Here is a 121,896-nt window from a genome sequence, read left to right as displayed (position 1 = left end):
CTGCATTTCCAACACTGGAATCCAGGCCACCATCCTATCTCCTTACCACATACAGGAGTATATCCGCTAGGTGTGGGAGCCACTTTGCTCCCACAGCTGCCAGAGGGAACTTTTTTTTTTTTAATTTTTTTTTTCAATGTTTATTTATTTTTGGGACAGAGAGAGACAGAGCATGAACGGGGGAGGGGCAGAGAGAGAGGGAGACACAGAATCGGAAACAGGCTCCAGGCTCTGAGCCATCAGCCCAGAGCCTGACGCGGGGCTCGAACTCACGGACCGCGAGATCGTGACCTGGCTGAAGTCGGACGCTTAACCGACTGCGCCACCCAGGCGCCCCCAGAGGGAACTTTTAAAAGACCCAATCTGACCACGTCCCCCCACCCCCCTGCTTAAAGTGTACAATGGGTTTAGGATAAAATCCCTGTTTCTTAGCATGGCCATTGCCTGCCTCACCAAACTTCACACTTTCCCCTAAAGTTTTCCAAGTTGGCCAAGCCCCTGGCCTCCTCCAAGCCTTTCCCTGCCCCAGACACTGCCATTGTAGCCTCTTTGCTTGGCCTTACGCACCCTCCTCACCTCAGCTGGATGTCATTGCCTTAGGAAAGTCTTCCCTAAGTAAATTAACTGAATTAGGCCCTTTGTTGTATATTCTTGTTATGCTGGCACTAATGGTAGCTAGCTGTGGGCCTTGGAAAGTTAGTCCATCCTCCTGTGCCTCCGTTTTCTCATCTGTAAAGTGTTACGCCTCTTTGGATTGTGCTAAGAATCAAATGCGTTAACACATGTAAAGTGCCAAGAACAGTGCCTGGCGATTGGTGGATGCTATGGGAATATTCTGTTATTTGTGCCCTCTGTTTTTCCTTCTTTGTTTTAAATGTTTTATTTATTTTTGAGAGAAAGAGCACGAGCAAGGGAGGGGCAGAGAGAGAGAGGGAGACGCAGAATCCGAAGCAGGCTCCAGGCTCCGAGCAGTCAGCACACAGCCCAAGGCAGAGCTCAAACTCACGAACCACGAGATCATGACCTGAGCCGAAGTCGGACGCTTAACCGACTGAGCTACCGAGGCACCCCTATTTTTCCTTTCTAGTGATAATCACAATGACAATTTAACAGTATTCGTTTAAGCATTTATCAATTTACTGTTTAAGGTGTCACGGAGTGTGTGTAACGCTGCTTTTCAATAAAAAAATAGACTTTAGGGGCGCCTGGGTGGCGCAGTCGGTTAAGCGTCCGACTTCAGCCAGGTCACGATCTCGCGGTCCGTGAGTTCGAGCCCCGCATCGGGCTCTGGGCTGATGGCTCAGAGCCTGGAGCCTGTTTCCGATTCTGTGTCTCCCTCTCTCTCTGCCCCTCCCCCGTTCATGTTCTGTCTCTCTCTGTCCCAAAAATAAAAAAAAAAAAAAAACAAAAACGTTGAAAAAAAAAATAGACTTTAATTTGTAGAATAGCGTTAGATTTACAGAAAAATCGAACAGATGGTACAGGGAGTTCCCATCTACTCCCACTCCTTCCTGCATCCACTTCCCCCTCCCGTGAACATATTAGTATGATGTGTTAATATTAGTGAAAATCTAGTTTATTCGTATCTCCTTAATGTTCACCTAGGATCCTTTTTCTGTTGTAGGATCCCATCTAGGATACCACATTATGTTTCTTTGTCTCCTTAGCTCCTCTTAGCTATGACGGTTTCTTAGACGCTCCTTAGTCTTGATGACATTGCTTTGTTTCTAAGTGTAAGGTACATTTTGGGGTTGAATGACGCATCTTCTTCCCCGCCTGCCCTGCCCCCAGCCCTGCTCCAGTGGAAAACAGTGGAGATAGGAAATAACAAGGGGAGAGATCTGTTTTAGAGAGGGCAGTCAGGGGAGCTCACAGATGAGCTAGGAAAGAGAGGGAGGGGAATGGAACAGTATTCCAGGCATAGAAAGCAACCTGTGCAAAGGTCCTGAGGCAGGAAAGAACTAGCAGGGCACAAGACCTGATAAAAGATCAGGGAAGAGTTGGAGATGAAGTTGGAGAGGTGGGCACGGGCCGAATCAGGCTGGGCCTTAGACCAAGGTAAGGAGTTTGGATATAATTAAAAGTGAAATGGAAAGACACCAAAGGGTATTCCCCAGGGAAGTGACATGATCAGATCTGGAAGAACACCACTGCAGCTGTTGGAGCGGTTGGAAGGGACAAGAGTGACAGTGGAGAGGCTGGTTAGGAGACTGCCGCAGTGATCCTGCTTGAGCAGGATTTGTGGCCTGCAGCCCAAACACATTTTTAATTTTCTAGCATAAAGATGGTTCTCAGATTCATGAAGATACATAAAATAAGGTATGGAGAAGGCTATAACAAATTGCCACAAACTTGATGGCTCACATTTAGTCTCTAAGAGTTCTGGAGCTCTAAATCCAGAATCATGCTCACTGGAACAAAAGGTGCCAGCAGGGCCAAGATCCCTCTGGAGGCTCTGGGGGAGAATGTGTTCCCTTGCCTTTCCCCGGTTTTAGAGCAGCATTCGTTGGTTTGTGGCCCCTTCCTCTGTCTCCAATGCCAGCAGCATAGTGTCCTGCTCCAGTTGTCACATTGCCTTCTTCTATAGTCAAATCTCCCTCTGCTTCCCTTTTAGAAGGACACTGTGACTTTATTTATGGCCAATCTAGGTAGTCTGTCTCAGAATCCTTAACTTATTCATACCTGCAAAGTCCTTTTTGCCATACAAGGCAACTCAGGTTCAGGGATTAGGACACAAAATCTTTGAGGACATTATTCAGCCTACCCTAGAGGGCGAAAGAGAGAAGAGGGTCCAGTGTCCAGCCCCGAGGCATGCTAACACTTAAGTTATAAGGGAGAGAAGGAACTAGCAAGAGCCTGAGAAGGAAGAACAACTGAAGAAGGAAGGCTGGTGGGGGTTCATGTTGAAGAGCCAAGGGACCAGAGGGTGTTAAGAAGGAAGGAGCTGTCGACTGACTGTTGCGGAGAGGTGGAGGGCAATAAAGATGGGGAAGAAGCCACTGGAAATGGCATCATGGTTGTTGCTTTGACAACAGCATATTGGGATGTGGGAGCAAGGCACACTGGATTGGAAGCCCCTGGAATAAGTTGAGGAAAGCGGGAGGTGAGGTGGTTACAGGTAGCAAGTTCTGCTACGGAGGGAACAGAGAAACTAGGTTATGAAATTGAGGACAACAGCCCTCTGTTTTCTACTTTCAGTGGTGGGTACCGTTGACGACTTCCTCTCAGAGAGAAAACAAAATATGAGGGAATGAAGTCCTTGAGCAAGTAAGAATGGTGAGGTCCAGAGCCAAGTGAGAGAGGGGCCCTGCCAGGAGCAAGGACACGTCCTGCATTGTAACAGGAGATGTATCTAAATGTAACTGATTTTCTCAAAGGATCCCAGCAGAGAAAGAAGTATGGTACATTTCAGGTAACAATGTTTGGGGGGGGGGGGGGGAGTCCTATTATTCCTGGAGATATATTGTTATTTTTGTTTCATTTCCTTTAGCATGTACTAAGATAATTGCTAAATCTAAGATAATTGCTAAAACTAAGATAATTGCTAAATCTAAGAGATAGTTCTCTTTTAACCAATCTCCTATGCCAAGTCCAGGGATTGGTAGTACTTAGTGAAAAAAAAATGCAAATAGCCGTTTTATAATCTGGGAAACTTTATTAAAAAGAGAAATGGTATGTATGATCAAACTACTCTGTGGTTTCATTTTCATTTAAAAAAATAGACTAAGAGAAAAGGAAAAAATAACTAATTTGTTGTCTAGATGAGTTATAAATAAGGCATGTATCATAATTATTATTATGAAAGTATACAGCCTATACACAGATGAAAACTGTAGAGCACGTACTACAAAATCACATTATCAGTGGTTAGCAGGCTGGAATTCAAAATCCTTTGGGTACGCTGTTCGATATGACATTCGAGCAAACAACTACTAGCATTCGCCTCCTGTTTGATATAAGACTATAGCTTCTATCAAATTACCCGTTTCCCCTCACCAAGATGAAGATGAGAAAGTATGAAATATCCCGCCACCAGAGTATTTTTTTTAGGTCCTGCTCATTCACCTGGACATCCAAATGATCTGCTAAAGCAGATATACTGATATCACTCATCTGGCATTGACATTGGCATCGCAGGGCACCTCGAGCTAAGGGCAATGTCTCAGTCTAGTCATAAGCAAAGTTGCTTTTATCAATCTTAACCTAATGTTTAGGCATGCGTACAGAGAGTATGGATTGCTTTGTAATGGGTTGACTTTAGCTGCTGATATTTTAATTGTACATTTGAGCCTTTCTGAAAACTGTAATGCACATCTTCAAAGCTGATTTACTGATTACAAACTTCCCACTGGTATTCCCTTTTTCTAGCCTTTTCTTTTCTTTTTTTTCCTTTTGTTTTCTCCTCCCACAAAGGGCTATGTCTTTAAGAGGCATGGAATCAAGAATGTTTTAAGATCTCTTCTCGCAACCAGTCAGCTGCACTGATGAATTCTTTCTGGTGTTTTTCACATGATGAGGCTGTTTTTATTTCCTAGAAGATGCAGACATGGGAAGATCCTGCTAGGTGAATGAAAAATCAGACTCAGAGCTCAAGTCAAGACTTGCCTTCTGCAAAGTTTCCCTCCCTCGTACAATCTCTCACTCACCTTTTAGGGAGTCTCTGTCTCATCACAGGAGAACCTAGCCTGTGATTTTACAGCTTCCAGCCCTCCACATTCTCAACTATAAGTACAAATTCTCCAGATGATTTTTGGAAAAAAAAAAAAAAGTTGCAATGGAAACATTGTAAAAACATGTAAGTGAGGTGTAAACATTAAAGTATCTCTATAGGTTTGCATAAAAACAGCAGCAATTATTTTTTTAAATGCTGATACCTTTGCCTTCTGTGGCAAACTGCACAGGCTGTTTATATTCAAGTGGAAAAGGCCAGGAGAGCCGGCAAAAAGCCTCCCCAAAACTTCATCTGATCAAATTCTATCAGCAGATACTGAGTTAGACATTTTCGTGAACTCCTCAGAAAGTTATTTTCCCTGGAACGACTAAGAGAAGCATCTTACATAACAGTGTTGAAAAATCAGTGCTACTCCCGTTAGATGTCTGAGGACTTATGACTCTTTTCCCAAGGTCGTCCTTCTGGAAACTTGGGATGGTTAGCACTGTCTAATCTAAGAATTATGAGAAATGGAAAATAAAGATCCCTTTCAGAGGGTTTCCCCACTTCAGCAAATTCATTCAGAGAACAGGCCGAGTGTGTTTTCTCGGTCACACATATTCTCCTTTCTGTTTTTCATACCTGAGGATTATTCACAGCCCATTAAAAAATAAATAAGTAAAAGCAAATTGCTTTGTGTTCCGGACGATCAGAGCCTGATCCAGGAATAATGTAAACCTTTCTCGATGAACGATATCTTGTCCAGTTTCCCTGCTGAGGAAGGCCAGCTGGGTCACAGAGCATCCGTGGGGAGTGCGCAGGACTGGACTTCCTGGTACACACCCCGCTTCCTTGCAGAGTGCAGACTGAGGGAGAGAACCACTGTGGAGGCCAGGAGGAGGAGGCCGATGACGAAGAGGATGACCAAGGCTGCTTTGGCCCCCCTAGGACCCAGATTCTTGCCAAAGAAATAGAGCTGCTCCTTGCCAGGTTCTTCTGTGAACAAGAAGAGGTGAGGTGTCAGTCCTCTGCCTTTCCCCAGGGAATGAACACTGACCACTCACATGCAGGATTCGGGGAGGGTATCATTACCGTTGGGGGGCACTGTGGACGCTGCTCCAGACGGAGACTTGGTGGAGTAAGGGATCCTGTTGTCTGCACAAAGAAGACAAGGTGATTGTTTTATAAACAACGGAAGCAGATTCTTTTCATGACGTGAGTTATTTCAAGAGTTATTTCATTGTACCAATGAGGATTTTATCCCATTTGTATCCGCAAGTCTTTCTGAAATTCTCCCTTTTCTACTTCACACCAGTGCACATGCTGTTCTTACCCCATCTACCTTTCAAGCTTCTGCCCACCCATTAAGACCCAGCTGAAGCATTATAGTCTCTAGAATGTTTGCTCATGCCCCCCCAAACTATAAACCATTACCTCCTACTGCTGCCACTGAACCTGTCCTCCGTACTCTATTTTGGCATGTATCGCATTCTATTATAGTTACTATTTATTTATTTATTCATTTATTTATTTATGAGAGACAGACAGACAGACAGACCGAGTGCAAACGGGGGAGGGGCAGAGAGAGAGAAGACACAGAATCCGAAGCAGGCTTCAGGCTCTGAGCTGTCGGTGCAGAGCCCGAGGTGGGGCTGGAACTCACCATCTGTGAGATCATGACCTGAGCTGAAGTCAGATGCTCAACCGACTGAACCACCCAGGCACTCCTTATAGTTACTATTTATATGTCTGTTTCTCTTACTTGACTCTGAGCTCTTGGGGGGTCTAGTGCCCCCTATTTTCAGGGCGTACAGGAAGCCCGGTGCTATCACCCATCATCACTGACAGAAAACAGTACCTATGTTCCGAAGGACCGTGTAAGTTGTTTCCATGCCAGCGTGGATGTGGTCAGACACATGACAGTGTAACAGCCATGTCCCTGGGTGATCTGCAAACAGCTCAATGGTTTGGAATGTCCCAGGAAAGAGATCATACACATCTTCTCGGTAAGATTTATCTATCTGTGGAAAGAAGGTAATAAAGATAAGAGCAGAGGGCAATAAAATTGAGAATTGAAAAATAATAGAGGTAAATCAAAGAAAGCAAAAGCTGGTTCTTGGAACAGGTCAGTAAGAGTGATAAACCTTGTGGTAACCATTCTCCACAATGGCCCCCAATGATCCCTGCCTCCTGATATTCATAACCTCTGTAGTCCCCTTCTACCGTGTGTGAGAGTCGGTCTGTGAGACCAGCTGTGTGCGCCAGAAGTGATGGCATTCTACTTCCAAAAGATTTAGACCCTCTGTCTTGCTCCCTTCTCTTGGATCACTCAGCCTGGGGGAAGTCAGCTCCTGTGCCATAGCCACGTGGTGAGGAACTGAAACCGCCAGTCAACAGCCCTGTGAGTGAATTTGGAAGTGGGTTCTCCAGTCCCAGTCAAACCTGATGACTGCAACTCCAGCCGACATCTTGACTGCAGCCTCATGAGAAATTGCTGAATCAGAACCAACTAGTTAAACTCCTCCCAGATTTCCGACCCGAAAAATTGTGAGTTAGTGTTTGCTGTTTTAGGCCACTAAGTTTTGGAGTAATTTGTTACACAGGAATAAAAAACGAATACAAACTCATAGACAAACAGACCAAGAAAAAAAAGCCCACAGATTACAAACACTGGGAATGAAAGAGGGGGACATCACTAAGGCCTTACGGACATTAAAAAGGATAATAAAGGAATATTATGAATAACTGTCTGTGATTCTACAACTTAGGTGGTATGAACAAATTCCTTAAGATGAAAACTGCCTCACGTCACTATTCAGATTATCTGTTAAAGAAACTGAAATTACATTAAGACTTTCCAACAAGTTAAAATTCTAGGTCCATATGGCTTCATTGGCAAATTCTGCCAAACATTTAAAGCAGAAATAATACCAATTCTAAACAAACTCTTCCAGAAAATAGAAGAGGAGAGATCACTTCTAACTAATTTTATGAGGCCAGCATTACCCTGATACCCAAATAATACAAATACTTTACTAGAAGAGAAAGCTACAGCCAATATTCTTCATGAAAATAAATGTAAAATCCTTTAAAAAAAAACACTAGCAACTTGAATCCAACAATATATAAAAAGGATAATGCATTATGACAATCCTGAGATTGAAAACTGTTTCAAAACTTGAAAATCAATCTATGTAAATCACCAATGCACTAAAGAAAATAATTCACAGACTAAAGAAGAAAAATGTGACCATCTCAATAGATGCAGAAAAAGCATTTGATAGAATTTGCCATCTGTTCATGATAAAAACCATCAGCAAACTAAGATTAGAAGGAAACTTCGTCCACTTGTTAATAGGATCTATTGGAAAAAAAAAAAAAACCCTACAGATAACTTTATATTTAATGATGAATGACTGAATCCTTTCCCCCCATCACTAATCATATGCAACATTATCCTAGAGGTCCTAGCCAGTACAATAAGGGAAGAAAAGAAATAAAAAGTATACAAATGGAAACTAAAGAAATAAAACCATCTCTATTCACAGAAAAGAAGATTGTTTATGCAGGAAACCATCACCCCCAAATCTACAAAAAAGCTACTAGAACTATTTAGCAAAGTTGTAGGATACAAAGTCGATTATACAAAAATCAATTATATTTCTGTATATTGGCAATGAGCAATTAAAAATTGAAATAAAGACACTACCACTTATACTATCACCAAAACCTATGATATTACTCAGGCAATAATCCAACAAAATATGTGCAAGATCTGTATGCTGAAACTACAAAACACTGAAGAAAGAAATCAAAGAAGATCTAAACAAATGGAGAGGTATGCCACGTTCACGAATTGGAAGACTCAATATTGTTAAGATATCAATTCTCAAGCCAATGTACAGATTCAATGCAATTCCAATCAAAATTGCAGTGGGATTTTTTAATAGGAATCAATAGGCCGTTTCTAAAATTTATATGGGAAGGCAAAGATCTAGAATAGCTAAAATAATCACCACCTGATTTCAAGACTGGCTATCATACTAACGTAATGAAGACAGGGTGGTATTCAAGAAAGGACAGAGACGTAGATCAATGTAACAGAATGGACAGTCCCCGAACACACCCACATATATACAATCGATACGAGTTTGACACAGTGGCCTTTTCAATGAATGGTGATGGAATGACTGGATATCCATATACAAAAATTAAACCTTGACCGTATATGAACGTTAAAATGGATCAGAGGTCTAAATATAAAGCCTAAAACTATAAAACTGCTAGAAGAAAATCCTCGTAACCTTGAGTTAAGCAAAGACTTCTCAGATATGACACCAAAAGCATGATGCATAAAAGAAAAAAAATAAATTGTACTTCATCAGAATTAAGAATTTATGTTCTTTGGGGCACCTGGGTGGCTCAGTCGGTTAAGCGTCCAACTTGGGCTCAGGTCATGATCTGTTGGTTTGTGAGTTCGAGCCCCGCATCGGGCTCTGTGCTGACAACTGGGAGCCTACTTCTAATTCTGTCTCCCTCTCTCTCTCTGCCCCTCCTCTGCTTACACTCTCTTTCTCTCTCTCTCAAAAATAAATAAACATTAAAAAATAATAATTTATGTTCCTTGAAAGATAACATTAAGGAAATGAAAAGATAAGCCACCAACTGGGAGCGAATATTTGCAATTGCATAGCGGGTAAAGTATGTGTATGTATAAATCCCTCAAACTCAACAATAAGGAAACAAACAATGAAATTTAAAAAATGGGCATAAAATGTGGACACTTCACCAAAGAAGGTTTACGGATGGCAGATGGTAAATAAGCCCATGAAAAGATGCTCAATATCATTAGCCATTAGGAAAATGTAAATAAAACACAATGAGATACCACTATTTACTTAATAGGATGGTGAAGAAAAAATGAATAAAAATGGAAGACACCAAGTGCAGACATGGATATGGCACGAGTGATGCTCCCATACTTTTCTGGTGGGAATGCAAAGTGGCACTGCCTCTGTGGAAGTATTTTGGCAGTTTCTCATCAAGTTAAGTGTACACGTATCACGTGGTCTAGCAATCCAACTCCAAGGTATTTTCTCAAGGGAAATGAGAAGGTTCACAGGAAGATACGTACACAAATATTTATAATGACTTTACGTGTAATGACCCCAACGCAGAAAAGACCCAAATGTCCCTAAATAGGGAAACGAATTAGCAAACCGCAGTGTATTCATCCACTGGACTCCTACTCGACAATCAACTAGAACACAGTGTTGATGCACACGAGAGGGATGCAGTTCAAATGCCTACGCCAAGTGCGACAGGCCAGATTCAAAGTGCTATGGGTGGTATTTATGTGACATTTCCGTGAAGGCAAAACGAGAGAGATGGAAATAAATCAGTCAGAAGTAGCTGGCTCCAGAAAATGCAACACGAACATTTTAGGGGGTGATGGAGACGTCCTATATTTTAAGATGACACTACTGTATGTGCTTTCCAAAACAGGGACTTTTACTCAATGTAAATTACACTGAATTTTACAAGTTTACAGGCATAATACAAAATAATTGCAATTTTATTGAATTCTATAATTTTTACATTTTTTTACAATTTTTACAATTTTATTGTAAATTTTTACAATTTTTTTGAATTTTTACAATTTTTACAATTTTATTGAATTCTATAAATTTTCATACATTTTTTAACATGTGAGTTGAAAAGGCCAAATTCTGAAAAGCAGGATAGCCAGTTAAGATGTAAAACTGTAATCACTGTAGACTAATACTGGGTATCTTAAACTATGTTAAATAAATATACAGAGGGGAAAAATAGATGTTTTACTAAATATACTATTTATTCCTTCCTGTATAACTAGAAAAGGACCAATGCAGTTACTTCCACAGATTAGATGTGATGATTCTTTTCTATTCTATTTCCTTATAGATTTCACTAAGCACTTGGGATAACTTACTTACTTACTTATTTATTTGTGTGTTTGTTTATTTTTGAGAGAGAGTGGGGGGGCACAGGTGAGCAAGGGGCAGAGAGACAGAGAGACTCCCACGAGGGGCAGAGAGAGAGAAATTGCGGGGAGGGGGGCTAGAGAGAGAAAGGGAAGTGAAGCTCAAGCTTACCCAAAGCAGGACTCCTGCTTACCTTGAGCTCACCCAATGTGGGGCTCGAGCTCACCCAATGACGGGCTCACATTATTCTGTTCCAATCTCTAATATGAACCTCACAAGCCTTAGTGCCAAATAACTCTCTTTGTTCACAGTGAAAAATTGAATCTTTTAGTTCAAAAAGTCTTCCCCAAAGCATATTCCTTATACTCACTTTGAAAAGAAAGCTCTCAGCATGATAATGGATGGTATGTATGTCCACTTCATTTCCTAGTCCCAACAGATACCAGTTTGTCATTGTATCTTCATTCATGATAAGACCATGGAGATTCCCAAAAATCTTTCCATTGATAGCTAGGAAGGTGAAAAACAAAATAGCCTTCAATTAGCGGTCAGTACTTAATCTGGTTTTAGAAATGGTTCAAGATCTTTAGGTTACCGATATTTTCATCTACCTGATAAACATGTCCCCACCATTCTAGACCCAAAACTCAGATTACTAAGAAATCCTTATAGAAGAGAGACAGAAAAGGGAAGTAGTAGTTAATTTTTAAAAGCTACGTCTTGGGTAGCAACGTGTGCTGTTTGGTTGCTTGTTTGTTTGGCATATTCTCTTTATGGAGAGGGTTAGAGGCTCATTTGTGAGGCAGCCATTACTTATACCAGTCTATAGATGAGTGAACTAAAAGCACAGAGAATCAAGTTTATATAAATCAAAATTGAATGAATTAAGAGCCATTTCTTTAATACTTCACTTTCTGAGAACGAGTTTAGGGCAAGTTCCTAAGAATACCTGAATTTCCAAAAGAAGGAAAGCTTCACATGGGCTGAGCCCGTGACCTAACAATGACCAAAGCAAACTCAAGCTGGATTGACATGATGGAAACTCTCACTCTTTCTACTAACTTTTTATTCTGTGCACCATGGCACAACCAAATGAGTTACATTTATTAAAAATAGAGAGCATACTAAGAAATTTTGGGGAAAGGGAAGCAAAACTATAGGAGAAAGAGTAGCCGAATCAGAAATCAGCCTACTATATTCTAATCAATGTTATCAATGAACTGATTTTGTGATCTCAGGCCAGCCCTCTTTTTGTATACGTTTGGTCAGAGGTAGATCTTGGACAGAGAGTGTGGATGTGTCAACATATTACTCTCTTAAAAAACAAAAAAACAAACAAAAAAAACAACGAAACTACTGGGGCACCTGGGTGGCTCAGTTGGTTAAGCATCTGACTTCAGCTCAGGTCATGCAGTTCGTGAGTTCTGTGCTGACAGCTCAGAGCCTGGAACCTGCTTCAGATTGTCTCCCTCTCTCTCTGCCCCTCCTCCACTTGCGTTCTGTCTCCTTCCCTCTCCCTCTCCCTCTCCCTCCCTCTCTCTAAATAAATAAATAAATAAATAAACAAACAAACATTAAAAAAAACACCTTAAATTACATAGAATTAAATAAATAACATAGACACTTTAAAACAGAAACTTGATCATGGTGCTTCATGTCTCAGCAACAGTTAAACCACACCCTTAAATTTGATTAGCTAGATGTCATTGTGTATTCTTATAGAAATACACCAATAAGTGATGATTCATTTTTTAAGAATTACTTTATAGGCTTATAGTTTAGGGAGTCCAGCCTTCAGAGACAGAGCTCCCTAAACAACTGGTCCAGAGTCTCACTGGACCTTGCTGGCAATCAACCAATGGCTTAGTTCATTCCCTCTGAAGGAAAGTTTTGGAGGACTTTCCTCAGTCTAGGTGCCCCTGGGAATGGGAAAGGTTCAGAGAAGGAGGCTGGGGACTTCCTACAGTTATAGGAATTTCTATGAGTTTATCTCAGCAAGGGTTTCTTTTTAAACCTCTGGTGTACCATGCATTTTGTTGCTCTCTTCAAAATCGTCAGTGTGCTTAAAATCTCGTGGATCTTTATTGAGATACTTCTTAATATTGTCATCCAGATACCAGGATTCATTCTCATTAAATATCAAAAACAGGAGAGCAAATTCATAATCAACATCGCTTCTTCTTCCCTTTTCATTCAATACCCCTTCTCTGCAAATAATCAGAGGACCCATCAAACCGCTATACGTATCCTGAAAGAAAAATAGACTGAATTAGAAGAGCCTTTACATAGTTTAATAATACAGATTGCATGCTTGTACGAGTCATTGTGAAAAGACTATTGGCCACAAAATAAGTATTAAGAAGCCTTGAGTGTTCCTAAAGATGAACTACAGAGTGACCTCTTTGAGGGCTGAGGCTGTGTCCTTCCATCATCACTGAGTCTCCAGAGCATAGTCCAGTGTCTAGAACATAGAAGGTACTCAAATATTTGTTGAATAAATTAATTCTTATTTTTATTTTCTTGTTTGCTTTTCAAGTGAGACTACATGCAGATGCTTATATTCCATTTTCTATGGGTAAAAGTGAACAGGATAATTAGAAAATTATATGGGACCATGGATGACCTCCACGTCAAATTGTTCAGCCCCTAAGCTTTCTTTTGAACGAAAACTCCCATATGTCCAACTTCCTATTTAGATATTCCATCTGGATGTACTTCCTGCAACAATTCAATCTGCTGAGCATTTTTATAGTGGATTTTATTATTTCCCTCAGACCATTTCCTTCTCTGGAACTCTCTATTTCTGTTGACAGCACTATGCTATTTCCTGTCATTTAAGTCAGAAAACTTCATTTCAGTGTTTAATTCTTACTTCTTTCTCACGTTGTCCCATCTCGCTTGCTGTCAAATCTTATGTTTCTTTTCCCTTCACAATGCTTCTCCTTTCTGTGACTTTCTTTCCATTCCATCTGCCATCCATCTAGTGTAGGATCTTAATGCGTCACCCTGGATTAGAAATCAGTTCCTCTGTGGTCTCTGGCTCACCTCACCTGCTGCCTATCTTTTTGAGCACCATCAGCTTACTCTCATCACCCCCATATCTACCAGTCATCAGTGATTTTCCCATGATATTCCTACTGCATAAAATACAAATCCTTGACAGGGCTGTAAGCCCCTCATGTGCTCCACGAATGGATTTTTCTATCTTATAATCCCCAAACTGCTTTCCTTTCCTACCTTATATGATAGCCAATAGGATGCTCAACATTTTCCAAACATACCTTTTATTTTCCTATTTTCAACTTTGCTCATAATGTTCTCTCTTCTTAGACTCCCTTTCCAATGTCTCCTATATAGCTCTGTACTCCTACTGAACTCACCAGATTCCGAGTTGTATTATAATTATGGGTGTGCACATGTATTATTTTCCCCAAAGATGATAAATTCCTTCAAGATAAGAATATTTGCATCCCTCACAGAACTTGGTAGGTCCATTTGCATATTACGAGTGCTCAATAAATATTTATCAGGATGCACAAAGGAATAAACAAATGTGGGTTTCCCATAATTCCAATATATAACTTTATTTTTTCAAATGTCTTGTGTTTCTCTCCTGAACTCTTGCACTGTCCAGTACAACTCAAGGATGCTAATGCAGCCATCTAATATTTTAGAGGAAGGTTAGATAATCCTGCACCTTTTTTAAATAATGGGCAATGCTTCATTATATGTCAGATACGCCTTTAGTTAGGATTTTGACTTGCGACCTAAAGTTCGAGACTAGTTGTTTTATATATACATAGTTGACTTGAATTCAATATTGAATCTTTAGTTTATTTATTATTCAAATAGTTTATAGTTTTGGTTATTATGTTTGGAGTGTGCTTTCCTTCCTGAGTCCAGATAATAACATGGTAATGCCTTAAAAATGGTAGATTTCACACATCAAAATCCGTGATATAAACTCCATTAATACATATTTTTATTTTATAGTTATCTATTTACATATTCTCTTTTGCTTCCAGCTACCTTGTAAGTTCTAAATTTGGCAACTGAAACATTGGGATTTCGTGTGTGTGTGTGTGTGTGTGTGTGTGTAACCTATATTTTAGATAAGGGTTGGCAAACCTTTTTTGGTAAAGCACCAGATGGTAAATACTTTTTACTTTGTTGGCCATACTGTTTCGGTCACAGCCACTGTTAACAGAGACAATAGGCTCCAAATGGAATCACTTGTGCTAAGCCCATACAATTTCAGCCTCTCCCAGGAGTGGAATCTTAATCTGGAATGACATGGTCATCACTAGTGAGGTAATCTGCCTCATAGACTTCTGCCATCCCCCCTAAATGAAGGTGACCTTGACACAAACAATCCACTCTTTACTAGAAACCTCTTTATCCCACCCCCGTCTGCCTATGAAAGTTATTTTGTGCAGCTCTTTGGCGCTCTCTTCTATCTGCCAGATGGGATGCTGCTTGATTCGTGAGACACTGAATAAAGCTAATAGGAACTCTAAAATGTAGTCAATTGAGTTTTGTTTTTTAAGAGCATTGGTAGCCATGATGGAATCCAAAGTACATTCCTGATGGCATCAGGGACAATGAGAAACACAGGCATGGTACCTGCAAACCCTTTGAATTCTGTCTTTACTGCCATTTCTGAGGACTGTAGGAAAGTTTTTCGTGGTTCTGAGTTCCACTCTCTTTGTGTCAAGTTCCCAATCTAATTAGCTTTCTACAGTTCCCCATATGATTGGAATCTCCAGCCCTTGGTTCAGTCCCCAAATTCCACATTTGTAATTGCTGGTGGTTATTGGCTGGAATCAGACTGGATCCAACTTAAAAACCGCACAGTGTCCAAAATACAATTTTGTTTTACTTGCTTTGCGTAGGTAAAGTCTGTTGCTAATGGAAAATTGGAAGCCAAAAGCTACAAAATTGGTGGGCATGGGTTGAGCACGTAAAAGCTGTTACAACATCTGTTACCTAACTCTAAGACTCCTGTGGTAGGATAAGTTGGTCATGCAATGGATTAGATTGACACTAGGTCACTCACCAACTTAAGAAAACGTCTGTGCACAGAGGTACTCTGTAAAACACCACATAATCCCCAACCCAGTGGCACATCCCCCATAGGTATTAGTTTGGCTCCAAGAGACCCAAAAGCTTAGCTTAAAAAAAATGGGGTCCTCAAATTCCAAAGAGTTGAGCATGCCACCTTCTGGTACACCTGCTTATTTTATGTCTTAGAACTATTTCCCAGAAACTATAAATATTAACAAAATGGCAAAATCTAACTAAAGACAACCTAGAATTATAATGGCCATTATGGGGAACATTCCAATGAGACAAAATAATTTATTTAAGAAGTGCACTTAAAAACAAGGGTTTCCAAATCAAGCAAACAGAAAGGGATACTTATTTTATTTGGTGTGTAAAAGCTTCCAAAAGGCTTTAAGATTCCAAAACAGCTTCATTAAAATTTCCCTTGCAAGGGGCACCTGGGTGGCTCAATTTCTTAAGTGTCTGACTTCAGCTCAGATCATGATCTCATGGTTTGTGAGCTCAAGTCCTGCACTGGGCTCTGTGCTGACAGCTCGGAGCCTGGAACCTGCTTTGGATTCTCTCTCTCTCTCTCTCTCTCTCTCTCTCAAAAATAAAGAAAACATTAAAAAAATTTTCCTTGCAAAAGGCCAACGAAAAAACAAAGATGCAAAAGGTATCTAAAACAATACCTAGGCCTTCCTCATTATACCCTCCGAGGGGTCCATCACCAAAACACTGGCCCAGAAATTGAGGTCTATTAGTAAACAAGTTTTATGCCATGTTAACAAATTTACTCTGCGGAAGAATATATTGCTACAAATTATGAAATGTACTTTATTTTATTATTTTTTTAATATGAAATTTATTGTCAAATTGGTCTCTGGGTGTCGTATGAAATGTATTTTAAATTTGCCGAACCACAAAATACCAACGTAAAAGCTAACAATTATTTACTTTTTTATTTTCACTAGAAATTAAGGTGTTTAATGTTTAAAAATTCAATATACGTAAGCTGCTAGAAACAATAAAGGCAACAACTCCGTTCACAAGGAAACTAGGCTGTGTGCTTTTGGTAAAAGAAGATATGAGAAATGGAGATGCATTTTCGTTGAGGGAAAGGAAACCAATTTTGTCCTAAAGCAAGGCTGGTTATTTCAAAATAAGGAAGAGAGAAAACAAAGGACAAAATTTGGATTTGAAAAAGGAAGTTGTAGAAGGTTTGTAAAAGGGAATCTTGGGAAGGAAATTTTATGTGAGTCAAGCTGGCTAAGACTAATAAACTTGGTAAAAAAACATTTTAATATCAAAAGTATACTGATACATGGATAATGCTGGCCTTGTAGAATGAATTTGGAAGTTTTCCTTCCTCTTCTATTTTTGGAATAGTTTAAGAAAAATACATATTAAATCTTTAAATGTATCATTTAACTCACCTGCGAAGCCATCTGGTCCTGGACTTTTGTCACTTGGGAGTTTTTAGATTACCAATTAAATTTCATTACTAGTAATTGGTCTGTTAAATTTTTCCATTTTTTCCTGATTCAGTTTTGAAAGATTTTATCTTTCTAGGAATTTATCCATTTTTTCTAGGTTGTCCAATTTGTTGGCATATAATTTTTTATGGTATTCTCCCTATAATCCTTTGTATTTCTGTGGTGTTAGGTGTTATTTCCCCTTTTTCATTTCGGATTTTATTTGAGTCCTCTCTCTTTTTTTTCTTCTTAATGTGTCTGGCTAAAGTTTTATCAATCTTGTTGATCTTTTCAAAGAACTAGCTCCAGGTTTCATTGATCTTTTCTATTGTTTTGTGTGTGTGTGTGTGTGTGTGTGTGTGTGTGTGTTTATCTCACTTACTTCTGCTTTGATCTTTATTATTTTCTTTATTCTACTAGTGTTGGGCTTTGTTTGTTCTTCTTTTTCTAGCTCGTTTAGGTGTAAGGCTAGATTATTTCAGATATTTTTTATTTCTTGAGGTATTGCTATAAACTTCCTGTTAAAAACTGGTATGGCTACATTTCAAAGATTTGTTTAACCTTATAGGGCTTCCCAGGTATGTAACTGTTTTCTTTTCTCTTGCTGCTTTTAAAATTCTCTCTCTTGGGGCGCCTGGGTGGCGCAGTCGGTTAAGCGTCCGACTTCAGCCAGGTCACGATCTCGCGGTCCGTGAGTTCGAGCCCCGCGTCAGGCTCTGGGCTGATGGCTCGGAGCCTGGAGCCTGTTTCCGATTCTGTGTCTCCCTCTCTCTCTGCCCCTCCCCTGTTCATGCTCTGTCTCTCTCTGTCCCAAAAATAAGTAAACATTGAAAAAAAAAATTTAAAAAAATAAAATAAAATTCTCTCTCTATCATTACTTTTTGCCATTTTAATTATTATAGGTCTTGGTGTGGACCTCCTTGGGTTAATCTTATCAGAGGCCCTCTGTGCTTCCTGGTTCAGGATGTCTGTTTCCTTTCCCAGATTAGGGAAGTTTTCAGCTATTATTTCTTCCAATAAGTCTTCTCCTCCCCTTTTTCTTCTTTGGGATCCCTAAAATGTGAATGGTATTATGCTTGATGTTGTCGCCGAGGTCCCTTAACCTATCCTCATTTTTTATTTTTCTATTTTATTTATTTTATTTTTCCGCTTGATTGCTTTCCATTACCCTGTCTTCCAGATCACTAATCCATTCTTCTGCATCTTGTAATCTGCTGTTGATTCTCTGTAGTGTATTTCTTTTTATTCAAGTCATTGAATTTTTCATGTCTGACTGGTTCATTTTTGTATTTTCTATCTCTTTGTTGAAGTGTTCATTGAGTTCATCCACTCTTAAGCCCAGTATCTTTATGACCATTGGTTTGAATTCTTTATTAAGCATGTTGTTTATCTCCATTTCATTTAGCTCTTTTGCTATGGTTGTGTCTCATTCTTTCATTTGGGACCTATTCCTCTGTCCCTTCATGTTGTCTAACTCTCTGTGTTTCTATGTAATGGAGAGGTCAACCACATCTCCTGCTCTTGAAAATGGTGGCCTTTGTAAAAGATGTACTGTACTGCCCTGTAACACGTTGTCCTCCCATCACCAGAACCATGTGATACAGGGATGTCTCGTATGTGAGTTGTGTGCTTCCTACTGTTGTGGCAGAGACATGTTTGCTTTCAGTGCAGTGAGCTGCAATGACCTGCTGTGGACGTACAGGGCAGGGTTTGGTCCCTAGGCTATTGAGGGGCCCGTCTGAGACTGCCATGGGCTTGCAGGTGGGCAAGGTCAATATGTCACCCTGATACCAAAACCACACAAAGACACTACCAAACCACACCAAAACAAAACAAAGTCCCAAAGCCACAGGCCAATATCTATGATGAACATAGATACCAAAATCCTCAACAACATATTAGCAAACAGAATTCAACAGTACACTTAAAATCATTCCCCACAATCAAACGGGATTTATTCCAGGGATACAAGGGTAATTCGATATTTGAAATCAATGTGATACATCATATTACAAGAGAAGGGATAAAAACCATATGATCATCTCAACAGATGGAGAAAAGCATTTGATAAGATACAACGTTCATTTTTGATAAAAACTCTCAACAAAGCGATTTTACGTATCTCAACATAATAAAGGTGATATATGAAAAACCCACAGCTAACATTATCCCTAATAGTGAAAAATGGAGAGTTTTCACTTAAGATCAGGAACAAAACAAAAATATCCACTGTAACCACTTCTATTCAACATAGTACCAGATCCTAGCCATAGAAATAAGGTGAGTAATCTATATATAGGAAACCTTAAAGACTCCACCAAAGAACTATTAGAACTGATAAATGAATTCAGCAAAATTGCAGCATATGAAATTAACATACAGAAATCTGTTGCATTTCTACACTAATAATGAAGTAGCAGAAAGAGAAATTGAGAAAACAATTCCATTTGCAATTGCACCAAAAAGAGTAAAATACTTAATAAACCTAACTAAGGAAGTTAAGATCTGTACTCTGAAAACTATAAAACATTGACAAAAGAAACTGAATATGACACAAACAAGGGGAAAGATATTCCGTGTTCGTGGGTTGGAGGAACAAATATTGTTAAAATGTCCATATTACCCAAAGCAATCTACAGATTCAGTGCAATCACTATCAAAATACCAACAGCATTTTTTACAGAACTAGAATAAATAACACTAAAATTTGTATGTAACCATGAAAGACTGCAAACTGTCAAAGCAATGTTGAAAAAGAACAAAACAGTAGGTATCAACAATACCAGATTTCATGATATGCTACAAACCTGTAGTAATAAAAATAATATGGTAATGGCACACAAATAGACACAGAGATCAATAGAACAGAATAGAGATACTTGACATAAATCCGTGATTATATGGTCAGTTAATCTATATCAAAGGAGGCAAGAATATACAATGGGGAAAAGACAGTCTCTTCAATAACTGGTGCTGGGAAAACTGGACCGCCACATGCAAAGAATGAAACTGGGCCACTTTCTTACACCATACCCAAAAATTAACCGAAATGGATTCAAGACCTAAATGTGAGACTTGAAACCATAAAACCCCTAGAAGAAAACAGGGTAGGAATCTCTCTCTCTCTCTCTCTCTCTCTCTCTCTCTCTCTCTCTCCCTCTCAGTAGGAAACTCTTTGACATCAGTCTTAGCAAGTTTTTTCTAGATATGTCTCCTCAGGCAAGGGGAACAAAGGCAAAAAAATAAACAACTGAGATCACACCAAAATAAAAAGCTTTTACACAATGAATGAAACCAGTCACAAAATGGAAAGGCAACCCACTAAATGGGAGAAGACACTTGCAAATGATTTTTGAATAAGGGGTTATATTACAAATATATAAAGAACTTATACACCCCAACACCAAAAAAACAAGTAACCAAATTTAAAAATGGGCAGAGGATTTGAGTACACATTTTTCCAAAAATATATCCAGATGGCCTACAGACACATAAAAAAAATGCTCAAAATCACTAGTCATCAGGGAAATGCAAATCAAAACCACAATGAGGGGCACCTGGGTGGCTCAGTCAGTTGAGACTTCTGCTCAGGTCATGATCTCATGGTTCATGGGTTCAAGCCCCAGGTCGGGCTCTGTGCTAACAGCTTGGAGCCTCCTGCCTGCTTTGGATTCTGTACCTCCCTCTCTCTGCCCCTCCCCCACTTGCACACTGTCTCTCTCTCTCTCTCTCTCAAAAATAAAATAAACATTAAAAAAAACACACGATGAGATAACACCTTACAATAGTCAGAATGGCTAGAATCAAAAAGATAAAAAAGATAGCAATGTTGGTGAGGATGTGGAGAAAAAGGAACCCTCTTGCACTGATGGTGGGAATGTAAATTTCCATAGCCTCTGTGGAAAACAGTAAGGAAGTCCCTCAAAAACTTAAATATAGACAAACCATATGATCTAGTAATTCCACATCTAGGTAATACCCAAGGAAAATACAAACGAATTCAAAAAGATATCTGCATCCTTATATTTATTGCAGTGTATTCACAATAGTTAAGATATGGAAGCAAATGAAGAGGAATACAACGGAATATGACTCAGCCTATAAAAAGGATTTGTGAGACTGTGCCATTTGTGACAACGTGGATGGCCCTAGAGGGTATTACGCTGAGTGCAATCAACAAAAGAAATGAAAATTCCATATGATTTCATTTATATGTAAAATCTAAAAAGCAAAAAAAAAAATGAATAAAGAAACAAAGAACAAACAAAACCAAGTTAACTCCAAACCAAGTTAAACTAGTGGTTTCCAGGGGCGCCTGGGTGGCGCAGTCGGTTAAGCGTCCGACTTCAACCAGGTCACGATCTCGCGGTCCGTGAGTTTGAGCCCCGTGTCAGGCTCTGGGCTGATGGCTCAGAGCCTGGAGCCTGCTTCCGATTCTGTGTCTCCCTCTCTCTCTGCCCCTCCCCCGTTCATGCTCTGTCTCTCTCTGTCCCAAAAATAAATAAACTTTGAAAAAAAAATTAAAAAAAAAAAAAAAAACTAGTGGTTTCCAGAGAGGCAGTGGATGGGTGGATGGGTGACATAGGTAAAGGGAATTATGAAGCACAAACTCCCAGTTCTAACATAAATAAGTCTAGGCGATGAAAAGTACAGCATAGGAAATATTGTCAATAATATTGTAGTAATATTATATGGTGACAGATAGTGACTGACATTTATTGTGGTGAGCATTGAGTAATATACAGAAGTGTTGAATCAGTATGTTGTACCCCTGAAACTAATAGTATGTTCATTATCCTTTTAAAAAACAGTACACTGGTATAAAGTGAGAATTTAGTTTCCTCTCTGTTAAAGTGATAAAATTTTCTTGGATTATTGATATACTCTTGATAAGAGATAATAAAAGGTGTGTGTATAGTTTTCTTTTTTTACCCAGATTACATAATCTGCCTAGAAAACAGAGATTCTATCTTATCAAAATAATTTTCTGTATTTCATGTTGTCTTTATCAAGTCTTCAATTCCTTGAAAGAGCTGAGTCTTCTCTACTAGAAGAGCTAAGATATTTTTAGAACTATTTAACCTTCTGTATTTGTGTATTTAACCCTCACTATTTAACCTTGTGAAATCTTTGTCACTATGGTTAAGTGGATAACTATTTATTGTTTCACAGAGACCTATGATCCTCTTTGACCAAGTGTTTTTAAATCTTTTGATATTTTTCAGAAACCTCCCAAAAATCAAATCCTAAATTAAGCCGTTTTGACCTTGAACCAACTTTGGGGATATTTTAAGAGGGTCCTGGGATATCTCAAAAGATTTGTTCTCTCCCCTTATTGAAAGAGAGATGTTAAAGTAATTAAGTGTATTTGATAGGTTAAATTACATGAGAAACATTGTGAAATAAGAAGTAATATTAAGCCTTTTTTATATTATATTCATATGGATATATATTATAAATGTTCTAGAAATTGATTAAATTCCTAGAAATTTGATATACCCTAGTATAATTTTATCAGTCATAATTCCATGTATTATTTTAAAATGTATATTACAGAAATAACCAAACTTCCTTATAAATTCCATTATAATGAACTCTCATCAGATCTTTAACCATGGAAAATTTTGAAGACTTTTATCATTCACAGAGAGTTATTATTTACTCTGATATTTTTGTAGGAGTGAGACTCATAGAAAAGGCCTTATCAAGTGCTCCTGACCATTGACACTTCTGTAAAACTAGATCTCAAATACACATCTCAAAGCTGAAAAAGGCTCCAACACCTGATATCTGTTCCTGTAGAAATGCTAGAGATTTCCAAATCAAATTGACTAGGAAAAGAAATAGCCTACATTGTGATAAACTGCTTCCACCCAAGATGCCACACCGAAGCTGCATGCTTTAACTAAACATGAAACCCTTCCTTCTTCTCTTTCCTTCCTATACTCTGGCATTGGCCTGGAAAGATAACACCATCATCTATATCTCTCAGGCCCTTGCTAAATGGCGGGGGGAGGGGAGACAGAAACCTTTCAGACTGCTAGATTTGTCCTCAAAATCCATGATGCTAAAGACCCTGTGATCCTCCCTCCAACCAATTTTTCTTCTATTCTCAATTGACACCCCCCCCACCACCACCAGTTAGGAGTGCACTTACAAAGTCCAACTTTTATGGCCAGAATATCCAGTATCCCATTTTTACCTTTCTCCAGTTGTAACTGTACTTTGCTCAGTTAAACACAAATACCTATGCAAATCATAGTACATTTTCACCCCTACATTCTTATGATTATGTAAATCAGATCTGCCCCAATCACAAAAAGATCTCACTAAAAGTATGCATCTTTGCAAAGCCAAAGTTGTACTTGATCATATGATAGCCTTTTATTATCTTTTAGCTGAACAAGGAGGTGCCTTTGCTGTGGCCAACACCACTTGAACCTGGATAACATTTCTGGGAAGTTGAAACTCAGATACACGAAACCACTGAACAAGCCACTTGGCTTTAGAAAGTGACTCCTTCAACCTGGTCTTTCTTTGACTTATTTGATTTTGATTGGTTTGGGCCTTGGAGACCATGGTTCCAAAGTGCACACCAGATATGGGGGATTATTCTGCTTATAATAATCACAGTAGTCTCCCTGGTGCACTGTATTCCTTCAAAAGCTTGAAATGCATTTTCATGGCTGCTAAACAAGCAAATGATCTCACTAAGACTAGAACACAGAAAAAGAATGAAGAAAATGACCAATTTAAGAAATGTGAACCTAAAGTTGTGTCCTATAAATACCACAGAGATTCAACAAAAAGCATTATGACCTGTGAATACCACACAGAAGATGAACAAAAATTGTGGGAGCTTCAGAGCAGTAGCTGGGAGAGGTGCTAATGCCTTAAATTTTTATCACATCTCTCAATTAAGATGAGAGTCTGATCAAAACAGGGGAATTGTTAAAGAGAGAGGGAGAGAGAGAGAGACAACAGGTCCAAAATAGAGTCACTTGTGCTAAGCCCACATCACCAAACTAAGGCTTAATTCCTAGGTTAACTAAAGTTTCAATCTCTCCCAGGAGCAGAATCTTAAACTAGTCAATCTGGAATTACCTGATTAGCAGTAGTGAGACCACTGCTATTCCTCAAAGGAAGGTGACCTTGCCCCAGACAATCTCCTTTTTGCTGGCAACTTCCTTGTTTTGGCTCCTTCCGCCTATAAAAGTCTCTCATTTTTGTACACTTCTTCAAACATCCTTTCTATCTGCTAGATGGGACGCTGCCCATGAATTGTTGAATAAAGCTAATTAGATCTTTCAAATTTATTCAGTTGAATTTTGTTTTCTTAATACTATTCAATTCAACCATAGACAATGTTCACAAATGTGCATGGCCATAGTTTGAGATCCCTGCTGTTGGCCATTACACATATACACACCAGAGTTGTGATAACTTGAATAATCGATTTAAAGTCATATTACTTTAAGCATTTTGGTTGCCCCCTTCATCTTACCTTCACAAAGTTTGCTGTTGAATAGTAAACCCACGGAATACAATTTGGGTCATTTGGTCCTGGACCAGACCTTTTAGGGACATTCCACCTGTAAGTTTTTATTTCTCCTGAAACAAATGAGAAGTAATAGAAAGAATTTACTAGTGTTACTTCTGGTCCAGATGTTTTACCTAAAGAAATAACAAACAGATCTTTATGTACTTTGGTTAATATTTATTACTGGGGAGAATTACTCATTCATTAGAAATGCTCCAATTAAACTCACATCTTGAGTTTCTCTATTCTCAAAATGGCAGATTTTTCATTTCAGACTATAGCTTTCTTTCTAATTTGCCCTATATATTATCAACTGATGTTTATTCAAGGCATAAAGACTTATTTTATTTTTCACTGTTTTTTCTCCTCAAATTCCATATCTCCCTCACAAGAGCTATGCTTGAACACACTTGAGTTACTGTAGGACTCAGCCTTGATTTCTGATTGAATCACCAGGGAGCTTTGTAAACTCTTAACTGCTGAGATCTCATTACAAACCAGTGAAATTAGAGTATCCGGGGCCTAGGACAAGGGCATCAGTATTTTTTTTTAAAGATTCTCAGGTGATTCTAATGTGCAGATAAGCAGGACCTATTTAGAACCAGAGAGAATCAGAGAGACTTAGTTACAAGTCTCAACCCTATCACTTCCTATTTATCTAACCTTTGACAAGCTACTTGACTTCATTGACCTTTAGTCTCCTTATTTGTAAAGTGGGTTAGTCATCCATTTTTCAGATTGTTGTGAAGTTTAAATAAAATTAAATGCCTAGGTTAGTGTCTCACATTGAAGGCAGTTAATAAATGTTTATTTGTATGTATACTAATAACAAACGTATGCCAGGGACTACATCTATGCATCCCCTGTGGCTGACCCAGAGCCTTGCAGAGAAGTAATAAATAAACTCACATAAATTAGCAAGATAATCACATTGTAAACGTCTCAAATAAAAACGACATTTAAATCATTATCTCCTTTTGAACTGTCTAGGTCCCATCCCCACCCCATCAGTACATACAACCTATAGCTGAATGTGAGCCACAAGGTTAAACAAAAATTATGCTTACATGAAACTGCTCCATATTTGCAAATACACCAGTAGGTTAGCAATATAATTTTAGGTCTGGTTTCCATTACCTTTCATAATAGCCCCCCTGCATTGTTAATTGTAAGATAAACAGCTGATATTTAGCTTCCTAAATGCAAATAGCTAAGGGGTGGTGTTATTAAAGTTGGAATGATTCATTGTTCGCCCCAGTGGGGGGTGCAGCTCTAAACAAAAGAGGATGTTCTGTGCATGTTTGTTGAGTGGCATCTTGAAGAAGAAGGAGGAGGAGAAATCTGAGAGGGGGCTGCTTACTTTTCTTAGGCACTAGTTTGCTTTCCTTATCTCAGGCATGCCTAGAATAACCATTCTTCTCCAATTTGCATGGATTTCGTGCACCAAATTAGTTTCTTGCTCCTACCCCTAATCTCTGGACTCTCCCAAGACTTTCAGGCTTGTCAGAGACCCTTATAGAATCAGAGAGGGATCCCTTATAGGGATTCTCCCCTCAGAGTTTCAGTGAGAAAAATGCTTCTCTGCCATGTTCTAATCATTCTCTCTAACCCCATAACCCCATCAAGGATGCTTAGAAGTCTAGTCAGCACAGAAGAGCTATGTCCCTTACTAGTCCTCACCATTAGGGCACAGCAGCCTGTGAGGGCTCACCCAGCAGGCCCAACAGCCCTATCAGACTGCCTACCCATGCCTGATTGGCACTTTTCTTCCTCCCTCCTGAGTTGCTTTTAACCATCAAAAATGAGTAATTTTAACTGCTTTTTTGACCCATTTAAAACCATCTCCCTCAGGGGTGCTTGGGTGGCTCAGGTGGCATTTGACTTTAGCTCAGGTCATGATCTCACAGTTCTTGGGTTCGAGCGCCACATCGGGCTCTGTGCTGAAAGCTCAGAGACTGCTTGGGATAATCGCTGTCTCCTCTCTCTCTGCCCTTCCCCCACTCGCACTTTCTCTCTCTCAAAATAAATAAACTTAACATAAATAAATAAATTAATTAATTAATTAAAACAATTGCCCTCTTCATAAAAGCAAGACATCCATTACAGAAAATGAAGAAAGTACAAACGTGAAGAAATAGAAAAGAGTATCAACCTAACTATTACTTAAAATACTACCCAAAATGTACAGCCATTATTAACATTTTGGCTTATTTCCTTTTTAACCTTTTTTCCATACTTGTATTTTGCTTAATATGATACCACAGGTTTTTCTCATGTCATTAAAACCTTCACATCCATTTAATGGCTGTGTAATAGTTCACTGTAAGGGGATTCCAAAATTTAAGTATCTCCCTATAGACAAACATTTAGAACATTCATGAGAGACTTCTTAAAGCAGTAAAACACAGGCTCCTGAATTGGGGAGTAGGGTGGGGTGCGGAGAGGCAGGAGAGTTTGGGATTGTGTCCAGTGAAGATTTCCTCCCCCCAACCCCATCCATGTAAGAGTATCTTGCTAACGTCTTCTGGTGATGCATCAGAGTGTTTTCTTTTCTTCCTTCTATGCATCTTTAATTTTTTCCAAGGCTTATATGACTTTTATTGTAATTACTATAGTATTTAGTATTATTCATATATATACATAAGTAAAGTGGCATATAATTCCCCTGTAATTACACCTATGATTGCTCTCAATTTCATAGCTGAAGGTCACAGAGGCTCTTAACATTTACTACAACCATATTCCAACTGTGCAAATGTATGGTTCTTTTAATTATGAGATCTTCTCTCCCTTCAATGCATATTTTAAAACTCAACTGGAGTTCTACCTATTTTATAAGGCTTTCTCTATTTTCTCTGAATCAATCAATCGATCTTCATGGATTTTCCTTCTCTGAAATTTTTATAAACACTCCCAGATACATTCTTGAAACTCTCCACCAGTTAGAATTTCATTATGTATAGTCTGCATTACTACTGAAATAATTCATCTTGCTTGTCTTGTTTTTCTTCCAAACTCATTTTAAGCATCGCAAAAGAAATATATGGTTAAGCGCATAGGTTCTGAAATCCAACAGATTGAGGTCCTGCCATTACTAATATATGACCTGGTCAAGCTCACCCCTCTGTGTTTTAGTCATCTGTTAAGTGGACGTGACAATAGCGTATTTCCTCAGTTACAGAATGAGCATTTTTCACATTTTCACATAACTGAAATCAAGATGCATCTTCAAATCAGTGGCACGTTAAAGTTTAATTGGCAGTGTGTTTTTTCTTTTTTTTAGTAACAGATCAAATAATGATGGATATTACAACCAATGGTATCAGAGTCCGTGACCTATGTTAGTGTCTACCTTGCTAGAAAATGAGATTATTAGTTTTTTTAAAAAACATATAAGGCACAGCACCTGGCCAAAGATGAACATTCAATACGTGTTAGCTATTATTATGTCTTACTACACTTTTAGGTCCCAAATGGAGCCCTAGAAACACCATAACCACTTGGTCATTAGATGAATGATGATTTCATACTGGGAGTGACTGGGTGATGGCTGGAACATATTGACACTAACATGAACTTTCCACGACCCTTCAAAGATCAGAAGAGAGTTGAGTCCAGTGTCCTTATCAGCATGGAGCAGATGTGTGGTGTAACTTACCTGGCTTTGTGATGGGCACTTGGAGTTGCTTCCCACTATCCATGTCTTCAATACCATGGGCTGAGATGGAGTAGGGCCGCTTAGCTTTGTTCTTAAATATGACCAGGATGGAGTCACCCACCTCGGCATGAACCATTGGGCCTAAAGGCAAAACACAGGCCTGTGTGCATTATCGTTGTTCTTTTCAACATTGATATAATATAAATGTAGATCGTATTTGGCAAAATAAAACAAAGGTTGCCTTCTTCATTAGTGCACTTCCTTTGGAAGGCAATATACGTAACATTAAATACTCATGTAGTATTTGGCAATTGGACCAACCTGGGTTCAAATCCTGCTTCCTTCACTTATTAGAGAGGTCTTGGGAAAGTTAAGTAACCTGCCTGACTCTCAATTTCCTCACCTACGAAATGGGTTTAATAACACCTATCGTAAGGATTAAATAAGATAATGTATGTAAAGCGCTTATCTCAGTGCACTGAAACACAGTAAGTACTCAATAAATAAATGCTGCCAATTTTACTACTGCTGAGACATAATCTCCAGGAAAAGCCATATCCACATGATATGGTGGCTTTTCAGTTGTATGTAACCTTTGGTAAGTCTGAAATCGCTCATTTTCTGGTAAATGGATATATTAATAACCACCACCATCATGAGGATCCAAAAAATATTGTGTATAAAAGGGATTTGAAAGACAAGAGCAAAATTAAAACATCCACGTGCTGATTTATGATCAATACAGTGATTTCATTAATGCACATCCAGTGCTGTGTCCCAGTGTTTGGATACCTTGAGGAGATGTGTGCTCCTCAGCACTCATGCACACACATTTCTGTGAGAAGCAACCCTCCTGTGTGCCACTGGGAATCGGCCCACACCCTGCTGGACCAGCATGACCGTGGGATAGCCCTCGCCCATGCCGGGTGCTCCTCACCTCTCCGTGCCTCAACAGTGGCACAAATGCAGCTTGCTCAGTGCAGGCGCCCCCCTGACAGAGCACCAGACACACCGGGGTCATGTGACACTACTTCGAGAAGGATGGAACAGACTCCCATTTGGGAGTCACCTTAGACCTGGTCCTATGGTCCTGAGGGATTTATTTGCATTCTTGGGTGCCCATGGCAGTCTACATCATAGAAAGACACACTCATGGTAGGGAGTCTGAATATACCCATCCAGTCTTTACTGATGGTCACAATTGCTTTTCTGAGAAAGGCCACTGAAGTGTTAAATCAGCCTAAAATTTGTTGGACTGGGGTGCCTGGACGACTCAGTCAGTTAAGCCTCCAACTTCCACTCAGCTCATAATCTCGTGGTCTGTGGGTTCAAGCCGCACGTTGGGCTCTGCTGACAGCTCGGAGCCTGGAGCCTGTTTCAGATTCTGTGTCTCCCTCTCTCTCTGCCCCTCCCCCATTCATGCACTCTCCCTCGCTCTCTCTCTCTCAAAAATAAATAAACATTAAAAAAAATTTAAATCAAATTTGTTGGGCTATTATGATCTTTGGAGGCAAATACTGAGTATGAATCAGGAAGTGTATGAAAAAACGCTCTTTTATTTTTATGATAGAGCTAGAAAAGAATGCATGTTTTTAAACAGCATACTTGGGCATAGTTACAGGTAGGTGCACGTGCACGCATGTACTAAAATCCTTATTTGTGACTCATTGCCACTTCAATTGCACCTGCTTTGCTGTACTGGTAAGGGTGAATGTCTTCTGATTCGGGGCCTGATAGGTCCCAGGGAGTGGTAAGGAGCAAAGGTGTGCCTGTTGCCTGACCTGTGCCCTTTGGAACTTCAGGAGCACAGGCCTGTCCCTGAAAAATGCAGAAAATGAGTGGATGGGCCTTGTGCTCTCTTGAGGGGAAGTACCACTGGGCTTGCCTCTGACGGAGTCCCTCCTTTGTGTCATTTTACTGAGTAGACCCAAACCGGGGCTTTTTGAGGGGCAAACCACCCCACCCTTGGCAGGACCAGCACCTTTTTTTCTGGAGTTCATATGACAAACACAGCTCAAAAGAAGGAATGTTCCCACTGGGTTGACTCTTTCAGTGTGATAAGCTTGCATGTCAATGCAGGGAGGGTGCAGGGAAGGTGGATGGGGCATCTAATAATTTATCAAGCTAGCTGTCCTGGTGCCTTTTTTAATATTAAGAAGCACTGTGTAAACTCATATTATTTATACAAGTCACCTTGTGCATTTAAATATGGGAACAGAGGGGCGCTTGGGTGGCTCAGTTGGTTAAGCATCCAACTTCAGCTCAGGTGGTGATCTCGAGGTGCCCTGTGTCGGGCCCTGTGCTGACAGCTCGGAGCCTGGAGCCTGCTTCGGATTCTGTGTCTCCCTCTCTCTCTGCCCCTCCCCCACTTGTGCTCTGTCTCTCTCTCTCTCTCTCTCTCTCGAAAATAAACATTAAAAAAATTTTTAAATAAAAAAATAAAAATGAGAACAGAAAAAAAAAAGGGAACGGATTTCAGAAAGTCATCTAGATTAGCCTTCTGCCTAAAGATCTCATATTCATGATGGGGTCAGGTTTGGTGACTCCCAGGTGAAAGTGAGGAAGGAAAGCAGGAAGGAGGAGCTTATCTGATCCCCAGGTCAGGCAGCCCAGGGTATCAGACAGGCACAGTAGGTTCTGAGATGGCCACATTCAGGGCCTCCTGAGCTCAAACCAGGCCTTCTACCCTTAGCACTCCTCTTATGCAAGGAGTTTCTCATTGGCTTGAATTATTTTCTTAATGTTTATTTATTTATTTTGAGAAAGAGAGAGGGAGAGAGAGAATCCCAAGTAGGCTCCGTGCTGTCAGCACAGAGCCTGACGCAGGGTTTGATCCCACAAACCATGAGATCATGACCTGAGCTGAGATCAAGAGTCAGACATTCAAATGACTGAGCCACCCAAGCGCCCTTTGCTGGAGTTGTTTTTATGGTGTGTTCGTATGGCCCTGTGCATAGATGATCCAGGCCCTTGAAGAAGCTATGCAAATACTCTGCTTGCTCATCTGAGGCATCACATTATTCCAATTAAAATGTCCTGGCTCAGCAGAGGGATGGGAAAGGAATTTCAGGGCAACAGATGCTGGTTAGACTGTTGACTATATGGACTCGTGTTTGCGTGTTATCTGGTTGACTCTCCTTTGAATGAGCTGAGTACAGAGCATGCTCCCTGACAATGGGAGGGCAGGAAGATGTCACACTTGGGTGAATGCACTCAGGCCACTCTGTCCCTGCTGTCCCTTCTCAGGTCTAAGTGTGACAGTGTATGTGTACATGTTCACGTGCCTTGGGGCTGGCAGCGCATGGCTGCGATCTGTGTCATACCCAGCAGTTCCAAATGCTTCTCTCGTGGCGGCCGGGCCTTGATCTCCACAAATTCCCCATCGGTGTATTCTCTGTAAACCACTTTCTTGTACTGAGAGCCAATCCAGTTTTCAGTGTGGTTCATAAATATATCTCCATGTCTATAAATCAGAAGCAGCAGAAATTAAAGTTGTCAGAAGGTAGAAAAACCTTTGGTGCTCCTGAGTGATTCAGGGGTACTCGGGAGCACAGTTTCCCATACCTGGCTGCCATCAGAATCTCCCAGTGGAGCTCAACTTTTGCACCAGGCTCTCTGGGAGTGGAGCCAGGAATCTGCATTTGAAAGCACCACAGGGGGTTCTGACTGGGGCAGGCCAGCACTGGCCCAGGTCTTACTTCTTGGGAACCATTGTTCCAAAGGGTGCTGAATGGGGGCCAGACTTAGTTGGAGACTCCTAAGGGCCCCTTGAGGTGGTACTCCTCTTCCTGGGACTAGCCAAGCTCACACACATGCATGTGTATGCACACATGCACATGCTCACACTCTACTACCCTGAATTCCTTCAGATTCCATTTATATCATTCCATACCTTGTTCTACTTTTCCACCTTAAAGATCTCAAGAAAGACTCTGGGTTGTATATTATGCACATACTCATATACAAATATAGGCATAGTTGATTCTTGGTATTCACAGGAGTCATGTTCTAGAAAGCCACTTTGAATACTGAAATAATGACACTAAACCATTGTCCCTAGGGGAAACATAGGGTACGTTTTGCAGGTGTTCAGAACGAAATGCCCCAAGACGTGCCATTTTGGCATGTGGATTATGTTGAGTTGAAAGCAATCAAGACCCAAAAGATGCAGGAAAAAGCTCTGACTTTCCCTCTAACTGCCCAGAAGAATTTAGGTAGAGGACCCACTCCCGGAAGGGGCTATTACAGAAGGTAACTATCTTATAATATGAACTAGGGGTGGGAGACAGAGAGGAATTTAGCAAAGTCTGTTAAAATTCTTCTCTCTGTCCCATTGTTTCTGAGTGGCCCAGTCAACATTTGTTTACCTAACATGTACTCTTTTTCATCTTCCTATGAATTGCTTTCCTTCTCTTTGAAGTCCCGGACCCCTACTTCCTTCTCCTTCCTTCAGAGTGACATATATATCTCCTTTGGCCTCACTGTCTTTGGAATCTCTCATGTCTATGTGGATTCTCCCTATGTAAGTAAATTTGATTCTCTCCTGTTCATCTGTCTCATGTCAATTTAATTTTTAGGCCAGCCAGAAGAATTTGAACGGTAGAGGAAAATCCACCTCCCCGGCAAAAAAGCTTCTTCAGACCTCTGGTCCCAATACTTTCATCAACAGATTGATAAATACCCTTGTTCTATGTGTGCTTCTGTTTCAAGACATCTTATTTAATATATACTGCTGATTCATTAACTTTGAACTCATGGCCACTAGCACTATAAGTCACACCTGAAGGCAGCTTATCCAACACATGTATTTCCTCTGTAAGACACATCGCAGCCTTCTTGCACTTACCCTGGGGGCCATTTTAAACAGCTAAGTCACCAAAGAAAAGCACACACACACACACACACACACACACACACACAGGCACTAAATAGACCACAAAGAGGATGCTTGTTTACAGTGTGAAAGCTGAAACAAGACAGTGAAGACAGAGGGATGTTTTGTTTGTTTGACCTCAGCTGGAAATGTGCACATTGGGAGACACAAACTCTTTGCTGCTTTATGCATACCTATGAAGGACCACAACAGCACCACAAAAATTGGTTTGGGTGTTACAAATAAATTTCAGTGACTAGGCAAATTTACAAATATGGAATCTGCAAACAATGAGGATCAACCATATATTTAATCCATCACCAAGATACATCATCACAAAAAGACAGAAAAAAAAATCTATCAGTTTTAGCTACAAAATAGAGAATGTCTCCCATCCTTCCATTTCCCTCTATTAAACTACCTGCACTCCAACCTAAGCCCGCTAGGTCACTTACCCGTATTAACTGGACTTGTTCTTAATCACGCTCCCTGCCACCCACGCTTTCCCCTTCCCTCCATCCTCTACTCTACACGCAGAGTGACCCTAACCTATAAATTCCACCAAGTGAGTCCTTGCGGAAAACCTGATGATGGCTTCCCACTGCCAAATTCCTCGAATTAGCTCTCACACCCCTTTGCTGTCCGCCTCTGCCAACCTCTCAGGCCTCGTTTCTCGTCACTGGCACCCACGCACTCTACGCTCCGGTCATCCTAAACATTCTCTCTTGAGCTCCACATGCCCTCCCCACCTCTGGGCCTTCCACGGGTTATTCCCTGTGCCAAGAACACTCTTGCCACCTCTTTGACTGGCCTATTCCTCAAGTCCCAGGACAAAGATTACTCCCTCCTTGACCACCTCTCTCCCTCTCTCCCCCAGGTGGGGCCATGTGCGCCTGCCGTGAGCTCCCCCTGTGCCCTGCACCTCTCCTCGCACAGTGATTGCCTCACTCAGGATGCTTGTTCTAATGTCTGCCCCACGAACCATGAAGTCTGTATGGGGAAGGACCTGGCCTGCCCTTATCAGCACTGTTTCACTCGTACTTTGTACAATGCCTAGCAGACAGCAGGTACTTAACAAAGGCACCTTTATCTTTGACCTAGACCATATGCTTTCCGAGGCAAGAGAATTTTTCTCCTACTTTTATTTTCCAGAAGTCCTAATAACACACGTGGTAGTGACAGAAATGCCTCTGGAGCCATAGCTTTACTGTTTCTCGGCTTTCCTCTTCTGCGGAGTGGGATGATAATAAGGCATTCGTCTCCCAGATTGCTGTGAGGATTATATGGGTTAGGATCTGTAAAGCGCTATGCCAGACACATACTGAGCACCAGGGAAGCGCATGCTCTATCACCATCTTGCTGGGAAGTCATGTGACATGCTGGGCCAAAGCTGAGCAAATGGGTCAAGTATACCCTAAGGGTCTTTATCAGATAGGGTTTGTAAAAACCCTAGCAAATGCCTGGCACATGGCGGGTGCTCAAGAAATGGCAGTCACTATCTCAAGTCCCAGGGTGGTTAAATTAAATGCGTATCAGTCCACAAGCTCACGAGTACTGGGAATACAAGGTTTTTTCTCTATAACAACTTAATCTCTGTTTTCGAATTCTCTCCCACTGCACAAACCCTGGCATTGTGCTGATGGTCCCATTGGTTGCTTTTCTGGGATCCCGAGGGCTTCTCAGTGCGTTCTTAGGAAGCTGTGGGAAAGACATCTGAGGCAGAGGGTCTGGGCTAACCCGGACAATAAATGTCTCAGGGATAACCCATACTGAGAGGTGGTTTGAAAGCTGGGTGTCTCCATGCCATGGCTTTGGCTCAACGAGCAGAGGCATAGCCACTGGGGGGCAGAAAGGACATTTGTCCCTGGGCTTCGATCCGCCGGGGTGCCACAGGCGTGCCACGACAGGAACCGGTCATTTCAATGTCTACTGAATTTTTATCTACAAATCTGTTGTACTTTGAATACGTGAACAAGCTCTCAATCGGCTTTGTTTTTAGTGATTTATGGGCAATATCCGGAGTGGCAGGGCAGGGTACCGACACACCCGACACACTTTATCTCTCTACGTCACCTGGAGACAATCCCGGAAGACTGAGACTAGAGCTTCCTGCCAGCCCAGAGAGATGGGGTCTGAAGACACAAATTACACTGAGTCTCAAGAAAGTCATGGAAGACGAAGAGTATAAGGGCTAAGAATATACACGCAAGGGGCGCCTGGGTGGCGCAGTCGGTTAAGCGTCCGACTTCAGCCAGGTCACGATCTCGCGGTCCGTGAGTTCGAGCCCCGCGTCAGGCTCTGGGCCGATGGCTCAGAGCCTGGAGCCTGTTTCCGATTCTGTGCTTCCCTCTCTCTCTGCCCCTCCCCCGTTCATGCTCTGTCTCTCTCTGTCCCCCAAAAAATAAATAAACGTTGAAAAAAAAAAATTAAAAAAAAAAAAAGAATATACACGCAATATACATACAACAGAGTTATCATACAACTATTTCTTCAGTTATAGCAGCCTTTTAGTAAAAATAATCACTTTAGAAAAGGCTGAATTACGATTCATTTCATTTTCCAATGCACCAGTATTAGTCTTTAGCTTGTATTGGCGGCACTGGTTTTGCAGGAGAGGAATGTCTGGTTTAATAAGTGGGTTGGTGAGTCGTGAAATACATTTTAAACCGTCCTGTCCCTGAGGCAAATCTTTTTTAAGTGGAGGAGGCATTTTGTTTCTTCATTTATCCATGAGGTGATGCTGTTACACTCTCTTTTCCGGGTGTCTAAACCCTCAAAACAGGCCAACAAGTAAGACGAGAAAAAAGACATGTTAAGATTAGGAACATTTGGGCATAGAGGAGTCCGTGTGTCACACGACTAAAGAGAATTAGTATGGGGGAGGGGGTCTGATAATAAACAACAAAGAGGAACAAAGGCATGGAAATTAACATGCTTGGTGGTGAGAACACAGATTGGTCTTTGTTCAATTCCAGTGTCAATGACTAGGGGTGAGTCTTACCTCTGTGCCCTGAGTCTCCTGGTCTGTATATGGGGACAGGGAATAAATAACCTAAGCAGCAAGTTGTTTAGTGGAGGGTACGAACTTTGGGGTGGAGTCTGCAGGTCAGTGCCCAGCAGATGCCTCTATACCTTCCATGACTCTACCCCAGTACATCCCAGTGGGAAGTGAAGGATACTTAGGGTGGGTGGGGGGCCAGGGCTCACAGCCTTGCCGACTCTTTGGTGTTCAGCTTCGGCAGACAGTGCTCTCACGGGAAGGTCGGTCTTGGGGACCTTCTGGGTACAGGGCCTAGTAGAGAGACCAGCTCCTCCCTCCCCCAGTCCCAGGATCTCTGCCAAGGCAATGCCTCGGACCCACTCCCCATCCAGATGGATGCTCTTTCCCCACGCTCCTCAATCTAGAGCAGCCCATCTGCTCACCCCACTGCGCACCCGCCTCTGCCTCCCTCCCTCCCTCCCATTTCGTCTTCACAGTCCCACGTCACTGGGATCTGCCTCTTTCCCTAAGGCCTTCTTTCACGCTAGGCGCTCTCTCAAAGGCACATGCATTCTTGGGACAGCCATGCTTGCAACCGGCACCGCACCGTGGGTGGGGATGCACGGAGCCTGCGGGGGTGGGGATGGGGGTGCAAATGACTTCCTTCAGACTCCCCTCCCGGGATGAGGCCCTGGCAGCTTCCCTCCTCTTTTGTGCCCCTAGTAAAAGCCGCTGTCTGCCAAAATAGTGCAGACCGAAGCAGGGCGTGTTCAGGTTTTCACATTTGCTAAACGTCTACAGAGTGTGTGCAATCCCACCCAAGAGACGTGACGGCTTCGCCCGTGGTACCTTTCCCCTCCTGCGTCCGCGTGCTGCTTTTCGAACTCCCAGTTTTTGTTAGGGGCATAATCCCATTCTACCTCTTCAGCGGCGATGTAAAAGGTTCTTATCATCCCGTACGGCTGCTCAGAAGGGTCCTTGTTGCCACAGCTGTTGACCTCATATATCTGATTCATGCCTCTCACGAAGTGGTGCAAGGTGGAGCAAAACACCCTGAAAATACCTGAAACAGAAATCGCTTGGCGTTGTGTGCGGCGCTCCATGCTTTCGATTTCGGTTCGCTCACAAGCTACAGCATTTTATTCCCAAATAAATAAATGGTAAGGTGGATTCTTAAAATATCAATTTTATATGGTATTTTAAAGCCAGACTCCAAGGGGGAATAAAGTACGTTGAATATATTTACTTACCAGGGGAAAGATACCATCTGAAATTCATTGGTAATGGAAAATTAAAACTTGCAAAGTTGCTACCGAGAAATGATTTCTCTGGGTCTTCCCTATTGTATACACCTGTTAGAAGATAGTTGCCCCTGGAAAATCACTGATGGGTACGATTATCTTAGCCTGGTCCAGTTTAAAATGAACTAATAACCTGTATCATTAATATTCTAAACAAAGTTCAAATAGGGGCACATTTCTGAAATCATGTATTATGCCCTAAAATATTTCATAAACTATATACAGTGCAATATACAGGTAAGGTACTATTATTAAAGCCAGGTGTATTATTACTTCGTTAGGCCTTTGAGCAAAGGAGGTTCTCATTACCAATGGCAGGTCTACATTATGCCAGACGAAAAGAAAAAAAAAATCAGCCAGATTGCCCTACATGATGCCAACAAGCATGTCTGAGAATTGTGTAACTTTATAAACTGAATTTTCTAGATTGGCATCAGGTAGATACATCTTAATTGAACTCACCATAAAATCATATGAAACAAAAATATTGGAAGATATTAACTGTCAGTGGGATTGCTGCATCAATAAACCTTCCCTTCCTTTGGTAGACACTGTTCTTAGAGGCGAGTGATCAGGGATTAGTTTCATTAATCACCCCTTGAGGATGAGCAAAACCCATTGGTTCAGTGGGTACTCAAGCCCCCCAGCACTGACGAGGACCTCATGAGGAAGGGTCTTTGGGAAACCACACAGAAGACGCTCTGAAGGTAGACATGGGAAGAGCTCCCTCTGCACGTGTTGTTTGGCAGGCAGCCTGCTATTCATGTGTTCATTATGTTCTTCACTAGCCGAGGAATTATCTTCTCTAAGAACAAAGAGGAATTGAAGGCCGTGGTTGTGGCGATGGTTTCACAGATGTATATATACTTACCTCCCGCCCCATTAATCTGTTTTTTTTTATGCATAAATATATGTTTCTTTTATTTTTTATCATTTTACTTATTTTTCATCCCTTCTCGTAACCATCAGTTTGCTCTCTGTAGTTAAGAATCTGTTTCTTGGTTTGTCCCTCTCTCTCTCTCTCTCTCTTTTCCTTTTCTTTACTTCCTTTGCTCATTTGTTTTCTTTTTTTATTATTATTATTTTTTACATTTATTCATTTTTGAGAGATAGCGAGAGACAGAGCACAAGCGGGGGAGGGGCAGAGAGAGAGGGAGACACAGAATCCAAAGCAGGTTCCAGGCTCTGAGTTGTCAGCACAGAGCCTGACATGGGGCTCGAACTCACAATCCGTGAGATCATGACCTGAGCCGAAGTCAGACGTTTAACCGAACGACCCAGGAACCCCTTTATTTGTTCTGTTTTTTAAGTTCCACATATGAGTGAAATCACATGGTATTTGTCTTTCTCTGACTTATTTCTCTTAGCCTTATATTGTCTAGTTCCATCCTTGTTGTTACAGATGATAAGATTTCATTCTTTTTATGGCTGACTAATATTCCATTGTACATATATACCACATCTTCTTTATATATTCATCTTTTCATAAACACCTGGGCTGCTTCCATAGTTTGGCTGTTGTAAATAATGCTGCAATAAACATCAGGGTGCATGTATCCCGTTGAATTGTGTGTTTTGTGGGGGGGGGGGGGTGGTAAACACCCAGTAGTGCAATTCCTGGATCATAGAGTAGTTCTAGCTTTAATTTTTTGAGGAACCTCCAGACTGTCTTCCACAGTGTCTACACCAGTTTGCATCCCCCCATCAGTGCACAAGAGTTCCTTTTTCTCCATACATTCACCAACACTTATTGTTTGTTATGTTTTTGATTTTAGCCATTCTGACAGGTGTGAAGTGACATCTCATGGTGGTTTTAATTTGCAAACTGTAAAGACTCCCCCCCAAAAACTACTAGAACTGATAAATGAATTCAGTAAAGTCACAGGATACAAAATCAATGTGAAGAAATCTGTTGCATTTCTACACACTGATATTGAAGCAGCAGAAAAGGAAATGAAGAGAACAATCCCATTTACGATTGCACCCAAAACAGTAACTATCTAGAACTAAACTTAACTAACAAGGTGAAAGACATGTACTTGAAAACTATAAAACAGTGATGAAAGAAATTCAAGATGACGCAAAGAGATGAAAAGACATTCCATGCTCATGGGTTGGAAGAACAAATATTGTTAAAATGTCTGTACTACCCAAAGCAATCTACACATTTAATGTAATCTCCATCAAAATACCAACAGCATTTTTCACAAAACAAGAACGAACGGTCCTAAAATTTGTATGAAACCGCAAAAGACCTCAAAAGGCCAAAGCAATCATGAAAAAGAAAAAACTGGAGGGATCTCAATTCCAGATTTCAAGTTGTATTGCAAACCAGTAGTAATTAAAACAGTATGGTACTGGCATAAAAGTAGACACATAGATCATGGAATTGAATGAAAACCCCAGAAATGAACCCACAATTATATTAATTGTATCAATTATATCAATTATCCTCAACAATTAATCATGTCAATTAATCCTCAACAAAGGAGGAATTAATATACAATGGGAAAAAGTCTCTTCAACAAATGGTGTTGGGAAAACTGGTACAGCTACATGCAAAAGAATGAAACTGGGCCACCGTCTTCCACCATACACAAAAATAAATTCAAAATGGATTAAAGGCTTAAATGTGAGACCTGAACCCATAAAAATTCTTGGAGAGAGAGCGCAGGCAGTAATCTTTCTGACGTCGGCCATAGCAACATTTTTCTAGATTTGTCTCCTGAGGGAAGGGAAATAAAAGCAAAAATAAACTATTGGGACTACATTACAATAAAAAGTTTCTGCACAGTGAAAGACGCAATCAACAAAACTAAAAGGCAACCTATTGAATGAGAGAAATATTTGCAAATGACATATCCAATAAAGGGTTAGTATCCAGAAAATATAATGAACTGATACAACTCAATAATCAAAAAGCAAATGATCCAATGAAAAAATGTCCATGAGGGGCGCCTGGGTGGCGCAGTCGGTTAAGCGTCCGACTTCAGCCAGGTCACGATCTCACGGGCCGGGAGTTCGAGCCCCGCGTCGGGCTCTGGGCTGATGGCTCGGAGCCTGGAGCCTGTTTCTGATTCTGTGTCTCCCTCTCTCTCTGCCCCTCCCCTGTTCATGCTCTGTCTCTCTCCGTCCCAAAAATAAATAAATGTTGAAAAAAAAAAATTTTAAAAATGTCCATGAATAGACATTTCTCCAAAGAAGACATATAGATGGCCAACAGACACATGACAAGACGCCTAACGAACTCATTGATTTGTATGTATTAAATATCAACAACTTTTTATCTATCAGTCATATCTCAATAATGTGGTTTTTAGAAAAAAGAACAAAGACAAAAAAATGTGAGTCGAAGCCTAGCGTCTACTCATATTTTGGCCAAATGACCAAGCTGTTAAGCAGTCACAGATTTATACTCACCACAAAACATAAACTGGAAAACATTGTCATAAGCAGTTTGGAAGCTCGTAGGGCACATGTGTAATACCCAAAGCATTAGAATAATTAACCAAGTCTCTAAAATTATTGCAGCCAACTGCAGCTTTGAATGCCAGTTTCTATTTCTGTGTATTAAATCTGGCTGTTTCCCTCCTCTCCCATCTTCAGTGTCGAAGAGCATATTTAAAAAACAAAAACAAAAATCATTGTGCTCAAGGCATTCCTTGGTTTGGGTGATTCATAACTGATCAATTATACTAATGTAGAAAGGTAGAATACTCAAAGTCTATAATGCACGGGTTATGGAACTCCTAATTTCAGGCAGTTCTTGGGCAAAAGTTTTGAAGCACAAGCCCTAAGTGTTTAACCAATGACACTGAGAGGCATCTAAACTGTACTTCTAGTGCGAAGCAAAGTAGACACTAATTCATAAAGAAGACAGAGCCAACAAGTACTCATCTTGGGTAGTATATTGGTTTCGTTTTAAGACTAATGAAAAAGTTGGGTTGGAGAAACATTTTGAATGCCCATGGCACTGGCTATCTTATTTTTCAAACGAGCCATGTGTTGCTCTGAATCTTGTATAAAAATGCCCCAATTATCCAATTAGCTTGGAAATGTCTAAGAGAAGGGATGAGTGCTGGCCCTTCAATGGGCCCTCGGTGGACTTCTGACCCAGTGCAGCTTACCCTCCAGGGAAACTAATGGTGCCCAACAGAATGAAAATGGAGACGTCTCCAAGTAACTTATCAGTCTCTAAAGAAGCTCATGTCTATCACCTGGAAGCATCCACTGGGCTGTCTATACCTGGTCGATGCTTCAGAGCAGCAACTAAAATGTCTGTGCTTCAGGAGAACAAGAAATACCCTCTTTCTTGGGGCTGAATCATTCCTAGGAATGAATCAAGGGCATTCTCCCAAGATTTGTGTGGCAAGGTCATTTAGGGGACTTCTTCTTTGTGTTATTTTAGATGCTTTACGTCGTTTTAGATGCTTCTCCTCTGTCCTTTGTACTGTGTGTTTGGAATAAAATAGTTAGGATTATCTGATTGTAACCAAGACTGTATGTCTTGCTACATCCTCTGAAGTGCCCAAATTCAACCAGTTTATTCCAGGGGAGGACGCTAAGGGTATATGCCTGAAGACAGTAATTTGGTCACCTGCGGTGGCCCTGCCGAGTTTACCTGCATGGTCTGGCTGCATGAACACCGTTGTGGAGGTATGGGGAAACAGGGCCAGGGTGTCACGATGAGTTCCTCGTAGGTGGATGGTGTTCCCTTGAAAATAAACTCCGTGCATATCAGTGTCGGTGCCCATTCCAATCATATGCCAGGAAACTCTATCCTTTTTGCACATGCTTAGGCCTGGCTGGTTGCCATACATATAGCCATTAATAGCTAAATGAAAGGAAAAAGATAGTCAGAGCCCAGTACGATTTTATAGATACAGAAAACACACCATTTTAGTACAAGATTATCAGTGTGTGGGGGCAGTCTGTTCAATTGCTCAAGTTCAAACTATTTACAGAAGATCCTTACTACCAGAGAGTAAACACACTAGAGAAAAGTCACACAGTGACTCAATCCAAAATGGAGACTAAGAGGAACAATGAATAATGAAAATATACTAAAATTGTGAAAATATTATGTGTAACAATGTATACACAAGGGCACAAACCCTAAGAATCGATAAGGAACAAATCAGGTTGTTTTCTGGCATAAGTTTTTCTGACAAAATTGTTTGACAGTGTAATACAATATCCTTCATTTCACATTTTAGTTTTGCAGATTATAAAGAGCATCGTCCTTGTGAAAATATTTATGGACTTCGCCATTTTCCCCCAAACTCGTGATTTGAAAATCACTTTCTTCTGAGGTTCTTATTCTGTTATCTCCCTTAAGTGTCTCTTCTTCGGTCATTAATTCACTTAATTTCATCAGATTTTCATTTGCCAATGGATTTACATTTGATTCCAGAAGTTATCAGACATCTCATTACTGATTTCATGGAACTGGCGTCATTTGAAAGATTTGCAATTGATTGACATTGTATTTGCACGTCTGGTCAGTGAAGAGGGATTGTTTTTTGTTTTTTTTTTTTTTGTTTTTTTTTTTCAACGTTTATTTATTTTTGGGACAGAGAGAGACAGAGCATGAACGGGGGAGGGGCAGAGAGAGAGGGAGACACAGAATCGGAAACAGGCTCCAGGCTCTGAGCCATCAGCCCAGAGCCCGACGCGGGGCTCGAACTCACGGACCGCGAGATTGTGACCTGGCTGAAGTCGGACGCTTAACCGACTGCGCCACCCAGGCGCCCCGAAGAGGGATTGTTTTGAGGCGGGGTGGGGAGGGAGAAGGATGCTAAGTCTATAAGAGACTAGCCTTTGATTAAATAATTTTGCCTTTTGGTAAGTTTTATTTCCCTGCCTCAGTAAAATAACTGAAGGAAATTTGAATAATGGTTACTTAGATATGAAGACCTTCTGAATCTCCAGAAATGAAAAGTGTTTTTCTCTTTTATATCAACCTCGATCCATTGATAGTGGCTCCCTGGAGCAGTGTCTTGAAAAGAATTTAGAAACCACATCTGTGTGGGATGAACCCCACTCTGTGTGGGATGAATGCATTAACTGAATAGCACTGTTTGAGGGGTGACCACACATGTCTTATGCGTGATGCCCCGTAGAGAGATAAAGATTCTATCCTCTCCCACTTCTTACTAATGCCCATAGTAGGAAAGAACAACTATCACACACCTAAGTGACCTTCTGTTATAATCCCATTGCCAGATAAAATTGCTTTTTATTTCTGTGTCTGCAGAACCAATGGTGCTTGGTAATTTTACTCAAATATCTGAGATTATTAGCAGAAAATCTAAGAAGGATGCTTTGAGAACATTGCATTTTCTGAAAAAAAATCTTTGATAATACCTTTGCAAATAAATTATGTAAATCCTGCCCATTGAATGTTAAAGTGATATTGTAAATTGGGGTACTAATGATTTAGTCCTTGACTGGCCCGTAGAGAATCTTCTCTTGCCTTGGAACTCTAGTTTAAATTCTCTCTTTCTGGAACATTCATTCATGCATTCAACAAACACCTTTGTTTGTTTGCTTGTTTAACAGTACTCTAAAAATTTATTGAAAGAGTGATGTCATTGCTGGTTATAGTGTCAGATAAAGGTAGTCAAAGCCCATGGTAAGGTCTGGTAAAGAAGTTATACTGTTCTGCCTTCTCGTGTAGACTTGTCCTCTAACCCAGATGATATTTGTTGACTAACCCAAGAACTACTGTAGGTATGCCTCTTTTTCATCAGAAAAGACCCCCAAGGATAGCTCACAAGCTGTCGAGGATGCCCTCTAGGAAAGGAGGTCCACATCTTTTCATATAGACCACATAATAGGTGTAATGCAAGGCACTGGGTAACACGAGAGGCACTGTTTCTTTGGTATTGTTGCCGTCATTGTCTCTCATACTCCATGCAAGCAAGACTGGAGATAGAATTTAATTCATAATTAATGTAAAATTTAAATTAAAATACATTGTTTTCCTTGCATTTTGTTTTAAAGATGACGTACTCTCCATGTCGAAAATATGAAAGTGTATATTACATTGCCAAATCAGGATGAAGCTGGATGTGATGTGGTCTGTTGGGTTGTTTTATCTTTTCTCTTTATCCTTTATCCTAAGGGCCTCTCTTAGGATAAGTTTCTTTTGCGACTTAGCTTCTCCACTAAGGAATTGCTATGTTTCCTCATTCTACTTTCTTCTTCTTTTTTATTTTTTTATTTTTTGGCTGCTAGGAGGGTGGGAAACAAATTTCATGATTCAGTTATAACAAACATTTTGTAGAAAATGGTACTGAAAATGCGTTACTCTATGCTTTCCATTGGTCCAAGAGGAGACTGTTGGCATGGAGTATCCAGGACCATAGGAGTCCGTGAGCTGGTTGCTGTGGGTCACTTGGAACCTTGGACTTTCTTGACCTCCTTGTGGGGAAAGGAGATTAGGGTCTATTTTGTTATTCTCCTATAATGTTTTGAAAACAATAAATAGATGTTGTCCTTGGTCCTAAAACAAGCAATTTAGCACGTGTTATCTTACAATGCTTGCTTTCAGCTCCTTTTTGACTGCACGCTCTCATAGTTATTTGGGATTGGGCTCTCGCTCACTATTCTGCCATCTAGGGTAGTGTGTCTAAGACTAACGAGACTCCTGTGTTAAGTCACGCCAATTATGAGGTGGTTTGCCACTGTTACAACTGATATAAGAAAGAGAAGGAGAATTAAGTAATTCCTTTTAAATAAGATCTGGGATGGGAATTCGCTAGTATTTTACACATTATCACGTTAGACAGTTCTTCATGCAACTTGATGAGACACTTTGTTGTTTAATGATTATCTCCAATTATCACTTGGATTATTAGCCTCAATGATGTTATTACGAACCCAAGGGAGGGCATTTTGTCAGTCATTTTCTACATTTATAAAGTACTGCAGTCTTTGCTGGTTCATATTTTGTGTTGCTTCATCTAAAGCTGATGAAGTATTTCAGAAGTATTAATTAAGTTGCACAACGTCCCCGGGAGGTAGGAGGTTTCACCAGACCTTGTGAGATGAAGTCATGAAACAATTTACTCTTGACCAAGAACAATGTCCAAGAAACCAAAATCAAGATAGTTAAACATTCCAAATATTTTCACTTCAAATCCTTACAGAAGAGAAAGACACTTTTCATACCATGCATTCGGTTGGACTTCACAAAATCTTTGTCTTCTTTGTCAACACTGAAGGGACGCCATGTAAACCTCTGAATGTTTTCATCAAGATACCTGCTCAGATTCTCATCAAAGACTGTAAATAGTAGATAAAATTCCTTGTCGATTCCTCTCTAAAGAGAAGAAGAACATAACTGTATAAAAAGTACAGCTTGGAGGAATTCTAATCTCTACTTCACTTTCAACGTGAACACAAATAAATTAGGACCAACGTGAGTTGGGTCATTTTGTAAATCAGGATTCTGAGCATGATTCTGATCAATTCATTTTACACCCTAACGTTTCAGCTTTCTGTTTATATCCTTATCCCTCCCCATGAGATCTGCTCAGAGGAAATAGGTCCTTGCTCAGAAGCTTCCCTACACTGTGGGACTCCTATTTTCAGTCTGGTCATCACTATCTTATTCTCCTTCCCAGGGCCTCCATGCCCTGGGCTGTCTCTCTCTCTGACTTCATCTCCTTGTACTCACCCCTCATTTACTCCAGCCACCCCGGCCTTTTGCTCTTCTGTGAACACACCAACTTCACTCCTGCCTCAGGGACTTTTCATGTGCTGTTCCCATTGCCTAGAAGGTTCTCCCGGGTCTTTCCTGGCTCACTCCCTTACTCCATTCAGTTCTCTGCACGAATGTCACCTCAAGTACCCTTTCCTGACCACCCTGTCTAAAACAGTCACCTAGCATCCACCCCGCCTGCAAACTCACCTCACTTACCCCCAACTCACTCTTCTTTATAGTACTTAACTCCACCTGCAATTATATTTCATTTGTGAACTTACATTTTTTTAGTGTTGTCCCATTGCATTGTAGCTTTGTGAGAGTAGGGAAGTTTTGGGTTCCTCTCTGTGTCCCCGGCTTTAAAAAAAAATGCCTAGAGAGAGGCCTGGATGGCTCAGCTGGTTAAGCATTCCACTCTTGGTCTTGGCTTGGGGCATGATCTCGTGGTTCATGAGTTCAAGCCCTGTGTTGGGCTCTGTGCTGACAGCATGCAGCCTGCTTGGGATTCTCTGTTTCCCTTTCTCTCTGCCCGCCCCCCCCCCCCAACCGCATCATCTGTCTCTCAAAATAAATCAACTTATAAAATAAAATAAAATAAAATAAAATAAAATAAAATAAAATAAAATAAAAATAATGTCTGGAAAAGCAGGCACTCTACATGTTTTTGAGTGAAATAATGAATTCACATAACCCATCAGACTTTGCTAAATTACGTTAATGTAAGTTGAAATGGAGGGCACCATGGATTACTTCCCACTGTGTATATTCCTAATCTATCTGTCCGAGCATGTCACGCAACACACAACATCCTACATTGCCGAAATATGCTTTTCTTTAAAGCTGAACCAGAGAGGTGACTGTATTTTATGTCCCTCAACCATCTTCCTATGTCTAATGTACTCCCCTCCAACTCACCCTTTAACCCGCTGCCTGCTCTGGAGGAATCCCCAGAACTGCCACAGATCACATCTCTCTCCTTCTGAAACTGGACAATACAGTCTAAACTCACAGTGATCTCGTTGTTGCTTACCTGCTCTTAGCCCTTCCCTCTTGGCACTTTGACCAAAGTGAGGCCAAGCCCCTTGCAGCGATCTGAACTTGCTGTGTTCCGTAGGCCTTCGTGCATGCATCCCTTCAACTTGAAGGTATGCCACCCCAAAGCATCACCTCTGTGATGTTTTCCTAATGCATCATCAGAGATGTGGGTGCCCTTTGCTTTATTCTCACACCATATCTTATATGCACCTACTGCTTTTATCACATGGTGTTTCAGCAGGCAGTAGTTTAAGATCATGGGATATGAAAAGAAATGATGTAGGCTTGCAATGTTTAAAGGAAAATATGAAGAATTAGAGAGAAATAAGAGGTCAAAGATATTTTAAAAGATTATGGGCTATGGGTGCTAATGTTATTCTGCACATCCATTGTGAAAACTGGGGCAAGTGATTTATTCTCTCTAAGCTCTAATTCCTTCATTTGAAAAATGAGAATAAGAGTAGTCTCCACTTCCTGGGGTTTTGTGTGTGTGTGTGTGTGTGTGTGTGTGTGTGTGTGTGAAGGTTAAAATAGATAATATAGGTAAAGCACTCAAGACAACATCTGGCAGATACTAAGTGTTCAATGTTAATCGTGACTATTAGCTGCAATTGCAACTGTCCATAAGACAAGAAGGAATGACTGAAAGGCATTGAGTTGAAGAACCTCATCACCTGAGAGTCAGTTGGAAGGTAACTAGGTCTATGAGGGTGGGAAATTAACCCAGGAAAAGGTTAGAAAGTAGGTGATACCACATGGTGATAACCCACGTGAAGGTTCATTTTATGTGTCAACCTGACTGGGCCATAGTTGCCCAAATATTAGGTCAAGCATTATTCTGGGTGTTTCTATGAAGGTGTATTTGGATGAGATTAACATTTAAATGGTAGATGAGCAAACATTTAAATGGTAGACGAGCAAAGCACATCGCCCTCTCCAGTGTGGGTGCGCCACATCCAATCAGTTGAAAGACTCAATAGAACAAAAAGTAAAAGAGAATTCTTCCTGTCTTTGAAGTGGAACATTGACTTTTTTCTGCCTTCAGACTCAAACTCAAACAGAGGCTCTTCCAAAGGCTTTGAGCCCTCTGGACTTTTGTGTCTCCTGGGTCTCTTGCTTGCCGACTCTCCCTGCAGGTCCTGGAAATTGTCAACCCCCATAATCATGTGAGCAAACTCCTTATAATAAGTCTGCTTCTGTCTGCATACACATCCTTATGGTTCTGTTTCGTTGGAGAACTTGGATTAATCCAACCTGCACTCATGCATGGAATGTACCTGAGTGATGGCTAGCGTCTGCAGCACAAAGCTATTCTGTGAAAAGCACTTAACATCACTATGTTTTAGGTTCCCACAGCAGTAGGGAAGCTGGGATGTCTGAACCATGGTCCTTCACACAACTCTGAGTGTTTAAAACGTGGATGTGGGGAGTTTGGCAAATAAGCCTGTCCTGGAATTTTTAGTGTCTATTTGCAGGCCACACATGGAGTGTTTGAGTGTGTGTGTAATGTGGCCCTTTTGTTAACTAAACTTCTTAATAATGACTTTGAAGATAAGAATGCTTACCCTGTATTTCATTCATCAACCATAATATTGGTCGAGTGTCAACAATGCACCAGGCATTGTTCTGGGAAAGGAAGATAAGACAGACCAGTGTCCTGCTCCATGGTACTCACACTCTTGTGAGGAGAAACGTTCTATAACACATCAAAAGTAAACAAAGAAAATGTCCTCTGGTGGTAAGTGATATTAAAATCGGGTCATGTAATAGCATATGACTTTAGCTTGGTGATCAGGGAAGACTTTTCTAAGGAGGTGACAGGAAGAGCCAGCCACGCAAAGGTCAGAAGAAGGCATGTCAGGCAGAGGGAGCCTAGTAAGGAGGCCCTAAGCCAAGGATAAGCTTGGCCTGTTCAAGGAACAGGAAGGCTTATGTGGATGGAGTATAAGTAGGCATGAGGGTGTGTGTGAGATACATCAAAGGAGTTGGAGGCCGGGGGACATAGGTCTAGGCTAAGAAATGTAGATTTTTATGCCAAGTGTGATAGGAAGTCACTGGAGGGTGTTTAACATGGATATTACGTGACCTTGTTTGCATTTTAGAAAAGTCCCACTTGTGGGGCGCCTGGGTGGCTCAGTCGGTTGGGCGACCGACTTTGGCTCCGGTCATGATCGCACGGTCCGTGAGTCTGTGAGTTCGAGCCCCGTGTCAGGCTCTGTGCTGACAGTTCGGAGCCTGGGGCCTGCTTTGAGTTCTGTGTCTCCCTCTCTCTCTGCACCTCCCCAACTCACACTCTCTCTCTCTCTCTCTCTCTCAAAAATAAACATTAAAAAAAATTTTTTTAAAGAAAAAAAAGTCACACTTGCTTCCCTGTGATGAAACCGATCACAGGAGAAAGAGGGGCTTGAAGAGATGATGCATGATGTAGACCAGAGCCTGGTCGAGGAAAAACATGTTTTCCTTTTATTATAAAGGATAAAGACAGAAAAATTTTAAAGGGTACTCAGCTTTGATAATAGTACAGTATCAAGGTTAATTTCCTGACTTGGATAATTACATTGTGTTTATGTCCGAAAGTGACCTTGCTTTTAGGAAACACATTGAAGAGACGTCATGTCTATAACCTACCTCAAATAGTTTAGGGGAACAAAACCCAGAAAAATAAAGAGAAGCCTAAGAAAGCAAATGAGATAAAATGTTTACATTTGGGCAATCTGAGCGAAGGATATATGGGAATTCTTTGTGGGTTTTTTTTCTTTGCAACTTTTACATAAATCTGAAACTGAATTACTCAAAATAAAAAAATATAAGGGCGGTATAAACGGCTGGATAGACAAACAGGGAGTTTAAGTGGCTGTTGCAGAAGGTCATCCATGTTAGAAAGGGCCCTATAGCACCTGGTTAGATTCTGTGACAACCATTCACCTCTGGGAGAATTTACTGGAAAGAGTTGAAAACACCTTTTATGTTCTCTACCTACCTACCTAGGAGAGACGTAAGCTTTTACCTATAGAGGGCCTGGTTCAGTATGCATTTCCTAAGTATTTTTTGCGTTGAAAATAACTTTCTGTCTGGCCAAATGGACTCCTCGCTCGGCCAAATCCCAAGTAAGGTGTATTTCGGGTTACGGTTAATTTTTTCATGAACTTGGTGGAAATGGATTGGCCGCGAATAGTGTTTGGCTCAGGCAACAACCCCCCACGTACCATAAGGTGCTTCTAGCAAGCGTTCAAGCCACCATTAAATAGATGCAGTTGGGGGAAAATCAGGGCCTCCTTACACAAGTTTTTTGGCACTCAATTTCCTGGGCTCAGTATTGAGCTAGAGGAAGCAGGGTGGTGTCTTGGAAAACAAAAACAAAAACAAAAACAAAGTTGGAAGCTCAAAGTCCCGCGTTCTACTGCCGAGTTTCACTACTTACTAGGGGTGTCTCTTGGGATGTCACTCACTGTCTCTGAACCTCAGTTTCTTCAGCTTTAAAAGAGGGATCCTGGGGCGCCTGGGTGGCGCAGTCGGTTAAGCGTCCGACTTCAGCCAGGTCACGATCTCGCGGTCCGTGAGTTCGAGCCCCGCGTCGGGCTCTGGGCTGATGGCTCAGAGCCTGGAGCCTGTTTCCGATTCTGTGTCTCCCTCTCTCTCTGCCCCTCCCCTGTTCATGCTCTGTCTCTCTCTGTCCCAGAAATAAATAAACGTTGAAAAAAAAATTAAAAAAAAAAAAAAAAAAAGAGGGATCCTTAGGGCAATGGGTGGCTTAGTCGGTTAAACTGCCAACTCTTGATTTCGGCTCGGGTCATGATCTCACGGTTGTGAGAGCAAGCCCCGTTTTGGGCTCCGTGCTGAACGCGGAGCCTGCTTGAGATTCGCTCTCTCCCTCTCTCTCTGCCCCTCCCCCACTTGTGCACGCATGCATGCTCTCTCTCTGTCTCTCCAAATAAATAAATAAACATCTTAGTTAAAAAATAGGGATAGTCATTCTGCTTTGCCCTATATGATTCTTGTTGTACAGTGCAACTGTATTCAGTCTTATTGCACGTGCGTTACTGAGGGCCAATTCCGAGGGCCAGGGACACAGCCTCTAATAGACATTTCTAGGGTTGGAACTTTGTGCAGGGAAGTACAAGTCTGAGGCGGACCGAGACACTTTGTGTCCTCTACCTAGAAATCCCGTTGAGTCCAGAAGTGGGTGCTTACAATGCCAAACATCATATAATATACCATTTAAATAAATAGTCTTGCTATTTCTGATTGGTGAAGTAAACCACAATGGTTACATGATTAGATTTGCCTCTTCTCATCAGTGTGTTTAATATCATGTGGACATAGCTTGAAGTGCTGTGCCGTGCCACACTAGTCAGTGCAACCAGGGGAGCCTCAAAGGTGGGACTTGTAAGAATTTATCTACATGCTTTCTTGTGCCTTCGACCCTAACGATTAACTTTCGGCTTACAGCGGTGAGTTACAGTGGTTCTCAGCCTTGGTTGCACATTGGAGAGCCCCTGCAGATTCTGATTTAATTGGTCTGGAGTGCCTGAATAAAAGATGTTTAAAAGGTTCCCCACGTGGCCAAGTCTGAGAAGCGTCGTCCAAGAAGAAAGGGCCTCAATTCACATTCCATGTGGACCTCCGAAGATTCTAGAATCAAAACAATGCACAGGGAAAGGGACCCACTGAATCCCATCCGCAACGAGCAGAAATCCTGGATTTCTGGGTGGGCATCTGTAAGTTTTAGATCTTAACTTTACATTAAGATTACATTAAATTTAAATTCAGATCTTAAATTTACAAAAAAATAAAATAAATTACTCATTATGTAGAAATCAATATTAAGAGGGTGGAGGAAGCATTGCTTTTCGTACCTGACCTTTTATTACTATTTAATCCCTAGCCATATTCCTGGTGTCTCCCACATACAACCCTGAGAAGAACTTGGTGATCTTTGATGGCCTACCTGTGTCCCATCAGCATTGAGAACGCCCTTTTTACAGACTAGCAAGGGCCCCACAAGGCCAGAGCTGGTGTCCTGGATTGGCTTAACCGCTGAGAAGTAAAGGTAGGTCAGACAGGGGGGATCACTGGCTGTCGGGCTTACACTTTCAGGCACCGTCCATTTGTATGTGAAGGTTTCACCCGGCTTAACATGTGCCCCTGGTTTCAGAAATCCTGAGGAGGTAAATGAAAGTTACTCAAAGCCAGAGCCAACGACATTAAACTTGTTGGACTGGGTCTTCCAGCCCTGGGTCTCTCTCTGATGATGTATTTTGTAGAAGGACAGTTGTTCCCACGTGTGTATGCTACCAGGGAGACCACTGCCACAGTCTGATGTTTTATGAGAGAGAAGTTTGGATCAAAGGGTGATCTTCTTCAGAGATTACATTTAGTACCTTCATAGATGTTATTTCTTACTCAAATACTAGGTTTAGCAAATATTAAAAGAGTGACAGTTGCCTATTTCACAATTAAATGTAAATCTATAAAATATCATTGAGCGCCTTTGTATGTGGAATATATTAAAGTTGGCACTACGAGGATATCCCAGAAAGTTAAGCAAGAGACCTCACTTTAAAGAGTTGGAAATCTTGAGGTGCCTGGGTGGCTCAGTAGGTTAAGCGTCTGACTCTTGATTTCGGCTCAGGTCATTATCTCACAGCTTTGTGAGCTGGAGCTGCACCTAGGGCTCTGTGTTGACAGCAGGGAGCCTGCTTGGGATTCTGTCTCCCTCTCTCTCTCTGCCCCCCCCCCGCCTCTCTCTCTCAAAAATAAATAAACACTAAAAAAAGGAAATGCAAAAAAAAAATCTTTAAAAAAATAGAATTTGAAATCTAGAAGGTTGAACTAGAAAATAACCCCACATAATCATAAGATAGAGGAGGTAGGTGAATACTCAAGGTGACAAGGCTGATGAGTGACAGATCTGGGATTCAAACTCAGCACTGTCTGGTTCCCAAGACTTTGCACTCACCCTGCATATTATATTGCTAAATGAACACGTTGAGTCTCTCCAGCTAGACTGAGGTCAGAAACTCTCTGCATATTGTTCAGAGTTTTGCAAAAAGGTGCCCAATAAGTTTGCTAAGTTAAACAATAGAAAATATAGACATTTGGGCTATCACCGGTGTTCTTTCTGGGCGCGCGCGCGCGCGCACGCACACACACACACACACACACACACACACACACACAGTGTTTGTGACCATTTGACCAAGGAAGTGCAGGTACAAGAGATGATGCTCCAGGTGGGGAGAGTGATGATGGGTCTGAGGAGGGGGAATTCTCCCTCCGTTCCTTCCTTCTCTGTTCCCTCCCCATCACCTCACACCTGCTCTGGACTGGGCCTAGCCCCATCATTGGGCACAAAGAAGTATCCCAGAACTCATGATGTCTGTTGCCAGAATGGGGAAGGCTTCCAAAGATATCAGGAGTTTCCCAAGAGCAATATCATGAGTGGAAGATAGTTCCTGCAGCCACTGGGCAGAAACTGCCTTTCTTATATGTAGAATCTCTATTACTTCCTCTGTAATGAGGAGAGGCCATATATGATGGTAGGCATAAAAGACTGGTTTTAATAAATATTTGTCAACAGACACAGAACAAAGACCATGTGTAAGATTTTGAAGACAACCAAACATTGGAAATCATATTTTCTCCTCAGCCTTCACCCACAGAATCCCCCACAACCCGTGGCTAAAAATCTCTCCATCTCAGGGTAGTGGGAGTGACTGTGAACGTAGCCCACGTTGAGATTTATTACATTGCTGAAGGAGAAGGAAAGGCATCAACATCTCCTAAGTGCCTACTGCGGGGCAGACCCTGCCCTGAATTCTCTCCAGCTCGTCCTGAAGCCCTGTGAGGTGAGTGTCACTACCTGCCTCAGTAGGGGAGAAGAACAAAGTTCAGAAAGTTTAAATGATGGCACAAGCTCACAGGGCCGGTAAGGAAAGGGACCAGGACTTGAACCAAATCTACCCACTTCTAAGTCCTCTGTTTACTCATCTTCTTTCCTCCCAGAGGCCAGGCTGAGACTCACCATCTACGTTCGGGGCTGCATCAGAGGCCTTGTCATAGATGACGCCATGAGGCAAAATACTGTAGACTTTGTCGGCTTTGTTGGCAAAGGTCACTAACAGGGTATCACCCACCTCAGCCCTGATGACGGGGCCTGAAAAATATCAAGAGGAGGAGGGAGAAGAGGATGAAAAGAGGCAGAGAGAAGTGAATATAGGCAGGAGAGGAAGAGTCATTCCACGTAGACATATATGCCCCACTAAAGCATCTCCCCCCATTCAAAACATGACAGATGGTTTTATTCTACCAAGAATTCCAAGATGGGCTTCTGCCTCAGAGAGTCTCTTTCTTCGAGTAAAAGTTGCATCAACATACTCCATATACTGAGCCTTCCAATATTTTCCTCCAATTCTGTTGTCCCCTTGTGTGAAGTAGAGCTCGGAGTCACTGTGTAAAGAATAGGAACCTGGCTGAGAGCACATCTCTACATATGCACCAGATGCCTTCATTATGGAGCTCCCTTTGATTGTCCTTAGCTCGTCCACCCACCCAGATATCTCCCCAGGAAAGACGGAACCGTCTTCAACTAAGTTCCCAGGAATAATTAGCCAGCTTTGAAAGTCTCCGGGGGGCTGGATGGTGGTCAAGCTCATTCCTCTCTCAGCCACTGTACTTTCTTCCCCGGAGGTCCAGCAACCGAAGAAAGCACAGGTGAACTCCTTACTTACCGGCGTCAGAGTCCCAGAATGGTGTCCTACAAAGCAAAGAGCTAACTGGTTTCTTTGCAGAGTAAGTATCCCTCTATACCTCTTGCTGATGTCAGTATGAATAGTCTTGCATATAGTAAGCTCTTTCATACCTGGCATGATCAAGGAATGAAGTGTCTAGTTCATCAAATAGCTTCGTTGGTGGAGTTATCGTACGAACGACATACATGAAAAGCCAAATTCCAAATGTGAAATACAGTAACGTACATTCTGACTAGCACTGTCCTAGACACCTTATTTCTGCCAATGGTGCTTTCACTCTTGGAGTCACACAGGCTGACTTTGTCCTCTTTCTCTGCCTCATTCCCTTATCTTGTTCACCCTTATTTTGTAGCCTTTTGCTGCTTCCTTCCTTTCTGTGCCCTTTTGGCATCTTTTCCTTTCCTTTCTTCCCACTGCTGCAACCCCAGTACCTGCCCTCGTCGCCTTATGTTGGCAACATTACACGGAGCTCCGACTGTGCTCTTGGTACCCTCCCTCTTCCATTGGCTCACTCGGAGTTTCCCTTCAACATACACACTACTATAATATTAATCCCCAAGATGGTAATATTCACAGTCATTTACCTGCTCCAGCATCTTCACTCACATGCAAATGCCAATCAAATCAAGTTCAAAAGGATGATAGGCCCTATGCAGTTGAGATCCAGTTTACCCAGTTCTCTTCCTATGGCTCTATGCAAATATTCACTCCAGTCACTTTGATCTAACTAACCCCTGCATCTAAAATATCTCTCTTTCAGGGCGCCTGGGTGGCTCAGCCAGTTAAGCTTCTGACTTTGGCTCAGGTCATGATCTCACAGTTTGTGGGTTCGGTCCCATGTCAGCCTCTGTGCTGAAAGCTCAGAGCCTGCTTTGGATTCTGTGTCTCCCTCTCTCTCTCTGCCCCTCCCTTGCTCTCTCTCTCTCTCTCTCTCTATCAAAAATAAACATTAAAAATAAAATAAAATTTCTCTCTTTACTATTCACTTTCATGAATTCTGTTATTCTTTAGGACCCTGCTTAAGTTCCATTGACTCTGTGAAGGGTTCCCTGGCTATCTTAGTGCTCTCTGAATGCCCAGAGAACTCACTTGTCTGGACAACTCATCTTAATCTTATTTGTAACTTGCAAAGTTACTTCTCTTCTCCTGTGCATGCAGTTTCTTTCCGACCTGAGGGTGGGAACACTGTCTTAGGCACCTCCGTGCAACTCTCCCATAGCTTTTTATGTTGTGCTTTCATATATCACATTAAATATCAGTTAAATATAATTCAATATTTTATATTTTGTAAGGTGCTTCAGAATTCTGGAAGGCTTCTAAGACAGAATTCTTAGTGCTAATTCTCATTCTGTTTATGGAGAAATACTGGTCAAAAGAGAGTTTTGATATCGAACACGTTCATAAATGATTCACACAAATTCTTTAGGCTGGGGTCAGGTGCGTTGGTTTGGTGGAAGAATGAATGAATGAATGAATGAGTGAGTGAAAATTACAATGAAAGAAACAAAGGGTGTCTTATCAATCAGAAAGAAAATTTTAAAAACATTCCCTCGAACATAAAAGAGATCATAGGGTAATAAAAATCATTCCTGTATCATACCATATATTTTAAATGCTTTCACAGACACCATTACACAGAATTCTATAATAACAAGTCACAGGAGTCCACATCCACTTAATGAATTGTTAGATTCAATTTGAAAAATACTACATGCTCTGGGAGCGAAAATGATTACTAATGACTCAGGAGTCAGGGAAGACTTCACTTAGGAAGTATTTACATTAGAATTTGAAGAAAAAGTAACATTTTGCTGGATAGGTAGGACAAGCACATTCTGGGTAGAGAAGTCATAACCTATCAGGCTGTCCTTGAACCAAAAAGGATAACTTTCCTTGGCCAGTTCACCTCCAGTGAGAGAGGGTCCTGTCTTCTTCTCTCTTCAAAACTCTCTCTTCCATATGTGCAGAGGCCTTATTCTATTCTCTGTCAGCTTAGTACTTCTTATGGCACTTAGCATTGCAGTTTGCACACAGTAGGTGCTCAAGAAATGCTTCATGAATGAATGAATGAACCTAGTGCTTTGATTTAGCCAGCAAATCATGAAACAATAAATACTCTGCCAATTCTCAGCAATATGTACATTACGAGGCTCAGAACTCCTTACGTGGTGTCATGACGCCATCCATGCATATGTGCTCATAGGAGAAGGGCTGTGTATATAAATGAGGTCACAGGGAAAAGTCTAACAGGTGCCTCTCTTATGAGAGTCTTAGAAACGCCAGCAAAGAGAGCTTACCTGCCGGAGGCATTTAGGGGAAGACCACTGAATTTGTTATAGCCTTGAGGAGCATAATCCCAAAGAATTTTTTCAGCTGCTATAAAGTAGCGCCTCTGTTGACCCGTCATCCTGGGATGAGAAATACCACCTTTGCAGTTACCAACATTGTACTGCCCCAGCATGCCAGCTGCAGAACAGAGGAAAACCACAAGCCGGGGTATAAATGCTCACATAAGAAATCAGACAGGAAAAGACTGATAGCTTTGACTTCATAAACATTTAAAACTGTTGTACAGAAAATAGGACCTTAACAAAGTTAAAAGTAAAGGGTACATGGTGGGCTGGGAGATATTTTAATGCATAGGATGACAGATCAATATGTAAATATATTTGACAAATGAGAAAGAAAAAAGTAAATATCCTAATGGAAAGTGGGCCAGGGACATCAACATATTATTCACAAAATCTCTGTAAATACTATCTAACTATAAGCACATGAAAAAAAAGTTCAACCTGAATAGTAATCAAGTGTCACTCTTGTTCATTTATCAGATTGGTAAAGATTAGAAAAATTAATAATTCTCAGTGTTGGCAGATGAATGGGGGGAGGGGAATCTTCACACACTAAGGGTGAAGAATAAAAGAGAATTTGGCAATGCATGTCTGTCCATAGCTTTAAGAGAGAAATCACTTTTGCCCAAGAATTCTAAGTGTAAGCGTTTTCCTAAAGATATGTCAGACAAAGGTGTAATATATCTATAAATTCCCGGTTTTTAGTATAGTTTATAAAAACGAAAAAGGGGGGATTCAAATGTTAAGCATTGGGGTACTGGTTAGGTAAATTGTAATTTCCCTTGAAAGGACACAGGGAGGATATACAATGATGAAGTAGGTCTCTATTGACTGACATAGAAATATATTTCTGTTACATTAATAAGTGGGAAAAGTAAGATAAAGGACAGTGTTAATAGATTAATTTCATTTTATAAATAACATGCATTTATGTATAAAAGTCTAGAAAATAGGGAGAATATTCCTCAAAATGTGATACCGTTATCCTAAGACAGGATTACTGTTATTAAAAATTAAATGTGGGGCGCCTGGGTGGCGCAGTCGGTTAAGCGTCCGACTTCAGCCGGGTCACGATCTCGCAGTCCGTGAGTTCGAGCCCCGCGTCAGGCTCTGGGCTGATGGCTCAGAGACTGTAGCCTGTTTCCGATTCTGTGTCTCCCTCTCTCTCTGCCCCTCCCCCGTTCATGCTCTGTCTCTCTCTGTCCCAAAAATAAATAAAAAACGTTGAAAAAAAAATTAAAAAAAAAAATTAAATGTATTTTCTGGAGCACCTGGGTGGCTCAGTCGGTTGAATGCTTGACTCTTGATTTCAGCTCAGGTCATGATCTCCTGGTTTGTGAGATGGAGCCTTGCCTCGGGCTCTGTGCAGACAGCACAGAGCCTCCTGCTTAGGATTTTCTCTCTCCTCTCTCTCTGCCCCTCCCCCACTGTTCTCTCTCTCCCTTTCTCTTTCTCTCTTTCTCCCTCTATCAAAATAAGTAAATAAACTTTTAAAAAATTAAATGTAGGGGCGCCTGGGTGGCTCAGTCGGTTGACCGTCCAACTTCAGCTCGGGTCATGATCTCAAAGTCTGTGAGTTCAAGCCCCGCGTTGGGCTCTGTGCTGACAGCTCGATGCCCGGAGCCTGTTTCAGATTCTGTGTCTCCCTCTCTCTGACCCTCCCCCGTTCATGCTCTGTCTCTCTCTGTCTCAAAAATAAATAAACGTTAAAAAAATTTTTTTAAATAAGTAAAAAATAAAATAAAAAATTAAATGTATTTTCTAATTTTTTATAATAACTTTTTTTTTTTTTTGGGGGATTTGGACAATTTAGAAAATATCATATTTCAGTAATGTACAAACACCAGTTTATGTCCACAACCACTGGCCAAGCTTAGTAATCTTATTAGTCTCAAATGGCTGCTAATACCTTGATTTTACAATTAGTTTCTCCCCAGATATAACATTTAAGAATAGGCATCTTGTGGTAAGAACTCTTAATATCTACCTTCTTAGGAAATTTCGATTACAGTATTGACCATAGTCACCATGCTGTACATTAGGTCTCCAGAACTCATTCATCTTGCATAACTGAAACTTTGTACTCTTTGAGATCTTAAGTATTCCTAACACACACACACACACACACACACACACACACACACAGCTAACTATGCGTGGTCATGGATATATTAACTAGCTTGAGTATGGTGATCAGTTCACAATGTATGCATATATCAAAACATCAAGCTGCACATCTTAAATATATACCATTCCATGGGGCGCCTGGGTGGCGCAGTCGGTTAAGCGTCCGACTTCAGCCAGGTCACGATCTCGCGGTCTGTGAGTTCGAGCCCCACATCGGGCTCTGGGCTGATGGCTCAGAGCCTGGAGCCTGTTTCGGATTCTGTGTCTCCCTCTCTCTCTGCCCCTCCCCCGTTCATGCTCTGTCTCTCTCTGTCCCAAAAATAAATAAACATTGAAAAAAAAAAATTTAAAAAAAAAAAAAAAAAAAAATATACCATTCCTATGTGTCAACTATGCCTCAATGAAACTGAGAGGATATAAGAATAGCAATCTTGTCTTCATAATCTGTGTCTTCCCAGAACAGTATCTGGCACATACTAACTGATTAATTCTGTATTTGTTGAATTGAATTGAATTGGAATAATCCAGCTGACTAATGCTAAGATTAGCTGCTTGAGGCTGACAGCAGCAAGATAAGGTGGACGGGAACAAGAATATGTCCTCAAAGCCTGCCCTGGAGAGTCTCATCCCTGTACCGTACCTGCTGGTGACTGTGTATAGTTCGTCAATAATTACACATTATTTCTTCTGTGTCTCTTCCAGTGACACTTTTCTTTTCTATTCTGTTTTCACTCTCTTAGGCCAGACCTTTTCTATGTCGTAACTCTATTGTTACCATGCTTGTTAACTAACATCCAGGGGCCAGAATCTCTCCACCAAATCCTTTCTGTGCACAGGTACCATATTTATCTTCCTAAATTGCTGCACTGATTATGTCACTGATGTGCCAAAGGATCTGGAAGCACTCACTGTGGCCTTCCAGACACAGCCCTGCTTCCTTCAGTTTCCCATTCAAAGCTCCTCCCACTGGGCTCTGCCTCCGTGGGCTTCTCTCCTGTCACTCCTCTGGCATAAGCCTGTGGTCCAGGTGAATAGAGACCGATTCTATGTGGTCCCAAGGGACCAAGACTAAGTCATTATCCAGGTATTAAAGTCAAAAAAATATTCTATCATGTACCTATGCTAGGATTTAGCAAGTATCATTGGATCTTGTCTCAGTATAAGGAAGAACATTCTAACAGAGTGGCCCAGAGATGAAATGGGCTGCTACGATTACTTAAAAGAGAAGTCCCAAAAGAAATTCAAGAATTGGATGGTGGATGGGTCCAGATTATCTATACACTTCTTTCCGATGGTAAAATGTTATCATTTGATGTAGAGTTGCTCATATAGAACATGTATTTTCCTGGTTCGTGTTGCTCCCTCTACTTGGAAAGCCTTCCTCCCCTTCTTCATCTGTTCAATTCCTGCCCATATTTCAAGACTCAGACTAGAAGCCAACTCGTCAGGAAGTCTCTCTGATTGTTCCAGAGAATTGACTGTTGTGCACAAAGAACCTTTATTTTTCTCCCTCAAAAATTTTTTCATTTTGTAAATGTCTAAGTCTAGCTACTAGACTGTAGGCTCCTTGAAAGTCTTACCATTTCTTGCATTCACCTCCCACCTGTCTCCCAGAGAGGTGATCACTAAATACCTGGTGACAGGATGGCAAATAAATGAGCACGTGCATTCCTATGTATTCAATATTGAATTAGATGTAATACAAGAATCTGTCTAGCAGCAGGCACTGAGTGAACACCATTGACTGTGTGGTACAGTTGTACAACTCTCAGCATCTACACGCTGGTCCTTGTCCTTTTTACCTTGCAGGTGATCACTAACTTGGCAGGTTATCATCCACTTCCCAGGATTCTCGACTATCATTTCCGTTGTCAGGAAAGTGGCTGGGAACAGGTTGACGACATCAGTCCGATGCCCTCTGCTGACGAAGGTGTTACCATAAAAATAGATGGAATGGATGTCGATCTCATTCCCCATCCCGAATAGGTGCCAGGACACCGATTCACCAACACACATATCAGGCTCCGGGAAGTTTCCAAAGAGGTATCCATTGAGGGCTGAAACACAGAAGCACACTGGTGGGAGAGACTCCCCTGTAGAGGCGAGCAGGGCCAGAAACAATGGTAACACATGCGCCGGCACAGCTGAAGAGTTAGCACTGGTCATCGGTTGCAAGGTTTTTGTGCAGAAAAGCGCGGCTCCTTTCACATAGTCCCAGAAAGGAATGAAAGGTATTAGGTTTTTCAAGAGAAAAGCACTCAGCAAAAGTGGAGATGAGCACACGTGGAAACAGCCTTGGAGCTGCTATGTGAACACAGCACCCAGGTCAGGAGTAAACGGAGCGCTGCTCAGACTTTCAGGATGGCTCCGCCATCTCCTGCCGAGATCCTTCCTTTTCATACCTGACTTCCCTACAGGGCTCTGTTTCCTGAAACTCTGCCTTACTCATTTCACAGCTGTCAGGACCTGGCAGAAAAGCTGGCACCTAGTAGCTACTTAACTTGAGTAACCAAAGCTTGCAACAAGAAGGAAAAGAAAAGGAGCTGACTAGAAGGGACCTATAAGACTTGTTACTTTAACGGGGCGCCTGGGTGGCGCAGTCGGTTAAGCGTCCGACTTCAGCCAGGTCACGATCTCGCGGTCCGGGAGTTCGAGCCCCGCGTCGGGCTCTGGGCCGATGGCTCAGAGCCTGGAGCCTGTTTCCGATTCTGTGTCTCCCTCTCTCTCTGCCCCTCCCCCGTTCATGCTCTGTCTCTCTCTGTCCCAAAAATAAAAAAAAAAAAAAGAAAAAAACGTTGAAAAAAAATATAAAGTTTTGTTACTTTAAAATGAGGGAGAAAAGCCAGTGTTTTTACTAGGTCTTGCTGGGGCAGAATCTTACTGGTTGAGCTGACACTGGAAGTCCAAGATCCACTCTTTCAAATCATCTGAATGGCAGCAAGGACTTGACCAAGAGCGGAAGAAAACTTGATTCAGGGTTTTAAAGGGTCATAACATCACTTCTTCTTCTTCTTCTTCTTCTTCTTCTTCTTTTAGGAATTTTTTATTTTTTAAGGGTTTATTCATTTATTCTGAGAGAAAGAGAGTGAGGGAGAGAGAGAGAGAGCAAGCAGGGGAGGGGCAGAGAGAGAGAACCCCATGAACTGTGAGATCATGACCTGAGTCACAATCAAGAGTCAGACGCTCAACCGACTGAGCCACCCAGGCGTCCCTCACAACATCACTTCCTAAATTCAAACTGAGTTAAGAAGCAGCTGTTACTAAGATAATGATGATTAAGGCAGCACAATTGATTCTGAATAATTTTAGTAAATTTAAATAAATGTTTCAATAAATCTTATATTGGTTAAGCATTTTTTTGTTGTTTTTAAAAATTTTCTGTTTTCTATCATTGGGTCTCCTTTACCAGCTCCAAGAAGGATTGTTTGTTTACAAACACCTACTTCTGCACACAGGACGGATTTTATTTTAAATATAGTCTGTATTTGCTTATGTGGTTCATTCTCTTTTGTTGGACATTTTCATCTGAAAGAGTAAGAATTATGTGGACAGCTGAGTCGTAAACCATCACGGTTAGTAGTTTTCAGCAAGATTTGAGATCATCGCTACCATTTTGTAAGGAATAGGGGTACAAGTTGACTGGACACAGCAATGATTTGAATTTAAGTCTTTGTTTATTCCATCCTTCGTTTCTTTCGCTGCCTCCCTCCCTTCTCTCCATTACTTCTTCCTTCCTAAAATATTTGCCCAACATCCACATCACGCAAGGTGGCTGAAATACCACTAGGAAGAAAAGAGAGGGTGTCTGATGCAGTGGAAACAGTCAGAATAGGGACACTCACACTTCTGCACACTTTGGAATCAAACACAACCAAACTAAAATTTATTTGCTATGGGACTTCTCTCTCAGGTTCTGTCAGGCAACTCTGGCACTAATCACCACTTTGACCTCAGGCAAGTCATTGATGGTCCCTTGACCTCAGTTTCTTCATCTGTAAAATGGGGGAGGTCAGATGGTCTTCAGCTCCTTCCCTCTCTCCTATGATTTTATGACTACATTGATGCTGCCTTGGTTAGGATGACTCTGGGAGACAGACAAGCAAATATGGAGGAAATTTATCAATGAATGACATGGAGAGTTTGTTTACATTGAAGATGTTCTTTCTGTTCACTAGAACTCTCTGGGAAAACAGTAGAATGAGACTACTTAATAATCCTCAAGTCCTAAAATTCTGTATTAAGCCACTGCTCTGCAAAACAGAAATGGGTACGTGTTCTTTCTCAATGGACAGGGTAACTATAGAAATTCATTATTTTCAACAAATACAGGGTCTGGCACATCATGAATGCTCCATAGATGTTGACTGAAAGGATGTCTGGGAAACATAACAGATTCAGCAGTGTGTATTTAAACAGAGCATATAGCATAGTTCTTGAACTTGGCAGCCACTCAGAAAATGTTTACTGGATAAATGCAAAAGGTTTCAAACCACAGGATTGTTATATGATGATGATTCATTCTCCTTTCTCCCATCAGTATAAACCCATCCATCCTCTCTAGGCTCACCTCCTGATTCTTTCCTAATTAGAACATTAATCCTTCCATTTTCTATATCATAGCTTTGTCATACCCAATTTAGCTTATAACTATCGCTTTCTCCCTTCTCAGATTGTTTTAGGATCTGACATGTATTGTGTTTCATATCACTTTCTAATCACTCTTATCCCTGAGCTATAAATCCTAGAAAACCAGGTTAGACACTTCTGTGTTTTTGCATCCCTCATAGTATCAGATACACAAAAGGCATTTGGTACATATGTGACAACACGGGAAATACTCACCATGCATTTTGTTACTTCTTCGGAAAACAGCATCTTTTTTGTCAACTGAATCGGGGTCAGTGCAGAAATGTCTGATATTTTCATCAAGGTACCAGCTTTGGTTCTCATCCACCAGAGTAAACATTATAATGAACTCTCGGTCCACATCTGTCCTTGTTCCTGAATATTTATTCAGGATACCTATCGGGGACGTTTAAAAGAGTAGAGAAAAAAGTTCAAAGTGGATTAGATCAAGTTGAGTTTTGTTTCTTGCCAATGGTACCAGGTAAGTGTAAAGGTTCATCAAGATTTACATGTACAGGAGTAACCACAACATGAAAGCAGGCAAAGGATTTTAATAGAAATGACAGAGCTGAAGAGAAAAGTCATAAAACAGAAGTCTTCACAACCAGAGACTTGAAAATCTTGCTCCTAAAGGGAGTCAGCTTTACTGACAGCAATAGGGAACAAAATCACAAAATGATCAAGCAGTTGAAATAACAAAACAAAAGCCCCCATGGTCATTGGGCTACATTTTTTCACCTGCCTATGTGTGGTGTCAGGGTGGCCTGAATGGCTCTCAATAGGGAATGTCCCTGTTGTTTGAAAAAGAAAAGCATGCAAGTTTCAGAATGCTATGATGCTTGAAGTCTGCATTATTGCCCCTGCTGTGGCATCGGATTGACCTTCTATGTTAGAAGAATTTCCTGAATCCTACAGAAAGCTTGGAAGAAAAGGCACATTCCATACGCAGCAAGGCAGGTGGGCAAAACAAGACCTGAAATTTAGATACACTTTTCAACACCTCTGGGAATAGGCTTCTGTGTGTGTGTGTGTGTGTGTGTGTGTGTGTGTGTGTGTTGGAGGGGGCTCTCTTTACCTTCCTTGCACACTAGCAGTGGGCCAATTAACCCAGAGCAGATGTCCTTAGGAGCGTCGATGTGCGAATGGTACACCCAGGTCAGGCAGTTGGCATCCGCTGGAGCAGGGGCATATTCTTCTCTCACTGGCCAGACATAGGTGTAGTTTTTGCCAGGAGGAACCATATCATCATCCTTATTCCTTCCAGATGTTCCATCTGGGTATAGAGCTCCTTCCAAGAAAAGATAAAACGTACTTAAAATACAGAGATCACATGCTATAGTGGACGGGGCCGGAGCTTTGGAATCAAACACATATGAATTAAACTGTATTTCCTGTGGGATTGAGGCAAGTTACTTAAATTCTCAGTGCCTTGGTTTCCTATCAGGAAAGCTAGAATGGGGATATCGACCCCATAGGAATGTGAAAACTAGGTGACACAATGTACACAAAGCAACAAAACAAAACCAGACGCTCAATAAATGTTCATAAGGACCCCTTCTGATGGTCCTCTTGTACCAATCAGGAAGATTTGAATCCACTCCATTTAACATCACCGCAAGAAGGAAAGGAGAAAGGGCAGAAGAAATAATGAAATTCTTGGGCACTTATTACTGATTCAGCACTTGTTTGGGGTCTCATAAAAGATAGGAAGGAAGAGTAAGACATTCATCTTTCCTCCAGAGAGCCTACGGTTCTGTTTAGCAGACCAGAATAGGAATCGTTATCATATAGGACAACTGGAGAGTAAAATAGAGTGATGTGTTGAATGAAATTTTGGGCTCAGCTAGGTGGGGGTGGGGGTCTACCACAGAGCGGGTAGGGGCAAATGGGCACGGCATTCCCTTCCTCTGTTATATAAACTGAGATGGCACAAGATTTTTCAATGAAGGCAAGTCCACTGCTAAAACTAGTTTGATAACCACCTGGATAGCAGGTAGGGGCCTGGAAGGACGGGGAAGAACTGGACGGCACTGAGAAGAAGGCTGGAAGGTGAAGGGCCCAGAAGGACATGGGTGTGGACACACTCCAAGTTCATTCTTCATTCTTTCATTTGTTCACCAATTCATTCAACAAACTTGCAATCCTGAACTCGCTGGACTAGGTCAGTTTTCTAAAATGCATTCACATAAAGAGAAGGGCGGAATAGCCAGTGATTAAGTTCACAGCCATTGAAGCTAGACTGCCTGAAAACAAATCTCATCTCTCTCACTTCTTAGCTGTGATTTAGGCAATTTCCTTCTCTTCTATGAATCTTAGCTTCTTATTTGTAAGAGGATGATAATTCTCCTTATGGCATAGAGTTGTTGAGGCCTACATGACATATGATCTACAAAACATCTATCACAGCCCCTCATATATAGTAAGCGTTCAGTAAATATCAGCTATTATTTAGTCATAGCACTTGCCCATGTTTTTAATTATACATGGATAATATTGTGTCTGTAATGTTTGATAGATACTTGTCTCTCATGTTAGACTGCAATTTCCATGCAAACCAAGTTTATTCATGCTCAGAATTTTATATGCAAGATGCAGCTCAGTGCTTGGTATAGTGGGTGCTCAGTATCAAACGTCTGTTGAATGAAATAATGAATGAGTGTCATGAGTATACACCATACACCAAAGCCCTGTGAACAAAATGCATGGCTTGGAAGCTTCTGAATTTACTGAGGGTCAGTAGCTGGGGGAGGGTGGGAGGGTTGTGGACTTGTCTAGAAACTTCAACTGAGAGCACCCATTTTGCTTTGATTATATGATACAAATCAATATCAGTAGCAATTTTTCCAGAGATTCGTATATTCACAATTTATTTAACGTGCTTTCTTTTTGCTTATTATCACTGGGAGGTGTTGATGGCTATTATTGAAAGGAGGGGCTAGAGTCCCCAAGCAAATCCTTGGTGTCGGCACTCAAGACGAGGAAGATCATTTGGGATGCAAAATAAACCATGAATATAAAGTAAAAAGTGATTTGGGAGGGGGTAGCTTATTAAGTTGTTCTGAAGGTTATCCCCAGGAAGGGATTTTGATTTAGCAAAGGTTTTGAGCAGTGGTAACATTAACAATATAAGAGTATTTTTAAAACATTCATTTGGTTTTATGCATTTGAGACTGTGTGAGTTTTTAGAAATTATTATATACAAGTTTTCACCCATCAGATTTGAGAATATTGAGGACTGGTGAAGTTGTAGGAGTTAACAGGCCAGCTCATAAACAAATGGTGGAAGTGTAAATGTGCAATTTTTTTGGAGGACAACTTGCCAGTTCCCATAGAAAGAAAGAAAGAAGGAGAGAAAGAGAGACAGAGAGCAAGAGAAAGAAAGAAAGAAAGAAAGAAAGAAAGAAAGAGGAAGGAAGGAAGGAAGGAAGGAAGGAAGGAAGGAAGGAAGGAAGGAAGGAAGAAAAAGGAAGGAAGGAAGGAAGGAAGGAAGGAAGGAAGGAAGGAGGGAAGGAGGGAAGGAAGGAAGGAGGGAAGGAATATGAGTATAACCAGCAATTTACTTTTAGGAATTTACCCCTGAAATATCCTTGAAAATGTTTTTGAAAATACACTGGAATAGGGGTGCCTGGGTGGCTCAATTCGTTAAGCATCTGACTTCGGCTCAGGTCATGATCTCTTGGTTTGTGAGCTCAAGCCCTACGTTGGGCTCTGTGCTGACAGCTCAGAGCCTGGAGCCTGCTTTGGATTCTGTGTCTCCCTCTCTGTCTGCCCCTCCCTTGCTCACGCTCTGTCTCTCTCTTAAAAATAAATGAACATTAAAAAACAAATAAAACTCACTGGAATATATTGTACACTGGAACTGGAATATTCATTGGGGAATGTGCAGGTATCAACCCCAAACGGAAAGCAACCTAAGTAATCGTCAATACCAAACTGGTCCATTCACACAACGGAATATTGCACAAGTGCTAAAAGGAGGTCTTTCTATGTGTGATGATATGAGAAACCCTCCAAGATGAAGTGAAAAATGAAAAACAGGAAATACATAGCAGTCTGATAGTATAATCTCTTTTGTACAAATAAACACAAAACCACACACATACACACATAACCACACACACACACACACACACAAATATATATATATATATATATATATAGAAAATTTTCTAAGATAAATTTATAAGACATTTTAATTTTTTTAATTAAAAAAATTTTTTTACATTTATTTATTTTTGAGAGACAGAGAGAGACAGAGCACAAGCTGGGGCGGTGGGGGGGGGGGGGGGCGGTGGGCAGAGAGAGAATGAGACATGGAATCTAAAGCAGGCTCCAGGCTCTGAGCTGTCAGCACAGAGCCCAATGCTGGCCTCAAACTCACAAACCGTGAGATCATGACCTGAGCCCAAGTCAGACATTTAACCAACTGAGCCACCCAGGTGCCCCATAAGACATTTTTTAAAGCGATCCTTTTTCAGGTAAGAGACAAGTAGGAGGAATTTTTACTTTTCATACTTCTCTGCACTCTTAAAATTTTCTAACCATGTTCACATACTACTTTTTGTTTAATTTTTTATTTTGAACTCATTTTAGTGGATATGTAGGAAATCAGAATGTAAGATATTTTCCCCTTCTTTATTCTTCTCTGAATTAAAAAGATAAAAATAAAGTTTGTTTGCAAATAGTCCTGATACTTAACTATATTCATATGGAGATCAAGAAAGCACTAGTTAATTCTATTATTAAGTGAGATAATGCATGTAAGAACTCTAGCATAGGCATTGGCATATTAGTAATTGCTTAATCAATGTTAGTCCCACCTACCTACTTCTTCTGAGTTCATTCTCTACCTCTCCGCAGATGAATATCTTGGAAGCAACAAGTGTGTATTTACTCATTTTTACAGCCCCAGTATCCAGCACTGGGTCTAGTTCACAGTAAACACTAAGTTGAACTGAGCAGGGACTTCAAGACTACCAGGCTTGCAGGGCGCCTGGGTGGCTCAATCAGTTAAATGTCTGACTTTTGATTTTGGCTCAGGTTATGATTTCACAGTTCATGAGTTGGAGCTCCACATCAAGTTCCATGATGACAACAAAAAAGTCTGCTTGGGATCCTCTCTTTACCTCTCTCTCTCTCTGCTCTTCCGTCTTTCTCTCTCTCTCAAAAAAAATAATAAATAAACTTAAAGAAAAAAAAAAAAAGACTAGCAGGCGTGCAACTATAGCCAAGAGAAAAATTCATTAGAAGAGAGTGAGATCCTCTCCCCCAAAAGTAATCATAAAGTTGAAAGAAATGGAGAAAAATGACCATTTCAGTGCTCTGGAAATCAAATCAAGGCACCCAGCAATGTTTTCACCTGAAAAATTGTTGCACATGTTTATACACATACTCCTGGCTGACTCTAATGCTATGTGCTCGTAAAGAGGAGAAGCAAAGAGCCCAGCAAAAACTAAAATCCAAGGCAGACAAAAACCATCACAACTTTGAATGGGTTTTCTATCCACCCACAATTTCAACAGCAGAGAACTAAAGATTTACTGATGCTTAACCACAACCTGTGTCCAATAACTTTCTGACTTCAAAGCTAAGCAGATGTAGAGGTGACCCTTAGCAACCAGCCTTAAAAATAAATACAAGAAAAAAGAAAGAGCAGAAACCTTGGTGGCCTCACGCTATAGGGAAGACAGATATCACAGATTTAGTCCAGATAAGTTACTCAATAATAAAGCAAACAAACAGGAAAAACAACCTTGGATGAGGGAGGGATCCCAATCCAGAGTTGCTTCAATATATTCTCAAAAAATTCCAGTTTTCAATAGCAACAACAAAATAAAAGAAACAAGAAAGTGTGACCCATTCTCAGGGGAAAAAAGCAGCCAATAGAAACTATCTCTAAGTGACTCTAGATGTTAAATTTAGCAGATAAGGACTTTAAGGAAGCTATTATAAAAATGTTCAAGCAATTAAAAGAAACTATGTTTAAATAATTAAATAAAAGTAGGACAAAATGATTCAACAAATGGAAAACATCCTCAAGGAGATAGAAAATTGAAAAGTACAATAAATGATATAAAACATTTACTAGAGGGGCTCAACAACAGATTCAAGATGGCAAAAGAATCAATGAACTGGAAGACAGATCAACAGAATTATCCTGTCTGAAAAAGAGGAGGAGGGAAAGATTGAAGAAAATAAACAGAACCTCAGAGGCCTATGGATCAACACCAAGTGTATTAACATATGCATAGTAGTAGTCCACCAAAGGAGAAAAGACAGAAAAGAGGACAGGAAAAAAACAAAACAGAACAAAAATAAAACAAAACAACAAAAAACAAAAAACAAACAAACAAACAAAAACCTGTTCTTAAGAAATAATGGCCTTAAGTTTTTCAAATTTGATGAAAAATATTCATCTACACATCAAAGAAGCATAATGAACCACAAGTAGAATAAATACAAAGAATCCATACACAGACACATTGTTGTCAAATTGTTAGGGAAAAAAAGGCAAAGATGAAACGTTAAAAACAAGAGAAAAATGACTCATCACATACAGGGGAGCATCAACATGATTAACAGTTGACTTCCCATCTGAATATTGGGAGATGAGAAGACAGTGGGAAGACAAACTCAAAGTGTTGGGGTGAGGGGGTGGGAAATGCCAGCTGAGAATACCCTATCCAGCAAACTATCCCTTTAAAAAAAGGAAGGGAAAGTAAAGATGTTCTAGATAAACAAAGACTGAGTTTGTTGCTAGAAGACCTGTCTATCATTTGCTAGAATCTTCAGGACAATACTTAATAATGGTGGTGAGAGCAGACATTCTCACCTTGTTCACAATCTTATGAAGAAGGCATTCAGCATCCCTTCCATTAACCATGATCTTACCTGTGGGTTTTTCTTAGATAACCTTTAACAGGATGAGGAAGTTCCTATCTGTTTCTAGTTGGAAGTTTTTAATTGATAAGTACTAGATTTTGTTAAATGCCTTTCTGCACCTTTTGAGATGATCATATGGTTTTTGTCCTTTATTCTATTAATATGTTGTATTACACTCATTTATTTTTTAGTATTAAACCAACCTTGCAATCACAGGATAAATTCCATTTGGCCATGGTGTATAATTCTCTTTATATGTTGTTGATGTCAGTTTGCTAAAATTTTTTAAAGAATTTTTGTGTCTACATTCATGAGGAATATTGGTCTGTAGTTTTCTTGTGATGTATGTATCTGGCTTTAGCATCAAGATAATGTTTGCCTCATAGGATGAATTTGGAAGTATTCTTCTGTTTCCTGAAAGATTTTGTAAAGGATTCTCATTATTACTATTATTACAGTATTTGATGGAATTTAGAAATGAAACCATCTGAGCCTGGGTTTTTCTTTGAGGGAAGATTTTTAATTGCTAATTCCATTTCTTTACATTTTGTAGGTCTGTTCAAATTTTTAATTTATTCTTAAGTCAGTTTGGGTAAATTTTGTCTTTCTAGGAAGTTGTCAGTTTTATCTAAGTTGTCTAATATTTTGCCATTAGATTGTTTATAATCCTCCTTTACAATCCTTTTAATTTTTGTAAGGTCACAGTGATGTCCTATCTTTCATTCCTGATTTTGGTAATTTGTGCTCTCTTCATCAGGCTAGATAAAGTTTTCTCAATTTTATTAATCTTTTTCAAGGAACCAACTTCTGGCTTAATGTATTTTATATTATTTTTCTGTTTTTTTTTTCTTCCATGAATTTCTGCTCCAATCCTTATTATTCCCTTCTTTCTGCTGGCTTTAGGTTTTGTTTCCTCTTCCTTTTCTAGCTTCTTAAGGTGGAAGCTTATGTTATTGGTTTGAGACCTTTCTTTTCTCTTGACATAAGTGATTAAATCTCTAAATTTCCTTTTCAATACTTCTTTAGCTGTATACCATAAATTTTGGTAGGGTTTATCTCCATTTTTATTCATTTCAAAATATTTTACAATCCATCTTGTGATTTATTCTTTGACCTATGGATTATTTAGAAGTATACTGTTTATTTCCAAATATTTGTAAGAATTTGCAAAATTTCTTTTATTGATTGTATCAAATTTAATTCCATCGGAGAATATACTTTGCCTTCTATCATTTCTTTAAAACTTATTTAGATTTCTTTTAAGTCTATCGTCTACCCTGAGGAGAGTTCCATATGCTCTTGTGAAGATGTATTCTTTAGTCAGTGGATGAGATGTTCTATAGATGTCCATTAGGTCAAGGTGGTTGACAGTGTTGTTGAAGTCTTCTATATCAGGGGGAACAGATGGAGATGGGGAGAGAGGAGACGGGAAAAGACAAATGAACACGTGTGATCATTGTCTCTTAGATCCCTTTAACTGAAATGGACAGTTCCTTTATTTATGGAATACAGACAAGACACCAATGATTGGATTTACCTTCTGAATCTTTGTTGTAGAAAACGCCGTGCGGATGCAAAGAGTATGGTCGGGAAGCAAAGTTCTTTAAATGAATGACAATCACATCACCCACTTCAGCCCTCAAGATAGGGCCCAGGAATCCAAGCCAGGGAGGTTTCGGGATCTCCGTGGAATAGGTCTCATCTGTGTAATGTCTATAGACAGCCTTTTTGTAAAGACTACCTATCCTGTTGGGCCCTCTTTCGAGAAATAAGGTTGCAAGTCTAAAAATAAGAAAGAAAATATTTTATAATTAACATTAAAAGAGAAATCCTAATAGCTTATTTTAACAGTTCATAAAGTACTTGAGTGTATGATTTCTTATATGGTGTTGGACACAACCCTCTAAACTCTGTAGAGATGGTGAGATTATCTTTCAGTTACTTTTGAGGAAACTGAGGCTAAGAGAGTAAGTGACAAGCCAAAAGACACAAATAATATTCACAACCAAACTAAACCAAAATGCTCTAAAATCGGGCTGTCCATTTGCCCCTTTGGGTTCAACACGTTCCCCTTCAATTTTCTTTTAACAAACACTAAGTAGGTATTGACCATGTTCCCAGCACCTTGCTGTGTGCTATGGAGGGATACAAAAGAGTGTATGACCTAATGGAAAAATTGGGTAGCGACATACAGCAGTATGTGATTAAGTACCAATTGAGTTGATGGAGTCACACCAGGTCTGAGAGTCTCAGTATTGACTAATGGATTTGTTTGCTTCATTAAGTTTGGGGAAAGCACTATAGATCAAAAAGCCAAAGACACAAGATATTTTCAGGGTTCCGTCCTCATTTCCTCAAAGAGATTACCCAGTGTTTGTAACCAGTGACTCAGATACGAAGCTCCCAAGCAGCTCCTACCACAAAGCTGTCCAGCAGTCTCAGGTATGAATGGTAGCTTTGCCCACCCCGCAGGCTCTTCAGGATGATGGAGCCAGCTGTCAGCGTGTCAAGCAGCCAGGCATCCAGCCCACCATGGAGCAGCAGATAGGGGTGTAGGTAGATGGAGGAGAGGGTGTCTGGGTCAAGCAGGGGACAGGGATCCAGTGGCTCAAGTCAAAGCAGGAGCAGTGTTCTTTGGTACATCCAGCCCAGCTTTCTTCCCTGGCCTCATTTCCTCATTTCCTCATTGCCTACCTCCCCTGACCTCACACTTCTGCCAGGCCTCACGTTCAGCCTCCTCAAAATGCACTGTATCCTTTCCAGCATTCCAAGACTTGCACACATTCTTTCCCCGCGTCTGGATGTTATTCCCTACTCTCTACCTGTCAAGCACCCTTCCAAATCAATTGAAACTCTTCCTCCTTTCCCCTTCTGGACATGCACAGTGCTCTGTTCATGCACGAATCACACACTTGCCAAAAACGTGTCACAGTAAGATACGTACATCTCTGGTTTGTGAGCTAATTGAAGACAAAAATCCATCAAATACCTTTTTTTATTGTAATGCTTAGTAATTGCCTAAGAAGCGTTGGTGCTTAGTGGCTTTGGAATAAAGAAAAAGAAAAGCCTTGAATTTGCCCCCAGATTGGCAGATTAAAACTGGGATAATTTTGCAAACTACGTTTGCAGAAAAGGGTATGTGGCCACACTTGACTTTGAGTATTCTCCAGGCCAGGGATGGCAGATAGGTTTTAACTTGTGCACCAAATCTGATTGATTGGTAGTGACTGCTTAGGGGAAAAAGTCAAGGTTGAGTTCAAGCAGGCGGAAGAATGAACCCCTCAGGATGTGTACTGTGGATGTGGGGTTGGAGGCATGCTTGGTTGCTCTCTTTGCTCTACACAGACTGCCAGGTAACAGGATACTTTGGGGTCTTCGGGTGTGGCCTTCTCTACAACTGGATGACAGAATTCTATCACTACTGGCAGAACATACACCGAGTTGTTCTCTCGTAGTAGCAATAGTGAGGGAATTAGCTCCTCATTGCTTGTTTCTCAGGTCCCTTTGCAGCCAAAATACAGAATACATTCTATCCAATAATGGCTGGGTCCAGGGCAGAGTTTGTGGACACCAGAAGATATCCAGTGAATATCCCTGAAATCCAACCTGTGACCTTATGAGATTTGGTTTGCTGACCTGTCCTCCAAAGACTGTTTTCTTTCTCCTAAGGACCTACTGACAAACAGCCATCTTGCTTTTTTGTAATGTATAAGCAGACCCTTACAGCACAACAAAATTTAAAACAAAAGCATTTAAACAGAACATAGCATGGTTTTCCAGTCAGATTAAAAGCAATTTCTTGGGGCGTCTGGGTGGCTCAGTCAGTTGAGCACCTGAACCTTGATTTCAGTTCAGATCATGATCTTAGGGTCATGGGATTGAGCCCCATGGGATTCTCTCTCTCTCTCTCTCTCTCTCTCTCTCTCTCTCTCTCTCTGCCCATCTCCTCCCCCGCCCCCACCCCACCGACTCAAATAAGTAAATAAATAAATAAATAAATAGCATTTTCTTCACAGCGTCATTACTTCCTTGTTCTAACCAGCTAGGACACCCAGCTTACTCCAGATCACAGACCATGGTCACACCTGTCAGCAATAAAGCCCTCCTTTTTGTTTTTTTAATAAAATTTTTAAAAATCTTTACTTTTGAGAGAGAGAGAGAGACAGAGACAGAGTGTGAGCAGGGGAAGGACAGAGAATGAGGGAGGCGTAGAATCTGAAGCAGGCTCCAGGCTCTGAGCTGTCAGCATAGAGTCTGGCAAGGGGCTTGAACTCACGAAACATGAGTTCATGACCTGAGCTGAAGTCAGACGATTAACCGACTAAACCACCCAGGCACCCCAATATAGCCCCTTTTAAAGAGACTGGTCTTGGCCTTGGAAGAAGGGAACTTCCCAGAGTTCTCAGCCAAGCCAAATTAAGGGGTGGAGCAGCCAGACCTCAGCTCCAAAGGGCATTGCCACATCACTGTAGAGCTGAAGGCATTGCCAGAGGGATAAAATTAACTGGAAATGACATTGGAAGTGGAGAGAATTGCAACTTCTAGAACTTCTCTGGGTGGTGAGTACTGTATATGGTCAGAAAGAATCAGCTGCTTCAGATGGGGTTTGTGAGGTGGAAGGAAGGAGCCCCCCGGGGATGTGTGCACGTAGTAGCGGGTGGTCACCGAAATCCCTTCCGAGAAGGATTGTTCCAGTGACCTGGAGAGTGGGTTCCTTCTTCTGGTGACCAAGGGGATGGTATGAACTGCCACCACCAGGCCACCTTCCTCTCTCCTTGGCACTCAGCCTTGCCTCCAAATAAGAGTTGAGCAAGTATCTGTTGAAGGAGACCCAATATTATTTATTTTCCCAGAGCACCAGATTATTAGCCTGGCCAGGCACCCACAAGTGTCAACCCTGCCCTGCCCTTAGTGTGGAGTCAGTAGGTGGGACGTCCCTAGGACAGAGGGGAAACCCATGGATTTAGGCTCCCCTTTGAGGAGCCAGGGACCAGGGGACTAGTCTTCCCAGAGACAGCAAAGGCTCTTTGTCCCCAACTTGCCAGGTTCAGCACCTAAATAATGGGACTAACAAGGTAGGAATCCTGACAAAAGGATTGGAGTATTACCACAGTGATTTTGGTAGCAAAAGCCTGGAAAGACCAAAATGTTCTTCAAATGGTGATTGGAGAAATAAACTATGGCATATTCAGACCACATGGCCAGACAGCAGAATGAGGAGGTTCTACAGGGGGCAATATGGCACAGTCTCCAAGATACCACATGAAAAAAGCAAATTGCAGATCAGCATGTAAAGTATGATCCCATTTCTGTGTTTTTTTTTTAACAATATACACATTTACACATATGCACAGAAAACATTTGGAAAGTGGCCACGGAAACCATAAAAGTGTAACCGCTGGGCCACGGGCTGAGGCCACAGGCAGGAGTGGGAAGGAATGAGTTTACTCACCCTCTTCGGTACTTGGGCGTGTTTGACTCTATACCTTTTATTTACTTTCATAATAAAAACAAGCTCACATCGGAGCGCCTGGGTGGCTCAGTCGGTTGAGCGTCCGACTTCGGCTCAGGTCATGATCTCACAGTTCGTGGGTTCGAGCCCCACGTCGCGCTCTGTGCTGACAGCTCAGAGCCTGGAGCCTGTTTCAGATTCTGTGTCTCCCTCTCTCTCTGCCCCTCCCCTGTTCGCGCTCTGTCTCTGTCTCAAGAATAAACATACATTAGAAAAATTAAAAAAAAAAAAAAACTTTAATGAAAAAAACAAGCTCACATCTTATTTAGAAGAGAGCGTCCAGGCTGTTAGGCAACTGAGGGGCCAAACTTCTCTTCTCATGTGGCTTCTCCCTCTGAAAACATAGCTGCCACCACAAGGGGTGTTGTTCGAGTGAGTTCTCCACGGAGGGGAGGACTGGCAGGGACTGGCGGGGGGACTGGCGCCCTGAGCAGGGAGCACAGCTCCTGCAGCCTGAGTTGGAGGGAAGGCAGTCACTGCCCAACCTCTCTGGCTTGACAAGTCCTCGCTCAGGCATCGAGACCGAGAACTTGGGCACAGACCCCGTGTGTAAACACTCGGTCTTCTGTGTATCTACCGAGCCTGTGTGTGTCTGCCCCTAAACAGGCGTTCAACCCTCTTCTGTTCCATGAGGCAGAAGCCTATTTCCCTGTGCAGGGGAATAGGATAAAAAGTCTGGGCGCCTGACACTGGGGCTTTGGGGATAGGAGCCCTTAGATTTCCCAGCCTCACTTGCAGCTTGGATGGTCATGTGACACAGTTCTAGCCAATGAGATGTACGCATGTGTCATTCTATGAGACTTCTTCTGGACTCCTCTGGCGCAGACCCTCGCCGTTGTTTGCCCTTCCCCTTTTTCATGCCTGAAATAAAGATACGATGACGAGCTTCGGCAGCCATCTTGACAGAATGGGGAAGAAGGTCACGCCCTCCAGAAGGGCAAGTGAAAAGCCAAAGGCATCTGGGACCCTGAAGATTGCCAACCTCTGGCTTTCTCTTGAGTAAACCAAAAAATACATTTGAGCGTTTTTCGGGCTTCTGTTAACCAGCAGCTGAATACAAGTCCTAATTGAATAGGCTGTTCAGAAGGAGGAGGAGGAGGAGGAGGAGGAGGAGGAGGAGGAAGAAGCAGGGGAGAACTGAGTCATCCTCAGGCTGGCTAATTGGCCCCAGAGTAGGAGAGTTACCTGGCTTTATAGCTGACACTGGACCACCCAGGAAGGCAACGACAGAGGAAGGATTAGATATGGAATCACTGGCGTCCTCTGTAGGCTCAGCCTGTTGGGGAAAAGGCTATAAAAAGGTCGTTCATAGGGAGGGCCCTGTCTCTCCAGCAGGGTCTGCAGGGAAAGAAGGACGTCTGATTCTCCCCGCTTCTCTACTCTTGGCTCCCAGCCTGCGCGGGCACGCATGCGCGCTCTCACACACGCAAATGCGTGCTGAGCAAGAGTTCCTGAGCAGGAGCGAGTTGTCTGGCGGAGCCACCCAAACAAGAGGCAAGCGTATCGGAAGGAGGGCGAATGTTTGTTGACTTCCCACAGTACCTATTACATATGCTGCATATTTTAGCACTGACTTGTATGTATTGACTTGCTTTGCACATTCCTGGACGTGTCAGTCTTCCCACATAGGGAGCCGATAGTCACCCTGAGACAGGATCAGGTTTTCTAAAGCAGTAGTTTCCCCAATGTCCATCCATGTATCAGCTGCCTCAGAATTATTTGGGACGTTTGCCAAAAACTTGCGCCCCCAGGCCCCACTTCGGGGCAACTGAATCACACTTTCTGGCGTGGCATCTTTATTTTTCCTAAGTTCACCAAACGATTCTTACGGCAGAACTTTCCAGTGCTTACCCATTCTGATTCTTCTTTCCTCCCAGCAGAAGGGGAGAGCAAAGAGCCTTTGCAGATAGGTGGGGCCACGCGATTTTGGCAAATGGCTGTGAGTGGAAGTGACGTGTCATTTCTGGGCCGGGGCATTTAATTGCCATTGCAATACCCCCTCACTTCCTCTGCTGTAGGAAAAGCTTACAGTGAAGATAATGAAGCCTCGAGATCCATGCAGCCCCGCTTATTACTTGTCCCAGGAGGACAGTTGTCCTGGAGCCATATGGCCCTGTATGAAGCCGAGTGGGTGAGAAATGTGCCTCTGTGGGGTTAAGCCCCTGAGATCTGGGGGCTGTTTGTTGCTATGGCACAACCTGTCCTATCTAACCCGTGCAGTTCTGAATGTGCAGACAAGTTGGGAAATCACGTCTCTGTAGTACTCAGTACAAAACAAAAACCGTAGCAGCTATTTGAAACTAGAACATAATAACTGTTTGAAACCATAGGAACCAGCCAAAGAGGAGAAAATAGGGAGAGATGAAAGTCAGTGAAATCAGTCTTTTTAATGGCTCTGCAGCAAGTTGCTGCTAAGAACGCATTATACATTCGTAACAGTGGGACAGAAGCTCCATCACGCAGGAGTCTGGGAAGGTGCAACCCTTGCCCAAGAAACAAAAGAAGGTGACCTCAAGGAAGCCGTCCACAGAAAGCAGCCTCTGACACAGCTAGAGAGCACTAGTTGGAACGTCTGTGCTCGTGGACTTTATATGATTTACAGTGTAGCCGCAGGATGGCCCTACTGTGAGGGACCGAGCAATCACTACCGCTCAGGCTCATCCCTAACCAACATTCTGACGTTTTGACTCAAACTGAGGAGGTATGTATTTTATGCTGTGAAAAAAATCCAGTCGGGCTGGAAAATTTCTCATGAGCAACTGCTTGAAAGACAAAATGAGCATATAGAACATTGACATTGCCAAGGCCACAGGTAATACCGTGAAGGGAGACGCCTTCCAGGAGCAGGGGAGATTAGCCACTGTGAGAAGGAACCTGACTTCGAGAACCATCTAACCGGTGCAGAGATGGGCTTCCAGGTTAGATTCTGAGGAGTTGGTAGCTCACAGCATATGTGCACCTCACCAGCACCTCTGTCCCTGACAACCTGGATCTTTCAGTCAGATTTTTTCCCCCATCCATTCAACTACTGAGCAATTGTTAAACCTCCGTTTTATTTTATTTTATTTTTTATTTTTTTAACGTTTTTTGTTTATTTTTGAGACAGAGAGAGACAGAGCATGAACGGGGGAGGGGCAGAGAGAGAGAGGGAGACACAGAATCGGAAGCAGGCTCCAGGCTCTGAGCCATCAGCCCAGAGCCCGACGCGGGGCTCGAACTCATGGAGCGCGAGATCGTGACCCGAGCTGAAGTCGGACGCTCAACCGACTGAGCCACCCAGGCGCCCCATAAACCTCCGTTTTAAATGGGACACTACACTAGAAACTGGGGCAAAGATGTGTGAATGTCAGTCTCTGCATTCAAGAGGTTTACCATCTGGCTGGGAAGCCAAAACGTAGACAGGAGAGTAAATGGCCAGACCCAGTTTTCTATATTGACAGCTGCACCATATAGACCCTGCAGGTGTGAGTGTGTGGAGGGGAGATGGGGTGAAGGGGAGGTGTGGTCAGAGCAGCAGCAGGGGGTGTGGTCAGAGCAAACATGCGAGAGACCATGATGGTCCCAAGAAGGACGAGCAACGTTGTTGCCTGAGCTTGAGAAGGGACATTGAGAAAACAGGACCAGATTGGGGCAAGTGCTACTTGGCAAAGGAAGGGTGATGATGGTGACTATGCGCATTCACACTTGGGTGCAGCCACGCCCTCCCTAATTAATGTATTTTAAGCCATCCAATCAATGCGTTCCTCTACACAGTCTCTCACCCTGGTTCCCCTGGCACCACTCAAGTCCTGAGTTCTTCCTTCTCCCACTTCATGTCCCCAGAAGCCCCTCAGAACACACGCAGGTGGGCTAAAAACAGATTTCTGCAGTAAAGGGAAAAGAGAGGAGACTTGAATCCCAGCGTCCCTACTTGATGCTGTGAGATCTTGGGGAAGCAACTTCTCTGAACCCCGGTTTCCTTGGCTGAAAACTGGTGACCATGACAGAGCCATCATGAGGAGAAAAGGAGGCGATATGGAGCCCCCTGCGGAGGATCTGGGAGAGGGGGGTGCTCAGTCGGTGGGAGTTATGGCAAAGCTCTAATTAGAAAGAGGGAAACGTGACCGTTTTCAGTCTCTTTCCCACAAAACTCCTGCTCTCCAGAGACCCCTCAAGATAGGAGAGCTACCATGATGGCTAGCATTTCTTGCACGCAAACCCACAGTGCCAGGCACCGCTTCTGAGCACATTCACGGATCCTATGTCATCTGAGCCTCCTGATCCCCTCCTCCCCAGAGTGGGCTGATAATGGCTTCCAGAGACAAGTCCCAGTCCTGATTCCCTTATTCGGAAAAAGAGTCTTTGCAGATGTGATCAAGTTAAGGATTTTGAGATGAGGAGAAAGATGAGACACACATAGAGAAAGTGATAAGAAAAGGGAGGCAGAAGCCGGAGCCATGGCACCTTGGCACAACCAAGGATCGCCAGCAGCTCCTACCAGAAGCTGGAAAAGTCAGTAAATGGATTCTCTTTTAAGCCTCCAGAGGGAGTGTGTCCCTGCCAACATCTTTATTTCAGACTTCTGCCTCCAGAAGTAGGATAGAACACGTTTCTGTTGTTTTAAGCCACCTAGTTTGTGATAATTTGTTACGGCAGCCACAGGGAACTCGTATACCCCCAAAGCAAGTGCTATCATTATCCCCATTTTACTGATGAGCATGTTGAGGCAACGAGAGATTCAGATACTTACTCTGTTGGTGAAACAAGAACTGTAAGCTTGTCAGGTGATGCCAGAGCACACTTCCCCAGCCAGCCAGGCTGCCTTGGCATCTCTGTTAGACCACTGCTGGACTACACTTGACTAGGGAAACCCACCCTGGGACTCCTGGTCCCCCTGACCTGAGACAGGACATCTGTCACCCCACTGCGTGGCATAAAAACCTTTTATGATAATGCCTGGAACCTAGTGAGGGCGCAGTGACGGTTAGCAACTATATTGTCTGTGAGTTCTCTTAAATCCCACTAACCAGGACTTGGAACCCCCCCCCCCCCCGCCATCTGGAGGCGGGAAAAGGCAGAGGGGGACCAAGAGGGTGTTTGTGATGGATGGGAAGGAAACAGGGAGAAATGGGGTAAGGGAAGGTTGGCAGGGACTGCCTGCTGCCTTGCAATGTTTATGCTCCCCTCCTTCTGAGTAACAGAATCAAAGTCTGCTTTCACTCAGAAAGAAAAACACAAAACTAAAAGCCTGTATTTATGAGCCCCCTTTGTGGCTTTGGGTATCCAGTGAGATGTACATAGAACTGACTGTCTGGAGTTTCCATGAGAGCCCTTTAAAGGGCTAATAGGATAATGCAGCAGGAATTGTGCCCTCTTTACCTTTTCCCTTCCTCTCTTCCTTCCTGGAACATAGACATGAGGGCTGGAGTTCCAGCAGCCATACTGTGACCATGAACTACCTTAAGGAATCAAGTCACATGCTAAGGATCATGGGTTACCCAGATGGCTAACAGACGCATGAAAAAATGTTCGACATCACTCATCATCAGAGAAATACAAATCAAAACCGCAATGAGATACCACCTCACACCTGTCAGGATGACCAACATTAATAACTCAGGCAACAACAGATGCTGGCGAGGATGTGGAGAAAGAGGATCTCTTTTGCACTGCTGGTGGGAATGCAAACTGGTGCAGCCACTCTGGAAAACAGTATGGCGGTTCCTCAGAAAGTTGAAAATGGAACTACCCAATGATGCAGCAATTGCACTACTAGGTATTTATCCAAGGGATACGGGAGTGCTGTTTCGAAGGGGCACATGCATCCCAATGTTTATAGCAGCACTATCCACAATAGCCAAAGTATGGAAACAGCCCAAATGTCCATCGATGGATGAATGGATAAAGAAGATGTGGTATCTATATACAATGGAGTACTACTCGGCAATCAAAAAGAATGAAATCTTGCCATTTACAACAACGTGGATGGAACTAAAGTGTATTATGCTAAGCGAAATCGGTCAATCAGAGAGAGACAAATATCATATGGCTTCACTCACATGGAATTTAAGATACAAAACAGATGAACACAAGGGAAGCAAAAATAATATAAAAACAGGCAGGGGGCAAAACATAAGAGGCTCTTCAATATACAGAACCAACTGAGGGTTGCTGGAGGGGTTGTGGGTGGAGGGATGGGCTAAATGGGTGAGGGGCATTAAGGAGGACACTTGTTGGGATGAGCCCTGGGTGTTATATACAGACGATGAATCACTGAAATCTGCTCCTGAAATCATTATTGCACTATATGCTAACTAACTTGGATGGGGTTTGAGCAGTGGTCAGCCTCATTCATGGCCAAGGGTGGGTTCTGCCTGTGAGTTAGCACCCATGAAAACCCCCACGTTACTGGGAAGAAAAATCCTGCATGTGTGTTGGTTGCCTAATGAGGTCTTTGGTGAGAATTGCAGCTTTAAATAAGGTGACCCCACTCTGGTTCCATTAAAGACAAGGCTTTACCACCGAAGCACAGGTACACCTTAATTAAGCGCTTTATGAGCCCGAACAGGACGGGCACGAATGGATCAAATGCTGACACCATCCCCAGGCAAATCAAAGGAGCCCAGTGTCCCCATTAGGCCCAAAGGGGAACAGGGGAAATATATTCATCTGGATAAAATATTTCTAAATAGAATATAACTCTTAAATTTTGTGCTTTCTAGGAAATATTAGTGCCTACAGTCTCTGTTGTATTTCTGAACTCTATGATTAAGCAGAGGTACCAAGAAGGGAAATGAAATTGTACCATCTGACTTCTATGGAGTCTTGGAAAAAATGATGTCAGTGTATTCCCTATTTTATCCTTATGAATCAGGATTTATTGGGCTCTTGGCGCTGCCTAATTTTGGTTTCCAAGCTTTTTTCACATCACTGAAACTTTGGCACTCACCATTCTATCCCCCTAATTTTCCCCATCCTCGTAATCAAAGATCAAGCAACCCAATAACTAAATTGACAAAGGGGTTAGTTTTTGCTTTAATGATTCCAAAGGAATAGCCTTGTGTTCAGTCCTCTATAAATCACTGTCACCAGCGAAGCTCTGTGTGGGTGAGGGGCATTATTACATATACTCTAGGCCTTCCTCTGAGCCATCGTGGCACTTTTCTTTCAGCTGCAGAGGGGACCAGTGTACCTCAAACACCCACACAGCAATGCAGGGAGAAGAAAACGCTGTGTCCCAGGCTTAAGAAAGACACCAAGCTCCGTGAACGGTGAGGAAGGAAACAGATCAGAATAAGCCAGGGTTGCAGGGAAATATTTTTGCATAAAAAAGTGGAGATAGTTCTTAAAGAACAGGGGGAAAATAGATAGAGAAAGAAAAATATAGAATATTTCAAAATTTGTCACACATCCGCACTCTCAGACCTTCTCCAACTCTGATTCCTAGACTGAATGTATGCAAATCTTCTCTCTTTCACCATTGGGAAAATCTTTCTAGAACCAGTGAGCCAAGTAAGACGTTTCTCATTCGGTTTCAAAAATTATTTTTGATTCCTTACAATTACGCTTCTCAAGTGATTTTAGGGATTATAGTTCAACTACCTGGTTATACAAATTAGGGAAATTGATGTTCAGAGAGATGATGTGAGATGTTCAAGGTTTCACAGCAAGTTGGGGGCAGAGCAAGGACTAGAAGTGAGGTCTCCTGATTCCTATGTCAGAATCCTTCCACTCAAAGTGGGATCTAGACCCCGGGCTCTCCTGGACCCCTAAACATCAGGCATTTGTCTGGATCTGAATATCTTCAACAGCAGACTGTCCTCAGAAGTGCAGGAGGCTGAGTGAGAGGCATGGTCACAGTATCCAAGATGACTCCTTGCTTCTGGGGAAATGGCACAAAATAGAATACACGTACTGAACTCCCTATGTCCCACAATTGTGGCATCTTCACACGTGACACCTGTGGCAGCTGTGACACACGTGAATCATGACATGTGTCCTGTGTTCTCCAAGCAAGAGTCAGCAGCCCACTCCAAGTGTTCCCTCTCAGGGGCTTGCCCTGGGCCACCTGTCACACCAGTAGCCTGCTGGACACGATTGCTAATAAAAGCCGGTATACACTGTGTAACCCAGGCTCCCCCTTAAGCATCAGGAAGCCGCCCTGCACAAACACCACCCCTTTACCCATGAGAAGGAAATATCTGGGGACTTCGGCATGACGTCTAGAAAGCCAGCTGTGCCTGAAGGGCAAGAGTCCTCTCCTGGGGGGCCACAGCATTTGTTAAACCACCCCACTCTAAACTGATACCGAACCATGACTTAGCCATGCCTTATTGTTTTTCTTTTTCACCATAATTATTTTCAAACACTTTATGGTATGTTCTTCAAAGCACCATCTTCTGACTGAAATGATCAACAGAGTCCCTAACGTCTTCCCGCACTCCGCTTTAGTGGAAACAGCATTGCAGTATTCGGGTATTTAAAGTACTTTGGGTTTTTGAATGAACCCAGGTAACCGGTTTGGCCACAATATCTCTCTGGGAAGAGTAACCCATGGGACTAAACCTACCTTTGGTAAGAATTGGGACTTTCTAGAAAGTTCCTTCTGCTGGAATCCCCGGCTGCCATCAAAGCTGAGTTTAATTCAGCGGGAGAGGATTACCTTTACCAAGAAGCAGGTTGTATGGTAAAAAAAAAAAAAAAGTACGAGATCTGGAGCAATGTTGAGTTTGGTGCTGCCTTCACTCTGTAAACTCCAACAATACTTAACCTCGGAACCTCAGTTCTCAGTTTGTAAAATGGGAATAATAACATTTGCAAGCAATAATGAATTGAAAGTCTCTGGTGAGGGGCACCTGGGTGGCTCAGTTGGTTAAGGGTCCGTCTTCGTCTCAGGTCATGATCTCACAGTTTGAGAGTTCGAGCTCCGCATTGGGCTCTATGCTGCCAGCCCAGAGCCTGCTTCCGATTCTGTGTCTCCCTCTCTCTGCCCCTCCCCCACTAGTACTCTGTTTCTCTCTCTCTCTCAAAAATAAATTAAAAGAGAAGAAAGAAAGAAAGAAAGAAAGAAAGAAAGAAAGAAAGAAAGAAAGAAAGTCAGTCTCTGGTGAAATTCCACTGTCAGAATAAATGCTCACAAACAGTTCTGCTGACATTTTAGGAGAAAGATAGACTTCTAAGCTTTTTACTCAACCATGTGGAAAGGCAATCCAATATCACGTCATGCTTAAAGACTATATTCACTACGCTCCGTGCACACGTCTTGAACAGTCTCATGTTCAATAGCCGCTCACAATGACGATTTCCTATTGAGTTCTTTTTGAGGACAGCAGAGCTCTATTTTGGGAAAGGTTACTGGCAGTTAGGGTAACCTCTCGCTCCCACATCCATTTGTCACAGTAAACACTACCACAACCAATGGTCAGCAGATATGAGATTGAAGGAAGTCAAGAGCTCTGTGTGGCAACAGCCCCCTGGACATGAAGTTTCCTGGTTCAAGGCTTTAGGAAGATCCTTTCTCGGCAGCCTGGCTGGCATGAGTTTTACCCTTCTCTAACCAAACATGACTAGGCCACCTTTGTATTGTTAGAAAACCCGGAAGATGTGTGTCTAAGCCAACTGGCTCTTCGGTCTTTCCTCAAGGCAGGGGGACTTCTTGGGAGCCTTGTTGGGAGGTCTTTCCTCAAGCCTTAAAGACTTGTTGGGAGACCCCGTGGTATTCCTGAATGTTAGCGACTAACTTCATCCTTAGAAAGTAGAACTTGGATGTTGAGCGTACTGAGCTCTGCCTATCAGAAAGAAGCCAGTATGTCTGTATATCCAACAGTGGTTGCGAGAACATCTCATAAGATGTTCTAAGAACCACGAAGTTGAAAGTATGAATTGCAGCTTCTAAAGCCGGGAGCTAATTTCAGAGGGAGCTCCGGGGAACAAATAAGAGATATAAGACACTGGACCCTGAGAGAGAGAGGAAGGGCGAGGGCTATTTTCTGCAAAAAAATTAAAAATCAGAGAAATACAACACTCTGATACCATCTTACCCAGCTATGCCACAGGCCTGGGGACTAGAATATTTCTCTGAGGTGGCTGTAACAAACCTTTCACCAGTGAAAAAGCCATTTCTAAAAGCCTCAGGGAAACTCTTAAAATACCAGCCAAATCTATTGTAACTGCCCCTCTTTTAATAAGAGATTCTTTTTTTTTTTTCAACGTTGACTTATTTTTGGGACAGAGAGAGACAGAGCATGAACGGGGGAGGGGCAGAGAGAGAGGGAGACACAGAATCTGAAGCAGGCTCCAGGCTCTGAGCCGTCAGCACAGAGCCGACGCGGGGCTCGAACTCACGGACCACGAGATCATGACCTGAGCCGAAGTCGGCCGCTCAACCGACTGAGCCACCCAGGCGCCCCAGCCCCTCTTTTAAATGTTACAAAAGAAAAACAAAACAGAACTACCTATGGCATATTTTACTTATCTCCAGTCTTCATTCCAAAAATAAAAACTTAGAAAACACCGTGTTTTAACGGTAAAGAATTCGTAAAAGTTCTCAAATGCTCATCCCAAGGGTTGCTGTTAATTTTTTTTTTTTTTAACATCCTGAGCCCAGAACCCCCTGGAAGTCCCTAGTAGTGCTCAGCGAAAATGGTCCTTTTATAGAGTGAGCCATTATTGAAAACACCTGGTTGTGTAGCGAGTGCTTCACAGAGAAGGCTGTGAATAGACAGCTCAACAAATAGGTAGGGCTAAGAATGTCGACATTACATACCCTCCCTTGTGAGGGCCCTCCAGACCAACACAAAACCCCTTCACTTGGTTTAGATCAACCCCTCCCCATTACAACCACCCAAGGACTATAACCTCCATGCAGAGGCAAGAAAACAGCCAAACCTAGGAGTCTACGGGAACCCCAACTTTACTCACTTGTCTTCTGAAAAGCTTTCCCCAGTAATAACGTTCTTTCCTTGGGGCACATAGTTCCAGTATTCTTCCACAATCCCAATGTGGTATGTTCTGGTAACTGCACCAACCAGCCCAGACAGACCCAGGAATGTGAAGAGAAAGACGCAGTCAGCCTGCTGCTTCCGAGGCATTTGTGGATGTAACTCAGGCAAGCAGCCTGCACAGGAGGCAGCCCGGCCTGTCCCTCCCCCTCACTTGAAGCTAATTATAAATAAGGAATGAACGAGGCCCAGCTCCTCCCCCTTAGGTGGCTTGGGGTTGGGACAGAGACTGACAACTTGTGTAAGTAGCGCGAACAATGAGGGGAGTTCGATGATGACAAAACGTTTGCCTGCCATCCAAGAAATGTGTGCACGGCTGTGACATTAGTCATTCATCTTTGCCAGGAATGGGAATGCAACAAGTTGGGCTAATGGGTTTCCTCCCTTCTTCCTCGTTTTTTTCTCCACACCTATTATAGGAACATATTAAAATCTGGAAACTGGGCTGGCCTGAGTGGACCATCAGGAAAGTTCCTGAGCACTAAAGAAAGCTTCATCTCTGATGGGAGGGCAGAGGGAGTGATGTAATCCCCCTCCGCCATCTCCAACTTGTTTTATGAGGCTACATGAAACAATCAACTCACATCATAAAGTTTATAACAACATTGTAAAACCTCACTAATTCTCCATTTGGTCATGCACCATCTCCCCCAAATTCTCTCAAATCTTACCAGCAAAAACGAGAAGCTCAATTACTCAGTTCAGCCAAAATTTTAGAGGTCATCACCCTCAGTGAGCTGCCTTTGTAAGGATGAATGAAAATGCTGCAGGAGGAGTACCGTTCAGGCACATGAAGGTAAAATTCTGTAGCAGGTGTTTGAGTCAAAAAGGCGAAGGGAGTACTTACTCTTCTGTGTGCTCTAATCTGTGACCTAGAATCTTGACAGAGACCTTGTCCAACCCTGGAGGAGCGCCAATCTGATCGCCATGAAGAGTTGCTCTGGAGGCAGCAGCCATGGAATAAGAAGACAGCCTTCTGGCTTGGCTTTGAGATTGGCAGACCTGTGTTTCAATCCAGTCCCACCACATAGTGGCATTGAAGAATCACTCGCCCTCTCTAAGCCTGGATCTGTAAAACAGGGATGGAGGGACTGTTAAGGAGATTTAAAGGATGACAGAGCAGCAAATCTAGATGATCTTTGGTTTGATGATGAGCTTTTCAATACAACACCAGAGGCATAGTGCATGAAAGAAACAACTGCTGAGCTAGACTCAAAAAGTAAAAATTCCTGCTCCGTGAAAGTTGCTGCCAAGTGAATGAGAACAGAAACTGCAGACTAGGAAATATTTTGCCAAAAGACATCTGATAAAGGACGGTTATCCAACATATACAAAAACTTTTAAAAACTCAGCAACAAGAAAACAAACAACCTGATTTAAAAAATGGGTAAAAGGTCTCAAGAGACACCCCATCAGAGAAGATATACAGATGGAAAATAAGCATAGGAAAAGATGCTCCACATCACATGCTATCAGGGAAATGCAAATTAAAGCAACAATGAGATACCACTACGCAACTATTAGAATGGCCAAAATCTGGAACACTGACTACACCAAATGCTGCGTGTGAAGCAACAGGAACACTCATTCATTGCTGGTGGGAATGCAGAATGATACGGCCACTTGGGAAGACATTTTGGCACTTTCTTACAGAACTAAACATACGAATGGAACATTCTCCAGAATTGAGTACATGAATAGGCCACAAAACGAATCTCAAGAAACTCAAAAAGATTTTTTTAAAAAACCTAAATATACAGCACACATTAAATATCTTACAGGTTTATTTGTCAATTATACCTCAATAAAACAAACAAACAAAACCTCTTCCCATATGACACAGCAGTTATGCTCTTGGATATTTACCCAAAGGACTTGAAAACTTATGTCCATACAAAAACCTTCACATGAATGGTTACAACAGCTTTATTCATAATCGTCCAACCTTGGAAGCAACCAAGATGTCCTTCAGTAGGTTAGTAAGTAAATAAACTATGGCACATCCCAACACTGGAATATTATGCAGCATTAAAAGGAAACAAGCTAATATTCTATAAGAATATTATAAAATATAAGAATTATTATATTATATACTATATTATATATAATATTATAGAATATAAGAAAATATTCTATAAGATATTATACTGATAGATCCATGTCATTATACATTTGTCTAAACCCATAGAAAGCACAACACCCAGCGTGAACCCTAATGTAAACTATGGACTTTGGGTGATGTGTCAATGTGACTCATCAGTTATAACAACTGAACCATGATGGTGGGGGATGTGGATTATAGGGAAAGCTAAGCATGTGTGGGAAAGCTCTGTACCTTCTGCTCAACATTTCTGTGAACCTACAACCACTCTAAAAAAGACAATCTATGTTAAAAAATATATATATTTAAAAAGATGTCTGCAAAGTTCCTATCATGGCTCCAGCATAGAGTAGGTGTGCAATAAATGTTCAATTCGTTCTTCCCCATCCACACCCCCTTAAGAAAGACTCCCTCAGCCTCTGTGATGACAGAATGCCATCTCCAACCTTCTGCTTTCTTCCCAGGAGTCCCATCCACCATATCTCCCACAAGCCTCAAGTAAGAGAGTCCCTTTTCTTTAAATTATAGATACCTCAGAGATGTGCTGCAGCATGAGTTTTGAATTAACATCCATATTAGCTGATAAAATACATGTCTGAGTATTCTGTTTCATAACCAGCCTCTCAACATCTTGGCCATATTGATTTGTTTTTACGTCAAGACACTTACAGAGTAATTGCCATAGCACATTTCCCTTTAACTGAAATCTACTCTTCAATATGCATTTGGAAGCTTTGTGTGAGTTTGTCACTAATAGCTACTACAGAGGAAGGACTCACAGGGTGAATCTGAGCATGGCCTCAAGAGAAATAGGGCTTCAGGAGTTTTTGGAATCTGGATATGTCTTGGGCCAAAGAGCTTTGTGTTTATACCCTAGAGAAGCAGATTATTTTTCTTTCTTTCTTTCCTTCTTTCTTTCTTTCTTTCCTTCTTTCTTTCTTTCTTTCTTTCTTTCTTTCTTTCTTTCTTTTCTTTCTTTATTCCTTTTTCTTTCTTTCTTCTTTCTTTCTTTCTTTTTCTTTCTTTCTTTCTTTCTTTCTTTCTTTCTTTCTTTCTTTCCTTCCTTCCTTCCTTCTTTCTTTCTTTCTTTCTTTCTTTCTTTCTTTCTTCCTTTCCTTCTTTCTCTTTCTTTCTTTCTTTCTTTCTTTCTTTCTTTCTTTCTTTCTTTCTTTCTTTCTTTCTTTCCTTCGCATAAGTGGTAGAGGGAGAGAGAGAACCCCAAGCAGGCTCCATGCCCAGCACGGAGCCCAATGCAGGACTCGCTCTCACAACCCTGAGATCATAACCCAAGCTGAAATCAAGAGTCAGATGCTCAACCAACCGAGCCACTCAGGCACCCCAGAAGCAGATTATTTTAGGTCAAGCAGGCTTGATGTGGCATCAAAAAATTCATTAGGATATAGTCCACCGCAATTGGGGGGGGGGGGTGGGCAGAAGAAACAGAGGTATAAGTGGCACAGATCGAAAACACAAAAGAGTTAACTTTCCTACCTGGGACACTGAATGCATGTGATTGAGTCCCTGAGGAAGGCATCACCTAACTTCTGATTCACACCAAGGCTTGACAGAGGATACGAGAGACCCGAAGCCCCAGAGTTCCGGCAGCGGACCGGGGCATTCAATCTGTCTGGAGCTAAGAGTGTGGCTCCCAAGGGGCAAAAGAGACAGAGAAACAGTTTACTGAAAGCAGTGAAATCGCATCTGGAAAACACTCTGAAATTCTTCTTTACCCTGGGACAACGAAGATGCTCAGCAAGGAACTAAATTGCATAAGAGCTAGAAGAAAGGGAAGTAACCGGTGTAAGTGAATGCAGTGTTCCTATGACACTCATTTCTGAGAACCCGAAGTTAAATACAAGACGTGGTGGGCAGTGTCTGGCGTTTGATTAGGAAATCTGTGAGTGATAACACTGACATGTATTTTCAACTCCCTTGGACACAAATCATACATAAATAAAGCAGAGAAACCCAGTGTCTAGAGAGCATTGACTGTGTGAGATGACAGTCCATTATTTCCTCAATACACTCACCAGGTTTGAGATACGGCCAATTTGATGGCATGCATTGATAGAAGAGAAAGATAGTCTTGCATCAAATCAGATTTCTCTGAAACAGAGTACAGGATATTCCAACAACAAAACCGTTCATGGGAGAAACCAATTCAGAGAAATAGTATTCTAGCTAGCCTTGGCTGAGGTGTCATTTTAAATAGTAAAGGGTCAAAGACGAAGTTGGCTATCCCACTCTTTTTTTTTTCTATAAATATTTTTTCTATAAATTTCTATAAATACACCAGTTACAATATGACAATGGAAAATGTATTTTTTGTTAATATAGTTTATTGTCAAATTGGCTGACATACAATACCCAGTGCTCATTCCAACAAGTGCTCTCCTCAATGCCCATTTCCCCTCTCCCCCACCCTCCCATCCACCCTCAGTTTGTTTTCTGTATCTAAGAGCCTCATGGCTTGCCTCCCTCCCTCCCTCTCTGTTTGTAACTAGTTTTCCCCCTCCCCTTCCCCCATGGTCTTCTGTTAAGTTTCTCAAGATCCACATATGAGTGAAAACATGATATCTGTCCTTCTCTGGCTTTGTGTGTGTTTTGGGAACTACATTAAATATTCCTTAAGTGATTCTTGGTATCCTAAACTCGGATTGAAAATTCCCATCAGTCTTACTCCCCTGCCAGGTTGTGGCTCTCGGGTCTCATCAGGACCCTCAGTTCCTGGGCGGCACCTCATTATTTCTCACCTGGAATTCTATAGCTTCCTAACCATTCTCCCTGAGGCCAGAGTGACCTTCCTGAATGCAGATAGCAGCACATCCCCACCGCTTCAGAGTTTTCAGTTGCTCCTGTGGCCTTCAGGATAAGGCTGACAGCTTTGACTTGACTTTCAAGGCTGGTCCTGATCTGACTCCTGGGGACTGGGACCTCTCCTCAACACTTCGTCCATGCTCTGATGATGATCGTGATCGTGGCAACGAGTGCGCCCTTCATTTGTGCTTCTGTCAAGACTCTGTGGGTGCCTCTGCCATTGCACTTATCACACACATGGTAATCACCTGTTTGTTCGTCTGCCTTCCCACACAAATACTCAGTACGGGCTCCTTATGGGCAGGGACTGGGCCTTGCTCGTATTTGTGTTCCCTGTGTCTGCTGTTAAATGGTGAACCAATGCATGGGTGAATGAATGATTGGATGCTTACCGATATGTACCCCAGGTGTATTGTGCAGTGGTTTCCATACAAAGCCTTCTCCATGCACCATCTCATTTAATTATTAAAACAACCCTATTAAGGGTGCACCATTTTCATCCCTGTTTTCCAAATGAGGAAACTCTAAGGTTAGAAAGGTGAGGTGATTTGCTCAGTGCCCCACAGCTGGTGAACAGCAGAGTTTTGTGAGACTCCGAAGCCAGTATTCCTACCCAGTTCACTCAGACTGAGAACAGGAGGGGGGTGCCCCAGCGATCATGGTGGCCTGCTTCATACCGAGTGGGACCCGTTCTCTGTAAAGAAACATAAGCCCGACCTGTCCATTGGAAAAGGATCCCAAGATGCGCCTCCAGCCCCATCCATGCACCCCCGACAGCCCAGGTAAAGTCCTAATTTGTTACAGAACATTGAAAACACCCAGACATATACCATTCTGCTTCATTCCCCCGTCTTAGATCCAGACCCTCCAGCAACTCCATTTCTCACCCCCACTGAATTCTTTCTCATCCTCCAAACCCTCCTAAGCTCTTTGTCTCTGAAGCCTTCCTTGGTTGCTGCTGCAAGCACCACGCCTACCCTCCCAGGCCACAGCATAAGCCACTCCCTCCGATGTGCTTCCTCTGGACACGGGCGCGCATACAATATTCTAATAACACTGTTTATAATATTGTTTGCTTACGTGTTGGTCTTCCTTACTAGTCTCTAAACTCCTAGACAGCAATGTCCAACCAGCCCTTAATACCTCTCTCACACTACACATGAGGTATCAAGGAAAGAACCTGCAGCTCAGGGACTAGCTCCAGCCTCCACCTGCCCCCCTCCCCCCTGCCCAGGGTGCCCAGCCTCTGCATTCACTCTTCCAACAGTCTCACCCCGCCCATCCTTTCTGGACCATTGACTCACCTAGGCTGGGGTTTTGGCCTTCCCCCTCTCTTTGCTGCCTCCCTCCCACAGTGCTATCTTTCACTCATGCCTCTGCTCCAAGCTCTGAGGCCCGAAAGCCAGTCCTGCCTCAGCCTCATGCCCCGGTCTGCTGCTCAGGCCTCTTCTTGTCTGGATTGGGAGCTTTAAAAGGCATCTTGTTCATCTCTGCATCCTCAGTGGTCAGCACAGGCCAGTGGTTAGCAGTAGGCACTGAGGAGAAAACAGTATTAACAGCTGTTGTATTTCCAATATGGTAGGCAGTGTGCTCACTTACTGAGCAGTAAGATGTATCATACCATGATACTCCCTGAGGTAGATATTTGTGTCCTTGTATTTCAGATGGAGAAACCAAGGTTTGGTAAGGCGAATAACTTGTCCAAGGTCACATAAGTAGAAAATAGCAGACCCAGGATTCAAACCTTCCTCAGTCTGCCTGTTTCAGAAGTTTCCATTCCAGACAGCCAAACTCAATAGATGTTAGTGGGACTGCACTGCACTGAAAGTTAAGGCAAGGTCAGCAGACCATTTCAAGGAAAGAAACATTAGCAATATATGAGAAGTTCCTTCATATATAGACACCACCTAAGAATTTAAACAGAATTGGGTATAGAATGTACATAGACAATTAGTCCACAAAAGTCCAGTGATAACATCATTCATTCAACCATTTGAAAATATTTACTGAGCATCTACCTTGTTAACTGTTCTAGTCAACTAGCAATGAGACATGCAAGGTTGCTGCCCTCAACCAGTTTATACTCTAGTGAGGGAGACAGAATATAAAAAAGAAGTAAGTTTTAAAATACTAATTCAAAATATTAACTAAATATTGTGTTCAGTTCAGTGAGGTTCAAGTTCAATTCAGTACAAATAGTGTGGGGAGCATATCAGGACCGCACCCAGGATGTGTGAGGTGCTTGGGGAGGTGGCCTAGTAGCTTGTTCTTGAAGCATGTTTATATTTTATAGGGTGGAATAGAGCATATCGAAGTCCCATCCCTAGAAGCTGCACCCACTGCCATCATAAAAAACAAAACAACAACAACAATAAAAAACCCAACGTCAGATCTAAGAGACACTTTGGTTGAGTTCTGGGAGGAAAGTTAATGGGCCACATACCTGCCCAGTGGGAACTTCCACTTTCAGGGCCTCATTTGTTCCTCCACTAGGGAAGTACCAGATGATACCTCACTTCCCACAGGCCTGAGGCAAACCCCTGCTGTCAGAGAGTCAAGAGAGCCAGCCTTCAATCACAGACACAGTCAAAGGAAGAGCAGAGGAAATGGACTTCCCTTTGCTCTCTCCTCAGACTCCACTGTCTTCCCCTTTTTTCACACAAACCAACACAGACGGAGGAGATGATTCAATCCCCTAGTGCTTCTTTGATGTATGGATGGGTTCACACAGGGCTGCCCCTCGGGTGTGTGTGGCAGGGTAGGGAGGAAGTCAATATGAAGACCTGGAGTGTTAGCACCCTTCTGGAAGCCAATCTTACACAATCCCACAAAAGAAATGTCACATCTGCCAACAGGAGCAATCTGCCCACCAGGCCACATGGGATAACTGTGTAAAAGCAAATCCTAGAGCCCGTGGTGGCGTCTGGTCAACCCCATGCACAAGCTAGAGGGTTGGAGAGCACTCAAAGGGGTGATATGGGACCACAGACCGAAGTCTATGTAGGTTCCTGTCTGGGCTCAAGGTACCCTGTCCAGGTGGCACTGCTAGGCCCAGACAGTCTCAGACACCAGAGGGAAACCACCTTGGAGGAAGTCTCTCTAAAACAAGGAACTTCCTAAGGGCCAGGGCTCAGAGCAGGGATTCTGTTGCCAGGTCTAAGGAAATACTGGGTTCAGTTCTCCCTCAGCTCCAGGTGTGTGTGTGTGTGTGTGTGTGTGTGTGTGTGTCGGGGAGTGGAGTGGAACAATCTGGCCGTTGTGGTCTAGACTTAGGGTTTTTTCATAACATCTCAGTGACATTTCTAAGCCCTTTAAGGTAATTCATTCAAAGAGAAAACCAAGAGCAAAGAGCTGGTAGAGACCCACTCCCTGTCTCTTTCCATGTCAGGGATTATCCTTCACCATCTCTGTGACATCATGACTGTGCCCTGCTGTCCTCCATGCTCAGATCTCATGGCCAGCTCTGTTGTAAGTTAATCTCTAAATGTTCTTGAGACTGCCTGTGTGTGCACAATTCATAAACTAAGAAGACAATGGTCTGACAATTCGCTGAGTGGTCGGTAGCAGATTCCATTGCAACAAAAGTCTCAGGATTCTTTTGAGGGACCTAGAGTTTTTGTGTGTATCCAATACTCTCTTAAAATAGGTGGGTTCTCCCTGACCCTTGAGGCTCGTTTTATAATAATCTTGGTTGTGATGGTCTTGATTTATACCAGTGGAGAAAACACCAACTCCCTTAATCATTAGCGACCAAAGAAGTCTTAGAGACTTAGAATTCTCTTGTCTGAGGCCCGAGGGTTTCAGAGTGATATCTGTGTGAAGGCATTTGGCAAATCAAGATGCTATATAGGATTGATCGGTTGAAAGTCAATCCAGACTCTAGATTCCCCCATTTTTAGGAGATGGAAAAGCCCCTTTACCTTCACCCCCCCTTCTATTGTTCTTCCAGTAATGGTTCAGTAGGGCTGTCCTTAGTATACCCCTGGTGACCTGGCTCTATGGAATGCAGAGGAGCAGGGAAGGGCACTCAGAAAGGGGTTTATCGACTTTCCAACATGTTTTCTGAGAAGGTAGCAGACTGCTCATCTCAACACTTTTGAAAAACCCCACCTGAAGATTCCTCTTCAGGAAGCCCCAGTATATGGCATCAAAGATGCTGGTTAACTGTAGCAAATGTCTGGGTGTGGGTGGCTTCAGGAAGTGAATTCCTACTAGAAAGGAGGGCCCTGGCTCCAGGTGGGGCATACCTCACCTGAGACCTCCCTGGGACATAGATTCCCAGGAGAAATGTCTCTGACGATCAAAGCACCTAGTGATTCTGTAGAGAAGATCTTTATAGGTAATGCTTCAGCTCCCAAGTTGGGGCATGTAGGCACATGCAGCACGGATTCTGGACCATGGCCAAGACTCCCTGCTCTGGTCTCATCATTGATGCTCCAACTCCACCATCAGAGCTTCCCGATTTTGGCTTAAGACTAACACTGTAAACATGTAAATATATCTCATGATATTGGTCTCACTGGTTGAGGTTGCCTTCGATGAATGAGTTTATTAGATCCTTTCCCATGAATAGGTTTAGATTGGGAGGAAAAAGGGAGGGGGCACAAGGCACCTGGTCTTCCAGGAAGAGGTCCAGTAAATCAGAAGGAATCCAAGTGACCATCTGGTTCAGAAGTTGTAACCCACAGCCCACAGGCCACACCCAGCCTGTGTAGCTGGTCTAGATTAGTGCCTATTACAAATTCTGAACTTTATTTCATCTAAGTAGGATACGAGCCCTCCAGTTAATCATAGATCTAACCATTCCTCACCGTCTTGCATCTGTTTACTTCATCTGTTCAGGACACTTGGCCGGAAAATGTGTGTGTGTTTGTGACCCTTGAATTCTGGTACAAGTTTCCACCGAATGCAAAGTCCTTTCAACAACATCATGCAGTCTTTCTTTATTCAACTTTTCACATATTTATTCAAAATATGTGTACTGAGCACCTGCTACGGGCAGCCGTATAAATGTATAGAATTTTAGAGCATGAAGAGTCCTTGGAGATGTTCTAGTCTTACCACTTCATCTCACAGGTGGTGCAAGCCAGGCACAGAGAGCTGCATGACTCATGCAATGCCCCAAAGCTGCTCCAAGGCAGAGCTAAATTTAGTGAGAAGCTGAGTGGTCAGAAGGTAGATGTCTCTCTTGAGACCGCCAGGCACTTCGCTGAAACCCAACTACACTTCAGCTGTGATGCCTCCCTTAATGTGCTTAGTTCAGTGATTCTCAAAGTGTAGTCCAGGGGCCTCTGGGGTCCCTGAGATCCTTTCAGGGCATCTGTGAGGTCAAGACTATGTTTTTGTCGTTCTCATCCTATCAGGTATGTATGGAAGTTCTACGGAGGTGCATGATGTGTGATACAGCAACAGATTGAAGGCAGAAGCATATATGAGAATATCAATCTGTCTCTGAACAAGTTAGCCTAACTGTATAGCTATGCTTCTGTTCTTGCTAAGTATTTTGGGGCGAAATATATTTTTATTTAAAAATATGTTATTTAGGAGCACCTGGCTGGCTCAGTCAGTTAAGCCTCCAACTCTTGATTTCAGCTCTGGTCATGATCTCATGATTCATGAGATTGAGCCCTGCATCAGGCTCTGTGCTCTTAGCACAAAGCCTGCTTGAAATTCTCTCTCCCCTGCCCCTGCTTATGTGCATGTGCTGTTTCTCTCTCAAAATAAATAAACATTTAAAAAATATGTTATTTATGTTAACATTTAATAGGTATTATGTTAACATTTATTATTATTCATTTAAAATAAATTAACCGTTTTTAAATTTCTGTTTTAATTTCTAATGTGTAAAGATCAATAGATATAATCCACATAATGATAGCTTTTTTGGGTCTTTAATAATTTTTGAGAGTATAAAGAAGTCTTGAATTCAAAAGTTTGAGGACTGCTGACTTATTCTGATAAACCTAGCAAAGGAAAATTACAAAACTTGAATTTTTCCAACAGGCCTATGGTCACATAGAAGTTGTATAATTATTTTTTAAAAAGGAAAAAAAGTGAGTGGGATCCATTTTTGCTTCTTAGAAATGGAAAATGGTGTCTTGCCATGTGGTAGGCCCACGACTCCTTCAGTTCTGTCAAGGACTGATCTGACTTGAGCTGTTCCATCACCAGGGACTGGGAGGAATAACCTGTCCCTGTAGTTATTAAAGTATGAAATTAGGACTAGTGTTACCAGGATTTACATCTCAACCCCCAATCCTGCCCCTCCTGCTTCCATATTAGCTACAAGTCCCACCATCACTTAGGCACCTAGGCCAGAAACCTGGATTCCTCTTACACCCTCCTCTCACTTTCTGCCATACTCACCACTACCGTCTCCCTAAACAACTGTTACCTTTCCTCTTCACTTCAACAGCCACAGTTGAGACAGCTGTGATCTCATACTTGGAGATGGCTCATGTCTTCACTGGTCTCGGGGCTTTTCTTGTCCCCTCCATGGTGGCTCCACTCTGCCAGTTGTCTTTCGATTACATGAATCTGATCCTGATCCATCCAGTTCAACCTTCTTCAAGGCCCTTGGTAATCTGGTCCCTGAGGACAAACCAGCCTCACCACCTCATACACCTCCTGCTAACTTTACCCTCCACTGTGGAGAATTCTTTATATGTCTGCAAACCCACCATGTGCAGTGGGGCTTCAGGGCCCCCAAACTGGAATACACTTCCTTCCTGTTTGTCTACCTGACAAACTCCATATCTCATGTCTCAGCTCAAGAACTCCCTTGTTCTGGAGAAAACTCCAGCTCCTGGAAAGGCCCCATACAAAAATTATTCTATACTGTTTGTTAAATTCCCCTGCTTTATTAAGTATAGCACAATGAACTGAATTGATAATTGCCATCCTGCAGGGTCAGTGGTCTTTGCTCTGGACACCAGGCCTCGTTGTACACACTGCAGGGTAGAGACAGTGAGTCGGAATGAATGTTCGTTGACCTTAGGACTTGACTCAGAAGTTGGTTTTTCTCTTAATACGTCTAAAGCAACTTTTTTTTTTGTCTTTTGCTTATTTCTCCTTAAAGTGGAATCACAGAGGGGAGAACCAAGATGGCAGAGAAGTCAGGGAACCAGAATTAACATGGTCCCTGGAACACAGCAGTATTGAGATCAGAACCCTTGGAACTCCAGGAATCCAGGCTACAGAGTGAAAGAAACATCTCCACGAGTGTACGGAGACAGCTTGGTGGGACCTATGGCTTCCTTGATTCTCTGCCTGGTCTTTTTTCTCTGCCCCTGTCATTTCTGTCTTTCTATGGGGTAAGCCTTCTTCCACCCTCCCCCTTTTTCATTTTTTCCAGGGTTACTTCAATGAACAAATTAAAACACACCTGGTGGAAGGTCCAAACTGGAATCACAGGGTGAGATCAAGATGATTTATGTTTCTAAATGGGTGATGGGGATTCAAGAGTACACTTATCATGATGAGCACTGAGTAATGTATAGATTATTGAATCATCATATAATCTATACCTGAAACTAATATAACACTATTTGTTAACTATGCTAGAATTAAAAACTTAATTAAAAAATAGAAAAGATACCTTTAAAAAAAGATGAGTTGTGGGGCTTCTGGGTGGCTCAGTTGGTTGAGCACCCAACTCTTGATTTTGGCTCAGGTCATGATCTCACAGTCATGGGTTCCAGCCTCTCAGTGAGGCTGACAGCATGGAACCTGCTTGGTATTCTCTCCCTCCCTCTCTCTCTGCCTCTCCCCTGCTTGCTCTCTCTCTCTCTCTCTCTCAAAACAAATTAACTTTAAAAAAAAAAAGATGATTTGTAGTTCTGATACGTTGGTTTCTGGTTAATTGTTCCTGTCACTTTAAGGTTAATAATATAATATTTATGAAGCTTTTATCTAGTATAAATAACACATGGACATTATTCTTATCACTTTCCCATTGAAAACAGTACTTTGTAACATTAATTCTGGCAGTATCTTTCTTATGGTGCCAACATGAAATGGGATAGGTTGTCACAGAGCCTTTGGGCTGATGAAAATAACCTGTGCCCTCTGTTCCTTATTAATACAGAAAGTTTTGTAGAAAGAATGTGATCTGTTGAAATAACCCTTGTCAAACACATAAAAGAGGGTTTGTCACATGGTAGTAAGCAATAAATGTTAGTACTTCTCTCTTCCATCACTGAAGTCAAATTCGAAAAAATTAAGTCCAAAGTTTTCATCACAACATATAAAGCCCTACTGATTTGATGCATGCCCACATCTGATACCTGCCCCTCTTCCCATGAAACCTTGTGTTCCAGCAATACGCCTTGCCAGCAGTCCATGGATGCACGATGCCACACCGCCTCTCCTCTCTACCTTGATTCACCCAGTTTCTCTGCTGGCAATGCCCTTGCCCCATCTGTCTTCCTGTCCTGCCGGACTCAGAGCATGTATCACCTTCTCTGGAAACACTTCTGGTCTTCCCCAGCTTGGATTAGCCGTTCCACCTTGAAGCTCTGGCAAAATCTTAGGCTGACCTCTCTCAGAGCTATACGACCTTGGGCACAGGACCTGACCTCTCTTATCTTTGCTTCCTCCTCTGTAAAAGAAGAAGAAGAATGGTTTCCACCTCAAGGGTTATCAGGATAATTACTTGAGGTTTATGTAAAGTGCTTAGAATTATACCTGGGATGTATTAACTATGCCCTAAATGCTAGTTGTTACATTTATTTTGGTATCGCTTACTACAATGAAAATATCTGCACAATTACCTGGGTATCTATGCCTGTCTTTTTCCTCTGTCTCTGAGAGCCTAGCATACCTCCTAGCAAGTACTCTGTAAACTGAACTAACTCTCGATATCTATCAATGTCCATACATAGCTTTATATGATAGTAGCCAGCAGAGAACAATCGTGCACGTTCTCATCTTTCACTTTACATCATCTAGGCTTTTGCCATTTTTAACAGCTATAGACATGCCTATTCATTATCCTTTATGTTTTTATAATCGATTTTCTTATGAGCATCTTTGGCCTTAAACAATAAGTGCTTCCCTGTGGCAGCAAGCAATTATCTGGTCAAAACTTATAAACATCTTTACAACCTTTTAGGGGCATCACCACACTGATCTCCAAAGAGACCGGGCTAATATACAATTTCTCATGAAACTATTTCTTTCCAACCTTGTCATCATTGGATTTTATCACTAGTTTTGTTACTTTAATGGGGGTATAATAGTATCTCTGAGTTGTTTTTATTTGTCTGTTTTTAATCACTAGCATGGATGGACATTTTATCACATGATAAGATACAACATCTTTTCCATCAGCAACAAAACATCTATTCATTTTTTACTACATTCAAAGTAGTATCCAAATGGGAACATTATACATTTCTATAAAATTTTTACACTTATTCAGATATAAAATTTCCCCAACCTATGTCTTTTCTTTTCAATGGGTACTTACAACATCTGCTATCACAGAAATTTGTACATGAATGGTGCCCCTGTAGTCAGGCAACATAGTGATACTGACCTTCAAGCTGTCCCATGACAGTCTTCCATAGTATTCAGTTACGTGAATTTTTTACTTCAAGCTCCTTTTTTGACAGGTTGTTTTTAAATAGTTTGTTCTTTGACTTATTGAGTGTCTATTCCATGGTATAGCTCTGAGGTTTATTCTCTTCCTTACTGAGATCCAGTTTCTACAAAGCATATTGAATAATGATCCTTTTCCCTGCTGTCATACTGTTTCTACTATGTTATAAAGTTCTATACAATTTTGAATTTCTGAATTTTCTATTACTCTATTGCACTGATGAATCTCTTAAACTGCAAGCTATATGGTTTCAATCACTGTTACTTTTTTATTGTTTTTAATTTTAATTCCAGTATATTAACATACAGTGTTATATTAGTTGCAGGTGTATAATATAGTGATTCAACAATTCTAGACATTGTTTAGTGCCCATCATGGTAAGTGCACTCCTTAATCCCCATCACCTATTTTGCCTATCCCCCCCCCCCCACCACCTCCCCTCTGGTAACCACCAGTTTGTTCTCCATAGTTAAGAGTTTGTTTCTTGGTTTGTCTCTTTTTTTTTCCTTTGCTCATTTGTTGTTTCTTAAACTCCACATATGAGTCCATCTCTGACTGACTTATTTCACTTAGCATCATACTCTTTACCTCCAACCCTGTCATTGCAAATAACAAGATTTCAGTCTTTTTATGGCTGAATAATATTCCATTGAATATATATATACCATATCCTCTTTATCCATTCATCAATTTTTTTTTTTTTTTTAAATTTTTTTTTTTCAACGTTTATTTATTTTTGGGACAGAGAGAGACAGAGCATGAACGGGGGAGGGGCAGAGAGAGAGGGAGACACAGAATCGGAAACAGGCTCCAGGCTCTGAGCCATCAGCCCAGAGCCCGACGCGGGGCTCGAACTCACGGACCGCGAGATCGTGACCTGGCTGAAGTCGGACGCTCAACCGACTGCGCCACCCAGGCGCCCCTATCCATTCATCAATTGATGAACACTTTGGCTGCTTCCATATCTTGACAGTTGTAAATAATATTGCAGTAAACATAAGGGTGCATGAATCCCTTTGAAATAGTGTTTCGTTTTGTTTTGTTTTAGCCTTCAGGTAAATACCCAGTAGTGTGATTACTGGATCATAGGGTAGGCCTCATTTTTAAATTTTTGAGGAAGTCCCATACTGTTTTCCACAGGAGCTACACAAGTTTACATTCTCATCAACAGTGTATGAGGGTTCCTATTTCTCCACATCCTCTCTAACCGCTGTGGTTTCTTGTGTTGTTGATGTTAGTCATTCTGACAGGTGTGAAGTGATATCTCACTGTGGTTTTGATTTGCATTTCCCTGATGATGAGTGATGTTAAGCATCTTTTCAAGAATCTGTTGGCCGTCTGTATGTCTTCTTTGGAGAAATGTCTATTCACATCTTCTGCCCATTTGTTAATTAGGTTATTTGGGTTTTTTGGTGTTGAGTTGTATCAGTTCTTTATATATTTCAGATGCTAATCCTTTATCAGAGATGTCATTTGCAAATATCTTCTCCCATTCAGTGGGCTCTCTTTTGGTTTTCTTGGTTGTTTGCTTCACTGTGAAGAAGTTTTTTATTTTGATATAGTCCCAATAGCTTATTTTTGCTTTTATTTCCTTTCCCTCAGGATATATACCTAGAAAAATATTGCTACAGCCAATGTCAAAGAAATTACTGCCTATGCTCCCTTCTAGGATTTTATGGTTTCAGGACTCACATTTAGGTCTTTAACCATTTTGAGTTTCTTTTTGTGTATGGTGTAAGAAATTGGTCCAGTTTTACTCTTTTGCATGTTGCTGTCCAGTTCTCTCAACACCATTTATTGAAGAGACTGTCTTTTTCCCATTGCATACTCTTTCCTGCTTTGTTGAAGATTACTTGACCATATAGTTGTAGGTTCATTTCTGGGTTTTCTATTCTGTTCCATTGATCTATGTGCCTATTTTTGTGTCAGGACCATGTTAGTTTTGATTACTACCTCTTTGTAGTATAACTTGAAATCTGGAATTGTGATACCTCCAGCTTTACTTTTCTTTTTCAAGATTGTTTTTGGCTATTTGGGGTCTTTTGTGGTTCCCTACAAATTTTAGAATCGTTTGTTCTAGTTCTGTGAAAAATGTTTTGGTAATTTGAGAGAGATTGCATTGAATCTGTAGATTGCTTTGGATAGTACAGATATTTTAACAATATTTATTCTTCTCATCCATGATCATGGAATATCTTTCCACTTGTTTGCATCATTGTCAATATCTTTCATCAATGTTTTACAATTTTCAGGTACAGGTCTTTCACTTCCTTGGTTATGTTTATTCCTAGGTAGTTTAGTATCTTTCGTGCAATTGTAAACAAGACTGCTTCCTTAATTTCTTTCTCTTGCTTCATTATTAGTACATAAAAATTCCACAGATTTCTGGTATGTAATTGGACTGGAGTCAACATGGGGGAGAAGTAGGGGAACCCGTACTTCCCGCGTCTCTCAAACAAAGAAGGACTGAAGCTAAAGGACTTTGAACCCCAAGAGTCTGGGAGGAAAAGAGACTAGTCTACCGGGGAGAAACTGGGACAATCTGAGGGGCCATAGCTGGGTGATTGCGAACTGGGGGAGATAAAACAGGCCTCGTAGGCACAAAGGGGAGGGATCCCCTTCTGCAGAGAGACAAAGGGAAGACAAAGAGTGGCTGGGGAAGTGTTGGACTGTATCTGGACAAGAGAAAAAACCTTGGACCAGGACAGAGAGGGATCTCATCTCTAACTGCAGGTTGGAGGATCTCTAACTGCAGATCCCATCTTCGGACTGGGGCCGGCTGCTCTGTTCGCGCACCTGGGGAGGAGGGGAGCCACCTCCAGGTTCAGTGGCAGATCAAGGGCACAGTCCACAGCAGGAGAAACCGGTCCCCTCCCCTGAAGTGCTGCAACACAGGACAAAACCAGCTGGGACCACATATCGGGAGGCGCTTCCCCAGTACCGGGGCATATGGAGTGGGAGTTTAACTCCCAGCCAAGCACTGGGGCAAGGGAGTCAGTGGAGTGAGACACACAGCCTCATCTGTGCCTGCAGCACAGTGAGGACAGCTCCAAAGGAGTGATTTGGGACACTGGGTCGTGGAGAAGAGACTGGGGGGTTGCCATTTTTCTCCCCACCACCACCAAGGCAGGGCCTCAGGGATTGGTCAGTGGAGGCGGGACCAGCCTACACCAAACCACCCCCCTCCCCATGGGTAACTGCATATCTACTGGAGTGGGATAGACACTGTGGAACCAGATGGACCCCTTCTCCATTCCAGCACTGTTGCATTGCCTGGATTAACTGTAGGACAATTCTTATTTGGATATATTCTCCCTTCCATTTCTCCTTCTTATCTCTTCCCTCCTCTAGGCTATTTACTCTGGTTATTGGTTTGTTTAAACAGACATATTTAATCCATTCTCTTGATACATGTTCTACACCTCCTTCTTTACATTCCCTTCTCTCTCTGGAATAACCAAGCCATATAATTTCTCTGTCTGGGTAACTTTATCTTCATTTCTTTTTCCTCCCCCCTTCCTTATTTTCCTTTCTCTCTCCCTGGGTTAGGCCTTTAGTCTCTCTTCCTGGTCAATGTTTATTTTTTACTTTTTCCCACCCCTGTCATTTCTTTTTTTTGTATGCACTCTTCCATCAGCACCGCCTCTACCCTGTTCTTTGCTTGTAGCTAGTGTTTCTGGTTTTTGCTTTTGGATTGTTTTTAGTTTTTTGGTTTTTTATTTTTCTTTGTTTGTTTGTTTTCTTGGTTTGTGTGTTTGCATGTTTTGGTTTCCTGTTTGTCTGTTTGTTTTCCTTTCCAAGGCTACTTCAAGGAACAAATCAAAGCACACCTGGTGGAGGGTCCAAAACATCACTACGAGTAGGGAGATACAGTAACTGAAATCAAAACAACAGACAACAAGTAACAGTCTCCAAAAAAAACACCTCCTGAAGGGCCAGGCCCTGGATAGCGTATGACCCCCCACTTTCATATAGCAGTGTTCTCAGACGCAGAGCACATAACAAGCTTTTAGAACTCATAAGGGACAGAAAACTAGGCAAAATGATGAAATGGAAGAATTCTCCTCAAAAGAAATTCCAGGAAGAAGTGACAGCTAAAGAATTGATCAAACCAGATATAAGCAACATAACTAAACAAGAATTTAGAATAATGGTCATAAGATTAATCGCTGGGCTTAAAAAAAGCATAGAAGACAGGAGAGCATCTACTGCTGCAGAGATCAAGGGACTAAAAAATAGTCATGATGAATTTAAAAATTTTATAAATGAGGTGCAAAATAAAATGGAGGTGACCACAGTGCAGATTGAAGAGGCACAGGGAGAATAGGTGAATTAGAAGCTAAAATTATGGAAAAAGAGGAAGCTGAAAAAAAGAGAGAAAAAAAAATCCAGGATCATGAGGGGAGAATTAGAGAACTAAGTGATTCCATCAAATAGAACAATATCCATATCATAGGAATTGCAGAAGAAGAAGAGAGAGAGAAAGGGGCTGAAGGTATACTTGAACAAATCGTAGCTGAGAACTTCCCCAATCTGGGGAAAGAAACAGGCATTGAAATTCAAGAGGCACAGAGAACTCCCTTCAAACGTAACTTGAATTGATCTTCTGCATGATATATCATAAACTGGCAAAATACAAAGATAAAGAGAAAATTCTGAAAGCAGCTAGGGATAAACAGGCTCTAACTTACAAAGGTAGACACATAAGAATAGTAGCAGACCTATCTACTGAAACTTGGCAGGTCAGAAAGGAATGGCAGGAAATCTTCAATGTGATGAACGGGAAAAATATGCAGCCAAGAATCCTTTATCCAGCAAGCCTATCATTCAGAAAAGAAGGAGAGATAGAGGTTATCCCAAACAAAACCTGAAAGGAATTCATCACAACTAAACCAGTCCTAGAAGAGATCCTAAAGGGAACTCTGTGAGTGAAATGTTGCAAGGACCACAAAGTACCAGAGACATCACTACAAGCATGAAAACTACAGATGTCACAGTGACTGTAAACCCACATCTTTCAATAATAACACTGAATATAAATGGACTAAATGCTCCAACCAAAAGACATAGTGTATCAGAATGGATAAAAAAACAAGACCCATCTATTTGCTCTCGACAAAAGACCCGCTTTAGACCTGAGGACACCTTCAGATTGAAAGTGGGATGAGGAAATATCCATCATGCTACTGGAAGTCAAAAGAAAGCTGAGGTAGCCATACTTATATCAGACAAACTAGACTTTAAATTAAAGGCTGTAACAGGAGATGAAGAAGGGCATTATATAATAATTTCAGGGTCTATCCATCAGGAAGAGCTAACAATTATAAATGTCTATGCACCGAATAAGAGAGCCTCCAAATACATAAAACAATGAATGACAAACATAAGCAACCTTATTGATAAGAATGTGGTAATTGCAGGGGACTTTAATACTCCACTTACATCAATGGACAGATCATCTAGACAGAGAATCAGTAAAGAAACAATGGCCCTGAATGATACATTGGACCAGATGGACTTGACAGATATATTTAGAACTCTACATCCCAAAGCAGCAGAATATACTTTCTTCTCAAGTGCACATGGAATACTCTCCAAGATAGATCACAGACTGGGTCACAAAACATCCCTCAATAAGTATAAAAGAATTGAGATCAGACCATGTACACTTTCAGATCACAATGCTATGAAACTTGAAATAAACCACAATAAAAAGTCTGGAAAGTCTCCAAAAGCATGGAGGTTAAAGAACATCTTACTAAAGAATGAATGGGTCAACCAGGCAATTAGAGAAGAAATTTAAAAATATATGGAAACAAATGAAAATGAAAATACAACAATCCAAAACCTTTGGGACACAGCAAAGGAAGTCTTAAGAGGAAAATACATTGTAATCCAGGCCTATTTCAAGAAACAAGAAAAATCCAAAGTACGAAATCTAACAGCACACTTAAAGGAACTAGAAGCAGAACAGTAAACACACCCCAAACCTAGCCAAAGAAGATAAACAATAAGGATCAGAGCAGAAATAAAAAATATAGAATCCAAAAACCACAGTAGAACAGATCAATGAAATCAAGAGTTGGTTCTTTGAAAAAATAAACAAAATTAATAAACCTCTAGACAAGCCCCTCAAAAAGAAGAGAGAGGATCCAAATAGATAAAATAATGAATGAGAATTGATTTATTATGACAAACCCCTCAGAAATACAAGGGAATTATGTTCCCAGAATTATCAGGGAATACTATGAAAAATTATATGCCAACAAACTGGACAACCTGGAAGAAATGGACAAATTCCTAAATACCCATACACTACCAAAACTCAAACAAGAAGAAATAGAAAATTTGAACAGACCCATAACTAGTGAAGAAATTCAATCCATAATCAAAAATCTCCCAACAAATAAGAGTCCTGGACCAGATGGCTTCTCTGGGGAATTCTACCAGACATTTAAAGCAGAGATAATACCTATCCTTGCAAGTTGTTCCAAAAAATAGAAATGAAGGGAAAACTTCCAGACTAATTCTATGAAGCCAAAATTACTTTGATTCCCAAACCAGACAGAGACCCAGCAAAAAAAGAGAACTACAGGCCAATATCCCTGATGAATATGGATGCGAAAATTCTCAACAAGATACTAGCAAATCGAATTCCAAAACATATAAAAGGAATTATTCACCATGATCAAGTGGGATTCATTCCTGGGCTATAGGCAGGTTCAATATTCGCAAATCAATCAATGTGATACATCTCATTAATAAAAGAAGAGATAAGAACCATATGATCCTGTCAATCGATGCAGAAAAACCATTTGACAAAATTCAGCATCCTTTCTTAATAAAAACCCTCAAGAAAGTCGGGATAGAAGGAACATACTTAAACATCATAAAAGTCACTTATGAAAAGCCCACAGCTAATATCATCCTCAATGGGGAAAAAGTGAGAGTTTCCCCCTGAGATCAGGAACATGACAGGGATGTCCACTCTCACCGCTGTTGTTTAACATAGTGTTGGAAGTCCTAGCATCAGCAATCAGACAACAAAATGAAATAAAAGGCATCAGAATTATCAAAGATCAAGTCACACTTTCACTTTTCACAGACGACATGATACTCTACATGGAAAACCCGACAGACTCCACCAGAAGCCTGCTAGAACTGACACATGAATTCAGCAAAGTCGCAGGGTACAAAATCAATGTACAGAAATAGGTTGGATTTTTATACACCAATAATAAAGCAACAGAAAGAGAAATAAAGAAACTGATGCCATTCACAATGGCACCAAGAATCATAAAATACCTAGGAATAAACCTAACCGAAGATGTAAAAGATCTGTATGCTGAAAACTATAGAAAGCTTATGAAGGAAATTGAAAAAGATACAAAGAAATGGAAAAACATTCCATGCTCATGGATTGGAAGAATAAATACTGTTAAATGTCAAGCTATCCACACATTCAGTGAAATATCAGTCAAAATTGCACCAGCATTCTTCTCAAAGCTAGAACAATCCTAAAATTTGTATGGAACCACAAAAGACCCCGAATAGCCAAATCAATATTGAAGAAAACCAAAGCAGGAGGCATCACTATCCGAGACTTTAGCCTCTACTACAAAGCTGTAATCATCAAGACAGTATGGTATGGGCACAAAAACAGACACAGACCAATGGAATAGAATAGAGACCCAAGAATTGAACCCACAAATGTATGGCCAACTAATCTTTGACAAAGCAGGAAAGAACATCCAATGGAAAAAAAGACAGTCTCTTTAACAAATGGTGCTGGGAGAACCGGACAGCCACGTGCAGAAGAATGAAACTAGACCACTTTCTTACACCATACACAAAAATAAACTCAAAATGGATAAAGGACCTGAATGTGAGACAGGAAACCATCCAAACCCTAGAGGAGAAAGCAGGAAAAAACCTCTTTGACCTCAGCCGCAACAATTTCTTACTTGACACATCTCCAGAGGCAAGGAAATTAAAAGCAAAAATGACCCATTGGGACCTTATGAAGATAAAAAGCTTTTGCACTGCAAAGGAAACAATCAACAAAACTAAAAGGCAACCAACGGAATGGGAAAAGATATTTGCAAATGACATATCAGATAAAGGGCTTGTATCCAAAATCTATAAAGAACACAGCAAACTCCACACCTGAAAAACAAATAATCCAGTGAAGAAATGGGCAGAAGACATGAATAGACCCTTTTCTATAGAAGACATCCAGATGACCAACAGGCATATGAAAAGATGCTCAATGTCGCTCCTCATCAGAGAAATACAAATCAAAACCACACTGAGATACCACCTCACGCCAGTCAGAGTGGCTAAAATGAGCAGATCAGGAGACTATAGATGCTGGAGAGGATGTGGAGAAACGGGAACCCTCTTATACTGTTGGTGGGAATGCAAACTGGTGCAGCCGCTCTGGAAAACAGTGTGGAGGTTCCTCAAAAAATTAAAACTAGAATTACCTTATGACCCAGAAATAGCACTGCTAGGAATCTACCCAAGGGATACAGGAGTACTGATGCATAGGGGCACTTGTACCCCAATGTTTATAGCAGCACTTTCAACAATAGCCAAATTATGGAAAGAGCCTAAATGTCCATCAACTGATGAATGTATAAAGAGATGTGGTTTATATATATGATGGAAAACTACTTGGCAATGAGAAAGAATGAAATCTGGCCATTTGAAGCAACGTGGATGGAAGTGGAGACTGTTATGCTAAGTGAAATAAGTCAGGCAGAGAAAGACAGATACCATATGTTTTCACTCATATGTGGATCTTGAGAAACTTAACAGAAGACCATGGGGGAGGGGAAGGGGGAAAAATTTACAGAGACGGAAGAAGGCAAACTATAAGAGACTCTTGGATACTGAGAACAAATTGAGGGTTGATGGGGGGTTGGAGAAAGTGGGCGATGGGCATTGAGGAGGGCACTTGTTGGGATGACCACTGAGTGTTGTATAGAAAGCAATTTGACAATAAATTATATTTTAAAAGATTCCATGGATTTCTGTACATTGATTTTGTTTCCTGCAACTTACTGAATTCATTTATCAGTTCTAGTAGTTTTTTGGTGGTCTTTAGGGTTTTCCATATAGTGTATCATGCCATCTGCAAATAGTGAATGTTTTACTTCTTCTTTACTGATTTGGATGCCTTTTATTCCTTCCTCTTGTTTGATTGCTGTGGCTAGGACTTCCAGTGTTACCTTAAATAATAGTAGTGAGAGTGGACATCCATATCTTGTTCCTGACCCTGGGTAAATGCCCTCAGGTTTCCCCCATTCAGTATGATGTCAGCTGTGGTTTTCCCATATAAGACCTTTACTATGTTGAGGTATGTTCCCTCTAAACCTACTCTTTTGAGGGTTTTCATCATGAATAGATGTTGTACTTTGTCAAATGCTTTTTCTGCATCTATTGAAATGATCATATGGTTTTTATCCCTTCTTTTGTCGATGTGATATATCATATTAATTGACTTGCAAATATGGAACGGCCCTTGCATCCCAGGGATAAATCCCAGTTGACTATGGTGAATGATTTTTTTTAATGTATCATTGGATTTGCTTTGCTAATATTTTGTTGAGGATTTTTGCATATGTTCATCAGAGATATTGACCTGTAGTTCTCCTTTTTTGTAGTTCTCTTTTACCTGGTTTTAGTGTTGGGAGAATGCTAGCTTCACAGAATGAATTAGGAAGTTTTCCTTCCTTTTCTACTTTGTGGAACAGTTTGAGAAGAATAGGTATTAACTCTCCTTTAAATGTTTGGTAGAATTCACTTGTAAAGCCATCCGGTCCTGGACTTTTATTTGCTTGGAGTTTTTTTGACTACTGATTCAATTTCACTGCTGAAAATTGGTCTGTTCAAAATTTCTATTTCTTCCTGATTCAGTTTTGAGAGGTTATATGTTTCTAGGACTTTATCTGTTTCTTCTAGGTTGTCCAATTTGTTGGCATATCATTTTTCATAATATTCTCTTATAATGTTTTATATTTCTGTGGTGTTGGTTGTTATTTCTCCTCTTTCTTTTTTTAAAAAAGTTTTATTTATTTATTTATTTTTGAGAGAGAGAGAGAGAAACAGAGTGTGAATAGGGGAGGGATAGAGAGAGAAGGAGTTACAGAATCCCAACCAGGCTCCAGGATCTGAGCTGTCAGCACAGAGCCCGACGCAAGGAACTGGGAGATCATCACCCGAGCCACATCAGATGCTTAACCTACCGAGCCACAGGGTGCCCCTATTTCTCCTCTTTCATTTCTGATTTGATTATTTGTGTCCTCTCTCTCTCTCTCTCTCTCTCCCTGTCTCCTTTTTTTTTTTTAGAAGTCTGACTAAAGTTTAATTATTTGGTTGATCGTTTCAAAGGACCAGATCTTGGTTTCATTGATGTGTTTTTTTTGTTGTTTTAGTTTCTATTGTGTTTATTTCCAATCACTGTTACTTTTGTAACATGCTGTACAGTCTATCAGGACAATAGGAAACTTATTATCAATCTAAAATGGTTTTGCCCTCATTTCTTCCTTCGGGAGTGGAGAGGTAAGAACAATGAGAGCTAGGATGGTCAGGGAACCTTAACTTTCTTTCCTATCTGCAGACTTTGGATGGCCGTAATGGTAGAGAGCAGACCTCAGAAACCAGCTACCCCACCTGACCTACAGTTTTACTTTGAATGGAGGACAAGGGTAATGCATTTCAGGGTGTTACAGAGTTTCCGTTTGGGATGATGAAAAGGTTCTGGAAATGGACAGTGGTGATGTTTGTACAACAATACGGGTACACCTAATGCTACTTAATTGTACACTTAAAAATGTTAAAATGGAAAGTTTTATGTTATGTATATTTTATCACAACAAAAAGAATTATTTAAGGAATTACAAACATAAGGAGTAAGGAATGACATAAAAAATATTTCTGATAGAAAAAGCATAATGTAAAATTATATCTATACTATAATTAAAAGAATCTAAAATCTACACAAATGAAAAAGGATTAGAAAGGATCATGGAAAATTAAAAGTATATTTTAGGACCATGGGATTATGTATGAATATCTTCTTTCTTTTATTTATAATTTTAATAATGTTGCCCCAATGTTTTTGATGTCAATTAACATAATTAGGTAATAATTGCCTACCCTCTTCCTCCCCTCCCCTAAATGCTGAATTTGAATAAAGGAATGTATATAGATAAGATCAAGAATACCCAGAAACACCTCCTTCTGCCTTGAAGGTTCAAGAAACAAATCAGCCTGGAAATGCTTGAAGAGGAACAGAAAAAAATTCTCCCTTGGATGTAGTCCCTGGTCTATTCTCACCATTGAGCTCTGCCTAATAGAATGGCTTTCTAGAACTCTTCTGATTTGTTACTTGCCAGAATGGACTAAAAATACATCTTTTCAAAATACTTCCTGTATCAGCAGCAGAATCAATATAAATCCTCCAGAGGTCTTGGTATTTAGGACCCTAGATCTTTCCTTGGGTTACTTGTGCAGAGTAGTCATAGTGTGTTAGGGTTCAAGGAAGCAAAGGAACCCTACTTGACCATTTTGTACTTCTCACATGCCAAAATCTAGATGAGGCATTCAGATGAGGCATTAAATATAAAATTTAAATGCATAGATGAATTCACAAGAAAAAGGAAGAAATATATAGATGTCAGTAACAAGAGAAAGGTATAAAGGAGAGTAGTGAGAATAGTAAGTAGTGAGAACAAAGCCTGTGGCTTCCTGAGGAAGATGCTAGAACTCAGTAACTTGGGCACCTAGATTTTGCCACCTGGTGAGCCCTGAAAATGAGCTATTGGTCCTGCAAAGAATAGAAGTTAGCACTGAGGCCTGTACACACAGCCAGAATCGTCTACAAGTAAAAGGCTCGGTAAAAAGGTGAACTAGAAAAACAAAATCCATCCACCAGCACTGAATGATAGCAAAGAATATCTCTGTTTTCACCTAGAATCTAAGTGAGGAAAAAATAAAATAGTTTCAGTCAAGAATATGCAAACCTGGAGCTTTATTTCATGAGGATTTGTATTTGATTTTCTCTTGGGTATTTCTTTTTGGCTATTCTCACGGTCCCAGAAACTACAGGCCAAGGAATTCTAATAATTGATCCCAAGCCAGTGATAGCTCACTTAATTCTGAGAAAATTAAGTGGAAAATTCTGGAGGGAGGCCAAGCCAGGCCACAAGAATTTCTCTTAGGAAAAACAAGCAAGGCTCATCAGTGATGAGCTCAGAATCAACATTTTCAAAACACATGAGGAGAACATCACCACGAGCACAAGTCAGCAGACAGTAAATAGCAGGATTTGAGCCCTAAAAACGTGAGATAACGGGATTGAAATCTAAGAGATAGGACATAAGTATATTTAAATTAATTAATGAAGAAATAAACCCTAATAAAAAGGTGTCACTGTGAAAACCAATGGGTATATTTTTTTTAATAGAATTTCTAAAAATTAAAAAAAAAAAAGTCATTGAAGCTGTAAACAGTGGATGAGGCAGACACCTGACACCTGGTGTTAGACACCCGAAGAGAAAACAAGTCAACTAGATGAGAGATATTAATCCCCTGGGAGAGGCCTTTGCTTGGGCACAAGAAAGGTGGTCCTCATAACTGCCACCGAGGCTCTAGGCAGACGATGGGGCCTGGCAAGCACCACCAAGCCTGTAAGAAAACCCACAGACGATTCCATGTATGTTGTCAATGACGAGAATCAACTTGGCCCCAGTTTGGGGCTCTTGGATTACTGGAGAAGATTTTGGTGTTGCCCGAGGAGTTGTTGCGTTAGTTGGGTTCACTGATCTGTTGGGTGGATTTATTGCTTGAAATTGGGACAATTGTGAGTCAATTTGGGAAACGTTCTTGGTCCACTTGCTGGTAAAATCCCAATGGCACCCTAAATATTAGCTTGATCTATGCAAGTCTTACTCCAGTTTCACTTGCTTATATGATAACGTCACAGATGTAATATTGGTGGCTACCAATATTTTTATGTCCGCTATTGAATTCTTCCAATGCTGAGAACAGTTGCTAAGTTTTTCAATCCTTGCTGTGTCACTGCTAAATTAAAGCCAACGTTCGTCAGCAAAGTAAACATCGCAGCCCGGTTGATTTTGGCAGTTTCTTTGGCACCTCTGCTGTTCAGTTATGCTGACAGGATTCATCTTCAGACGTGGTGTTTGATATTTTGCAGCACAGCTGCCTCAGCTTAGTTACTAGCATTATGCTCCGAATGCTGATCAGGTGAAAAAATGTCGAGGAAAGTTATCCATCAACATTAGGAGGGAAGCAATATGCATCACTGGCACCAAGGCCACTTGGAAATCTACAGGAATTTCCCATTTGAGTGCTCAGCCTGAAAAAAGACGTGTCATAAAAAACCATGTCATCAAAATTGAAGTACTGTGCATTGAAAATAAGCTTTATCATGAGGATATGCAGAATTTCCAGTGTGTTTTTAAATACAAGTAGAACTTAGCATAGCATTTTTTTTATTTTGGGGTTCTTGTTTAATTTACAAACAACAAGTATTCCAATTATTATCAATCATTTCAAAATACATTAAAAAGAACACAGAAACTGAAATCATCACCTGTTTTAAGATAGAATTTAGAGGGGCGCCTGGGTGGTTCAGGCGGTTGAGCATACAACTCAAGATTTTGGCTTAGGTCATGATCCCAGGATCGTGGGATTGAGCCCCGTGTCAGGTTCCACGCTGAGCGTGTCAGGCTCTGTGCTGACAGTGTGGAGTCTGTTTGGGATTCTCTCTCCCTTTCCCCATTGACACGGGGCTCAGTCCCACGATCCTGGGATCATGACTTAAGCCAAAATCAAGACTTGTAGGCTCAACCGACTGAACCACCCAGGCGCCCCTCTAAATTCTATCTTAAAACAGGTGATGATTTCAGTTTCTGTGCTCTTTTTAATGTATTTTTTTTAATATATGAAGTTTATTGTCAAATTGGTTTCCATACAACACCCAGTGCTCATCCCAAAAGGTGCCCTCCTCAATACCCATCACCCACCCTCTCCTCCCTCCCACCCCCCATCAACCCTCAGTTTGTTCTCAGTTTTTAACAGTCTCTAATGCTTTGGCTCTCTCTCCCACTCTAACCTCTTTTTTTTTTTTTCCTTCCCCTCCCCCATGGGTTCCTGTTAAGTTTCTCAGGATCCACATAAGAGTGAAACCATATGGTATCTGTCTTTCTCTGCATGGCTTATTTCACTTAGCATCACACTCTCCAGTTCCATCCACGTTGCTACAAAAGGCCATATTTCATTTTTTCTCATTGCCACGTAGTATTCCATTGTGTGTATAAACCACAATTTCTTTATCCATTCATCAGTTGATGGACATTTAGGCTCTTTCCATAATTTGGCTATTGTTGAGAGTGCTGCTATGAACATTGGGGTACAAGTGCCCCTATGCATCAGTACTCCTGTATCCCTTGGATAAATTCCTAGCAGTGCTATTGCTGGGTCATAGGGTAGGTCTATTTTTAATTTTCTGAGGAACCCCCACACTGCTTTCCAGAGCGGCTGCACCAGTTTGCATTCCCACCAACAGTGCAAGAGGGTTCCCGTTTCTCCACATCCTCTCTGGCATCTATAGTCTCCTGATTTGTTCATTTTGGCCACTCTGACTGGCGTGAGGTGATACCTAAGTGTGGTTTTGATTTGTATTTCCCTGATAAGGAGCGACGCTGAACATCTTTTCATGTGCCTGTTGGCCATCCGGATGTCTTTTTTAGAGAAGTGTCTATTCATGTTTTCTGCCCATTTCTTCACTGGGTTATTTGTTTTTCAGGTGTGGAGTTTGGTGAGCTCTTTATAGATTTTGGATACTAGCCCTCTGTCCGATATGTCATTTGCAAATATCTTTTCCCATTCCGTTGGTTGCCTTTTAGTTTTGTTGGTTGTTTCCTTTGCTGGGCAGAAGCTTTTTATCTTCATAAGGTCCCAGTAATTCACTTTTGCTTTTAATTCCCTTGCCTTTGGGGATGTGTCGAGTAAGAGATTGCTACGGCTGAGGTCAGAGAGGTCTTTTCCTGCTTTCTCCTCTAAGGTTTTGATGGTTTCCTGTCTCACATTCAGGTCCTTTATCCATTTTGAGTTTATTTTTGTGAATGGTGTGAGAAAGTGGTCTAGTTTCAACCTTCTGCATGTTGCTGTCCAGTTCTCCCAGCACCATTTGTTAAAGAGACTGTCTTTTTTCCATTGGATGTTCTTTCCTGCTTTGTCAAAGATGAGTTGGCCATACGTTTGTGGGTCTAGTTCTGGGGTTTCTATTCTATTCCATTGGTCTATGTGTCTGTTTTTGTGCCAATACCATGCTGTCTTGATGATGACAGCTTTGTAGTAGAGGCTAAAGTCTGGGATTGTGATGCCTCCTGCTTTGGTCTTCTTCAAAATTCCTTTGGCTATTCGGGGCCTTTTGTGGTTCCATATGAATTTTAGGATTGCTTGTTCTAGTTTCGAGAAGAATGCTGGTGCAATTTTGATTGGGATTGCATTGAATGTGTAGATAGCTTTGGGTAGTATTGACATTTTGACAATATTTATTTTTCCAATCCATGAGCAGGGAATGTCTTTCCATTTCTTTAAATCTTCTTCAATTACCTTCATAAGCTTTCTATAGTTTTCAGTATACAGATCCTTTACATCTTTGGTTAGATTTATTCCTAGGTATTTTATGCTTCTTGGTGCAATTGTGAATGGGATCAGTTTCTTTATTTGTCTTTCTGTTGCTTCATTGTTAGTGTATGAGAATGCAACTGATTTCTGTACATTGATTTTGTATCCTGCAACTTTGCTGAATTCATGTATCAGTTCTAGCAGACTTTTGGTGGAGTCTATCGGATTTTCCATGTATAATATCATGTCATCTGTAAAAAGCGAAAGCTTGACTTCATCTTTGCCAATTTTGATGCCTTTGATTTCCTTTTGTTGTCTGATTGCTGATGCTAGAACTTCCAGCACTATGTTAAACAACAGCGGTGAGAGTGGGCATCCCTGTCGTGTTCCTGATCTCAGGGAAAAAGCTCTCAGTTTTTCCCCGTTGAGGATGATATTAGCTGTGGGCTTTTCATAAATGGCTTTTATGATCTTTAAGTATGTTCCTTCTATCCCGACTTTCTCAAGGGTTTTTATTATGAAAGGGTGCTGGATTTTGTCAAAGGCCTTTTCTGCATCAATTGACAGGATCATATGGTTCTTCTCTTTTTTTTTTGTTAATGTGATGTATCACGTTGATTGATTTGCGAATGTTGAACCAGCCCTGCATCCCAGGAATGAATCCCACTTGATCATGGTGAATAATTCTTTTTATATGCTGTTGAATTCGATTTGCTAGTATCTTATTGAGAATTTTTGCATCCATATTCATCAGGGATATTGGCCTGTAGTTCTCTTTTTTTACTGGGTTTCTGTCTGGTTTAGGAATCAAAGTAATACTGGCTTCATAGAATGAGTCTGGAAGTTTTCCTTCCCTTTCTATTTCTTGGAATAGCTTGAGAAGGATAGGTATTATCTCTGCTTTAAACGTCTGGTAGAACTCCCCTGGGAAGCCATCTGGTCCCGGACTCTTATTTGTTGGGAGATTTTTGATAACCGATTCAATTTCTTCACTGGTTATGGGTCTGTTCAAGCTTTCTATTTCCTCCTGATTGAGTTTTGGAAGAGTGTGGGTGTTCAGGAATTTGTCCATTTCTTCCAGGTTGTCCAATTTGTTGGCATATAATTTTTCATAGTATTCCCTGATAATTGTTTGTATCTCTGAGGGATTGATTGTAATAATTCCATTTTCATTCATGATTTTATCTATTTGGGTCATCTCCCTTTTCTTTTTGAGAAGCCTGGCTAGAGGTTTGTCAATTTTGTTGATTTTTTCAAAAAAAACCAACTCTTGGTTTTGTTGATCTGCTCTACAGTTTTTTTAGATTCTATATTGTTTATTTCTGCTCTGATCTTTATTATTTCTCTTCTTCTGCTGGGTTTAGGCTGCCTTTGCTGTTCTGCTTCTAGTTCCTTTAGGTGTGCTGTTAGATTTTGTATTTGGGATTTTTCTTGTTTCTTGAGATAGGCCTGGATTGCAATGTATTTTCCTCTCAAGACTGCCTTTGCTGTGTCCCAAAGCGTTTGGATGGTTGTATTTTCATTTTCGTTTGTTTCCATATATTTTTTAATTTCTTCTCTAATTGCCTGGTTGACCATTCATTCGTTAGTAGTGTGTTCTTTAACCTCCATGCTTTTGGAGGTTTTCCAGACTTTTCCTGTGGTTGATTTCAAGCTTCATAGCATTGTGGTCTGAAAGTATGCATGGTATAATTTCAATTCTTGTAAACTTATGAAGGGCTGTTTTGTGACCCAGTATGTGATCTATCTTGGAGAATGTTCCATGTGCACTCGAGAAGAAAGTATATTCTGTTGCTTTGGGATGCAGAGTTATAAATATATCTGTCAAGTCCATCTGATCCAATGTCTCATTCAGGGCCCTTGTTTCTTTATTGACCATGTGTCTAGATGATCTACCCATTTCTGTAAGTGGGGTGTTAAAGTCCCCTGCAATTACCACATTCTTATCAATAAGGTTGCTTATGTTTATGAGTAATTGCTTTATATATTTGGGGGCTCCGGTATTTGGCGCATAGACATTTATAATTGTTAGCTCTTCCTGATGGATAGACCCTGTCACTATTATATAATGTCCTTCTTCATCTCTTGTTACAGCCTTTAATTTAAAGTCTAGTTTGTCTGATAGAAGTATGGCTACTCCAGCTTTCTTTTGGCTTCCAGTAGCATGATAAATAGTTCTCCATCCCCTCACTCTCAATCTAAAGGTGTCCTCAGGTCTAAAATGAGTCTCTTGTAGACAGCAAATAGATGGGTCTTGTTTTTTTTATCCATTCTGATACCCTATGTCTTTTGGTTGGCGCATTTAATCCATTTACATTCAGTGTTATTATAGAAAGATACGGGTTTAGAGTCATTGTGATGTCTGTATGTTTTATGCTTGTAGTGATGTCTCTGGTACTTTGTCTCACAGGGTCCCCCTTAGGATCTCTTGTAGGGCTGGTTTAGTGGTGACAAATTCCTTCAGTTTTTGTTTGTTTGGGAAGACCTTTATCTCTCCTTCTATTCTAAATGACAGACTTGCTGGATAAAGGATTCTCGGCTGCATATTTTTTCTGTTTAGCACACTGAAGATCTCGTGCCAATTCTTTCTGGCCTGCCAAGTTTCAAAAGAGAGATCAGTCACGAGTCTTATAGGTCTCCCTTTATATGTGAGGGCACGTTTACCCCTTGCTGCTTTCAGAATTTTCTCTTTATCCTTGTATTTTGCCAGTTTCACTATGATATGTCGTGCAGAAGATCGATTCAAGTTACGTCTGACGGGAGTTCTCTGTGCCTCTTGGATTTCAATGCCTTTTTCCTTCCCCAGTTCAGGGAAGTTCTCAGCTATTATTTCTTCAAGTACCCCTTCAGCACCTTTCCCTCTCTCTTCCTCCTCTGGGATACCAATTATGCGTATATTATTTCTTTTTAGTGTATCACTTAGTTCTCTAATTTTCCCCTCATACTCCTGGATTTTTTTATCTCTCTGTTTCTCAGCTTCCTCTTTTTCCATAACTTTATCTTCTAGTTCACCTATTCTCTCCTCTGCCTCTTCAATCCGAGCCGTGGTGATATCCATTTTGTTTTGCATTTCATTTAAAGCGTTTTTCAGCTCCTCGTGACTGTTCCTTAGTCCCTTGATCTCTGTAGCAAGAGATTGTCTGCTGTCCTCTATACTGTTTTCAAGCCCAGCGATTAATTTTATGACTATTATTCTAAATTCACTTTCTGTTATATTATTTAAATCCTTTTTGATCAGCTCATTAGCTGTTGTTATTTCCTGGAGATTCTTCTGAGGAGAATTCTTCCGATTGGTCATTTTGGATAGTCCCTGGCGTGGTGAGGACCTGCAGGGCACTTCCCCTATGCTGTGGTGTATAACTGGAGTTGGTGGGCGGGGCCGCAGTCTGACCTGATGTCTGCCCCCAGCCCACCACTGGGGCCATAGTCAGACTGGTATGTGCCTTCTCTTCCCCTCTCCTAGGGGCGGGATTCACTGTGGGGTGGCGTGGCCCGTCTGGGCTACTTGCACACTGCCAGGCTTGTGATGCTGGGGATCTGGTGTATTAGCTGGGGTGGGTAGGCAAGGTGCACAGGGGCAGGAGGGGCAGGCTTAGCTCGCTTCTCCTTAGGTGATCCACTTCAGGAGGGGCCCTGTGGCAGCGGGAGGGAGTCAAATCCACTGCCGGAGGTTTGGCTCCACAGAAGCACAGAGTTGGGTGTTTGCGTGGAGTGAGCAAGTTCCCTGGCAGGAACTGGTTCCCTTTGGGATTTTGGCTGGGGGATGGGCAGGGGAGATGGCGCTGGCAAGCGCCTTTGTTCCCTGCCAAGCTGAGCTCTGTCATCTGGGGGCTCAGCAACTCTCCCTCCCTTTGTCCTCCAGCCTTCCCGCTTTCTGAGCAGAGCTGTTAACTTATGACCTCCCAGACGCTAAGTCGCGCTTGCTGTCGGAACACAGTCCATCAGGCCCCTCCGCTTTTGCCAGCCAGCCTCGGGGGCTCTGCTTGGCCGGCGAGCCGCCCCTCCGCCCCGGCTCCCTCCCGCCAGTCCGTGGAGCGCGCACCGCCTCGCCGCCCTTCCTACCCTCTTCCGTGGGCCTCTCGTCTGCGCTTGGCTCCAGAGACTCCATTCTGCTAATCCTCTGGAGGTTTTCTGGGTTATTTAGGCAAGTGTAGGTGGAATCTAAGTGATCAGCAGGACGCGCGGTGAGCCCAGCGTCCTCCTACGCCGCCATCTTCCCTCATCCTTTAATGTATTTTAAAATGATTGATAATAATT

General features: G+C 41.6%; 1 protein-coding gene and 1 pseudogene across 1 annotated transcript; one reads left to right on the top strand and one right to left on the bottom strand.

The window, feature by feature from the left end:
* Positions 1 to 3,635: 3,635 nt before the first annotated feature.
* HEPHL1 (hephaestin like 1) lies at positions 3,636 to 87,584 on the bottom strand. The gene is made up of 20 exons (XM_025928538.2): positions 87,378 to 87,584; positions 72,504 to 72,748; positions 65,160 to 65,372; positions 64,301 to 64,480; positions 61,261 to 61,515; positions 57,278 to 57,446; positions 54,539 to 54,678; positions 54,254 to 54,385; positions 52,178 to 52,389; positions 45,660 to 45,810; positions 42,106 to 42,318; positions 37,033 to 37,246; positions 31,654 to 31,793; positions 28,331 to 28,471; positions 24,637 to 24,743; positions 12,640 to 12,862; positions 10,985 to 11,124; positions 6,510 to 6,672; positions 5,744 to 5,806; positions 3,636 to 5,647 (listed from the first exon to the last, which is right to left on the bottom strand). Exons 1-20 carry the CDS (start codon positions 87,545 to 87,547, stop codon positions 5,445 to 5,447), a joined length of 3,474 nt encoding a protein of 1,157 aa, XP_025784323.1. The 5' UTR covers positions 87,548 to 87,584; the 3' UTR covers positions 3,636 to 5,444.
* Positions 87,585 to 114,626: 27,042 nt separating this feature from the next.
* Positions 114,627 to 115,217, top strand: LOC112865947 (cardiolipin synthase (CMP-forming) pseudogene; annotated as a pseudogene).
* The last annotated feature ends 6,679 nt before the right edge of the window (positions 115,218 to 121,896 follow it).

Source organism: Puma concolor, chromosome D1, assembly GCF_028749965.1.
Source record: "Puma concolor isolate L17-30 chromosome D1, mPumCon1.1.hap2, whole genome shotgun sequence".
NCBI lineage: Eukaryota > Metazoa > Chordata > Mammalia > Carnivora > Felidae > Puma > Puma concolor.
Note: the sequence above shows the minus strand (reverse complement) of the source record. Positions and strands in the feature narration are given on the sequence as shown.

Bases quoted from the DNA above. Each gene is read 5' to 3' on its own strand.
- HEPHL1 (XM_025928538.2), bottom strand. From the start codon at position 87,547: ATGCCTCGGAAGCAGCAGGCTGACTGCGTCTTTCTCTTCACATTCCTG. The intron at 54,386-54,538 runs GTAGAATAAAAC...GATATTTTTCAG, and splicing joins AGCCCATCTTGGAATTCTTG to GCCCCGTCATCAGGGCTGAG. The intron at 5,807-6,509 runs GTACTGTTTTCT...TTCTTTGTGCAG, and splicing joins CACGGTCCTTCGGAACATAG to ACAACAGGATCCCTTACTCC.